General features: G+C 40.9%; 4 protein-coding genes across 8 annotated transcripts in view; 3 read left to right on the top strand and 1 right to left on the bottom strand.

The window, feature by feature from the left end:
* Positions 1 to 9,620, top strand: part of wbp1lb (WW domain binding protein 1-like b) — a 21,607-nt gene extending 11,987 nt beyond the window's left edge. For both annotated transcript variants that reach the window (XM_012852887.3, XM_012852888.3), the window contains exons 3-4: positions 2,618 to 2,779; positions 5,730 to 9,620. In XM_012852887.3, the coding sequence (XP_012708341.2) occupies positions 2,618 to 2,779; positions 5,730 to 6,601 (1,034 nt within the window). In that variant the 3' untranslated portion in view covers positions 6,602 to 9,620. The remainder of the gene's footprint in view (positions 1 to 2,617; positions 2,780 to 5,729) is intronic.
* A 2,777-nt stretch (positions 9,621 to 12,397) lies between these two features.
* Positions 12,398 to 22,300, top strand: as3mt (arsenite methyltransferase). Its single transcript, XM_021310790.2, has 11 exons — positions 12,398 to 12,517; positions 12,792 to 12,834; positions 15,831 to 15,958; positions 16,029 to 16,179; positions 17,338 to 17,474; positions 17,556 to 17,625; positions 17,729 to 17,810; positions 20,083 to 20,214; positions 21,496 to 21,635; positions 21,708 to 21,830; positions 21,916 to 22,300. The coding sequence occupies exons 1-11, from the start codon at positions 12,501 to 12,503 to the stop codon at positions 22,021 to 22,023; spliced, it is 1,131 nt and encodes a 376-aa protein (XP_021166465.2). The 5' UTR covers positions 12,398 to 12,500; the 3' UTR covers positions 22,024 to 22,300.
* Positions 22,301 to 30,681: 8,381 nt separating this feature from the next.
* Positions 30,682 to 104,814, top strand: cnnm2b (cyclin and CBS domain divalent metal cation transport mediator 2b). Of its 2 annotated transcripts, XM_012852883.3 has the most exons (8): positions 30,683 to 32,531; positions 84,096 to 84,239; positions 86,789 to 86,926; positions 89,607 to 89,776; positions 96,215 to 96,308; positions 96,925 to 96,987; positions 100,630 to 100,808; positions 102,989 to 104,814. In XM_012852883.3, the coding sequence occupies exons 1-8, from the start codon at positions 31,034 to 31,036 to the stop codon at positions 103,259 to 103,261; spliced, it is 2,559 nt and encodes an 852-aa protein (XP_012708337.3). In that variant the 5' UTR covers positions 30,683 to 31,033; the 3' UTR covers positions 103,262 to 104,814. The 2 variants fall into 2 exon arrangements, with proteins under 2 accessions (XP_035993146.1, XP_012708337.3); XM_036137253.1 differs by lacking the exon at positions 96,925 to 96,987 and having other exon boundaries at positions 30,682 to 32,531.
* A 6,313-nt stretch (positions 104,815 to 111,127) lies between these two features.
* On the bottom strand, positions 111,128 to 143,077 carry nt5c2b (5'-nucleotidase, cytosolic IIb). Of its 3 annotated transcripts, XM_036137250.1 has the most exons (18): positions 142,850 to 143,077; positions 140,846 to 140,965; positions 133,030 to 133,103; positions 126,326 to 126,443; positions 125,613 to 125,708; positions 125,402 to 125,493; positions 125,248 to 125,305; positions 124,525 to 124,618; positions 122,396 to 122,449; positions 122,178 to 122,261; positions 121,965 to 122,006; positions 121,452 to 121,559; positions 121,209 to 121,275; positions 120,947 to 121,117; positions 119,661 to 119,712; positions 119,263 to 119,323; positions 118,339 to 118,515; positions 111,128 to 116,064 (listed from the first exon to the last, which is right to left on the bottom strand). In XM_036137250.1, exons 2-18 carry the CDS (start codon positions 140,944 to 140,946, stop codon positions 115,840 to 115,842), a joined length of 1,674 nt encoding a protein of 557 aa, XP_035993143.1. In that variant the 5' UTR covers positions 140,947 to 140,965; positions 142,850 to 143,077; the 3' UTR covers positions 111,128 to 115,839. The 3 variants fall into 3 exon arrangements, with proteins under 3 accessions (XP_035993143.1, XP_035993144.1, XP_035993145.1); XM_036137251.1 differs by lacking the exons at positions 140,846 to 140,965; positions 142,850 to 143,077 and adding an exon at positions 136,058 to 136,194; XM_036137252.1 differs by lacking the exons at positions 126,326 to 126,443; positions 133,030 to 133,103; positions 140,846 to 140,965; positions 142,850 to 143,077 and having other exon boundaries at positions 124,525 to 124,787.
* Positions 143,078 to 144,179: the final 1,102 nt, after the last annotated feature.

Here is a 144,179-nt window from a genome sequence, read left to right as displayed (position 1 = left end):
TGCAACTAATGATTAATTTGGCAATTGGCTAAGCAAAGTTTTTCCTGTCAGTCAATGATCGTTTGCATCCACGACTCTTTTTGTGGGCGGCTTTCTGCCGTCTGGATTGTTGCACGTTATGTCCAACCATTTTCAGGTCTCCAAAACTAACACAGTTGCCTCAAAATCATCATAGAAATTCCCAAAGTAATTAAAATAATTACTCACGAGACACGTGTTTGACAATGCCTTGAAATAAATAAAAGGATTTTGAAAAAATTATTAATTACCACGTCTGCGTATGGAAAAATATTAGATTTTCCAGGTTTTATGTGTTATTGTAGTGAAGAGATTTAAAAAAAAAAGAAAATAATTTCTACAAAATAAAAAGCCCTATTGTTCTTTATCTTAGATTTAAAACACAGCTTAAAGTTTTTAGTCATTGATTGTTTTGGTTTGTCAGGTACTGACAGACCCTACAAATAAATGCACATTCAAATGTCATAAAGGGTAAAAGCAAGGGAATCTGAGTAGTGCAGAAATTTTGAAATAAAATAAAATTCATTGACGAAATAATTAAATAAAGGGAGATTTCACAATGTTTTCAAGCAATATTTGATCCTTTCTAATTGCAAATCAATATGAAATACTGGTCAAATAGGAAGTGGCCTCCAAGAGGTGAAACTGCAAATTAAACCTGTGCCCTGTTTGTATGCCACGTTTAGTAGAATAAAACAGGGTTTCCCCTAGAAAATCTGGTGTCGTGGTGGTTTGCGGGAGCTGTTGAGGGGAGGTACAAAGACCAAGGAGTGTGCTTCAAGCTAATATCAGCTAGCGCTAGTTTATTTTGATCGGCGGAGTTTTCTCCCAGATGGGAACCTTCACTGTTTTATGTTGCTCTGAAACATCGAGGCATTCAAAATTAAGAAACGACGCTCACCCTGGTGGGGGAGTAAAGCATGGCGTTTTCTGTCGGGCTTATAGTACAGAGGGGGAAACCCTGTTAATACATTTTCTTTGTGTTTCGGATTGTAAGTAGACCAGCTTCACAGTGCTAATTGGCACCGGGCATTAAAATCTGTCCTCACAGATTAGGCTGCAGGACGAGCAGTCAGCAGCTCTGCCCTCAACTTTAAGTCACTTGAATTACATTATTAGGTATTCAGACATTAACTCAGCTGACAGTCAGCCCAGTTGAGCTCTAGAAAACAGGGATGTCCTGGTTCAGAGCTCCCATTAGGGCTGGGCGATTTGGACCAAAAATGGTATCTTTACTTTTAGGCTGAATGTCAATATGCACCATTTATCTCGATACGTTTTTCTTTTCATAAAGGCGTTCTAAAAAGGCATCTTTGAATCAAAGCTTTATCCCAAATGTCTCACAGGCACATTTTTCAGCAAACGCCTGTGGAAAAATATGAGAAACGGCTGAGAAATAACCTGCTGGAATGCATAAAAGTAGAAAATACAACGCAGCATAGACCATCTCCATATAAACGACATAGTCTCGGCTTATATCTCTGAATATATTGCTCGGCCGTAGCTCCTATCCTGCAACTTTTCAACTCGCGCATCAGACGGACGGTTCATTGCCGGGCCTCAGCAGGGCGGACTGGATGCGGAGGAGCGAACGCAGCCATTTGGTTCGGGTGTGCTGGAGATGGGATGCATCTGAAAGCTGCAGGACGGAAGCTCTCCAGGGCCAGAGATGGACAGCCCTGCCTCATATCAGCATCTGTGTGGTTGTAATTTGAATTCCTAAAACATCTCTGGAGTAAGACGACTAGAAAGACCTTCGAACTGACGGCTACATGGGAAACGCCTGTACTTGGTGCAGTGAGGACATGATGGGGACCTCAGGACGTATGATGACAATAATATTGTCAGAGGGAATGTTTAAAAGGGTCACATGCTAATATGGTAATTATCTGCCACTCCTGCTGAAGTTTCTGTCAGCTATTTGGTAAAAGTTGAAGATCAGTACATAACTATTAGAATGTTGTCTAGGAATTTATCACCCATGGAGGCTTTTCATATTTATTCAAGGGATTCAGTAAAAAGAACAACATTCAAAGTTACTTCAAATGAATTCATGTTTCTGAAGATGTAGTGAATAAAAGACCATCTTGAAGCGTAGCGCCAGCAGAAATACATTTTCCCAGAGCCCGATTTCACTGTTTACTGGTATTTTCCGTTTGGGTTTTCTGCAGTCTTGTGCTTTTGTCCTTGAGGTGAAATTCCTCACATTTTTACTCTTTGACGTGAGAAATCAGCCTCATTTCCCCACACGTAGTAAACAAAGTGCCCCTCTGCTTCCTGCTACTGTTTTAACTGTTGTGTAGCCCGGTTCTAGAAATTAGTTCAGACGGGCAGACGCCTTTTAGTGCAGAGAAGACATTAGGAATAAAATAGTGAAAATCAATCATTTGGAAAACAAGCCAATATGAAATAGCTTGAAAGAGCTTGTTGCTTTCAGATAATTCTCTCTCTCTCTCTCTCTCTATCTATCTATCTATCTATCTATCTATATGATAATGAATCACTTCCTGTTTTACTTTTAAAATATGAAGAAAAACAATGACAAAGGTTTCTGTAGCTAAATGTCTTTTTTCTTTTTTTCCTTTTCTTCCTCTCTTAGGGTTTTGGCTGGTGTGGGCGATCATCTTCATTTTGTGCTTCTGCTGCATTTGCCACCATCGGCGCACGAAACACCGAATGCAGCAGCAGCAACGGCAGCACGAGATCAACCTCATTGCTTACCGGGAAGCGCACAACTTCCCCTCGGTGCCCTTCTACTTCAGTAAGATTCACCGACACATTTAATCTCTATGTGCTTAAAGCAAACCGGCGTGCTAAAACGAAGGCTGGCGATGGGCTCTCTGTAGCCTCTCTCGGCTCTCTTCATTTCCTTTTCGCCCCCTTTTCCCTTTTTATTTAGCATCTTAGCCAACTTGATTGAATTTTTATCAGCCTTACTTCCACCTGCACAAAGATAGTCTGACCTCGACTCTTCGTCTAATATGGACTAATCAGGGAGGGTTCATATAAGCCCATTTTGACGTTCTCACCCGGTGAGAGCTAACCCCAAAAGCTGAAGAGCTCAAGCCTATTTTTCTTCTTTCAGTTCTCTGAGTGCCTCGATATACGTTCGCTGGCTGCTTCACTAGGTTCGCCTCGGGTTGGAGCCATTTTACCTCCATAGATGCCTTAATTCCTGATTTAATCAATTCAACAAAGTGTCTGAAACAATCACTTTGGTCCATATTGGCATGGCGGCATCATGCAGTTTGAGTTTAGAGTAACGTGGGGCGTTATCCTGCTGGATTGGGAACACTGGGGTCATTAAGTGGTCAACGGCAAAACCCAGGCAGGCTGCTGGTTCTGAAGGACCATCAGCCTGGTCCCCAAAGTTTTACACCAGCAGCAGCACCAGTGTGAACTGAATGGATCCGCAGTTTGATGCCACCAACTTTGACTCATCGATCTGAACGTTGCAGCTGAACTGATTCATCGGACCGGCACTTTGACTCGTCAGCTTGGGTTGAGCGTGCGCGCGTAGCAGCCTCGGTTTCTTGTTCTTTGCCAATACAAGCGGTCTTCTGCTGCTGCGGCCCGTCTGCTTCGTATTGTCCGTTAACGCATGCTGTTATTTGAGCTGTCCTCTCGGTCCAGTCTGCCTGTTCTCTGACTTCAAAAAGCCATTTTCATCCACACACTGCAAAAACGGAACTAAAAATAAGTAAAATGTTTGTCCTTTGTCCTTGATATGAGCACATAAAAAAGATGATTTGCCAATGGAATAAGATTTTTGCACTTAAAATAGGAATCATCATCTTATTTCAAGTGCAGGGTATCAAATTATCTTATTTTAGGGGTCAAAATACTCATTACATTGGCAGATCATAATATTTACCTGCTCAAATCAAGGACAAATACACTAACTTTAAGAACATTTTCCTTATTTTTAGATCCGTTTTTGCAGTGCAAAACTGCTGCCGACTGGATATTTTCTTTCTTTTTCATACCTAGAGGTGCTGCGCGTGGCAGTCCCAGTAAATTCTCCGATGCTCAGTTTGACTTTCAAGTCAATTTCACAAGACCTAGATGCCTAAAGGCCTACATCGTCGATTTGATATTTGTGTTAACATTGTGAATACAGGTGTACCTAATAAAGAGGCCCATGATGTGTGGTGCTGTGGTGAAAAATGGTGAAATGGCATCCTCCGTGTAAACATTGTTGGACTTTTAGCTGCACTCACTATGGTTTATGTAGCTTGGGTAAAGCCATTTGATCCATAATGGACTCCGATCTTGTTTTGGTGACACATTGTTGACTGGAAAGAAAAATAAGCTTGTTCTTCTAATTGTGTCCTTCTGTCGGTACGTTTCCTCATTTGTTTGTCTTCTAACTCAAACGGCAGCTTGGCTCAGATTTAATGTTTGCACTGAGATTCATCCAGGGCTTTTCATACAGCATCAGGACCCGAGTTATTTGCATGCCCCAGTTTTCAGGAAACACCGAGCGTTGCTTTCTTGGTCTCTGGCCAGCATTGCAAAACCTGCTCCCTCTGTGCTGCAGCGCAGGAAAGAAGAAGAAAAAAAAAAGCCAGAAAAAGCAGTCGGTCATTTTACACCTCCTGGTGCTTTGGGAAAGCTTGAATAACAATCTGGAAAGTTCTGTGAGGTCAAAAGACAAGACAATTACATGTGTGAAAAGATGCACAAACATTTATTTCTCTCCGTTTTACGTTATGTCAGACTTGGTTTGGATTACCAAAATAATTTATATCTACTAAACACCAGAATTTATTTGATTTTAGCTTTTCTTTAAATTCAGAAGTGTCCAAACACCCAATAATTGCCATGTATGTAAATTAGTTGTTCAGTATAGCGGTGCTAATTTAGTACTGGGGTACTGCGGCATTTAGAACGGTACTATACGGCATTTGGAGGGGACCGGTACTTACTGAGAGGAAGAGGAGCAAGTCAGGGAGAGGAAGAGTTTACAGATCCTTCTAGTTTTTCTCAGAAAAGCCACTAGCTACAAATCGAGCGAATTGGACAAAAAAAAAAAAAGTTTTGTTTCCACTTCAAAGGTTCTATTTAGGAAAAAAGGACTGAAAGGACAAAAAACAAGTTGCTACTTAGGTGTTCTGTAACAATAATATTAGATAATAAATAATTTTGCTTAAAATACAGAAGTTTATGTTGAATAGAGATTGTTAGTCAATCATTTAATTGTAAATGTCTACATGAAAAGCGATTTAACACAACAAAAGTGAAGATGTCAAACAATGCAGTTTGGTTGAACCTCATCCTTTAATTAATGCATCTGGGGAAATAATTGGTCACAACAATGAAACCAGAGCAAAAACACAACTTCTGACCATCAAATAAACCTCCAGCCCATTTCATAGACTGTTTCAGCGCAAGCTGCATTTTAAGTAAATACTACATGCTACATTTGTCCTTCTACATATTTTTCTTCCAAGGATGTTTGTTCTATGCTTTTCAAATTTCTTTGAAGAGTCAAAAAGGGAGTTAATCATTTAATAGTTTTCTTCTTAGGGTTTTATATTTTTGACTGCGTTCTTTAGGGATGCTTATGTTGGTGATTAAAATAAACGTTTTACCCCATTCTATCCAGTCTGCGTGGATATCTGCGTTCATATGTGTTTTATCTAATGTCGAAAATTTGTTTTTTTTATCTCTAAGGTGAGTTTCATCTTTTTTTTTTTTTTCCTCTCCAGGGTTTCTACCAAACTACCTCCTTCCTGACTACGAGGAGGTGGTCAATCGACCTCCGACTCCTCCGCCTCCTTACACCGCCTTAAACACAAGCCCATCCTCGGTGACGTCTGTCCCCATGGCTCCCGAGCAGCAGGCGGGACACTGTCCCCCCATCCAGTCTTCTCCCGCCCCCCCAGTCTCTGACGGCCCGTGCAGCAGAACCTCCTCAGAGGAGGCGCAGCCTCCCGCCTTTGACTTCAGGCCCAAGCCGGACAGCAAAGCCGTGCAAGCGGCACAAGACTCCAGCATAATTCTCCTGTCGGACGGGCTGAATGTGGAGACGCTCACGGGCCAGGAGAAGAAAACGGGGCGCGGGGACGACTGCTGCAAGGACCCCCTGCTGAAGGAGTTCGCCCTGTCAGAGGGTTGCACCGACGACAAGGAGCGGCTCCCCAATGGAAGGAGGCGGCGTTTCACCGGGGACTCTGGGATTGAGGTGTGTGTGTGCGGCACGTGCGGGAGCAGCGGCTGCAGCGGCGCCGGAGGGGCCGGCCAGGACAGTAAGGAGCGGGAGAGCCTGCTGGGGCGCGGCGTGGCCGACACCAACGAGGAAGAGGAGGAGGAGGAGGAGGAGGAGGATGCCGGTGACTTCTGTGACAGTTGCGGCCATCGAGCCTCCCTGGGTGTGGAGGAGGACCAGGCGCCGTGCGGGCTGGAGAGGAGGGCCGGGCGCGTGCCGGCAGGAGCCCCCCAGACGGCACAGAACGTAGGCGGCGGCTCGCTCAGCCCCCCCATCTGCCTTCTCCTCCACACCATCAGCGAACAGGACGGCCCGGCCCACGGCTCCGACCCGCAGGGCCGAGACGCGCTCCCTGTTCACACGGGGAAGTAGAACAGGGCGCTGAAGCTCTTTCAGATTGATTTATTTATGAGGCCACCTTAAAACGAGCAGATGCAGGAGCAGCAAAGCGACTCCCATCCAGAGGAGGAGACGCCTTGCTCTTCTCCATGCTGGGCCCAGAGGCCTTAGCCAGTGTATTATGGGTAATGTAGGCGGGGCCAGTGTAACGCTCCCCTCTCTGCAGTCCTCCTTCAGTCCAACGCACTGACTCGGGGAAAGTCCTCACGGCTGACGTGGGGGCGTGATGAGCGGCTGGTACCCGACCGCCCGCAGGAAATCCCCCGAACCACGCGGTGAGACGGCGTGCTGCGCAGGAGCGTTTTGGATGCAGCGTTACCGGAGCGCTCCGTCATGTTGGTGCTGTGCAGGACGTCTGGAGCAGGCTGCAGGGCGGTCCCGGTAGCCGTGCTTTCTAAAGTGCTTTTTCAGCGATTTATAAACCACTCTGCCTTCTGTGTGTGTCGCTCTATCAGCCTCGCAAGTGACGGGGTGGTTAATGTGCGTTAAAGATGAATCGAAGCGTGAACACTTCCAGTTTTATACAGTGTTTCTAAAAGCGAAACGTTTTGCAAAACCTAACATAGGTTTAGTCTCGAGTTGCGGTTTGTGGTTTGTTGTCATGCAACATGTTTAAATGAATAGGTCTGTGTGTGAGTGTGTGTGTGTTAGTAGGAAATGTAGGATTTACTTGGTATACAATCGTTTTCAATCTGATTTAGCTGAATGTAGCTAGTGCCTAAGGAAACGCAGCGTGTGATTTTTGACGAACGATAAAGCTTTACTGAAACTGACCATTCCTGATAAAGCAGGTACTGAAAGCTCGAATGTTTCGCTTCACGGAGATTAAAACTGAAATAGGCAACATCAGACCTCAAGATTTCCTTTTTTTTTGTCACTTAAACCTTCACCGCCTCCTGCATTTAAAAAATATTAAACCTCTTAGCAAAATGATTTCTTTAATTTCTGAGTTAGTTTTTTTTCTTCTTTTGAACATTTTCCATTTGCACTGATCATTGTAAGAGAAAATCAAAGGTCATATTAGATTGAATAAGGAAAGTCTGCAAACGTGTTGTTTCAAGTCTTTCCACCATAATCAGAGATGCGGGTCTGGATTTGGACTCCGCTACTTCAACCCATGAGTATAAATTGATCTAAAGATCTCGGCTGTAGCTCTGGCTCCATGTTTAGGGTCATTGTTTGGCAGAATGATAAACATCCTCCATGTGAAAAACAACCTGTATCAGGTTTTCCTCCAGGGATGTTTAATTTCATCCCTCTGCTGATGAACTCCAACCAGCTTCCCTGGGTCCTGCCAGAGAAAAGCAGCACGATGCTGCCACCGCCATCTTTGTCATCTTTATTTATATAGCACATTAGGGAAAATAACAAATGCACAACATGAAATAAGAATAATCAAAAATAATAAAAGTTTAAATACAGAAAAATACTAAAGATAAAAGAAGTTGTAGGGACAGTGTGTTCCACAACACCACAGCGATTTACATGTTTGCTAGAAGGTTTCATCAGCGTACCCTCTGCTGTCCCCCACATACAGTCATATTCAATATATTAGAGTATACATTTCTGTTTTTCCGATTAAAAGTACCTTTTGAAACAAAGAACACCCTCTATGCTGAAATTAAACACACTTTTCATCAAGCCCCGTTTTTTTTCTATTGGTCTGATGCGATTTTCAAATCTTAAAAGATATGTTTTTATTAGCTGGAGGTGGAAAACAACAGAAATAAATGCGCTAAAACATCAACAGTCTGTGTTAATCCATATAATGTGTTTCCCTTAGTTGAATAGAGTCACTTAAATCAATGAACTTTTCAATTATCTAATTTATTGAGTATTTCTGGCTTTGTTATGCCACTTTCCCATAAATGAACGATTTGGGGGAGTACGGGGCTCTTAGCCGCCCTGTCGACAGGTTCTCCCACCTGAGCTGTGGATCTCAGCAGCTCCTCCAGAGTTGCTGCTTCTCAGCTTAATGACCCAACCTGCCGCTGCTCTCCCAAGAAACCTGTGAGGCCTTCATGGAGCAGCTGAAAGGTAATCGGCTGCTCTAGATTTTATTTTAGGGGTATCGGACTCAAAGAAAAAAAAAACTATAATTTTCTCAACGTCACAATTAAAAGCTAGTTGTTGGTCTGTGACGTGCGATCCAGTACACAGTACATCCGCTTTGTGGTTGTATTGAAACCAAAAGACGTGGAGAAAGTTTCCAGCGTTCACACAAATGCCTAATTGCTGAAGATGTCGCTGGTGTTTTTTGCTTTAAGCCGAGTTGTTTCGCCAAGCGCCTTAGTTTAGATTTTACCAGACTTTCCTTTCCTGCTGCTGCGGGAATACGCGGCCGTGCGACCTCTGCAGAGCACAAAGAGGTTTCACTCGTTGGTCAGACATGTTTGAGTATATCTACTGAAGCACCTTGCGGCGCGGCGTTGCCCCACATCCTTCAGACCGATGGTTGAACTTTATGCATCCCCACCTGGACACACTTCAGTGCTTTTACATTTTCGTGCATTTTGTGAGCTGAAGGTGCAGTATTGTGCACTTTTGTCTCATTAAAGAAGAGCTATTTTCATATCTGCCTGTTGGTTTAAATGTAATAGAGATATTTAAAATCCTAAAACCACTTGGTGTACAATCGTCTGTAACGCGTTGGAGAACCAAATAGTTGCTTTCATCTTTTTTTTTTTTTATAAAGATCCTTAGCCTTATTCCCATGGACAGATTTTATTGTTATTATCATTAAAGCTAATATTGCGTTGTTCTGTTAGAGCTCCCTGCGTTGCGAGGTTGTGTGAAAGGTACGTTTGGCTAATGATGAGCGTTTTTTTTGTTATGTTTTTTCAGTGATCAGGGCATGTTTTGCCAAAGATGCCTTTTAAACATAAATGTTTGTGTTTTGCACATATTCTGTGAATGTTCTGATCATAAGCCATTTATTTCAGCAACTAAGATGAATGTATATTCAATAAATATACTAAAGGTAAAAAAAAAACTGTTTCGCCTGAGTGACTTCTTCTAAAGCCTGGTTTGGATCAGGGACGGCCGATTGTGTTGAAGAATGGTAAATACAGTGAGACCGAGCCAAGTAATCGCCCCCATCGCTCACCGGTGTCTTATTACAGCTTTTTGTAAGACGTGGGCAAAAGCCTTGAATGACTGCATGTTGTGGAGGCCTGATGACCTCTGCATGCTCCTACATGCCGTTCTCCCACCTTTACCTCCTTATATGGGTCATTTCCCCAGCCCTGTTTGTCACAGTTGTTTATGACATACTAGTTATCACTCTATAAATGTGTGTAGCTGGGTAGCTTTTTTCTGCCAATCATTTCATCACACTGTCTTGTCTTTCCTATTTTGAAGAATGGAGTAGAAAAATTGAGCTTGTGGCTCGCACCATATGGAAACTCGAGGTGAAGGATTGCCAGTCGGGGTTCCTGCATTCTGAGCAACCTTGAAAGAAGAGTAAATGACTTTTTTTTTATTCAGGAATTTTAGGGGGGCTAATACATGGGTGATTTGGTTACAAATGGGAGAGTCTGAACTAAATAGAAGCCCTTTTGAAAAGTTAAAGGACAATTGGAAAAGAACAAATGTTCATCTCTACATGGGCTGCCCTTGGGATGGGCACCAGCAAACCCCCCACCACCCTATAAAGAACAAGCAGGCTACAGACAGCGAATATTTAAGTGTGAATAGGGGGGAAAAAAATCTCCCAACTAGTTTGAGAAACGCAGAATAACTTTACACAAAGAAACTGAAAACTGCAAAGGAATCAAGAAATGGTGTTGGATTTTATCAGCCGTGTAAATCAGACCATCATTTGCACCAATTGCAGCAGTAACATAATTTTTTCTAAATCAGGACAGAGCTGGAGGTGCAGTATATCTAATTATCTTATTTAAGTGGGCAAAATACTCATTCCATTGGGAGAAAATCTTATTTGCCTGCTCAAATCAAGGACAAATAAAGTAATTACAAGAAATGTAACTTACTTTTAGTCCCCTTGTTGCAGTCTATATAAACAAGATAAGATAGTCTTTATTGATCTCACATGGGAGAGATTCACTTGTCACATCAGCTCAATAGTCAATCAATAGTCAGGAGAGGGTGCCAAAAGTAGGAAAAGGTGCATCAGTTATATACAGTCTATATTCCCAGGATCAAAAAGAAAATGAGAAAAAAAATAAGAATAAAAATACAAAAGAAATGCAGATGATGTCATGTGTACTTTCACGGTTAAATATATATGTATGTATGTATGTATGTATGTATGTATGTATGTATGTGTGTGTGTGTGTATATATATATATATATATATATATATATATATATATATATATATATATATATATATATATATATATATATACACACACATACATATTTATTGACATATATTCACTTGGTGATAGCAGCAGAAGTTACCTCTTTCAGGATCGTTGCACAGGTTATAGCACAGTGTATTAAATAGATTATTGCACATTAGTTATTGCCCAAAGTTATAACAATTGTGGTTAAAACGGAATCGACAAACCTTTAAAAAGATAGAACTTTGTGTATAATAATCATTAAATACCAAATTAAAAATGTCTGAACACAACTGAATGCATCAGACTTTGATGATGTTCTAAAATACTAAGCGCAGCAGGTAACATGAGAGGTAGAGTCGCGTATGTAGTCAAGAAAAAAGAACATTAACTAACACAGGCTGCTCTCCTCTGCTGCTCGGAGTCCAAGGCCCTCCTTTACTAGCATCTGATCTTTCCCGGTGGGTTGTGGATCCACAGACATCATATACGTAGACGCGTCATAGGGCGCAGGTTCGCACGTCAACGTCACCGCCATATTGTATGTGGCAGAAAAAATTTGAGTTCTGTTATTGTGAACGTGAATCAGAGAAGATGCCTCATTCCTGTGCTGCATGGAAATGTATTCTGGCTGATTTCACTACTTGTATCTGGCCTCTATAAACTAAGGCTGCACCATGTTGCAAAACTGGACACACTAAAGCTGCAGAGTGGCAACACAGGCCATATATATATATATATATATATATATATATATATATATATATATATATATGTGTGTGTGTGTGTGTGTGTGTGTTTTTGTTTGTTATGAATATAAGGATCAATTTGTTAAATCTAAACATTGTGGTCTTCATTATTTCATAAAACCGTGTCACATGTGAACCTTTAGGAACAAACTTTTTGGGGGAGCATTAAAGAGGTAAAATTAATAATATGAGGGAAAAAAAGTCCTAGGTCAATAAAGTAAAAAAAACACACAAAAAAAAAAAAAACACAAAAGTGATAATGTTATGAGAAAAATGTCATATTATGAGAATTAAGAGGGAACATTTCCAGAATAGTCACAGTTTGCAGAATTATTTCACTCCTGGAGTAGTAGGGCCAGGTTAGATTATTTTAATTATTTTAATTATTTACGAGAATAAATTCAGGAGAATGAAGCTAAATGGATACGAATATAACTTATATTACAAAACCTAAAAATACTACGAATACAAAGTATATTCAGAGATTAAAGTCCCTCTGATACTGTTTAAGTGACTGAGTACCTGCAGATATGCCACATTTAACATGGCGGACGCTCTGACGCATCGCACCATAGGCAGAACCCGCCCAATGACGCGTCTACGTATATAATGTCTATGGGTTGGATCAATGGTAAATCTTTATGGCATCAAAGGAAGCGACCTCATCAAAGTTAAGCTGGGTTAACCTTTCGGACTGTGGTTTGGGTAAACGTCCAGCAGGGGGCGCAGCAGAGCAGGAAGTGGAATCCAGCTTGTGTTTTCAGACGACACACAAGTTCACTGGTTAGGCTTTAAACTGTGTATGCACTCGTAATAATGGCTCACAACAGCAGGTAAGGCTTAATGTTCCTGTGTTCTGTTTTGAAGCTCATAGTTAAGCTGGCGAGAGTCTGTTCAGGTTTTAATATCCATGTGTCCCAAAACAGGGACGCGAAATCACGTCAGGATAACATTTATTTAGTCTCTCTGTCCACTGTTCATTATTCTGGAGGTTTTCCGTAACAACAGCTGTCCGTTCAGTCCATTCAAATGCAGCTGCAGTTACCGTCCGGACTACAACGTTGGCATGAAAGTTAATTATTAACCTGTTTTTTTTTCAATGGACAGTGGCAGTGGTTTCTCTGACAGCAGCGTTCACGTGGATGTTAAGGTAATGTGACGTCACCCCCTTTCCTTTTTTCTTTCTTTTTTTTTTTTTACCATGTCCTACGCACTGATCTCTATTTATTCATTGGATTGCTGTTTGGTCCGAAAAACTGAAGTCACTGGCCGCCATCTTTCTACTCCCTACTCAGAACCACTGAGCTATATAATACACTGGAGTCAGTGGCGGCTGGTGCTAAAAAAACTGAGGGGGGCGCACACAAACAAACAAATGAAAAACAAACAAAGCAAATCTTAAAAAATAGCACTATTTGAACATGAATTTTGCCCTCCTTTCCTTCTGCCCAGCAAATTTCTCAATTATATTCTTAATTGTTAAAGTCAGTCATCTCTGTGACTAGTCTTTTCTCCATTGACAACATGGCCAATGCATTCAGCCTGTCCTGAGTCATTGAGTTTCTAAGAAAAGTCTTGATTCTTTTCAGAGTTGAAAAGCACCTTTCAGCTTTCAGCTGTGGTCATGGGTCTGGTGATGAGGATCTTCAAGAGCGTGACAGTTTCTGAAAAGACTTCTTCTAGATTGTTTTCCTGATTTTAATAACATTTGCTGCCATTTTTTAAGGCTGTGTTATGAAATGTGTTACAGCATTTTTGTGGGACAAGATTATACAAAATTCAGTAACCAAATGTTTTATTCCCTATTACCCATAAACTTCAGTACAACTTAAATAATAAAATATCTTGCTGACAAACATTACATCAACATACCTACACAGCATAGACACAACTAAAAGGTATTTCTAACTACAAAGCACATCTTCCTAATATATTAAATAACATTACTATAAACCAGTGTAACAGTGATTTTCCACAACAACTCACCTCTGCAGCAATCCTTTCATGGTCTTCTACACTGAGTGTCCGACGCTTCTTCACTGGCTGACTACTACCTACACTGCTTTATCCAACCATGGAGTGGAGAGATCACTTGCCTGCTGCTGAATTTGTAAATTCCAAGCTCCTTTATCCGGTCCAAGCTCCTTTATCCTGTTTTTTTTCTTCAAGTGAACGCTTTGTAAAAGCATTTTTTTGTAAAGACAAAACAGAATTTTCTCTCATTTTGAAACTACTCAACTTTGCAAGCATAACCGTGAATCAACCTAAGGAACTGCAGCTGAGCTGAGTCGAATCGGGGATTGTCCAATCACACGATGTTTTTAAAAAAATTAGCCAGTACTGACACTCTACCAGTAATGACGCAACAGAATAGGTGTGTCCGGGACGCAGAGCAGTGCGCCCCTGTGAAAAAACCTAGATAACCAATTAAAAGTCAGCCTCAGATCACGTGCTTGCCAAAGTTGACGCGGCTACATTCACTCCCATTAGACCGGCGCCCTGCACATAGGAAGTGTGCACAATGTGAGCAATTAAATAGAATTATGTATTTACTATTTTAATAAATTCTAACATGTCTATTGGACACACAGTATGAATAAATACATTTCTAAGTACTTTGCAGTTCAGAAATCATTTATTATCTAATCTAAACGATTTAAAGGGGGCGGCGCCCGAGCGCCCCCTACTGGCCAGCCGCCACTGACTGGAGTGCTGATTTAGCCGAAAAACTGAAGTCACTGGCCGCCATCTTGCTACTCCCTACTCTCACAGAACCTCATAGGATTTGGTTGCAACAACAATCAGTTTTCTGGCTTTGTGAAAACGTTTCACAGGTAGTTTTACAGTCAGTGGATGTACTAACACTATTAAGTACTAGGAAATTTTATATATATATATATATATATATATATATATATATATATATATATATATATATATATATATATATATATATATATATAACATGCAAAATATTTCAGCACATGGCTTTCTCAGTACTTGATAGTTGTAGTTCATAACATTAAAGTATATGGCATTTGACGTTTTAAAAGTCTTGGTTCCCCCCCTGAACATTGAGAAAATCATCGTTGTTCGATGCTGTAGCGCATGTATTCCCTAGTTACTGTATGAAAATAGGGAGTACCAATATGGCGGCTGGTGGCTTCACAGCGATGTGTATTATATACGACCAATGCGCAATCCAGTGAATAAATAGAGATCAGTGGTCCTACGTTTACAAAAAAAGAGGTAAAAGGTTCTGCCATGAGCTGCTAGTCCTTTCAGGGGTTGCCAGTTTCCAGCGCAAACATAACGTAAAAACCAGAAAATGCACTAAGCACGGTTGATAGTGAGGATGTTTCACTTATTTTATATTTGTTTATTTATATTTTATGTCTTAAGTTTAACAATGTGTGAGGAAAAACTAAAATTTTGTTTATTCATTCAGTATTTAATCCGGGTGGCGCAATAAATTATTATAGTGAGCGGCCTCTTTTAAAATTCAGCATATTGTAAAAAAAATAATAAAAATAGCCCTTAGTGTTTTGAAAGACCCTCTTGATAAAAGAAAAACTCAGGTGTTTAAGAAAATGGCCACTTATCAATTAGTCACGAGTTGATCGAATATTTACAATCATAAAAGGACAAACCCACTTTACTTGCTGTTTTTGAAACCTAAAATCATACCAGGTCCACCGGTGATGTAAAGATTTTCCTCTTCCCTGGGCTTTAGTTTTAAAAGTAAAGACGGCACACCTGTAGGGCTTTAATTTTAGATCCTTCAGCCACATTTGTCCTACTTTGTCGGGAACCAGTGACACATAACCCACTGATGGCAGGAATAATCCGTCTTTAACGCACTCCAACTGAGACCGCAGGTGAAGCTTCATCTGGTTAAAGGTCCAGGGCACAAAACGGTGCAACACGTAGTCAAGTCTAGATGCAACTGAGCTTCGAAAGGCTAGGTCTGCAGTTATCATAACATGCAAAAAAAGCTTGACACCTGGCCAGTTACATCAGAAATAAAGCGCACTACATATGATGTGGTACCAGAGCAAACTGCTTTGCTGCAGCAGCAGCGCCGCACGAAATAAGTTGGATAAAGGAGACGATTTGCAGCCTTTGAGCTTTTCTTTGTCAAAGCAGGATTATTATGGGAAGAGGCTCCAGAAGACCTCGGACCTGAAGACAGGTGCCTGTGTAGCTCCGGCCCAGCCTCTCCCAGCCTTTGTTCGTGAAGCCCTGAAGAAAGTTCACCCCGAAGTGACTGCCAGGTAATAAAGGAAGGGCGATGCCATTTTTCCCATTTTCCTTTTTCCGATTGACATGTTTCTGATTTCCCAGGTACTATGGTTGTGGTTTGGTGGTGCCGGAGGGCTTGGAAGGCTGCAGGATACTGGACCTGGGCTGCGGAAGTGGAAGGGACTGCTTTATGTTGAGTTTGCTGGTTGGGGAGAAAGGTCATGTCACTGGAATTGACATGACTGAGGCCCAGGTACCGAGCATCAGCATTACATACCGCCACAATGACAGATCTCAGTCCAAACAAAGACAAACCCTTCTCCTTTAAGGTGTTAAAGCAAGAAATGATTTACTTTCTAATAAAATAAACTGTTTTAAAAATGGGGATATCGTTCTAGAGGGGAGCTGACTTTAAAAATGTCGTTCATCAGGACAGTTTGAAATGTATGAGGGTGCCTACACACTCTGGAAAAGTCTGGAATATATACATAAGTTTGAAATGCAATTTGAGTTATTTTCCAAGTAAGTATAAGTACAGAATAATGAAAAAAAAGGTTACTGAAAAACATTACAATCCCAGAATTTATTTCTTATTCCATTATCTAACAAATTAAAATCAAATATTTAAAATCAATGGTTTTTATATTGATTTTACTCACATGTTAACCTTGATTTTTGGTTTGAGTTATTGTCCAATTTTATTATCATTTTGGTTTTTGACTTACCAACAGAATATATAAATACAAACTTATTATAATATTCAAAAAGGTAAATTTTATTGGTGCCTTTTGGCCCCTGGATCCTTTCACTTCTGGGTTTTAAGCACGACTCAACGTCCTTGAACAGTGTCTGTAGATTTCAACTGAGGAAGTTTATCCAGATGCCATAAAAAGTGTGTTGTTTCATGATTTGTAAAGAGAAAAAAAACAATAGATTAAAAACAAGGAGAAAGTACTCAAACATTTATAATGTCAATAAAACTATTGAGAAAAATGTAATCTGGAAAAATACAGAATTCTGAAATGAAAACGTTTTTAGGACCTAGGATTGCATTTCTTTTATTTTCTGGAGTGAAGCCATGAAATAGTTAGAATGTGAGCAAATCTAAAACCTAAATCAGTTTTGAAGAATACAAAAAATACACATTTTAAATAAATATTAAGAGGAAGACCAGCTTGCCAGTAAAAGAGTCAAAATACAGACACATTGTTTTTCTTTCTGTTTCTGATTGTACTGTGAGAAGCGTAAACGATTAAAGTATGTGAACACGTTAGAAAGAACTGTTAATAGGCTAAATGGGAAAATGTTAATAATATGAATGCATAAATAAAAATAGAACATAAATACAAATGTTCAGGTTAGATGTGCAGCCTCCATCCTGAAAAACTCAGATATCGTTCTTCTGCTAAAGCTCGAAGTGGCCAGAAAATATACGGATTATCACATGAAGGAGTTCGGCTACAAGGAGCCAAACGTCAGGTTCGTCCAGGGCTACATGGAGGCTTTAACCGAGGCGGGGCTGCAAAAGAACTCCTTTGATATCATCATGTAAGATCTCTTCCTCACTTCATCAGTCCTCCTCGTACTACTAGCTGTTTTTGACTCTGTTGAATTTTGATTTTTGCATAGTTCAAACTGCGTGGTGAACCTCTGCCCAGACAAGAAGCGGGTTCTGGCTGAAGCGCACAGTGTACTCAAGGTGCGCAGCTTTATCCTTGGGACAAATTTATTTCTTTTTATTTATTTAGTTTTTGGGTGCAGGTTGCTGTAATATTTTCTACAAATATTGTTTTCCTGCTCAGGATGGGGGTGAGCTGTACTTCAGTGACATCTACTCCAGTGGAAGACTGACGGAGGAAATTAAAAACCACAAAGTGCTGTGGGGTGGGTCACGTTTATTCTGCCGCCTGAACTAAATTAGAATGTAGTCTTAATAAAGGTTATTGGTTAAAAATCTCCCCAGTTTACGACCAAAGTAAACATTTTCATTAGTTTGATGATATGTTAGAAATACAATTCTGTTAGAAATCAGCCTTTTTTGTGATCTTAAAAGCTAATCTTTCCGTCTGGGTTTGGCTAAATTACCCAGTTTCTGTGCGAACAGTGTCCCGATTCTGACGGCTAAAAGATTAAGCTGCATAAGTAGTTAGTGAGAGGTTTGTTCACGTGTTTTATTTATTTATTTTCAACTTTGACAGCTAAGGCCAACATTATTCATACCCCTGGCAGGTTTAGATTCCAAATTATTCTCATACAACCAAAAATGTTTGTATCTGACAGGAAATGCAAAAATATAGTAGGAGGATTTTTTTTTTTTTTACATTTTATTTTAAATGGCAGGTAAGAAAATAATAATACCCTTGTTATGATCTGGAGCAGTTTATTTTTTGCTTATAGTGATATTTTGACATTCATGTTTGGTGATGAGCTCCAAATCGTTGAGGTTGGAAGGCCTCTTTGCAATCACCCTAATGTTTAGCTCAGAATCAGCTTTAATTGATACATTTCTGCACACACACAAGAAATCTGACTTTAGTTCCACTTGGCTCAAAATGAAGACATTTTAAGCATAAATATCTAGAAAAGGAAATGATTTTTATTTATTTTTTTGTTGTAAATATGCAGATATATACTGTGTTTTTAGAAAAGAGGAAGACATGGTGCACATAAGCATGGTATCAGTCTGGATACTCTGACTGTTTGGGTCATCAGAGAGACAGCCTGGGGGAAACTGTGTCTGCGGAGGCTGGTTTTAGCAAAGAGCGCTCAGTAGTGCCAACCTGAAGGTGAACATCTAAACCGTTTGTATCCAGGATGTGTGAGGTCTGCAGAGATGTCAGCCGCCTGCCTCTTGATCCTTAACCTGTGCAAGTCCTGGACGGAGGAAAGGCCAGCCCTGAGGACCCTCTCTGCAGACCTGCATTTGTATTTCGGACCTGTCTTGTTTAGCGAACCACATTAGTGTTTGTCCACCACAGACGTAGGACAGACTGCATAAGGCATGGGTTAAAGTTCTCCGTCGCCGCGACGGATTTCTGTCAATTGGAAAATGAGGGCAGACAACAGATCCACTTGAGTGCGTTAAGCTCCAGGCGGTTCTCACTGCAGTGGGGGTGATTGTTCTTGAGCGAGAGAAGATGCTCCCCAGCCTCGCCTGCTGCTGCCGGTCATTCAGGAACCTGGTGGTCCAAAAACGGGTGGAGACGGGCACTGTGAGCTGGGTGAGCCTCTGGTGGAGGATATCTGGGTTGGTGGTGTTGAAGGTGGAGCTGAAGTCCACAAACAGGACCCTGGGTGGTCGATGTGGAGCAGCATGAAGTGTAGCCCCAAGCTGGCTGCATCATGGGGCGACTGTGGCTCAGTGGGTGGTTGTCTTGCAATTGGAAGATTGTGGGTTTGATTCCAGATTCCTCCTGGGCACATCGACATGTGAGTGCCAACCCAGAAAGCAAATTCCTGCAGGGGGATCCGCACCTGACTACAGACATCATGGCTAACACCTCCATAGGTTCTCTATCAGATTCTGGCTGGGCCACTGCTGAATGTTAAAAGACTGATTTAGTCTTAACTGTATGTACAGAATATTTGACAACCTTCAAGAGTGCTGAACCTTCTCTTGCTTTAACATCATAGCAACAAGTTTACAGGATTTTCAATAAAAAATTTCAATAAAGTAAAAGAATCAATGAAAAAAAAAAAAGCATTAGTCATCTATCGGCGCTGACACATAAATGATTGGTGCGAATTCTCCAAACATTTACTTGAGCATTTTAACCTGGAGTTTATCTGATAGTATGCAGACTTTATGCTGTTTATCTTTTGGAAATATTTTCTGAGCTCAACCATTTTACTTGAAACAAACACCAATAACCTTTTTTTGTTAGCAACAAGGTTTACATATAATTCTCTGGGTTAGTTTCTGGGTGGTAGTTTTATTACCAGTTAAGATGATTTTTTTTTTTTTTTCTCAGACCCTCACAGTAAACATACTTTGGGGTTTGAACGTGCATGTTTTCTAATGCTGTCAGCTAAGCTCAGCAACAGTTCACCACACTCCTGCAGAATGGTTGCGTGTAAAGTCATAAAGTCTTTGTGCCATTGTTGCCGCAGTCTGTGAGGAACCCTCACCTTCATGGAAGTTGGGTTTTCGTTGCAGGTGAATGTCTGGGCGGAGCCCTGTGGTGGAAGGATCTGCTGCAGCTGGCTGAGGAGGTGGGCTTCAGTCAGCCGCGGCTGGTGACGGCCAGCATCCCTACGGTTGACGACGAACAGCTGCGAGACATACTGGGTTTGACATGGTTTTCTGTTACTTATGGGTCGTTTGTGTGGGGTTTTGCTGCATTTGGTCGACTGTTCCAATGTTATAAAACTAAGCTGAACAGAAAAAGTTGCAATGCCACAGTTTGGGAACTGTTAATAAGGCTGTGACATCATCAGTTGTATGAACCGACAATCGGCTGCATTTCTGCTCGACAAGTGAAACAGTAATGACAACAAAACAGGATGTTATTTCCACTAATTTACCTGACAATGGGGGAGGCGGCCCACAGTATCACAGATCCTCCTCCATAGGTCATGCTGGGCATGAGGTACCCTTCCAAATGTTCACACTGCAAAAACTGAACTAAAAGTAAGTAAAATTGTCTTAAAATGAATGTATCTGTCCTTGATTTAAGCAGGTAAATAAGATGATCTGCCAATGGAATAAGAGTTTTGCACTTAAAATGGAAACAATTCATCTCCATCATCTTATTTCAAGTGCAGGGTGTCTAATTATCTTATCTTAGGGGTCAAAATACTTATTCCATTGGCATATAATATTATTTACCTGCTCAAATCTAGGAAAGAAACACACATTTTAGGAACATTTGACTTATTTTTAGATCCGTTTTTGCAGTGCATCCTGTGTCTTACAGCAGACCCTCAGTCTGTTTGACCAAAGCTCCAATAAACTCCCGATTATATCACTGAGCAAACATTACATTTGGATCCTGATCTATATCAATAATCCAGGTAGAGAAATACAAAAAAAAAAAAGAAACTTAATTAGACAGGTCCACTGAGGTGCAGTCATTTGTGTACAAAGAGAAGAGGACTGGGGGTTCTTCTTCTTTGTTGAAGTGTTTCGCCTCTTCTCTGAGAGACGTCTTCACGCATCTTTCCAATGCTGGTATTACGAATATGACTCTCAGCCCCCAGGGAACAATAAGTGACCATCAGAGCACAGACGACCATTCGGTAGCCTGATGGTCCTCTTTTGCACGTAAACAACCAGCTTTGATTGTCACACTTAAATTTGTTGATCAACTACGCAAAGGTACAAGACTGAGAAGAGACAAAACGTTCCAACAAAAAAAGCATCCGTGAAGAGGACATATCCAATCCCCTTTTTGATTACACTTTTATATTTGAAAGGATAGTTTGTTTTTTTTAGCATGCCTCCCAAATAGCTGGAATGCATGTGTGCCAGGATTTGACCAAAAAGAAACATTGCACCACAGTGGACCTACACACACGAGTGGATTTCATTTATTTGATTAGTTTATGATACTTACATGTGTTAATACAGGGGACTTCAAGTTTGTTTCGGCCACATACCGTCTGTTCAAAGTCCCTAAAGGCAACGCCGAGACCTGCCAGGTCATATATAACGGAGGCATTACCGGGGCAGAGGACCGCTTCCAGTTTGACAGTCGCTACACCTTTAAGGTCTGTATGTGTCCTGCTTGACAACTAAAGCTTTTGTGTGTAAACGATGCTAAACGAGGCTGTGTTGAACAGACCGGTGAAGTGGTGGAGGTGGATGGAGAAGCAGCCTGCATCCTAAAACATTCCAGGTTTGCAGAAGACTTCACTTTCCAGCCACCAGGGGGCTCCTGTGAGCCTTGTTGCGTCAAACCTAAGGTCAGTGTCATATTCCATGCTCTGGCTTATTGCGTTTGTATTCTGCTCTCCTGATGTCTTTATTGCTGTTGCATTATTGATGCAGGCTGACACGGTGGATCCTTTTGAACTGGCCCTTCAGTCGGGCAGCCAAGGCCTCGGTCCAGCCACGGGGGGATGCTGCAGCACAAAAACTGCTGACTGCTGCAAATGATCGCAGCCCTGAGGAATACAGCAGCATCCTGGATTCCCAAGTATAGTAGCAGTTTAGCTGCTATGTAGCTGCAATGTTTAGAATCATATTCCAGATCATGAGTTTTATTTGTGCTTATTTCATGCACATTTCCGTTTTCTTTTCTTTTGTCGTTGCAAAGATTAAGCTGAAACGGTTCAGACGAATAAGGTACAAATTTTATCCCAATGGTAGATCATGGTGGACATTTACTGACTGATTAAAAACCCTAAAATAAAGATTTAAAAAAAAAAAAAAAGTCTAAACGGGCAAAAACAAAATCCTCTAAAATGCATAACTTGTGTACGTTACATTGTATCTATTCCAAATGTGCCTTAATGATGTTTTGTAACGGTGACAGAAGAAAGATGACAATAAACAGAAAAAGCAAATCAAACCCGGATTTCTATGTCTGTTGTGGCTTTTCTAAAATGAGAATTAAGGATAATTAAAAATTGGCCTAAAATCTGGAATAACAAAGTAAGTGAAGATGACTGAAAACCTCAAAATAAGTTTCCATCTTTTAAAGAGTTGCCAGTGTAAACTTCTATGTGCCCTTTACCCCTTCTTTCTAATCAACAGATTCTCATACCATCACATACCTACTTCTCCTTGGTAATGTTTTAGTTTCTCTAACCATTCAGGTTACAGAAATTGTACTTATGAACATTTTCCTGTAACGTGTAATCTTTGTGTAAGACAACAAATATCGTCTGTGTTCGGAATATCTTGTCTTTATCCACACACTTCTAGTATTTTTGGGTTCTTACAACACTTGTAGAATCTGGTGCCTTTACACCTAATGTATAAATATAAATATATAAAATATAAATAAAATACTATTTTTGCTGAGCTGTAATGAAATGCCGAAGTCCGCAAACCTTTACGCAGTAACTCAAAAATAGCTTTAAGAGATTAATAACCTTATCACATCACAGTTAGAAACGTCAGCTGAGATTTTATGTGAATACCAGTGCAAAGTACTGATATTTGTAAAGTGGAAGTAAACTATATGATAATTTTTTATTTTTTTTTTACAAAGCATGTGTGTTGTCTGTATTGACACCCCTTTACTCTGTTGCCCCTTAATAAAGTCCAGTACCGGTACCGACTACCTTCAGAAGTCCCCTAGTTAGTTTAAATTCAGCCGTTCTGTAAAGACCTCAGAGGTTATTGAGAACAAATTAGTGAACAAACAGCATCATGAACACCAAGTAACACAGCTGACAGTTTGTGGGGAACTTTAGAGTAGAGCTAGCTTATAAAATAATATTCCAGACTTTGAACATCTAATAGAGATTCAATCGATCGTCTGAACGTATAGAGCACGGCTCAACCACAGACCACAGGCCTGATTATTTAAATAATGAAACAAAAAACTAAAATGAAACTTAGTGGAGTTTGTTTCTACTAGGATTGTACATCTATAGAATTACCTTCCAGCGTTGCTATTTATTGTAGTGACATTGGTTTTTTTTAACAAAGGGTTCCTTTCAGGCGGTAAAACATAACATCCAAACTTGTCATTGTATTTTAAAAAAAGAACATTTTACAGCAGCTGGAGAGGGATCTGAAAGAAGGAAAACTATCTGCTTCACAGCTGCATCTGGTCAGTAAGTAACATGCACTACTAAAGTGTGCCTGGCAAAGAAATTTGATTTTGACCCAAACACTCAAGTTCCAAGTTTTTAGTATGGGGGGGAAAGGTGAAACTATCATATATAGCTAAAAAAAAAAGATGTTCTATTTTGTTTGATACATAATGAGTCCTGTAACTGACCTACAAATTTGATGCATTTCTGGTAAGGTCGGTATCAGACCAACCAAGGTCCACTGTCATTAACGACAGCACAACAGGCTCTTCCCCTGCGCTGTGTCAGTTTTTACCATCATCATTTGTCCTGAAATCTTTCTCACTAGCTGGACTTTTTTTTTTTTTTTTTTTTTTTGTCCAGAGTAAGGAAACTTGGTCAAATTTGTGTCCACAGAGGTCACAAAACGTCTGCCACGAATAACCAGGTCTGCAGAGAGGATCATCAGTGTTGGCCTTCCCTCCATCCTGGATCTGTGCAGCTCTAGGGCAGAAGACAAAAAGGGCAGCTAATATCCCCGCAGGCCCACACAATCTGCACACTAGCTCTTTAGACTTTTACCCATCGGTTGGCACAATAAGCTAGAACCAGGATATTTATTTGTACAAATATACTGCATGATAGATAAAAGAGCTTTTTGCATGCACTGTACCCTCCTGAATTTAAGCGTGGCTAGACTCTATAGACCGGTGAAGTGTTGGAGGTGGATGGGGAAGTGGCTTTCATCTGGTTGACCCATTCCAGCTCTGCAGAGGACTTCAGCTTCCTGCCACCGGGTGGCTCCTCTGAGCCCTGTTGCATCAAACCTAAGGTCAGTGTCATATTTAAATTCCTGCGGGAGGAATTCTCCGACTTATTTGTTTGTTTTTTAACCACTGGAGGTCGGTGTGTGTCTGGGATCAATCTGAAGTGGGTGACACGCCCAGAGGGCCCTGCCGTGCGCACAGTGACGGCCACACGTGTGTGCGCCAGGACGCATGCTGCACGCTCTCTCCCACTCACATACCCACGGAAACATGCGTACGCACACATCCACACACGCAAGGTCAAGCAGCTGTCTCAGAGTCATAATCGGAGTGTGGAGTCCTGCCGGGGAACCTTGAACAGGAAGGAATGTTCTCTTCTCAGCCAATGGAATGCCATCTTATCAGCCCCTATAGCCATTTGGCGCACACACACTTATTTATTACCAGCGTGCGTTTTTAAAGCGAGTCCTCCATCAATAACAAATAAATCTCCCACTGGTTCCTGATGTTTCATGATGTTGGAAATAAAGCAAATGTTGAGGCTTATAGATTTATCCAAACGTGTCCCATTGTTTGCCCTCTGGACGCCCCCAGGCCCCTGAAGTGAACACGACTTATGGGTGATGGGGATCAGTTGCTGTGTCTAAGTGGTGTTAAAGTGGGGATTTCTTAAACAGCCAGAGTGCTACTTAGTCATGCAGCAGGACTGCAAATGTGTATCAAACATAAGGTTGTATATTGATTACTGGAAGCTCTCCCTCTTCAAACATATCTAAAGTCCCTCCAGTTGTCTTGATTGAAACATGATGGTATGTCTCACATTTGAATGGATCCATCCATCCATCTCTCTCTCTCTCTCTGTCTCTCTCTATTTGTGTGTGTGTTCTGCTCTCTGATGTCTTTATTGCAGCTGAATTATTGATACAGGCTTGACATGGTGGGTCCCTTAAAACTGGCCTTTCAATCGGGCAGCCAAGGCTTCGGACCCGCCACAGGGGGATGCTACAGCATAAAATCTGCTGACTGCTTGCAACCGATTGTGCAAAGAGCACTTGTGAGTACAGGCCCAGCAGCACACTGTGCATCCCTGATAGTTCAACTGATGCAATATAACAGTAATAAATATTACTTTTTGATGATCATCGTGGGCTTTAATTGTGCTTCTTTCATGCACATTTCCAATGTATTCATTTTTTTGTACGGATTAGAACAAGAATTGTAGCGGTGACCAGAGGAATTAATACTGAGATATTACGATGTGCATTAGGTTACAAATAATAGCATTTTTATTATTATTTTAGTCTCAAATGATAATTTGCAAGAATTATAATTTTCATGCATTTTAAACTGGGCAGAAAAGTAAAGACTTGTTCTATATGTGCAGTTATCCTCTAACCCTAACCGTTTTCTATCAGTGACTGGATTATGCAGGAAAAATATCAAGCTCTTACAACTGATAAGAGCAAAATACCCGGAGGGTTATTATAATTATAGTTATTATGGTGTGGCTCACCTGAAATTGCTCACTCTAGGATCATTATGATCTTAAAAACCTAAATCAGAGGGGGGAAATGTGATTGACGCAAATGGGAGCTACAACATAATGTATCTCTGGGCAACCTGTACACAATTTGTTCGTTTATCATAATCAGTAGGCTTCATACCGCTACATACTTACTTTGCTTTGGATACTGATGTGATACGCGTGAAAATTCAGGTTAGATTTACAAAACGTTTAAAACATGTTATATTGGTAGAATGGAATAGAATATTTGTACCTAAATGGGTAAATTTCCACTAGGTATGTACATGTAAGCTGCAAACAGTTTTGCAGAAATATAATCAAACAAATTAAATAAACACAAATCTTAAAAACAGCAATGGAAGTAAAAGATTAGAGAAATAAAAGGAAATTGTCTAAGAAATTGTTTAAACTCATCCTAAAATATCCAATTCAAAACAGTGGTACCAAAAACCTCCAAATGACTAAAGTTGGCTATTATGTTTATTTCTGTTATTTTTAAAATAATATCAGTTTAATAGGAGCATGCCATTTTTATATTTTACTTATTTTATCAGATAATGGCAGTTTTTTAAATAAACTCATGTTTTCCGAACGTTGTGTTTTATAGGTTTTTATATAAATAAAAAAACACACAAAAGAAACTATAAACCTATTTCATCCTACAAGGTTCTAATTTGTTGAATTTTTTTCATCGCAAATGATATAAAACTACTCAAAAAAAACAATGAGATCTGCTGTTTAAATAGCCGTCAGCCTGTTATCTTGTTTCTTGTTATATCCATGCGCTTCATTGTTTTGACTTGCGTGGCTGCTACCTTGGCCGGGTCTCGCTTGTAAAAGAGATTTCTGATCTCAGTGGGACTTCCTGGTGAAATAAAGGCGCAGAAAAATGACATCGTACACACAAACCTAACCTTCAGGCCCAAATAAATCAGATGAAACAACGTGTATTATTTATTGTCAGCTGTTAAAACAGCAACTTCACATATTCTGGCTTTTTGGTGTTTCAGTGACACCACCACACACATACAATAGGTCATGCAGAGTCATTAGAGCAAATGAATTGTTTTTTTTTATTAGAGTAAACAAAGACATTTCTAGGAAAGGTTTTATGTTTATAAATGAGCTTTTCAGAAAAGACAAAGAAGAAGGTCATTTCACAACAAAATCTATTTTCATGTGGATACAGGCTAGAAACCTTGCAGCCAAGGTGTACCTATAGGTTTGGATGTGTAAACGTAAATTACATGGGTATTGTCCCAAATCTGGCTTTAGCCCAGTAAAAAATCAAAGCAAAAAACAAAAACAAAAAACAATGACCTGTATATTTCCTTATGTAATCAGCTGATCTCTCGTAAAGGTAGAGTCGCCGATTTTTTCCGGAAATATAAGTAAGTCCCTTTTTGAATAACTGCGCATGCGCAAGACCGTCTTACCTGCTCTTCTGCTCCTCAGGGGGATCGCGTGAATAAAAATCTCCCAAATCTACTCTGGTCTTATTTCTTTCTACTGAGGCCTTCCTCTTCTTCTCATAAACTTGTACGCGGTTTGCTTTTTGCGACTCAGCTATTTTCAAAGTACACAGTGAGAGCAGCGGAGCTACAATGAACGGCTAACACTGAAGCTAACCTTATACATAAACACTAGAAGTGCGCATGAGCTGCCAGCAAGCAGAAACTAACAAGGAAGTGGCATTACTTGAGTGTGTCAGAATGATTAGCATGTGGGACAACTAATAGATAAGGCGATACCCTGGAACTTGAGAGACAGAAGGGGCGAGCCCAATCCTCTGACCAATCATTGCCATTCAGTCCGTATTTTGGTCAGAATCTTTTTCACAATCCTGCAGCTCTCACATAGATAAAAAAAATGTTAACCTCTTTTTTCTACTACTGTCAGGATGGAAGGACCATTTTACCCAGTATAACAAAAAGCCCTGACTAGAAGTCAAAACGTTTAACTTTGTTGGAATTAAGTTTAGTTCATCTTATTTTACTTATTTCAAATGAGCGTTAAGAATTTAAACTGACCAAAAGCTAAAACCAAAATAATGCAAGTAACACAGTAAAGGGTTCAATAGTTTAGTAGTTAAGGGTTTTTCTACAGTTTATGACTCAAATAACGGTTAAATGGATAACCTTTTAAATAACTATCTGAATTACTCTAGAATACTAAGTTTTACTGAACGCAAAGTTTTGATTTTACAAAATTAGAACACCTTCACATACTTTGTTTGCTTGATAGTTTGAAAATCAATAGATGCTTTACTGAAGGCTTTATTCCAAAGATCAAAAGCAGACAGACTCCCTTTTTTTTACACATCAAAAGAAACAAATATTTCCTGAGAAGAATTTCCAGATTGATTTACAAATATGTACAAATTGCATTTACAGATGCATTTAACAATAGCATATATTTTATACAAGTTCACTACAGTGACATAATTCCAGCATTTAATTCTGTTCATTTTGATGAGAATGACTTATTGCTAATGAAACTAAAAATACCCCTTTCTGAAAAAGTTAGAACATTACATACATTATCAGCCGACTATGTGGATGGTGCTATAAATAAACTTTTACATAAAAACAGATATTTCTTACAAAAATAGTAATGGCCCACATGCACTGCTTGTTTTACAGTTGTCCCGCAGAGAGTCACAAAAGCTAATCACTGAATATCATGGCTGTTCACAGAGTATTGCAAAACTCCATTCAAGAAAATGAGAGCTTTAAGATTGACAGTGTTGGCTGAGACTGGAGTGAACGCTTCAAGAGCCATCACACAAGACCGTATCTAAAGACGTCTGCTATGACTGTCGCTTGTGTTAAACCACTCCTGGATCAGGGGCACAACGATAGCACCATCTACACTGGGCTAAGGACAAAAAACGTCCAAAGTCCTCTTTTCAGATTGATAGATAGATAGATAGATAGATAGATAGATAGATAGATAGATAGATAGATAGATAGATAGATAGATAGATAGATAGATAGATAGATAGATAGATAGATAGATAGATAGATAGATAGATAGATAGATAGATAGATAGATAGATAGATAGATAGACAGATAGACAGATAGTTTTATTACAGACTCAAGGTCCAAATTACAAAAAAGAAAAACAAATAAAAGAATAAAAGTACATTAAAAAAGAAAAAGAAAACTCCTAGCCTTTCAAAAGGCAATCATACCAATGTCTCCAGAGTACAGATGAGTATTTTACTGCACTATATTTAACATTAGTCAACAGTTGGATAATACTATTATTGGACTCATTTAAACGACAGATAAATTTATACATAAGCTTTCTTAAAACAGCCATTAAAGTGCTGACTCAAGCAGATACAAACAGTTCACTAGCACTGGTCCATCTGGGTTTGTTTAACAATAAAACATAAAAGCAAAACTTGCGTTTTTTTCGGAAATCAAGGTCCTAGGGCATCAGAATCAGAAATACTTTAATAATCCCAGAGGGAAATTACTGTTTCAGACATGGAGAAAGGGTTAGAGAAGCACAAAATCCATGCTGATGTCCAGTGTGAAGTTTCCACAGTCACTGATGATTTGGGGAGCCATGTCATCTGCTGATGTTGTTCCACTGTGTTTTCTCAGGTTTAAGGTTGGAGCCGCCATGAAACAGAAAGTCTTAAGAGTGCTTAATGCTTCCCTCAGTTGACAAGCTGGACGCTGCTGATTTAACGCTCCAGCAGGAGTTGCGTTCTTGCCCTCATCACCAAAAAGGGCCAACGCCTGCTTTAATTAACGACTATGATAAAGACAGTGACTTTCTGGCCGGCAAAGGTGTCTGAAATAAACCATCAGTGGAGTGTGGTCAAGAAGAACAAACTGTTAGCTAAATGCTGCTAATAAAGCAACCTGTGCTTCCTCAGCAGAGCCACAGGCTTCCATGCCAAGCTGAATTTATGTCCCGTCCAACTGAGACCAGATCCTGCACTGGACTCTAACATACAGTACATTTCACTTTGCCAGATATTTCTGTATTTGATAACCCCGTTATTGTTCTCATTTTCCAGGAAACTTTAATCTGTAACCCATAAGCACTAAAACAATCACCAGTAAACACCTGAAATATCTCACTGTGTGTAATTTGTAATGTACATACAAATGGTTTTTTAATAATATTCACCTGTACACTGTGACTTTCTCCTGCATTGTTTACATTTCAATTGTTTTACTTTTAAATCACTGCTGCACCTTATACTGTATTTTAAATCTACTGTAAATTACAAGCTGTATTCTTGCACAAATGCCCTTGCACAATCAATTCTGGACATTCAAATTGTTTTAAAAAATACTCACCTGTACACTGTGACTTCTCCTGCATTCTCTAAATTTAAATTGTTTACTTTTAAATCACTGCTGCACCTTATACTGTAATTTAATTTTTACTGCAATTTACATGCTGTATGCAACGCAATTTCGTTCTGTACGCACTCAGTGTACAAAATGACAAATAAAGTTGTCTAAGTCTAAGTGTAATTGTCATAATAAATAAATAAAAATAATTGTGAAATTATTGGTATACACTAACTTTTTGATCGTATTGTAATTCATTGATATTGTCCTGTATTTATTACACTCTGTCTTGAGGCTGCTCGTGAAAATATTTGTTTAATCCTTAATTCCACAACAGAAAAAAATGCAGAAACTCTACTAATAAAGTTTTTGCTGTTGTTATTATGGCTTTGAATAGTCTCACAGTGACCAAATCTCCAAAATTGGAGTGTCTTATAATGTCATTAAATCTTTAAGCGCCCTGTCAAAGGAGCCCACTTTGAAAAGTCACGGGCAGCGTCCTCTCTGCCTCTCCAGATGAGCTGCACTTGCTCGTGAACTCTGATTCGCCGAGGAGGCTGCGGACGCCCCGCCCACCGGGGCTCGGCCGCCGCCTCTGATTGGTCCCTCCCGTCGCCCGTCTTGGGGACATCGAGAGAGGCACGAGTTGGCCTGAAAGCCTGCGCTGGCCGCTCCTCAGTGTCGGACACGCAGTGGGAAAGAGCAGGTCCCGATGCACAAGTCACGGCAGCCCTGGGCGGAGATGAAGGCGGACTCCGACCGGCTCTGATTTTTCAAAGCCCTTTTCATTCAGGAGCTTGCTTGCCCATATGGCCATCGATATGGCAGATCCGTTATCCCCGGGACCCACCGTTGCAAAAATGGCGTCACTTAGCCGGGTCCGAGCTTTGGCGATGATTTTCCTAACTGTCACTGGCTGCTGTGTCACCCCGACAAGTGGCAAGGAGGGCTCCGAGGAGACCGTCATCATCGGGCTCCGGCTGGAGGACACGGACGACATTTCCTTCATGGATAAAGGCTACCTGCGGGTGAGCGAGCGCTCTCGGGTGAAACTGCGGGTCTACGGGCAGAACATCAACAACGAGACCTGGTCCAAGATCGCCTTCACGGAGCACGAGCGGAGCCGGGCGGCGGGGGGCTTTGACAGCTCCTCCGGGGATAACCAGAGCCAGGAGGACTCGTCCGGCTCGCATCCCTGCGGAATCAGGACTTCGGACATCATCATATTGCCCAACATCGTGCTGAATCGAAAGACGTCGGGCATCGTGGAGATCGAGGTCAAGCCCCTGCGGAAGACCGAGCGGAGCAAAGCGTACTACCTTTGCGTCGCCACCTCCACGCCGCCGGTGGCCGGCATGCACGACCCGTGGACGGAGAACACCTGGATCTACCACGACGGCGACGACACCAAGGTGATCGTGGTGGAGGAGAAGAAGTTCCTGCTGCCCTTCTGGCTCCAGGTCATCTTCATCTCCATGCTGCTCTGTCTGTCCGGCATGTTCAGCGGCTTGAACCTGGGGCTCATGGCCCTGGACCCCATGGAGCTCCAGATCGTGCAGAACTGCGGCACGGAGAAGGAGAAGAACTACGCCAAGAAGATCGAGCCGGTGCGCAGCCAGGGGAACTACCTGCTCTGCTCGCTGCTGCTCGGCAACGTGCTGGTCAACACCACGCTCACCATCCTCCTGGACGACATCGCCGGCTCCGGGCTCATCGCCGTGGTCATGTCCACCATCGGCATCGTGATCTTCGGGGAAATCGTGCCCCAGGCCATCTGCTCCAGACACGGCCTGGCGGTGGGTGCGAACACCATCTTCCTCACCAAGTTCTTCATGCTGCTCACCTTCCCCGCGTCCTACCCGGTGAGCAAGCTGCTGGATTACCTGCTCGGACAGGAGATCGGCACCGTGTACAACCGCGAGAAGCTGCTGGAGATGCTGCGCGTCACGGACCCCTACAACGACCTGGTGAAGGAGGAGCTGAACATCATCCAGGGCGCGCTGGAGCTCCGGACCAAGACGGTGGAGGACGTCATGACGCCGCTGCGGGATTGCTTCATGATCCCCGGGGACGCCACCCTGGACTTCAACACCATGTCGGAGATCATGAAGAGCGGCTACACGCGCATCCCGGTGTTCGAGGGCGACCGGTCCAACATCGTGGACCTGCTGTTTGTCAAGGACCTGGCCTTCGTGGACCCGGACGACTGCACGCCGCTCAAAACCATCACCAAGTTTTACAGCCACCCGCTGCATTTTGTGTTTAACGACACCAAGCTGGACGCCATGCTGGAGGAGTTTAAAAAAGGTGAGCAAAAGCGCGCGTGTCCCCCCATCTATGGGAGGCCACAAGGGCCACAAATCCGACCAATTATGACTAGCTGAACAGTCATTTACACGGTGAATGGTGGCACGGGGTTAAATGTTTTAAGCACGTATATGGTCATTTTAGCACTTATAAACATTAAATAAACATATAAACTACGTGTTGCAGACTCTCATGGGTAGATATCTAATGATCCACTGCTTTTCATCTGTGATGTGTGTTAGATTTAACAGTTTAAACCAGAACATCTGATTGCTTTTCACCGTTTTCTATTATTTACTTTTATGTATTTATATATATATTAATTTGCCCATTCATTTTAGCTGATGCTCAGTTATTTACTCCTATGTTTTTATCCTTTATTATTATTATTATTATTATTATTATTATTATTATTATTATTATTAGTAGTAGTAGTAGTAGTATTAGTAGTAATAGTAGTAGTAGTAGTAGTAGTAGTATTATACTTGCTATGCTTTTTTTTCTGTTTGCTTTTGCCACCGGATCTCTCATTCAGTGGAACAAGACTTGTCAGAAATAGTTTTAATAGTTTAACACACAATAATAATAAGATCCTCAGGGTATGATGAACGATTCACTGGATTCTGCTACCCTCGCATGGTATCAGCAATGCAGAGCATTGTCTATTTGTAGAAGGCACCGTTTATTCAAACCTGTGCTAAGCTAAAACAAGATATTAACTACGTTTACATGAACAAAAGTAATCGGAATAATATCAGAATAAAAAAAAAGCGTTGTGTAAACACACCAATTACAGCAATATTGCAATCGTAATAAGCTCAACCAGAATGAAATTGTATTGAGTGGTTTATGCCGGTTTATCATCCGATCAGCGTGCATTTAAACACTTGTCAGGATCAAGTTATTCCGAATGTGGCAAACGGACCCGAGTAAAAGCATATAAGCGCGCATTATATTACTTTGCTTGTGTGCCCATATAAACGGCGCAATCCGATTCCTTTTTGGTTTTTAATCCAAATACATTTCAATCCGATCGGGAAATTTTGTGCACGTGACTATAGGCATTTACTATTACAGTTATAATAACCTGGACTCCCGCTTTGTTTATTGTTATTTTGACTTTGATTTCCAGACTATATCAAAACTGCAGAATAAACATGCGAAAGATGTTCTGTAGTCATAGTAGCTAGATTGTTACACCTTTTAGGGTTTCTTTATAGACTCCCTCAAGACTAACAAGCTGACATCAGATGGTTAGTTAGTCAGGCTGTCTGCTCAGTTACACCTGTAGTCAGCATTTTTACAAAACTCTTTGCCTAACCTTGAGAACAGATGGCACTGTGTTTGTTTTCAAGTCATCACTGTCCCTGTTTGTTGCGACCATAAATCATAATTGAGGGGAACAAAATGCAGGGGCCTTTTTTCGATCAGCTGACCGGCAGTGCACAGCAACAAGTGGGTGAGGAGCAGCGCTGCGTTTTCTGTCCTCCGTGCCCTTTAGCGCTTTTTCTGGCATCTCAATAAAAGATTTTAAATTACAGAAAGCAGTACGATTAAAAGGTTCTAGTGGCTTTGATTATTTAACCTTTTTTTCTTTAAATCTCGGCCCGTGTCCGGTTTCGACGGCGCGTTACAACCATCTGCGCACTGGTAATTGATCAACTTTAGCAAGCATTTGATAGGTTGTGTTTTTATGAGTGTGGCCTTGTTTTTTTTGCACAAACAAGCCATTTGTGCAGCAGTTATTAATAGGGCCTTAGACTGAATTCAGTGGATCAAACATGCAACACAGCGTTAGGAAAATAAAGCTTCAAAGCAATAAAAAGAAGAGCAAAAAAAAAAAAGAAGCTGCACAAACGTTTAGTCTGAACTGTCTGGAAACATGCTGACATATACAAAAAAAATAAAGAAATCCAGGAGCTGCTTCAATTCGGTTCTGCGAAATAGTTTAAACGTTGACGTGAATAAATGTTTCAAATGTTTATGTAAATCATTTGATGGAGTTTTTCAGTTTTGACGACTATTTAAGGGATTATTCGTCGACCGCATCGTGGCACTTTTGGCTCAGGATAGAGCCCGTGTTATCTGTAAGTGGGCAATGTGTCAGCGTGCTCACACCCTGGCCTGCCATCAGACCGCTGTTTCACCTGTTCTAGTCTGCCTCTTGGATAAGGTAAGGCGCAGAGAAGAGTTATGTAATAATTTATGACACAGTGAACCGAAGCCGACCTTTCATCCTGCTTCGGATGCCTTTGTTGCAGCTGCTGGGGCCGAGCTGCTTCAAACGCCTCCGAATAGTCTGGACGGAACCTGATTTTCAGGAACAAGATGAGGAGAACGTTTTTTTTTTTTTTTTTACCAACAAATTCCTCGCAGGGAAAGCAAAAAAAAAAAAAAGGAGCACCACGTGTGGCTGATGTTTCAGCCTCACCGGCCACATCCTCGGCCCGTTATCGCTCCCCATCACTTCCACACGGCGTTAATGTTCACCCTCTTCCGCTCTCCTCCAGCTTTCCACAGCCTCCTACCTCGCCTCACTCCCCCCACCACCACCGAATCCTCCCTTTCGTACCCTTTCATGTGGGAATGGTGCAACGGCGGTGCAGGGGTCATCAGGTGAGGGCATCTGGTTGGACAGCCTGATTAAATCCGTGTCTGCCTCTCTCCTGCTTGCATCTGAGCGATGGTGGCGATAACTGCGTTCGCCCGGCACCCGGAATGCGGTTGAGTGGATAATGAGTAACAGCCTCTAACACCCTTGAGTGTTTGTCGGCGCATGTTGTTTCACAAAACCTCACCTGTGTGTTATTTTTTTTTATTTAACTTTTTTTTTTTTCCCCCGTGTGCCTTCCACCCTCCCTTGGTGTGCTGACTAAAACCGCTCCTGGTGGATCTAACGCGAGTTTGCTCGTTCTTCACTCCTAAATGCAGGGACGCAGGACGGACAGCCAGGCGGCCGCCCGTCCGCCGCTCACGTACCAACGGTCTGAATGTTGTGGGGGAAAGCGTGCCTTGATGCCTTGCATGCTTATTAGAACAATCACTTTGCTTTAAGAGGATTAATCGGGAGGTAAAACAGAACGAATCATTCAGCTCCATTACCAGAAATTAGGTGAAGTTCTCCGTGCCAAATTAGCATTACATAATGTACTATTTGTTTTCATCACAGTTTTGCTGGTCACAGACATGCACTGTTATCCAGCGTAAACAGACCGACGTCCCCACGGGGGAATTATCTCTATTGTTACGGCCGCATACGACGCAGAAGTTTCTGCGGCCTTTAGGCCTTTATTCCACGTTTTCATGACATCGCAGCCACAAGCGTCCAGGTATGTTACTCGGATTTAATTAATGAGGCCGATAGTGGAAGGAAACTGATACAAGGGATTACCATTTCTTTTCAAATTTTATTCATTTAAAACAATCTTAAGTCTCCTTTTTACTGCAGTTGTACCAGCTTTGCACATTCGAAGGCTGGGGTTTTGGTGATTTTTCTTCTAGAAGGTGAACACCTGCTCCCGTCTGAAGGCCTGTCTGGCCCGTGGCAGGTTTCCTTCCAGGATTCCCCCGCTTATCTTCCTCTCCGCTCTGACCCACTTTACTGTGCCTCCTGAAGAATCCCCGCAGCTACGGGTGGTGGTGGCAGCATCATGGTGTGTTCACGGTGACGTGCAGTGTTCGTTTTGCACCGTCGATTTTCATGTAGGCCCGAAACTTTCATTTTGGGTCACATCCATTGATTTAAACAGGACTTCCTATGATTTCCTTTGAGCAGCGGTGTTCGTTTTGGTCTCTGACTCAGGAACAGAGCATAAAGACCTTCCTGAAATGGGCCATTGGAGCCTCATGAAGTGCAATGTAAAAGCACAGGTGTGAATCGTGCTGCCACTTGACGTCGTGGCCGTCATGTGTTCTCTCTTCCTCTTTCTTGCAATCCCTTGGACGACTCTATTTGGATGGCGCTTGTCTGACTGCGTCGTGTCAAGTGTAACGTTTGGTGCAGAGTGGATTTTTATTGTGGTGCTGCTTCTCTGGAGGTCCTATGAGTTCCTTTGAAGGGACGTCGTCCACATATCAAGATATTTTAGCCAGTTTCATGTAATGTTGCGCCGATGCCATATTTTGGGCCCGATACCCGATACCATCTGTTTGAAATTGATGTGTGTGTGTATATATGAAGAACTGCATACAACTTAGGGTAGTAGAACTTTTTATTGCCTACCGGGAATGGGTGACAATATTAGTTGAATAAACTTTTGGCTCTCAAAGGCCAAAATAGTGCAACATTCGTGAAATTATAACATGTATAATAGTAGCGCAACAGTAAGACAGTAAAATTACATTAATAATTGAATAATCTCTTTTAAACCCTGAGTTTTAGCTCTCAAATGCCAAAATAGTGCAACTTTCATGAACTTATATAACATGTAACTTATAATACTAGTCAGGAGAGAGAAGGCTGCGTTCAAGTGACATACAAACATCAAAATAGTATCGGTGCCCTATTTGTTGGTACTCACCGATACTGATACCAACATTTTAGTGCTGGATCGGAGCCCCGTCCCATACTGGTATCGGTATCAGTGCAACACCAGTTTCATGCTCCCTTACCTGTTGTCATATGCAAGGTCCATAAGGACATAGAGGGATCGCTGGTGGTGTGTAAGAACTTGACTGGTCCACACAGAGTCCAGATCATCAGCAGCTTTGGTATGAATTAGGGTTGAGACTGCAAGCCAGGCCTTCATATCCAACATCAGTGTCTGACCTCACACATGCGCTTCTGAAAACACGAGGTCAGACATTCCCAAAAAACACAGTCTCTAACCTTGTTGAAAGCCTTCCTGGAGGAGTTAAAGCTATTATGGGGACAAAGAGCGGGTCAAAACTATAGTAAACTATTTGTAATAAACAAAAAAGGGAGTGTCATTAAAGTTCATGAGTTTCAGTACAAATTGTTGAACACTTTTGTTTCCAGGTGTGATAAACATGGACAGCTATGGCGTGTTTACTCAGGGAACACCATCCGTCAGTCTTGTAAAGGTGACGCTGTTTTAAAAGCGCAGTTGTGTGTTGAGCAGCCGCCTGCAGACTCTACCTGACTAGTTAACCAGCTAATATCAGCTTTTTACGTGTTATTCTATGAACAGCAGGCGACCTGAAAGGTATAAAATTCTGTGTAATGGGATTTAAAAAAAACTATACTATATTTATTAACTGTTTATTCTCTGTTATTTTAAAAGTAAAAATCAATACACCAAATTATTTTAGCAGCTGTTGGAATAATTTCCTGCTATCAATGAAAGCAATTCTATAATACGGTCTATTTTTTGTTTTAAGCTTCCATGTAAAAATTAGATAACTTTTATTTTAGATTTTTATTTCATTTGGGGTTCGCTGAACCTAATAATCTCATTCTGGCTCAGGTTTGGTGTTAAATGTAGCAAACTGTTTAGAAAAGGGTAGGATCTGCTTCTGACCAGCAGCCCTTCACAAACAGGCAAATTCTAAGGAGGAACACAATCAGTCAGCATCAAGGCGTCTGTTTGCTGAAAACCTGGTTTACAGTAGACGATAAACGAAAGGGTGATGCATGGTTCCTCTCGTGTGTCAGTTCTGTCTTATCCAGCTTCTTAAAGACAACGCTGTACTTACAGATACTGTTCATCTGCAGCAGATAGTCCTTTGCCCCAGACGCTTTGCCTCCTGGGCTCCTTTCTTCTTCACTTATCTTTTCAGCGTACAAGGTCTGGACAGAAAATGACTTTTTTATCTGATGTAATGTCATTCGTTTATGAAATATTGCCTTTTTATCGACACGGTGAAGCTGCTAACTACCATAAAAATAATCCTAGACTGCATCGCTGGTCCTAAAAAGAACAAAGCTGCACTTCCAAGCCAGTAATTGACTTGTCCATCTTGTCTAAATGTTAAATGTATGGTTTAAAATAAGACCACTGGCTTTTGCTATGGTTATTGATTTTATGCTTTTAGTCTGCCTTTGGATACAGAAGCATCCAAGAGTACAGAGTCTGAAAATGAGCAGTAATATAAAAGAATACCATCTTGAGTGTGTCTTTAATTAGAAAGTTATGTGATGCCACTTAGGAGTTTGTGCTTTGGCTGAGAGGCAACCTTTAATACATATTATTAGGATTGTATGTGATAGCCCAGAACAAAGTATTGCATATTTGGAAAGAGGAAACAAAAAGATACAAGGTTTTTAAAGTTTTCCTTCTGACAAGTGTTTGTAGTAAACGCTTTGTAAGTAGTAGGGATGGACCGATATGAAGATTTGGGCCGGTATCGATATCCAACATTATATTGAAGTTATGTCCGATAACAAATATTTACTGATATATGTATGTGTGTGTGTGTGTGTGTGTGTGTGTGTATATATATATATATATATATATATATATATATATATATATATATATACATATATATGTATATGTATATATATATACGGTCCAATTTTGTACCGGCTGAAAACCATGCTGACTGACTTCTAGACTTATACACTGCTTTCCGTATGTCTTCTTTCGATCACCATGAAAAATTACCACACTGCTGTCGTTACATCTCTGCTTCATTAAAAACAGAAAACACAATCCTGGCATGAACAACCCCCTCCCCTCCTCTTGAAACACAGGCACAAAGGGCAACTAGATGGAAATAAACATGGGTTGTTTATATCGGCCCTATTTTACTTATGGAACCGATACCGGTATGTCAAAAAATGAGTAACGTCGGCCGATACCGATGTTAATGCCGATATAGCGTACATTCCTATTTGTCAGGTTCTCTTGCTGCCATTACAGCTGCAGGTCTTCTTGGTTATGTTTTCCATGTTCAGAGGCTGACATTTCTTCCCCTCCCTCTTTGCACAATAGCCCAGGTCAGGTTGGATGGAGAGCGTCTGAGAAACACAAACTTCAAGTTTAGTCGACAGTTCTCAGTTAGATTTAGATCTGGACTTTGACTAGGCCATTCTAAGACCAATGTGCTTTGACCTAAACTGTTTGTGCATGAAGGGGAATCCACACCCGAGTCACAAGCAGCTTACAGGTTTGCATCCAGGATTTTCCCATATTTAGCTCCATCCATCTTCCCATCAACCAGCTTCCTGTCCCTGTTAAAGGTATACTATGCAACCGGGGTTGATTTTCCTGCGAGGCTCCCCCCAGAGGGCGAAAGTAAAAGTGCACTGTCGTAAAAATGCTCAGCTGTTCTCCTGGTTTCTCCGTCAAGCCAGGCGCGGTTGTTTTGAGCTTAGCAGGCAGGCGAACGCAACGAAAAGTCGAAAAAAACGGCAGTACAAACAATGACTATCACAGTGAAAGTATGAACATGCACACAGAGAGAGAGAAACCATTGCAATGTTACTTACAATCGCATCAGCAGAAACACAAGGTCCGCGTCAGCCTTGCAGCCTTCTTTTTCTTTTAGCTCTCGCCATTCTGAAAAAGCTTGCCCGATGTTCACCCGTGTACGACTCCTCTCTCTGTCCAGAGCTCTTTTCCTCTTTCTTGCCTGCTCCAACATGGGCTTTCGCTGTTTTCTCGCTGGTTCCGCCATGATAACTGCACAAATATGGCCACTGCGCTAGCAACGAGCATGCCTTTCACTGCGGGCGTGTAGCAGTTCTCGCTGTAAAGCAAGACCGACTCTCATGATGCACACGAGACTATTCAGCCTGTGACTGCGGGCCGACTGCTCCTGCAATTGCAAGTGCGGTATTTCCCCCACAGACCACCAGGGCGGCCGAGAAAACCTTAGTTCGACCTGAAATGACTCATTTAATCATCCAAAACGGTATGGAACACATTATTTAACTGAAAAATGTTGCATTGTATGCCTTTAAAGAAAATCATATCCACGGCATGATGGTGCCACCACCATGCTCCACCATGGGGGTGTCGTGTTCAGGGTGACATGCAGGGTTAGTTTTCCACCGCACACAGCATTCTGGCCGACCAAAAGGTTGAAGGTCGATCACATTTGACCACATTAGCTGTGTCCGCTACATGAAACCAGGCATCTGTGGGTTTACAGTTCTTTCCCTTAACAGGTGGTGGACTAAACCGAGCTCTGTAAGATGTTTAACGGTTGGGGGGGATGTTTTACAACATAACTGATTGAAGCCTCTGAGGCCTTCACAGAGCCCCTGGATTTCTACACAGGTGGATTCTGTTTGCACATTAGGTCATAATGAAGGTAAAGGAAGTTGCATTTTTTTTTTTTATCTTTCATATAGCAGTGTCATAGAAAAAGAGGCTAGACGCAAATGCAGACCTTATAGATGTTCTTGTTTATGTCACACTTTGTGTCGGGCTATCAAACTCCTGACAGAACACACTGCAGTTTGCGGTTGTAATGTGTGGGGGTAAATCAAAAGAGTCTGAATACTTTTTCTTTACACCGTATGTTTATTTTTATTTATTTTTTTTACTTCGTCACTCAAAGAAAGCAGCACCCCGGTCTACGTCCACCCGTGATATTTCCAACAGAGTCACGGCAAACCACTCGGTTCAGCTTTAGTGGCTGAATCAGAGTGTTCCGGCACACTGGAGGGAATTTGTCTCCCCCCCACCCACCCGGGAAGTCATAAGCAACTGTTGAAGGGAGGGCGGCGAGGTCAGAGTTTCCAGTCAATCTGGCTATGTTCACAGCGCACTCTCACTCCAGAGCGCTTTGTGCTGTAAGTCACTGTTAATTAATTTGATGCCTCTCGCAGAGTCTCAGGACCGTTGCAGAAAGAAAAAGGGCCCCGTATATTAAACGCTGCGCTGACGCAGATGGGCTTTCGTCTCTCGTGGACGTTCTAAAAATTTGCCGGAGACGCTTCTGCTCGGCTGGACTCTCTCACATAATTCGCTGCGAGGCTTTTCAGTAAGGCCTGTCGAGCTCCCGAAACGACGCAAAGTTCATTCTCTCTCCGTAAAGACCGCGAGGTGCGTTACATCCCGCTTGGTTGCGTGAGATTTTTACCGCTGCTGCAGGTCACCCTCAACACAGGTCCAAAAGGTCAGGGGTCGCGGTCAGCGTCACGCAGGAGCCTTTTAATGCAGTCAGACACCCTTGTGGAAACTTCTGGCCCCCCGTCATTAATTGCTCTGTGTCTCCGCCTGCATCAATTACCGTCATGCAGGGGTTGTTTGGTCGAGCTGCAGGTTCGCTGGTTAATGAGTGGGTCAGTGCGTGCCATGTGGGACCGGACCGAGTAGCTGAGTCAAAAACAAGGAATTTGGCGTATTGAGTTAGGCGTGACGCTCCTGAAAGTCAAAGTTCCTCAGTGTGAGTCAGAGGATGAACACGTCCAGACTCAGTCGGCTCTAGCTCCTGTAAACTGGGGCTTGTGATTAAAAGGGTAATTATTCATATCACCTTGTATTCTGCTTTGGCTTTGCAGCACTGAGAATAAGATTCCAAGTTTCAGAGTAAGGCCTCCTGGGTACAAAAAAAAACAAAAACGTGAACTACTTCCCCTGATTGCTGTAATATAGGCCAATCTATGCTTAATTCAGATTCAGCAACCTAAACGACCTCCACGTGCAGTGGGTTGCCTTAAAGAGAGAAAAAATAAATAAAAGTCCTTGTTTCACCTGTTGCAGTGCTGACGAGACTGTTGTGTTTGGTTCCCTGGGTGTTTTTGTGGAGCATATGACTGCAAGTAGCCTGGAAAACCTCGGTGCTGGGATTAAATGGCATCATGTTGGTAAGAGCACTTAATGTTTCCTGATGAGGGACCCTCCTTTGAACTCAGTAAGTCTTAATCAGCCAGCTGCTCACTTTATTAGAAGTGAATAGCTCGAGTGAAAGGTTTGCCGCATTTCAGTATACTTGGTATTACAGGGCACAGCACTGCTCTGAGATTTTCTACTGAGTGTGAAATGGGATTTCTTTTAAAACGATACAGTCGTTTGTATAAGGCAGTAGAACAACTAATTGCTCGTATTCCACCTGATGTCTTGAAGGAACCCTTTTAAAATTGCCGATTAAATTCAATTTCATCAGAGTTTCAGAAATGTTGCGGAATACCAAAAAGGTTTCATTATAAGACAAAGATAACCCGAATAAATACAAAAAAAAGCGTTTTTAAATCAGGATTTCATTTATTAAAGGTAAAACTTAGCTGGGCCTACGTGACAAAGCTATTGTCCTGGTTGTTGAATCGTGAATTGCCTGTGATGAACCATGTTGCTTTTGGTTCAAGTTAACCCACCAAACCCACGTCTCATTACCGCCTGCCCTCAAGACTCAAGAAATCACTTAAATGGAATCACCCTGAGAGCATGAAGCAGGCACAAGCAGATCTAGAGACACTGAAGAGGAGACGAGCAACAAGATCTCATGGAGTGCAATGCCACTTATAAGGCTTCGGGACTCCCAACGAACCACAGTGGAAGCCTTTATCCTCAGATGGAGAAAACATGGCGCATGAGTGGCAGGCCCTACCAAAATGACTCACAGAGCGTACCAGGATTCATCCAGAAGAGCAAGAAATATCTGTTACCATGACAATGATAAAATCACTGAATTAAGTTATGTTCCAAGGGATAGGGGCAGATATTATTGCAGACATGATTTTGACGGTCGCAAATGTGTTTTTAATACTCATCTCAATTAAAATCTGATTTACGAGAAAAGCCAAAAGAATAAATGGAAGCTATTTAAATAATTTTTTTTTTTCATATCTATTCAGACTCTGCAGCTTTGAATGCCAGTGAAGAAATAAATGACCTCTGGCATGTTAGGTGTTGACTGTCTTGAACTCTGGTATGTGTTGTGTTGCAGGACTCGCTTTAAAATTGGCCTACATTCTTCAGATTCTGGTACAACATGGAGTAGGCCTTTAAGACCCGATTAGTTCAGCGGTTGAGTGTGAATCTAGACATGGTGCAGTCCCAAAGCCCGTCTGATCTGGCATTATGACTTTTTCTTTACATTTGTATAGTTTCTCTTTCATGGACAACTAGCTTACCTCAGAACCTCTCTGTCAAACCGTGGACACACAACTTTTGCAGTAATATTTTGAATAACGACAATTTGCTTGCACTGAATTCGGTTTTCCATTATTCAGTGCTGCCATACAAGCCCAGAGTGGGGTATCCACCAAAGAAACAGCTAAGTATCCCCTTGCTAAATTGGGAATTAAAAGGAAAGTACTTTAGCCTTCAAGATTGCTCCACTTGGCAAACTTGTCCAAAGCTGCTGTAAAGTGAGTAATCACTCATTTCAGCAAGGTTAGCACTTTGTAAATGACGTTTTGTGAATGAAAGATGCTCTCTGAAATGAACCTGCTCCCCGTTGATGTCGGCTCCATCTGCTCACCGACTCATGAACCAACGGGCTGCTTATAGTAGAGTTTCGTTGGACTCCGTTTAAGGGATAATTCAGCGTGGCAGATATAGTGGTATTAGTGTGTTTCTCTCAGTCAGAGCAGAGATTGAATTGTCAGAAACGGTAAAAGAGGCACAATGAGCGCAAATCAAATGCTGCAGGGTGTTTATTTGGTTCATTAACATGACACTGCTGCATCTTTCTGTAACAACCCGCCTGCAGGCTCATTAGTGACTCACGACACGTCCGGCAGCCTCTTATGAAGGCTGCTCCCGAAGAACAGCTTTTGTAATTCCGTGTTGTGCGTGTAGTTAAGGAGCCGAGGCTGCCTTCAGCGCATGTTGCCTAGGTCCTGTCGCCATGCACCACAGTGGAAAAATGGTTATTATGCAATGCAGAATACGGCCACCCCCACGTTGCTTTGATTAAGCCGTTTCCCACAACAGAGATCTCGCCAGACTTCTACTGTACGTGCCCTTATTGTTTGTTTGTTTTTTTTCTTCTTTTTTTAACAGATTATTTAGACTTTATCACTGATGTCGTCACACAACTCTGGGACTCAGGACCTCTTACTGGAATCAAACTCAGAGAGGCTTGGGCTACATTTACAGAAATAAACCGCAGTGCCTTGTAAAGGTATTCACTCCCCTTGAAGCTAATGGGTCACATTACAATCAAAAACTTGAATATACTTTATTTAGATTTTTATGTGATAGACCAATAATATCTTTTTGTGAGGAGGAAGGACACAGTTGCATGGATTTCCACGTATTTTTTAAAGATAAAAATCTAAAAAGTGTGGCATGGATTTGTGTTTTTCTCCCTTTGCCCTGGTTAGCCTCAATAAAAGCCAGTGCAAACATTTGCCACCTTATGGGTAAATAGAGAGCACCTATAAAGGCTTCAAAAGTTTGTTAGAGAACATTATTGAACAATCAGCATCATGGAGACCAGGAAGTGCAGCAGACGGGTCGGGGAGAAAGTTTTGGAGAAGTTTAAAGCTTAACGTTTAGGTTGTAAAACTATCTCAAGCTTCAAACATCTCATTGAACGCTGTAACTCACGATCAGTAAATGGAAAGGATAGTGCAACAACTGCAAACCTACAGGTCAAGGAGATCTTTAATCACAGAAGCAGCCAAGAGGCCCATGTTACCTCTGGAGGATTTGGTTGGAGAGTCTGTTGACAGGACAACAAAGTTCAAAGCTATGAAGCCTTCTACTTTCACTTTGCAATTCAGCACTAATTTGTGCTGGTCTATTGCAGGGAATTCCGATAAAATGCATTGAACTGGGTGGTTGTAAGGGTTAAAGGTTAGGGATACCTTTCCAAGGCACTGTATAGCCATGCATTTTCAAAGCAAATCCTTTTCTCATTCATTTAGATTGCTCCTATAGTTAATTCAAATATCTTAGAACACTTGCAAGCCTTTTGCTTGACTTTGTGAAGTTCACACAGTGACTGAATATTCCAGAGCAATCATGAAAGTAGTTAGCAAATAAACAGGAACTGTGGTATCTTAATTAAATATGAAGGTTTTTTTTTTTTTAAATAAAACATCCACAGTTCCTTTTTTCACATAAAAAGCAATTTATAATGTCCTTGGCTGGGGGAAATGTTTGCTTTAACTGTGGTTATGTCTTTAAGATTTTATCAGGGTCATTTGCGTTTTGAACATTACATCACTCATCTGAAATGAACGGAAATTACTGCCATTACTGTCGCCGCGCTGTATGATGATTTGGAGGAGAGTTATGCTCAGATCAGTGAGTCTTAATAGCAGCATGGAGAATCAGAAATAGAAGTCTGTGCAGTTTTCTTGCTAATATCAAGTATGCTTTGAAACGGATTCAAAGTGTCTTATTTGTCATCTGAGCAACATAAATGCAAAGTTTGGTGACAGTTTTAAACATTTTTATTGGCAAAATAGCACAGCGGAAATATATAAATATTTGCTCAAGTCATTGTGACACCAAGTGTAAATGTTTTCAGATCCACACATAACACCACTGTTAGCTTATTAAATTGAAAGACATTATAGTATTGAAAGCTGTTGAAAGGCGTATTGCAAAGGGGACTTTTTCTTGAACATCGCTATCCCCCCCACACATTTATGCCATGTTTACGTCCGATATCAGCTTGTTTCTCGTGTGATCTTAGCATCTGTGGATTGCTTTTAATGTGTATTGTTACGGATGCCGTTAAAATGTACCTCCACACAGGCATCCCTAGGAAGTTGTCGTAAAGTGGTCTTAGTAATAAGTTACGCGTATTCTGCATCCCAGTCCACTACGAACAGAAAACGGCAGTAGAAAAGGTCTCACATCTGCCCTGAAGCACATTGATTGTGACATTTGACATTATAATTACCCCAATTTTTGTGAATTTTCATTTAAAAAAAGTGCAAACGGAGAAGCCCAATCGAAGCGTTTAAATTCTGAACATAATCATAATTTAATTAGATCTTTTTTTCTCAGTTTCCTATAAAATCAGAACTTTTCAGTTGAATATAGGATTTCCATTGTGGTTCACGCTCCAGTTCAGAAGGTGGCAGTAATGCACACTTAAAGCTGTTTGCCAACTTCCAGATTCTTCTTCTTGAAGAAGAAGCACAATGCAATTTTATGACTACTTTATGAGCTCAGATTTATTTTTAAAGGTTTCACCTGCCAAAAAGTGTTTTTACCTGATTCAGGTGTCTCTTCAGAGCTATAAGAAGATATTGACAAATGATTAGGGTTGTGACATTTTAAATAAATAAAATAGCCTCTTATATTAACGATTAGCCCAGTATGAACGGCCGACATAAACTTAAACAGCACGCTCTGTGGCGGTGATGTTGAAACTTGAGATCTTTACCATAGCTCTCAGCTCCCAGCATTTTCAATCCCATCACGTTCCATGACAGACAGATTGAAACTTGGATAAAAACCACCACCTTTTATGTGCGCCGGTGAGCCTTCCTGTTATCTGCTGAAGCCGTCCTCTCTCCTGCAGCCTGAAGGAACTGCAGTGACCCTTAAGGTACAGTTTCTTCTTAAACAGCTTCTTACATTTCGGTGCTTCCTTCGACTACAATTGTGAACACCTCGCTGACGCTGAAAATGTCACACTGTCCCCACTGAAGAGTGCTGATGTCAGGGTGACCTGGTTGCGCTTAGTAAGGTGTGTTCAATGATAAGAAAAGGTTGGGTTTCTGAGTTGCTGACAGGGCGGTCAGCTGGACTTCCGCCGATTTCTCTGTGGATCTCAAGTCCAGTGTTATTGTCAGTGAGTTGGCGTCTTCACGAAGCTTTGTTAAAAGCCTAAAGCTCGTCAGATCGCTCGTGAGCCGGAAGCATGTTTGACATTAATTGTTAAAGACAGATCTGCTGAGCCTCAGCTGCGTCTCAACGCTTTGTTCGAGGCAAATAAGATGAAGTTGATGGATGGCAAACGGAAGCACTGCTGGTGAGACAGCAGTGGTTTGAAGGGGTGTTCCATAATCCCGATAATCTGTACGGACGCATTTGCCATGTTTAAACCCTCCACAATTCAGCCATTTTGGAAATGGATTCTGCCGATTGTTGTGTCGGTGTGTGAAAAGACTGAGCAGGCAGTAGCTGCAGCGCTGAATGAAAGGTTGGCAGCGTGAAGAAAACACATAGCTGCTGTAATGCAACAGTTCAACAAAGCAACGGCAAGCTGTGAAGAAGAAGGCAGGACAGTGAAAAACAAGTGGAGCGAAGCTGTTGTTGATTCAGCAACTTTAACATGGTGCTGTATTATAAAGCACATATTGATGCTATAGCAAAACACCTCCTTTTGTTCAGGGTGAAAAAGAAAAGATAAACATTGCTGACACGCTGAGGGAAGCTTGTGTAAGAAATGCAGATCGTTTGCAAAGGTATTCATAACTTTTTTATATTGTGTTACAATAAAACCACAGACTTTAATGTTTTTGTTTATAGTGAGAGGTTCATGTATTTGGGACATTTAGCTCACGTCAAAAGCTAAGAATCCAAATTTTCTTTCTTTCCGGATTAAAAGTTACAATTTACATGTCGACTTTAGCTTAAATTCTTTAGTTAAAAATGAAAATAAATGTGTAAGACTGGGTATGTTTTAAAGGTGCGATGACATCACTGTATAAACCACTTAATGTAGTTTATATCGCTGCATATGCAAATCCTTCAAAGAATTTCATTAAAAAAATAACGTCAGCTTGTTGTTTTGTCAGGCTAAATGTCCCTCCTGATTAAAAGGGTTGGTTGTGGTAATGATATGCAGCTCTACCAAGTTGACTTCACTCTGATTGGCTACAACCATATTTGGAAAACCGGTCAAACTCGCTCCCACACCCCTTACCCCCTCCATCCACACCTCTCCTCACAAATCCATTATCATGGCTGGTGGAAGTATTTGTGCTGCAGGAGGTTGGACAGGCAAGGCCAAGCGGACCAAAGTCTGTAACCTGGCGGCGCGATTCAACACAGTGGAACTGAAAGAAATAGCCACATAGGTCACGGCGCAGGGCTGGTTGGGACGTGTCACAGATAACAGAAGAAAGTCGCTTGATTTTTCGCTAGTTGCATTTTTGAAAAGATGTCACTTAATGGGTCTGAAAAGTCCCTAAATATAGCGAGACATTCGCTAAACTGGCATCAGTGACCAGGTGCTTCCTCAGATTAGAAGTATTCCCGCCGCTCGCCTTGTACTTAGTCTCACAAATACTGCAGCGAGCGTAATCTGCAGCGCTTTTTGGAAAGTGGAGCCATATTTTTGACCATTTTCTATCGGGCCATGCCGGCTACTGACATCATCACACTCTTGTGCGTGCAATGCTGTGTTCATGTTCGGCATGGAAAATTGCCCACCCTTCAGATCCCTCAGTGTCCCAGTGATGTGTTTAGGTACTGAAACATGGTACCGTTTCATTTTACGGGAATTGGTACCCAGTAGTGCAGACGAGATTCGGTCGGTACCTATAGAAGCACAGAATTGGTATACATCCCTAGTCACCACCTTCCGTTTTGGTATAGAAGTTTTTTTTTTTTTTTTTATTCATTAATTCAACTTTAATTCCCCCACAAAAAATATCTTCACTAAAGTTCCCATAAATAAACTACAGCCACTTCTCTGTGTTTCTCTCGTCCTTCGGAAGTAAGTGGAAACTTTGATCCGTTTTTTTCACCCTCGGACATATCAGCTCCCCTTTTTAGTAACCGCTGTGAAGTTAGTTTGAGGTTGAATATTGGATATTCGCTCTCCGTGGCATATGGCTCCTGTGGGAACCGATCCAGGGAGGCTGATCTGGGGCTGGCCTCTGCTTGCTTCTCCGCCTTCTTACTCTCAAGTGGAGCCGTCAGACATGCTAGCATGACTATTTTTTAGTTAATCCCTGCTGCTGTTTACTATTATACCTCTGACGCATAAGGTTAAGGGTATATGTCCACTTTATTACACACTGGTTGTGTATTTTAGCTGAAGTGTTCTGCTAAAATAAATACACAGCATAACTTCTCATCTGCGCCACCATCTAATAGTGCACATATCTGTGTGTTTTTTTTTGGATATGGTGAAAAAACAAACAAAAGGAATTGGATGTCCTTATTTATACGTCTATGTGGATAAGTATTTTCTTACAGAAGAAGTCATTAGTGTGCCACTGTGTAGGTTTAATGATGGATGTTGGACCTTTAATAATACTAAGTTATACCGTAGACCTATCTCTGTGCTTCCTTCTTAATGTGATTTTAATCACTTCTGTTTGCTAGGCTCCTTTGTTGCTGTCTTATTTTAACCAGAAATATCCTAATCATACTCTATAGCTGTCAATAGCCAGTTATAATGTAGACGCGTTCATTTGTGCTGTATTTCAGAATCAGGTATGCCATGTAAATGGATCAAAGGTGAGTGGTGTAAGAGGTTTTAAAACGCATTTATCTAAAACCGGGCCCCATTCAGGTTTTCTGTCTCCCAGAAAAGTCTGCAGCTTGGTCCGCCTGGTATCCAGGCTTGATGCAGCACACTCAGGGAAGCAACACTTGCTTGTGCTGCAAGTCCCTTCCCCCTTCTCCCAAATTCCCTCTCTCCCTCCTCTCTCCATATTGTCCTCTTACCCATTTCCCTTCAGTGTTATAAATTACAAACGACACAAACCTCCAGGCCTAATGCCCTGCTATGGACGCCTTCCAAGCTGCACTTTCTGGAGAACCAAGAGGCCGGCTTCATTGATAACACTGGGCACACTGTCCGTCCCTTTATTTACTGGCAGGGGGAAAAGGCCCAAGACGGGCCCTCCAACAGACCCAAAGGACACCAGCGCTTTTTGCAATCAGCTGATGAAACCTACTTTTCAAAGACTTCGGCAGTGGCAGGCTTTAATTTCAGCTGGACATGCGAAAACCCCTCCAAGATGAGTAAAGGCTCCTTTTTCCACCCTCAAGGTTTAATACCAAAACTGATTAGTGCAATGCAAAACCCCTGAGGAAAGAAGTTAGCTGTTTTGGAGAACATTTGGAAAATTCTCACACTACTGTCTCCTTTTCTCAGAAATTGGCACCAGCTTCCCCCGCTTGCCCTCCATTACCATTTATTTGCAGGACCAATGAGGCATTAAGTGTCATTCTCCGAAGGGCATGTGACTATTTAAAAGCCGTCATGAAGTGATATTAGGAAGAAAATTAACCTGTAAAGAAGGATAAAGTCGTAGCACTAGGTGCAAATGCCAGACTTAACTGAGACTTTGTTTTCTTTTGTAGATATTCATGCTCTTTCTTGCTTCATTTTTGCTGTCAGAGAGTCACACAAATCAAACTGTCACAGTTTGATGTGTTGGTTCCCTCCAAACATGCATCAATCAGCTCAGAAGAGCCATTTAACAAGTGGCGTCCCAGGGTGAACGCTTCTTTTCCTCCTGCAACATCCATATGAAGCAGCAAAGCATTGCAAAACTCCCTCTGAGCAGCTTTGTTATGAAGGTGCAGATGCATTTTTAGGTCATTCAGTTCTCTTGGTATGCCTCTGCACTCTCTGGAGTCTCCTGACGAAACAGCGAGGGAGGGAACTGCTAGTAGAGCCCCACTATGGGTTGCAGGCCCCAGCCACTGCTCCAGCTGACCCTCCAGATCCAGATTCAGTATCGAAGCTTTAACCCCGTCTGCAAACTGGACCACCAGCCCCGAACATTGTTTCTGCTGGTTCTGCTGCCGCGTTGCCCGGGTTTTGTTTGTGCACAGAGATTTGGTTCTGACAGACTGTGGTTCTGTCGGCTGATGTCGGCTTTGTTTAAGACCTTTGTCTGTCTCAGCTTGTTCTGTTGGAGATAAGGTCAATGTGTGGCTCAATGCGCTATAGTTAATCATCGATCGGCACTGTCTTTAAGTTCTGAGAAAGGGTTTTACGACTATTTGAGTGTTACAGGGTCAAGACCTTGATTGTCTGAGGAAAGAATGATTTTACATAATGTCCTGGAAATGGATGGATGGATATTTGCAGCACTCTCCACATCTATCGGCTGCCCTAGTATGTGTGTCTAAAAAGGATTAAAGGCTTGTTACGTACTATGACTTTGTGAATTTCTACACCAGTTACTCACTCTGGTAGCATATGAATGTTTTTCTCTTAAAATATTACGCCCTGTTGGCTTATTATGTTTTATTTCTGTTTTACACTTTGTTTTGGCTGTATTTGTTAGGGAACAAAAGGTTTATATTTACCATATTACAGAAATGTGGGTCTCTGACCATTCCTTTTGGCACAATCTCTCTCGGCTGTGCGGAGTTGTGGGTCCTGTCTTGGGCATTCCTCTCTTTAGCTCATCACACACGTTTTCTGCAGCATTTAGGTCTGGGACCTGAACATGGCTGATTTTGCTGCTGGTGAACCGTTTCTCTGTTGATTTGATTATCATGTCAAAGTACCCAACGATGACTGACTCCATTTTCTACAAGAGTCCAAAAGATCTGTATCTAAGATGTCCTGGGGCCTCATTTATGAAGTTTCCGTACACACAAATGCCCGAAACTTGCGTACGTCACTTTCCACACAAAAGTTGGGATCTATTTAAAGATTAATAAAGACTTGACGGAAAAATTTACAGTTCTTACGGCAACTCTGACCCTTTATCATTGAGGAGAAAACCTTTTATTCCTCCTGGTCTCCCTGCCTGGTCGGAATGTCGATCTGAACGCACGGCCTCAGAGGAATTTCAACATAAAGCCCATCTCGTTGAGGTTGTCATCATTTTTCCCAATGGTTTTCATTTTACCATAAAAAAAAAATATCAGCTGACTCATTTTAATCGACATTAACATTCATGAGGTGGTTTGCATTGACCATTAATGGTTGAATGTGGGCGTGTAGAGGGCAGAACCAGGCTAACGTTCAGGTGCAGCTGTGATCTATAAAAGAAAATTGCGTGATGGTGTGCATGTGCATGGTTTTATAAATCAGAGGGTTTTTTTTGCCTTTCGCCATTTTTTTTGTTATTTTTTGTGGTGTATGTACACTTTTAGTATGGATTCCATGCAATGTTTTATAAATGAGACCCTTGGTGCTTTACAGAGTTCCTGGTGGCATCCACTCTAACAATGCTCCCTGAACCCACAGTATTACAGAACCTCCACCATACTAAACTATGACTACATTTTGCACATATTTGTCTATGGTTTCACTCTGATGCCTCTCTCCAGTGGTCATTGGGCGAGAAGCGGGGTACACCCTGGACAGGTCGCTAGTACATCACAGGACAACACACCTAAGGGCAATTAAGAGAGACCAATTAACCTACATGTTTTTGGACTGTGGGAGGAAGCCAGAGTTCCCGGGGAGAACCCACACATGCACAGGGAGAACACGCAAACTTCATGCAGAAAGGCCCCAGGCTGGAGTTTGAACCCAGGATCTTCTTGCTGCAAGGCAACAGTGCTGCCTTATTTTATTAATCCAAAAGGGAAATTAAACGGTGTTGTAAGACGTAGGGTTTACTTCAAAGAGCTAAAGAGAAGGAAGGATCTTCTTTATGGGTCTATCGTACAGTGGTTCTGAAGAAGCCTCTGACTGATGATGCTCAGTTCGTCTGATGAAGAGGATGCTCAGAGTTACCCATAATATTCTTCATTTTATGAAGAATCCTTTGTTGAACGTTCATCTCCCGTCGATGTAGAGGAGACATCTGAGCTAAGCTTATTTATTGGCTGAAAAACAAAAACAAACAAAACTGAAAAAAGAAAGTGTTCAAACTTGCTTTAGTTGTGTATTAAATATCAGTTGTTAAGAGCGACAAATATGACACTTATATTATTATTTTTATATTACAACAGCAGCTAAATATTTTTTTTTTCCTCTTGGGTTGCTAATAATAATAATATGAAGGTGGCTGTACTGACATTTTCTGCCCGTAACCTTTTTTCATCTTTCAACTGTGACATAGCTTTGCTTTGACGTCCAAAATACTATCAAGCTTCCAAATCTGCTGTAAAGTTCTTGTAAGCTTGAAAGATGTAATAAACTATGATAAAGTCCACAGGGGAAAACAAGATAGGACGACAGAACGCCTCTTTAAGTTGCACACTTTCTGCTGTATTCTCAAGGCGTGTTGCATAAAACACAAAAGCTTTATTTTATTGAGTACTTAGCTCATTCTAGCTTTAAGGATTTTGTTCCGCTAATTGTTTTTACGGACGTTTGTCAAAGGTCCAAGCAGACCGTGCCAGAAATGAGTGTTTCCCTGTGTTTAATTCATTGAAGAGTGTGTAAAAGACTCCACATCATACTGCGGAGTTGAGTGTCTTTGATGGTTGTTAGAGCTCTCCTTAAAGGAGGTATTTGCTAGATGGAATTTGATTTGACAATTACAAATTATACTCGCAAAAGAAAATCTCTGGAAATCTAGCTCAGAAATACTTGGCCAGTGGAGGGAATGATCTTACCTCTTTGATCACCAACAGAAGAGAGGGTACCTGCTTCCACTGAAACATAAGCAGCCACATCTGTGATCATCTTTTAGATTCACTACATGAAGATTATAAAATGATCAGAGTTGTTGGCCTTGGGACTATGAGCTGTGTATGACTTCTGGTTATCATGATTTCATATGGAAACTTAAATAACTTTTAAATTTAATGTCCCTTTTGGGGTGTCGTGAGCTAGGTGTGAATCCCAGCTGCGTCAGGAAGGGCACCCGGCTTAAAATCTCTCCCAAGCCTCTTTTCACATTGTAATGCCTTGCTGTGCTGACCGTTGAATAAGGGAGCAGCCGACAGGACTCACAACTTTTGAATTTTAATATGAGTTCATTTGTAACCTTGCCTTATAGATGAATTCTCATGGTATTTGTGCATTCACAAACACACGGGAATCCATCTTGTACCGATCTGGCTTTAACCGTTTGTGTCTGAACCCAAAAAACAGTTTGGGCCAATCACGTTGCAGTGTTTGGGCGCAACTTTTGTTTTGTAATAATCCACAAATTCTTCTTAGAAAGTTGAACAGGTAGAAATGCCTTCACTAGCTTACCTTGTTGTGGTTTCTCATGACGCTTGCTGCACACGTTTTAATTTGATACTGTGATTGGCTAAAACCAACCTTTGGTAGGCGGGCACTAAGTGTCGTTTCGCCCAATCAGCTCAGAGAGTTCTGCTAAAATTCCCTCCTTTCCCCAAACAGATTCAAATGGAGCAGTCCCAGACTGATAATATATAGAATTACAATGCTACCTCTTATCAGTCTGGCTGGCCAGGTTAATAATATGCATGTGTTGTGTGTTTGTGAACGCACAAATACTGCGAGAATTCATCTTGCAGGCAAGGTTAGCGTATCATATCACATCTCAGAAAGCTGCATAACATCACTGTGTATGGACAGCTTCAGCATAAATGGGCTGGCAGGAAATTCATACTTCTCCTAACAGTTCATTAATGGCTCCCAATAATTTTTCTTTACCTGTGATTCTGTTAGGAATCATTATTACGTAGTAGTGATGCACAATACATCGGTATTAACTTGTGGTATCGGCAGCTGTTACTAATTTTTCAACATATCGTATCGGTCCAATAAGTAAAATTGGGCCAATGTTAATGGCCGGTGTTTATTTCCATCTGGTTGCGGTTTGTGCCTGTGTGTCAGGACGAGGGTGGGTGGGATGTTCATGCTGTGTGGCAACACCTTTTCCATGTTTTGGACACTTTCAGTGCAAGCTTTAAGTTGAGAAATGAACAAAGACTACCATTTTGTGTTATAGTTATGTCCCGGTTATAATATTTTGGTAGAAAAATTTTATAGACCTTTATTGCAGCTTTTTATGTATTCAACATTGTTTTAATGCAAGGCATAGCAAATTTATTTGTATAGTACATTTCAGTACAGAGAAAATGCTAAATGGTTGTTTTAGTGTCGGGATGTTTACTGTCTTGAATTACAGTGCAAGTTGGAAAATGTGCATTAATGGTCAAGATATACTCTGAAGTTTTTGATTAAGTGTTTATGTTTTACAGATTTGAGTTTAAATGGAGTAGACTTGTGCCTAAAACATGTTTTGCAACTTAACAAATGCCTGGTGGCCACCTTTGATCAGTTGACCTAGAGTCTCCCAAGAGGTCTGTCAGTGGTAGTGCGATCTTATTTGAAAATTAGCTTTTTAAAGATGAAGCAAAAAAAGTTTGCAGATTGTTAAGTCTGTATAAAATTGGATCATTTCAGAAACATAAATGCATCTATGTATGCACATGTACATATATATATATATATATATATATATATATACACATATATATATATATATATATATATATATATATATATATATATATATATATATATATATAAATTTTTTTGGACATGCCAGCAATATTAATGTCGGATGTCAACATTGTTTCTATGTCAGTGCATCCCTATTTCTTCCCAGATTATTCCTCCTCTTACTGAAGCGTGTACTATTTCTTTCACAATAGAAGAATAAAATAGTGGCCATATTGCAGTCGGAAAAGTTGTGGGTTTGATTCCAGCTTCTTACCCTGCCTAATCAACACCTACTTGACCTCAATTTCCCTACCGAGTTGTATATTAGTGTACAGACTGGGTGAATGTGGCTCTAATGTGAAGAGCCACGTTTTAGTGGTTGGCATGACTAGAAAAAAACAAGCAAATTTTTAATCTGCAATGCAGGAATAATTTATGTTGAGACAAACATCTTTTCTGTGGAGGAGGCAGTACATAATGGGCATGGGAATTATGCGTAGTGAGGATCCTACTAAATAATCAAATACCAGCCTGGGAAACAGTAATTGCCTCACATACAGATTTCTTCTGTTTTATCTTTTTTTTTGTCACAATGCCATGCTTCTTATCATCACATCTAACTACACAAACCTGAGTAAATGAAGAAAGCAGTTTTCAAATTATTTCATTTAAACCTACATGGGCTTGTGTAAAACAGTGGCAAGTTTTTCTGGCAGTGAGTCTTTATCTCCTCTGTGAAGGAAATTTGGTCCATTGTTCTTTACAGAATTGTTTTCATTTTAATTCAGCTTTATTAGCCCGTTTTTAAGCATGAACAGCCAAACCAAAGCATCACATGTGGATTTAAGCCCACACGGTTTAACTAAGCCACTCAAAAACCTTTGTTGTTTTTTTTAGCAACGTTTTGGTGAACTTACTTTGCATCGTTGTTCTGCTGCATAGCCCCAGTCAGCTCACCGGTGACTGGACATTCTCCTTTAAGATTTTCTGGAAGAAAGCAGAACTTGTGGTTCAGTCATTAACTGGTCCTGCAATGCAGCTCCAGACCATTATTCTACCAACACCATGTTTGGATGTAAGTATGATGGACACCATCGGTGCCCAGTCTGTTTCTTGTTGAATTAATGACATTGACCTGCAGGGTGTTAGATATTGTTCTGGGTACTCTGGGATGAGTGCACTCTTGGAGTAATTTTGGTTGGCAGGCCCCTCCTGGAAAGGTTCACCATTGCTCCAAAGTTTCTCCATTTGTGGATAAAGGCTCTCACTGAGGTTTAGCATAGTCAAAAGGCCTTAGAAATATATTTCTAACCCTTTCCATACTGATAGCTGTCTGTATGTTGATTGTTTGGAAATCATCCATTGCAGATGTTTTACATTGGTATTGATAATGTTCCTGTTGGCAATGTTGAGCTTCTATTTTCTTTAAACCACTGCAGAGCCCAGCTCGGAAAGTTGGTGGAGATGTTTACTTTTAGCCTCTAGAAACATACCATACAAAAGAACAATTCAGTCTGATACCAATCTCAAGAAAGGGGCTTAAATCATCTGGTTCGATAAATAAAAAGGCAGATTCTGTTGTATGACTTGAGTCCATTGCTTTTACTGATTTCAGAGCAGCATTACCCCTCCAGGAATAAAGCTTTCTGCAGAAAATCCTCTTCCATGTCCAGGTGACTTTTATATGTACAAATTGCTCGCTGTAATCGAGGGTTCTCGCTTGGTTTAGATCACCTGCCTGCTCTGTTCTTTAGTTTGTCCATGTTAGATCCAGAGCTATTTTAATAATGTCTCGATTGATTTTCTGGCACAGAGGCACGGTTTGTACGTGGAGCTCTGGGATTGCTGTGAACTTTACCTTGAGTTGACCATTTGTATCGTCTGCCATCTGTCACCAACCACAGGTAGTGGCAAACATGCACAAAACAATTTGAAATGTTGGCTGATAGTGTTTGTTTTGTATTGTTCGGCCTCCTCATTCGTGGGTCTTATCTGTGACAACGGCGCAGTCCTTTCCTTTTCCAGATTCAGCATAACGTGTGGTAAAAATCCAGAATGTCCACAATTTCTATCATTACACACAAAAAGGTGTGCAGTATTTGTTCTCTTTTCAGCACATTGAAATTCTTATTTTGACAATGAGGCAGCTTGCCATTTACCTGACTTCGCCAGATAGATTTGCTCCGCATATCCATCTGGAAACCTTCCGTTGAAGTAACTTTGGGAAGGGGCGAAAATACTGGTTAGCTGATTGGCCTATGTTGGTGATAGACGGGCCAAATGAACCAATCAGATTCGTCGTTGCTCTGTTACGAGCGACGACGAAAACACAACCACAAGCCAAGCTACTCTTGCTGCTGCAGGTAAAGGCTCGTTAGCTCAGCAAAGAAATACTCTGTAATTCCGATAAAACTTGCTCGATAGCCGCGCTAACGCTAGTTTCATCGGCTGAAACCGCCATGTTCTTTAGACTGAACTGACACGCTTCCCGTTGCGTCACACCTCAACCCGCCTCAAAGCCAACGCTGATTGGACGTTCGTTTGGTGAACGGCTCCAAATTTTCTTTAACGGAGAGTAGCCAGACTGATCTGCGAGTGAAACCTTGAAAGCTCGCGAGATCAGGATGGTCTCACGAGGCTAGCTTGCCATCACCACCAGTGACTCTTAATTTTGAATGTTGATTGGTGACCACTGGATTGGCTGTGCCGTTCGCTCACAAACAGCGGTGGAGGTTTGGAGTTCCCTTCAGAAAATATAATCCAAATAATATGCAAAAAAATAAAACTGCTCGGATAAAACTGTTTGACTAATCTGAAGATGATTTTATTTACCAGTATTTATTTTTTTAATTCAAACAAACCACTAAAAAAAGGCAGGCTATCAAAGGTCATTTGTGGAATGTTTATGGCAATATTTAAAGATAGCCGAAATTAAGTTTTGGGGAGTTAAAGCCTTTTTCAGGTTTGAATGTAAATTGAGGGACATGGGTTAGCCCCTTAATTATTTTAGCTTTTAAAACCCAATGTCTGCGTCATTTTGCTAATGTACCTCATATTGTCATTACTGAAAACTTGTTCTTTATAATCTTAAATAGAAATTGAGATAAACAATACATTCTTGCTTTTAGAAGACTGGTGGCAAAGTAATTCAGATTTATATAAAACAACTCTGAAATTGTGTTAACTCTTTAAGTGTCATTAACAGGCTACATTTGATATCCTATTCCCTTGAGCAAAAGGTTGAACTCAAGGCCATAAGGAACATATAGGCCATGACTCGCACTGCACAGATTTTGGAGAGACGATGTACGCCATTTAATTGACAAAGTTCCTGCCAGAAGGGACCCCTGTGTCAACCTGCTCTGGCAAATATTCCCTCCATTCCATGGTATTGATCGTGTCTTTATACTCTAGTCTGGATGAATACTCGATTCTTACTGGCTGCAGGGTGTACGTTAAAAAGTTTGATAGGACACCTATTAAAACGGTCTCGTCAATCTCGCCTCATTGTTCTAAATTATTGCGCTGGCTCAGACGTTAGCTGGCAACGAGTCAAACGAGAGACGTTAAATCAGCGGTTCCCAGTCCTGGTCCTCGAGGAGTGGTGTCCCTGCAGGTTTTACATGTGTCCCTGATCCAACACACCTGACTTACTTCCCCAGTGTGCTGTCAAGTTCTCCAGAGTCCTCCTAATGACCTCATTATTTGACTCAGGTGTGTTGAAGCAGAGTAACAAATAAAAGTTGCAGGACACCGGCCCTCGAGACCCAGGATTGGGGACCACTGCGTTAAATAGTCCTCTCAGCAGCAGCTTCTTGTGAAAAACGTACGAAAAACAGTAAAGTATTAATAATTGATTTTATATCCATAATTGATTTAATATTTATTTATTTACCAAAGCGTGGGATGGTTCACGCCTCCGCGTCGTCCATTAATTTCTGTTAATAGCTCGTTGGGCATTATCCCTTACATATACAGACACAAACTCACAATTATGGGAAAACTGTTAGGTAAGGCTGTTGCAAAACTGTCTTATTAAAAAAAACAGCTGTTTGCTACACACTGCTAGTGTAAAATATTTACACTCTCCTTGAAATTAGTGGCAACTGCAATTTGGGAATAATATACCATGATTTATTTTATTCCATGAACACTCCAAAAACAACAACATACTTTATTTTTATTTTGAGGAAAGTACAACTAAGCCCCAAATTAATGATACTTCTAAAAGATTTAGCTTTATAGTGATCTAGGTAATTTTAACAACATGTTTAACAAGTAATGCTAACACTCTGAGAGACCCAGCCAGACTACTAACTTTGTGAGAAGAGGTGATATTTGAGAGGAGGAAATTGAAGTGATACACATTCAAGCAGTTATGCAACAGAGCTTCCGTTATAGGTCGCCATTAACGGAATATGGCAAACCTTCTTTCTTTGAACTCAACAAAATAACAAAGCGAAATTAATATGACTTGATTGATTCATATTAATCCATCCATTGTCAATATACACTTATCCCTGCAGGATCGCGAGTGGGGGTGGGGGGGTGCCTATCTCTAGCGGTGATTGGATGAAAGGTGGGGTATACCCAACACCAGACAGGTCGCCAGTCCATCACAGGGCTACACAGAGACGCACAGGACACACTGTGCACTCACACACTCATACCTAGGGGCAATTTAGAGAGACCACTTCACTTACATGTTGGACTGTGGGAGAAAGCTGTACCCAGAGAGAACCCACGCATGGCTTTGACCTGAGGAATCTTTTTGCTGCAAGGCAGTGGTTCTAACCAACCATTATATGGCAGTAGTTACTCTCAGTCAGATATGTCTGTGCTGTTAATTATCAGATTTTTTTTAAAAGGCTAGACAATGTGAGGAAGGCGTAAATGATCAGAGGTCATTTGAGGAGAATTTAACTTGAGAGGTAGAAGTGCTGAAGATTTTTCTTGGTCGTTCAGTAGGTACTGAGTTCTTGAGGCGCTCCAGCGTCAAGGATAAGTCCTCTTGTTTAACATGTTAGCGTAAGAAGGGTAAGATTTAGAAGACGAAGGTGTCCCTGGAGATCTACCTGTACATATTATTATAGACCACTTGTAATTATCAAAGAGCTTCTTACATTTGAATTCAAGCTTCAAAATCTCAACTGTAGTTGTAAAATCAACCTTTAGAATATCACAGTCGTAAAGGACTGCTTAGATACAGTATTTACTTAGCTATAATATTTTAGCATCCATGCACTGAAACTCTGTTTTCCAACAACATATTTGGCCACTTGGATTGAAAATGGACATGCGTCTGTTTATCTACACATCTGCTATGGATTTTATAGCTTTTTGCTTATGCTCGCTAATCTTGATGGGCGCTTTTGTACCGTAATCCTTATAGTCCTATTTGCTTTGTGAATCATATGTGGAAAGTGGGTAGGCAGCAGTGGCAAGTGTTACGGAATATTGTGTGCTAAAAACCAGCACTCTTCATTACTTCATACCCCAGGTCGCAGTTTCACTTTTACTCGGTTATGCTTATATTTAGTAAAGCCTCGTTCTTCTCATTGTTCTGTGATGTGATCACCATTCAGCAGTTGCAACACTCACACAACAGAGCTGCACCTGACCGCAGGGCCATTCATTTATCCCCACTGGTCTCCCATTGATGCCTCGCCTTATGACTGAGGCCCAAAGGAATCTCCACCCAGGGGACCTTTCAACAACAAACGCAGCCAGCTACAACAGCAAGCTCCTTCTCTGAATGAACAACAATGTCTTTCCAGCAGTGTGTGTGAGAGAATGTACTGTATGTGTGTGTGAGTTTAGTCAAGCACCACTGGCTGGTAGCAGCAGAGTGACCAAAGCCCTTTAATGACGGATAGGGGTTGGAAGAAGACATTTTTAGATTTGTCTCCGAGACCTGAGACGTCCATGTATGCAATGGCGTGCAAAAGCTGTCTTACCACTTCATCTTTTCCACATTCATTCAAGTTACAACTGCAAACTTCCATGTATTGTACTGGAAGTTTATGGGATGGACAGAGAAAAAGAAGTTTGTAATCGTGAAGTGGAAGGGAGAAACAGCTTTTAGACGTTTTTACAAATAAAGATGTATGATGGTATTCTCTACCAGCTTTGCACTTCTAGAAGCTTCAATTATGGCCTTTCATGATTTGGTCAGAGTGGCTGGACAGCAACTGTGAATGTCAATTTCACGTCCAGCCGCAGATTCACAATGCGATTTCGGTCCGGACTTTAACTGGGCCGTTACATGAATATGCTTTGACATATATATATATATATATATATATATATATATATATATATATATATATATATATATATATATATATATATATATATATATATATATATATATATATATATATATATATATATATATATATATATATATATCACTATGAATGTAAATAAGACACCATATGCCCATTCCTATTTCTTTTGTATATTTTTGATCCATTGTATATATGAAGATTCACTGTATATAACTGAAAGCACCTTTCCTACTCTGCGCCTTCTTGTATGAGCCAATGTGGCAAGTGAATTTCTCCATTGTGAGATCAATAAAGCCTATCTTATCTTATCTTATCTTATATTATCTTATCTTAACTTATCTTATCTTAACCGTTCCAGTGTTTAAGGCTGCTGTCCTGCTGGAAGGTGAACTGTGGCTCTAGTCCCAAGTCTTGCAGCCTCCAACAGCAGGTTTTTCCTCCAGAACTGCACTGCGTTTAGCTCCATTTTTATTTCCATCAACTTTGACTGGATCCCCTGTGCCTGCAATAGACCAGAATGAATAGTATCCTCATGGCATGATGCTGCCACCACTGCTTTTCACTGTAGAGGGTTGTGTTTAGGGTGATTTGCAGTGTTAGTTTTCTGCCATGTAGGCCAGAAAGCTAAAATTTGGTCTCATTTGACCGGACCACCTTTTTTCCTAAGTTTGCCTTCCCCTCAAAAGGGCTTTGTTTCAATGTTTGCGTTCTTCTCGCCACTCTTTATTATCTCTTATAATCATCCTGTCGACAGATTCTCTCCTCTCGGTTGCTTCTCTGAATTATGCTCTCCTTGCCTGGCTTGTCAGTTTAGGCGGATGTCGATGTTGTGGCAGGTTTTCAGGTGTCTCAAACTCTTCTGTGAGATGTTCAAAGCTTGGGACATTGTTTTATGATCTAATTCTGCTTTAAACGTCTCCCTCATCTGTCTGCTAATGGGCTCCTTGGTCTCCATGTTGCTGTTTCTGCGCTGATGTTCGTCCAAAATGACTCCGAGGTCTTCACAGAGCAGCTGGATTTAAACTTGAATTATCCACTGTTTACTAGTCGGTTTTCTCTGAAGGCCATTGCTTAAACTGGATGTCATTCTTTTAGGATCTAGGGATTATATTTGATTTCGGCAGCAAAACTGACATTTGTGAAGCCCTGCGTTTCACAATGGCGTTTTGTTGCGTACTCAGTAGAGAGGAGAGATCGAAATAACCAATAAGGTGATGAAAACAACAACAGCACTCCCCCTGCTAGGGAGAGAGAGATGAAGAAAAACAACAAGGGAGAGAGAATTGGCCGCATAAGTATGCACTCTGCTTCTGTCAGAATTCAACAAATTGCGTGAAGCTTTGCAAAATGTAGTTTTTTTTTTGCAAAACAACTTAGTGGGTTTCAGAGCACTTGAAAGCCCAGGTTGATGGGCTCACAGTTAGCAGCAGAACATTAGAAATACAGCAGAACGTCACGGTCCTGGAGGTCTTCAACCTTCGAAGCAAGCCCAGATCATCCGCCCCTCACCACCACACTTTTACATTAGCCCTGAACTATCTCCAAAGAACTTAGAAATCCTTTGCATCTTGTCACACAAACAGCTCAAAAGGACTTGAGGCTTCTTTAGTGCGTTGCCAGTCAGCCTGACGAGGAGTCTTTCTTCTGTCAACACAACCAGGCAACTCAAGAGCTGCTTCCTTTCTCACTTCGAAATAAGAGCCTCACACTTATTCTGTGGTGAGGAAATGAGCTTGAAGCTCACGCCTGTTATGTTCTGGACTCATAATGATAGTTTCCACTTAATCACCAGAGAAGGTCAGAGACCAACTGGATTTTGATGCAAGATATCAATGTGAGAAATCTTGTGACATCACTAATATGTTGCTCATATTTCAGTTTAAGGGTCTAGAAATTATCTGCTGCCTCAGTTCAATAGCTGAACGAGCGGTATTTTAGGTATTAAAGTGATATGATTGGGTGAAATGGATCAAAATGGATAGTAAATTACATACCACGCCCCTCAGATGGTGATGTAGGAGGTGTTCAAACATAAAAGCTTGTTCAGAGACACATACGATTCTCAAAAAGCGTACCTTTTTGTGGCTGGTCTTTCCACCTTGGATTTTGTCACATTTTTGCTTCCAGAGCAGAGCGAGCCTTAGTGCCATTAATAGAAGGCCCAGTGGCGTGCCTCTTTAAATGGGACACCATTGTGGCACTTGCGCAATCTAGTTCCAAGGGACAGACAAGCGAGTGGCTTTCACTTGGCACTGGGATTATCAATAGAAAATGGGCTTCTTTTGAATGTGTGGACAGTGTGAAGGACGTTGCACAACAACCACTAAACAAGTCTTCTTAAAGGTGCTAAAATCTACAGGGTCCTTTACTGCAGACCATTTAGGATGCTCGAAATACTTTAACATTTTCTTTAGCCAGAGGAGACCAGAATAAGTTAGTTCGGCTCAGATGGGGTCCTGGATGACTCCGCTGCTACCCGTGAGCCATGTGTGATTGCAAAAGTATTGACACCCTTTGAACTTATTCACATTTTGCTCCATTACTATCCTGTACGTCAAGGTAACTTGTAAAAATGCATGATTCTGCAGTGAAAGAAAAATGCATTTAGCCTTTCAACATTTTTTAAAAACCTGAAAAGTGTGGCATGCATTTTCTTTTGATATACTAATATACTAAATTTAAGCTATTACAACCAACGGCTTTACGGAGCCACTAAATTAATAAAGAGGTTCCAACTACAGTTAATCTCATCATCAGACATCAGGCATCAGACAATTCTTAAAATATTAGTAACTTTTAAGAGCACTATAAATATTTAAGAGCACTAAGGGTTAGGTAGTTAAGCCACATTTCAAGCTTTGAACATCCCACAGAGTGCTTTTCAGTTTACTGTCTGAAACAAATGGGTCGGACAGAGAGAGTGTTATTAATTAGTCCTGGACATAGGAATCTTTGGGAGGACATAGAAAATCTGGCCTTCATGAAAGAGTGGTAAGAAGACAGCAATTGTAAAAAGAATACCAAAAGAAGACGTATTTGCTATAGTTTCCTATAAGCCATGACGGAGACACAGCAAAACATGTGGAAGAAGGCGTTCCGGTCATGTGACACCAAAAATGAACATTTTGGCTAAACGCTGCGTGGCATAGATCAAACACTGCTCCTCACCCTAAAAAAACAACACCCACAAAGTGACACGTGGCGGTGGTGGTGCTGTGGGAGTGCTTTCTTTAGCAGGGAAAATGGATCAGCTAAATGCAAATGGGTGGAGTCTAGGGCGGGGGTTCATCTTCCAGCAGCACAAACACCCTAAACATGCAGCCAGAGCTAGCGTGGAACGTTTTAGATCAAAGCTTGTTGTTAGCATAGCCTAGCATAGCCCAGACCCAAATCTAGTTGAGACTCTGTGGCGAGAGACTTGAAAACTGTTGTTCACAGACGCTCTCCCTCCAAATGGGCCGAGCTTGAGCTGTTTTGTAAAAAGGACTGAGACAAAAACGTCCGTCCCTGTATCTGCAAAGCTTTAGGATTCGCACCCGTAATCGCGAAAGGCAATTCTAAATCAAAGGAATGCTTCGTTACCAGGCTTCTGCAGAGCTGAACGACTAAATGCTCTGGTGTGTCGGAGAAGGCACACATTTAAAAGTTGCAGGGTGATAGCTCTCTTGGGCCATGGCCACACTCACAACGCTCAGGACAACTATACCCTTCCCCGTGAAGCTCAGCCATCCCTTGTAAAAGACCCTTTTCAAAAAGTATTGTTTGCCTTCCACCTCACAATGATGCACCGCCTTTTTTCGGTCTGTGAATAAATTCAAGGTTTGCAAGGAATGCTTTAGCATTGTGCAAGCAGAGTTGTGGACGTGGCTTTTACACACAGCTCTGTGCAGACCTGCAGATTTACCAAAAACACTAATGGAAAAGATTACATGTAAAGTTAAGTTTATTGGCGTCGCACATTTCTGCAGCAAGGCGGTTGGAAGCATAACAAACATCATAAACCCATTGAAACGGTCACTGGTTGTGAGACCAGTAACAAACATCAATACGCATCAAACGAGGAAAGAGCCAAAATCACCGGATCTTACGTGCCAGGAAACATCTCTGTAGAGGTTGAATCTTTTGAGATAAAATATTAAAATATTGTATATTATTAACTTTTTTTTTTCTTTCCCCAGTGTCCTGTCTAGCAATGTGGCAATAAGAATTGATGTCTTAATGCCAAATAGAGCTCGACAGATTTTACTTTCACAAGTGGAGCAAACAGCTTTCGCCATAATGCTCCGCTTGATTTGTGCGTGTAAATAGCTTTATTGTGATTCCTGCAGGGAGAATTTCAAATTATATGGACACTACAATGGGAGAGTAGGAGAGTAAAGGAAGAAGAAGAGAAGAGAAAAAAAAGAAAGAGAAGAGGTGAAAGAAAGAAGAGATAAAAGGGAGAGAATGATAAAACGTCCTCTGTCTGCTCCATCACCTGGAAAGAGAGATGCAAAAAGAACAGCACAACCAACAGACATAAAGCAACATATACATATTATTAATATATATTATTAACTTTAGTTAAATTAAAATTAATGAAGCTGGTAATGTTGGAGCATCTTAGCGATTTGCATCGTTTCATTAAGCCCGGTCAGCCTCCTGCTCAATTTAAAAGGAGTACATTGAGTCATCTACATAGTAAATGGTTCCAGGCTGTTTCCTCCAGTTTCTCTTCATCAGCCCGGCCGTCCTTTGTGAGGCTGTTGGAATAAAGGATCTTGTTGCCCTTGTGTGCCGGGGTCTGTGGGGAGACCGGTTTTACACAATAAAAGCAGCAGTCGCAGCTCTGCTAAGATTAATGTTCTGCATCACTGCGGATTTATTCAGAAATCCTGCGTCTCACTTTGCTCGCAGATGTCCAACATGTTCTCAGGTCTAGTCTTCAGAGACCAGAGAGCGCCAGCAGGGACTTCAGTGTCTTTTTAACCACTCTGAAGTCAGATCATCAACATTTATACAGTTTAGTTTAATCATTTTGGAGAATGGGTTACAAAGGCACGTTTTTAGAGCGATATGTTACTTGAAGGGACAGCTTGGGTAAATGTGTGAATAAATTCAGTCCACGTACCGTTTAGTAGAATAATGATGACCTGTGCTGTGGAGAAAAATTATTTCCCAATATTTCATAAAACTACTCGGTGAAACACAGACGTGTCATAAAATAAAATAATCTTTTATTGTAATGCCTTATTCTCAGATAGTAAATCAAAAAAAAAGAAGAGAAAACTATAGAGAACATGTCATTCACTGCAGATGTCGGTGATATTAATCAGTCTGAAAACTGGTACAAGGCTTTGAGCCTAGGAGCGATATTTACAAAGAGAAAGAAGGCTGGATGAATACAGATATTTATCCTGCTACGGTGAGCAGGATGATGGGAGGCATAAAAAATGCCAAAATAGTCTGTGGGAGAAACAAGGCAACATTTTAGGTGTGGGATTGTTTTATGTCCCTGCTTTTTAGCAGAGGGAACTCTCTTGCTGGATGGAAAAATCTTTACATAGATTTTATATTTTCAAATTTCTTTTGATTTTACAATGTCGTGGGGACAATCAAGTTTTTTTTTTTTTTTGCAAGGATGAGATGTACTTTTATGTTCTTTTGTCCAGTTTTGGAAAAACAAAATGACATGAGCTACAATCTGTCTTGTAAAGTAGCAAATTATATATTCTGCGATTGTTTTTATTGGCACAGATAGTTTGCGGGATTCTACTGTGTTGGTAAATTTTTACAGAGACAGAGAGAGACCTCTCGGACAAAGCTGTTTTTAAGAGATCCATGGTTTCATTTTACTCCCGATTGTAATGTAGGTAAAGTTACATTTTCCATTAATGTAGGAAGTAGGAAAAAAAGTTAGCTGTTTATAAAAAAAAAAACAACTGAATTCTATCTAATTGTTATCAGCAGGTCAGAACTTTAGAACATCAGGAACTAGAAAAATGGGCACAAACTTTGTAAGCAATGGATCACGGAAAATACTGTACTTAATGTGAAATGATTAAGGATTTAACCTATAATTAACATCGTCTTTAGAGCAGGTTAACAAGTAAAGTTAGGACTTTCCAGACGTCTGCAATATTGTTTTAGATTTTTTATTTTTTATATGCGCCTTCTGCTTCTAGTTTCCATAGGGAGATTTTGGGCACAGCTTTTACACACCAGCATGAGCCCAACGGTGAAATTTATTAAGTGAGGTTAGCGAAGCGTCTGCATAGGAGCAGCTGTATTAGCCCCACAGCATGACTTATAATGGAGGCTTTATTTCCTTATTTATCTAACTGCTGTATAAAAAGCCACCAGGGAATTACTTTATCTGTATGATCTATAATACTTGAGGAGACGGACGTGGATTCCTTTCCATGTCTCCAGACAATACAGTTCAAACCACAGAATTATGTCACTGTGGGGTGAACTCAGACTCTGTTTATGAAAGGAGGCTGTAAATCCTCAGCATGTTGCCAGCATCAGGGTAAAGTTTTTTATCCATGACAGTGGAAAAATGGGTCAGAAACTCTGATCTTTTTTTTTTCCACTGGAGGTAGATTTACGAGAGACAGATCATCCTGTTGGTTCCCATCACCCTAATGTTGCACTATATTTGTCATTGCTCAAATAGTTGGAAAAATAGGGGGAGAGTAAGGGGGAGGGAGGCAATGACTAGTGTCCACAACAGATTTTGACCTCTCATACCCCCACCCCAACTTTCTGGGCCTTATGTGACTATTTATAGAGGGCAAAAATGTGCTATGGAAAAATATGACAAAGCTTCGTTCCATAAATAAATCTGGGAATGGTGGAAAGGAGCGCATGGGTTTGTCTCTGAAGGCCTGAATGGAGGTTCTCATGCTTTGCTTTAGCATTGGATGGATGGATGGATGGATGGATGGATGGATGGATGGATGGATGGATGGAGTGAGGGATGGATGGATGGATGGATGGATGGATGGATGGATGGATGGATGATAGACAGAGGATGGATGGATGGATGGATGGATGGATGGATGGAGTGATGGATGGATGGATGGATGGAGTGATGGATGGATGGATGGATGGATGGATGATAGACAGAGGATGGATGGATGGATGGATGGAGTGATGGATGGATGGATGGATGGAGTGATGGATGGATGGATGGATGCAGTGATGGATGGAGTGATGGATGGATGCAGTGATGGATGGATGGATGGATGGATGGATGGATGGATGGATGGATGGATGATGGACAGATGATGGATGGATGGATGCAGTGATGGATGGATGGATGGATGGATGCAGTGATAGATGGATGATGGACAGAGGATGGATGGATGGATGGATGGATGCAGTGATGGATGGATGATGGACAGAGGATGGATGGATGGATGGATGGATGGATGGATGATGGACAGAGGATGGATGGATGGATGGATGCAGTGATGGATGGATGATGGACAGAGGATGGATGCAGTGATGGATGGATGGATGGATGGATGGATTGGGACAGTGATGGATGGATGATGGACAGAGGATGGATGGATGGATGGATGGATGGATGGATGGATGCAGTGATGGATGGATGATGGACAGAGGATGGATGGATGAATGCAGTGATGGATGGTGGACAGAAGATGGATGGATGATGGACAGAGGATGGATGGATGGATGGATGGATGATGGATGGATGGATGGATGGATGGATGGATGGATGGATGGATGGATGCAGTGATGGATGGATGATGGATGGATAGATGGATGGATGGGTGGATGGATGCAGTGATGGATAGATGATGGACAGAGAATGGATGCAGTGATGGATGGATGGATGGATGTTTACAGAAGTGTTAAGCATATCTTCCATATCTTGTGCTGACAGCTAAGGTTTCCCTGAGGAGGAAGTTGACGGACTAACATCCTGTCTGCCACCAGTGGGATTTTTTTTTTTTCTCTTTTTGCTGGCATGTTTGGGTAAACCCATTGGTTAGACATCCATGTGTTTCCACTGCTGCAAGCTCTGACTCATGCCCTGATAAACCGCTTCTTTCTCAGCACCACTGCTGAACTGGGCCAGAAGAAAGAACTGGAGGCGGGCTCACAGAAACCAACAACCAATCAAAATCTTGTTGGTTTAGTTTTTGAGCTGCTTGATATACAAGAAAACAAGTTAAACCACCCCGTTTTAACACAAGATCACAGTTTCTTTTCTCCCTGCCGTCAGAGTTTCAGCAGGTCAGTGTGCCACGAGGACGCCTGTCAGGTACGATGTCACCAGGTGCTGCTGCAAACGTTGAGTTTCACACCCGTTTTCCAGCTTGGAAGGTGATATTAGGGCGTCTTGCTGGCAGGTATACTAGATACCAAATATTTGCTGCATGAGGGGTTAATGGCAGCACAGCGATGTGGTTCTGGGTCGGCTCTGTCGTAGTGGAAAACCCAACCTGGTTCTTTTCTAGAACCGGTAAAGAGCTGGCTCTAGTACCAGCTCTGGTGAAGAACTGGAATAGATTGTTACTAAAAATGTCTGATCCAGTAAATGTTTGGTCGTCGCTCTGTTGTGTTCGTTTTTTTTCTGCAAGGTTGATGTGCAAGGAGACAGTTCAGCTACACAACACATAAGCAGGTTAACAGCACCTGATAAGATCATTATTTCATTTGATGTATCAAACATTCTCAATAATAAAATATATATATTTTTTTCTTATCTATTACAATCTGAACCTGTCCAGGGTGTTCCCTGCCTCTCGCCCATTGAACTCCTGGAGAGGAGGCACCAGCACCCCTCGCGACCCCATGAGGGACAAAGCGAGTAAGAAAACGGATGGATGGATGGATGGATGGATGGATGGATGGATGGATGGATGGATGGATGGATGGATGGATATTACAATCTGTCTACAGGGAAATTATTTTTGCCAAATCGCTGCGTCCTAGAGATTTACATTTTGCAAAAATATATTTATGGTCATTATAAAAATATTTGACTCCTGGGTTAAAAATGAAAGACTGTATCAGAGATGGTCACTAGCAGAATCAATAAGGATCTAATTTCACTACGCAGAACAATGAAAACGTGCATTAGCTGATTGAAATCTAACTTTAGGAAGAATATTACCCGTGGTGCTTGTTTTAATGTTAACACAAGGATAAATACTCGTCGTGAATCGGAGGGAACGTTTGGGAGATGGAGGAAAAAAAGGGAGTCCAAGAACAGGAAGTTTTTTTTTTTTTTTTTTTTTTTTAGGTTTAGCAGGTTCCGATGCCAGAAAACATCATTAATTATGAAACGGGTCTAGTGAGTGCCTACTGTTGGATCAGACAGCTGTTTATTTTCTTGGAACCAACTTGAGTTTCTCCCCTGGGTTCTGTCTGGTTCTTTGTGTTTCTCTGTCAGCTTATCTCGCTCTAAATATTCAAGATGGCGTCGTAGATGGCAGCCTTAATTCTTTGTGCCAAGCTATTCTGCTGGAACTCAACCCTATAGATATTTGCACTAAATCAACCCGGTCCTCTTATTTTATGATGATATTACACACACAAACGCACAAACATATATTATGAGAAGAGTAAAATCGTTGTTTGTGTGCTCAATCCTGGCCAGTAAAGTTTCTACTCATTCAAATTTAAGAAAAAACCTGTCCTGTATTTACTACATCTAATGCACATGTCTGAGACTCTTAGGCTACGTTCACACTGCAGGTCTTGATGCTCAATTCCAATTTTTTTTTGCTGAAATCTGATTTTTTTTTTAGGTGGCCGTTCATACTACTATGAAATGCGGAATAAATGGTGAATGTAATTATTTCTAGAAGTGTTTAATAAAGTGTCGTTCAAAGGGAACCCTGAAAACATTCAATTCAATTAAATTTTATTTATATAGCGCCAATTCATGAAACATGTCATCTCGAGGCACTTTACAAAGTCAAAATCAGTCATATTATACAGATTGGTCAAAAATGTCCTATATAAGGAAACCAGTTGATTGCTTCAAAGTCCCGACAAGCAGCATTCACTCCTGAAGAAGCGTAGAGCTACAGGAAGAGTCGTCTGCATTGTCCATGGCTTTGCAGCAATCCCTCATACTGAGCAAGCATGAAGCGACAGTGGAAAGAAAAACCACCCATTAGCGTGAAGGAAAAACCTCCGGCAGAACCGGTCTCAGTGTGAACGGTCAGCTGCCTCGACCTAAAGACAACCCTGAAAACATAAAATGGAGATACCGGCCGGCATCTCTCCTTGTTATTATTAGAAAGCTGTTGAGCATAGCATAGCATAGCAAGACGAAATAAGGTAAGAATAAAGCAGCGCAGCTATTAATGGTCGTTTATGGATCGCTAGCTACTACTACTGTGTGTGGAGGTGTAGCGAGAGACAGGAGAGTGACGTAAAAGGTTAAAATGCGACTTGACCGTTCAGACTGCGGACACTTTGAAAAATATCCGAATTAGCACCACATATGGAAGTGGCACAAATTAGATTTTTTTTTATTTCTTTATTGATGGGGAGGGAGGGTAAAAATATCGGAATTGGGCCATTCACACTGCTATGAAAAAGACGGATATGGGTCGCATTTCCCTCCAGTGTGAACATAGCCTTAGATAACCAGAACACTGACAGGAAGCAGTGTACTCCTTAATGGTGTACTGAGAGTTGCATTGACAACACAAGGGTGCTTTCAGTTTCTTTAAAAACTGGAACTGATAATTAATTATTTATGGTCTATTTCCAAATCCTTTTACCAAGGACAGTGCATGTTGATGTCTGTACACCTGTAACATGCCAAAGAGTAGTTTTCATCAGTAGTCCTGTTTGCCAATTGTACAGTGACACCCTAAAAATATTATAAAAAATCAATTAAACATAAGTCAAAACAACATATTAGGATTGTGTTAGTCCATTTGACATGTGTTGACATGCATCTAAATAAAAGTTTTTTGCTGTGTAAGTAGATGTTCTAAGAGTCTCAGGACCAAAACCTGCAAAGTGAATCAATCTAATGTCATGAAGTCTTCTTCACCATTTTTGTCCATAACAGGGAAGAGTGCATGCACTGCATATATGTGTCTGTGCAAGCAAATCTGACTTCTGAACATCACTATGGCTGCAAAACATGCAGTGTTTTTAAATATTTTAGAGTCTCAGCCAGCTGTTTTCTGATTGGTAGCCTACCAGCAGGGATTGGAGGGGGGCTATGTCATGCAGTCAGTGGGCGAGAATAATTTTGAGAGGCCAGTTACTCTTACATGCATGTTTTATTTGGATTGTGGGCGAAAGCACCCTGAGAAAACCCACACATGCACGAGTAGAAACAGCAATCTCCGTACAGAAACACCCCCCCACCCCCCCAGCAGTGATTCAAACCCAGGACCTCCTTGTTAAGAGGCAGTGCTAACAAACATGCGGCCATGCTCTACGCATCTGCAAAACATGGTGGCTGTTGTAGTCTGTTGCACTTTAACTGGCATGGTTTGCTGTCATTTATGCAGAAATTATGCTGTTTAAATCAGAATTTTTAAAATATAAGAGAACAAACCTTTCACAGATGAATTTTTTTTGTTTGGCAGCGTACAGCAACAGGTGGGGGAGGGGCAGGTCTGTGTTAGTCACTGCACTATAGCGGCAAAATAATTTTGCATCTCATTAAAAGGGCTTTATGAAAGTCGTAACGATTTTTGAAAATGTAACTATTTTAAGCCTCGTTCTGTCTTAATACCAGTACCAGCACTACTACCAGTACTAATAATACCAGTACTGCATCATGTGGCTGTTGTTTTTTTACTGGGTGACATACTCAAAGGACTGAAAGTAGAACTTCACGTCGCTTTGCAGCTGGAAATGTAGATTCTTTTTTCATTTTCATCTGGAAATAAATGATGTAGTATGGTTTGGTTGAAGGTTTGCTCCTTTGTGAGTCACATACATGCACTGCAACTGTGACTCACCTGGTGGATTGAGTTTTTTTTTAATTATTTACTCATAAAACATAGTGAATGACTGATTCTGATATTTTCTGAAATTTGGACTGCAGACCTGTGGATCGTTTGATGAGATTTCATTGTATAGACATACTGGTATTTTAAACAATAATTCATTCAGCTCATTCCTTAGAGGATCCATACCCTTTCTGTTATTGCGCCTGTACATCATTGAGGGGAAAAAAAGCAAAAAAACACAATCTAGATGTGAATAAAACTATTACTTTCAGAGCTGCTCTACAAATCAGCAATTTATTGACCTAAATGTTGGTTTTTAACTATCCTTAATGTATGACACTGAAAGCGTGCTGACCCCTGGCCCTGTTGTGCTCGAGACAACCCAGCATGCATTCGGCCTCAGCCCAGCTAGACAGCCCAGATGTCAGTGGTGGGTTATAGGACCCTAGACGACTGGTCTTCACATGGACACACTTTGCCTGAGGCCACTGGCAAGTTCAAAGCTCCAGACGCTCAGCCTCCACTGTGTACCGGATCCTTCGCAAAAACCTGCTGCCTCAACAGCAGCTTGGAAGCTATGAAAAAATAGTTTGGGTATTGTATATTGATATTTTTATCATGGTAGGAAGCTGTATTTTAAGTTTTTGTTGTTAGTGACTTATGGTTTGGCTGTTTGCGGGAAAGTATTCGCTCCTCATATGGGGCATGGTGAAAACTTTCTAAGCAGCGCAATTGGGCATAAGTGTATGTGTGTTAACTTGACTAAGGCAGAGTTGGAGGGTAATTTGGGTTATTAATGGTAAATTATCAGCTTTTAAAGGAGCCTATAGTCACATAGTATGACTTTACGAATTCCTATACCAGTAGCTCACTCTGGTTGCCTACAAAGGTTTTACTATAAAATGATCATGCCCAGTTGGTTTATTATCTTTTATTTCTCTGTTTTACACTTTGTTGTTGCTCTATTTGTTAGCAAAGAAAGCGCCAAAAAAACTGTATAATGACTGAACAAGGAGAAGCAATGGAGCCGAGCGAGTCAGCAATACCAGGCGATGTGAAAAGAAAGAGGAAAAGTACAAGATCAAGAGTCAAAAAGTGTAAAAAAAATATTTGATGCTAAGAGGGATAAAACATGAATAGCGCAGAGTTGTTACTTTACTGCGAGGCATAACTAAGACGGTGTACTGGCTCTCACAGTAGCTGCCTCAATTGTCGCCATCTTGCTTTCTGATAGTTCTGCTGTACTGCTGGTAGATGGCACAACAATGTTTACGTCTGCTGATCGAAGTTCTTTTCAGGTTCAAAAACAACTAAGTATACACTATCAGGAGTAATGCTTGGCGTATATTGTTTTATCTGAAAATTAATATATGTTTTATTCTGGTGTGTTTTTATTTTTTTATAGTAGGTGACTTGGTCCCTTTAAGCTACTTTTTAAGATTCAGTTTAGGTTTGAGATATTTTTAAAAAGCAGGTGCCGTTGAATCTCAGGAAAGTAGAATATCATTGAAAGTTTATTTGACTAATTCAGTTCTGGTATAAGTTGTGCAAAAGTCAAACCTAACGGATTTTTAATGCATAAAATGTCAGCCCTAATGAGAAGTATGTAACATTATGAAAAGATAATTGTTCTGGGCATGAATTATTGTATAAATGCAACGTGACAAGGAGGCGATCAGCCTGTGCTTTTGCTGAGGTGTAAAGGAAGCCCAGGTTGCTTTCATAGTGGCCTTCAGGTTGTTTGCATTGTTGGTTCTGGTGTCTCTCATCTTCCTCTTGACAACAGTCTGTATGGCATCCCTGTATTGTGTTCAGGGCGGGTCAGATGGCTGACCAATCAGTCACAGTGAAATCATGGTGAATAAAGCAGATATTGATACTTTAGGGAGTGAGTTGATGCGCCGGTCCCAAACTGGTAGGGCACCAAGGGCTTTTCAAATCTGAAGGGGAAAAATGTTGGACTTTTCAAGCCAATGTGAGATAAAGGGATTGAAATTAACCCAGGACAGCAAACTGACATTTTTGCACGGTATCGTCCATTGGGAGATGCTGTCAGAGTGCTAAAATTGCCATATTGTTTATTTTGTAGCTTAAATTGTTAATTTGAGAGCACTGAATCCCAAAGCTTGTTTCACTCTTGGAGGAGCATGAAAGTGAAGATTGACATAAGCTTCCAGACTGCTGTGAGATGCCTAAGCCTAGGCAAGGTGCTTAAGAGTATGTCTGTAGAGCAGAGATTTTAAGAGTTTTAATGAAAAGAGAGATGAGGACATCCCAGATACTCAGATGCACATTGGATGACAGATCCGGTGTTTGCATTAATGAATCAACTAAATAATAATGGTGCATTCAGACCTAACGCCATTGGAGCATCAAAAAGGTGTCCAACGCCTAAACTTGGACGCTTGTGCAGAGCGTCATCAAAGTGTGACAGGCTGGTTTGACTCGCGGTGGGAGGAGCTACCCTGCTCTTTTTAAGGCTAGGCCCTTCATCGTCTCTGTAGTGATAGCACGAGTGTTCATAGATAATAGGATTGGCACAAACAGCGACGATGAGTTTGTCCTCCATTGACGACTTCCTGGCTTTTCAAGGCCTTCTGTCTCGTTGGAATATCCGCTATTAGGTCACATAGCCGGGTTTCTCTGATTGGTTGACGCACCATAGACTTTGCATGTGAACCAGATGCACTGACAATGTACAGTTCGGTGAAAGCTTTCATGAGAAAGTTGAAGATCTTTAAGTCTGTTAGAGGGCAACATTCTCCCCCACATGCTAACACTGCAGGAAGTCAAACTATCAGCTAATGACCCACACAAGTATTTATCCATGTTAGGAGCACTGCACGGCGAGTTTTCTCCCTTATCCTATAGTGTGGAAAATGCACCCACTGATGTCTAGCTTGAACTCATTGGTCAGAAGTCTGATAATCTACAATCAGAGCCTTTTAAGTCAGGATCATGGTTTTATGTCTCACTAAATGAGGAAATATTTCCACGCTAGAGGACACATGCTCAGAGGATGTTGGCTCTCTTTTGGTCTACCCACATCAGCGAACAAACGTTGTCATTGATGAAGTTTAACAAACCGAGTTGCACATCCTCTTTCAGTGATGATCACGTGTGTGTTGTCCTTTGTATATCCACCTCAGACATCAACATGACTTCAGTGCACTTGTTAAAGCCCAAAATAGGCTCCATTGCCTTCTTTTGCTGAGCATCACGTGGTTAGTCACCTGAAATGGTTTCCAACTGACTTGAAGGAGTTCCCAGAGGAGGTAATAAGAATGAAGACAAACTGTTGAATGAGGCGGCGAGTCCAAATAATAATAAAAAAAATATATATAGATAGATAGATAGATAGATAGATAGATAGATAGATAGATAGATAGATAGATAGATAGATAGATAGATAGATAGATAGATAGATAGATAGATAGATAGATAGATAGATAGATAGATAGATAGATAGATAGATAGATAGATAGATAGATAGATAGATAGATAGATTGATTGATTGTAGTTTGCTGATGCACTCAAGGACAAAGACCTTAACTTTTGGAGACGCATCCTGTGGTCTTAAATGTAAATTGGTGAGTTTGACTGACATCATTACATGATCATCACAACAACTAGTCAATTTCACAAATACATTTAGTATCATGAGGAAAGAACATATGTGAAAATATTCAAGCAACATCTCCAGACATCAGCCAGGAAGTTAAAGCTTGGGCACAAATGGGTCGTCCAAATGGACAATGGCCTGAAGTAACCAAATTAGATATATATATATATATCAAAGTCCTGATTTCAGTCCCATATAAGATTTTTGGTCAATAAACCTGTCTCAGTTACAGCAGGAGGAGTCAGGAGGAATGGTGGATCAAAACTATTGTGAGAAGCTGGTGGAAGAATGCCAAACACGTTTGACCCACGTTATACAGTATAAAAAACGGCAATTCTACCAAATACTGAAGAGATGAATTGCTCTTTAAACAGTTAAAATAATTATTTTAAAAGCATTTTCTTTATAGTCAAAATTAGTTTAGTCTGGTTTAGTCTGTTTTAGTGTCAGATAGGGAGTAAAACAGTTATGTGCCATCTTGAACAGTAGAAGTAAATATCTGGTTCTAACTTGCTCTGTATTCAATGAATCTATATAACGTACGACTTTGACTTTTTTAAATTTTATTACTGAAAAAAATGACTGTTAATTGCATTCTAACTCATTGAGATGCAAGTAAGAGGCCCCCAAATCAACAAAGGCATGTATCGACTACATGCAACAATAACATAATCTATTTGTATGCTTCCCTTATGTCTCTTTATAGCATTTATGAAATACCACACTTTTATCAGTAACTGGTGCTGATTTACTGCACACCTCTCTTATAGTGTAAACAAGAGATTGACCAACTTCTTAAGTTAGAAAAATAAAAGTAAAAAACAAACCATTTCCTGTAATTTAATTTTTTACCATTTAGGTAAGATGCGCTCAGCTCCAGGCTATCCAGGCATTGTTGCCTTGCAGCAAGACAGTCCTGGCTTCAAATCCTGGTGGAGTTTGCATTTTCTGCATGCTTTTTTGGTTGGTTTTGCTGTTCTTTCTATATCCCTCTCTGCAGGTGTAGAAGCAGACTCCGAGGATGTTATTTTGTACTCTCTTTATCCTCGACTCTATTTTTGTCACCTTTTCTCCCTTTTAACATTTTTGCCCCATCTTTTCTCTTCCTTTCTTTCTCTTTTACCTTTTTGTTTTTGTGTCCATTGAACTTGAAGTAATCCCAAAAAAGTTTTTTTTGCATATACATCAAGATTTTACAGATTTTACATGTGAAAGTACATCTGATTTGGCATAAAGATAGCAATTCTTAATGCTACAAAGCCAGAAACCTTTTGGCTTTTGGTATACCTTTAAGTAACCTATGATCTTAACTTAAACGTAACGTAACTTAAAGGTATACCTTGGGCAACAGTTCTTTAGGCCCACGGCCAAACAGTGCTTTTTGTGTGATTTTTTGTTTTTTTTCAGATAAATTCATGATACCTGCCAATCAAAGTCGCACCCTGGTAACTACACTGAACGTGATTTAAACATACCAATGCAAACAAAAGAGAAAACGTACAACAAGGCGGAAGACAATGGCAACAACCCATTGTGCCCATTTGGTCATTTATTTACTTAACGAGGCGTTTTCTGAATGAAAAAAATAAATAAAAATGTATCACCAGCAGCCATTGTTCTAAAAATCCCAGAAGATCATCGATTACCGAAATACAATAAACAAACGACCCGTCTGGCACCAAATTCCACGGCGCGTTGCATCCCCTTTCTTCACGAATCTTTTTCCCTTTTAGCGAGTTGTCCTCGCCTGAATGCATTGACTTACTACCACCTGATAACCTGTTAAACCAGGTGTTCCTCCTAAAGTGACTGGTGAGCGCATGTGCCCATGATTGCCAAGTCTGAGAAGATTGGATCTACTCCACATGCCAATTATGTAAAAAAAAAAAAAAAAAAATGAAAATCTTTGGGCGAGAACCAACCCGCACTGCCTTTCATGGAGGCTTGGTATGCCGCAAACTATTCACTCCAACATATCCCCGGATAAATATGGAGTCTGGTGACTTCCAGCATGCAGACTAATATTGGGAAAACATTCTGCGCATGATTTTTGCTGTGCCCTCTGTTCCATGGAGTCTGTGAAATTTCTTTCCCTTTACATTGCAGCTCGTGGGACAGACTCTAAAATAAACAGCTAAACTTTGCATAAACATGCTTTTTTTGCGGTATTTTCACAGACTTTTCTTTCCATTCATTTTGACAATGTCTGTGTTATTCTTATTTTAAACTGGTGACCTACCCTGCTTCTACTTAAGCTCTTAAACTTTGTCAGTCAGAGTCGAGTCGCCTCTTTGAGTCGAGTCGCCTCTTTATGTCGACGGAGTGTGTGTGTGTGTGTGTGTGTGTGTGTGTGTGTGTGTGTGTGTGTGTGTGTGTGTGTGTGTGTGTGCGCGCGCGCGAAGTTTAAAGAGGAGAGGTTGTGTTGTGTATTCTCAGGTTTATCAGCTGGCTTGTATAAAGGTCAGAGGTTGGATGTTCCAGACAGGGGAGGTTAAGGTTGTTCCTCTTCCTCTGATAAAGTTTGACATATATAACAGGTGGGAACATGGCGTTCCTCTAAATGGTTCGGAGCAGATCGACGGGTTGTCAGAGTTGTAGTCTGCTGTCTTTTTCTGAAAGGTTTTGTCTTATTTGTTCATCCATTAAAAGTATATAATTCAAATATTTTTTTTCAATAAGGTAGTTATATATTCAACGCCTGCATATGACAGTTCATTGGTCATAGATAAACTGAAAGCCTTGTGGATTATTGAGTCGGAAAGTTAAGACTTTACCTTTGCAATGTTTAATTGCTGAGTATTAGGCTACGTTCACACTACGGAGAAATGCAACCCATAATATCTGGCTTTTTCACAGCAGTGTGAAAGGCCCGTTTCCGATCTTTTCACCCTCCAAAAAAAAAAAAAAACGATCTGTGCCACTTCCATATGTGGTACTAATTCAGATACGTATCGGATATTTTTCAAAGTGTCCGCTGTCTGAATGGTCATGTTGCATTCTATCCATCTTTCACGTCACTTTCCTGTCTCTCGCTACACCTCCACACACAGTAGTAGCAGCTAACGCTCCATAAAAATTCAGACAATTCAGAATCAGACATACTTTAATAATCCCAGAGGGAAATTGCTGCAAGAGGGAAATTGCTGGATTAATAGCTGTGCTGCTTTATTCTTACCTTATTTTGTCTTGCTATGATGTGGTCCTAATATTTTCGGCTCCCATTGCTCAATAGCTTTCTAATAATAACAAGGAAAGATGCCGGCCGTTATGCATGTTTTAAAAAATTTTTTTAGGGCTCTCTTTGACCGAAACTTGATTGAACACTTCTAGAAACAATTACATTCACCATTACTTCCATAAACAGCGCGCTGCTGTGCGACGTCTCCTGCTATCTGCGCATGACATATGACGGCGGCCGCATTTAATAGTAGTATGAACAGCCACCTCAAAAAAATCCGATTTCAGCAACAAAAATGGGAATTGAGCATCAGGACCTGCAGTGTGAACGTAGCCTTTATGTCCCACAGCAACTATTCAGAGTGATTCACAAAACTCTTGGCTTGTATAAAAATAGATGTTTGTATTTAGGACAAAAAGGGAACATGTTTCCAAATCAGATTGCTGGGTTTTTGTCCCAGAACAGAAAGCAAAAGGAATCAACCAGCAGGCAAAATGAATATTGAGAATTTCAACATTTTTCTCCGTAAATATTTTTCTAACTGGGTGAAATTTGCATCGGTTGTCTGTAAAAGCCCACGTAGTCCACACATTCAGAGAAATCAAACTACTAATTACATACAGGCTTCAGGAAATGTTTTAGCTGTTGTCTTCAGATCATGAAGGCACTGAAGGCCTCCTCTTATACACTCTGATCTTCAATTTTATCTGCAGATTTGTTTAAGGAGATCCAAACTACCAGGGCAGCTGCATTTTCTGGTTTCAGGGATAGCGGTCAGATTTCATCAGTTTTCTTTGCTTTTCATGCCTTTGTCACTGCTACTCTCCCATTGTTCCAGGTTCTTAAACAAAAATCTACTTTTTGGACAATCCTGTTTGATTAAAACATGGAGCTTCTCATATTCAAGGTTTAAAAATTAACGTTCTTTCACGGTAACATAAAAAAAAATCAGTGCATGATCTGACGAGGCTCATATGTCAGATTAGAAACACATGTTAAAAAATAAAAACCTCTAAGAAGGTATTATACGTACTTTTGTGATATTCTAATCTACGATGTGATGTTTTCAATTAGCTATAAGCAGGGAATAATCACAATTAACAGAAATAACGGCGTGAGAACATTAATTATTGAAACAGCAAACAGGCTTAAATCTCTTAAAGCTTGAAGCTCAGTATTTCTGAAAAACCGAGCAGAAGTCCGGTTGCCTCCCATATAAACATGTTTAGCGTTGCGGAGACCCGGATAACTGAGAATTTGCACAGGTGTTAGTCTTTGAAGGTAATCTACAGGACTGTCTCAGAAAATTAGAATATTGTGATAAAGTTCTTTATTTTCTGTAATGCAATTAAAAAACATGAAATGTCATACATTCTGGATTCATTACAAATCAACTGAAATATCGCAAGCCTTTTATTGTTTTAATATCGCTGATTATGGCGTACAGCTGAAGAAAACTCAAAAATCCTATCTCAAAATATTATATTTCCTCAGACCAAGTAAAAAAAAAAATTATAACAGCAAAACAAAATCAAACATTTGAAAATGTCCACTAATGCACTCCGTACTTGGTTGGGAATCCTTTTGCACAGATTACTGCATCAATGTGGCGTGGCATGGAGGCAATCAGCCTGTGGCATTGCTGAGGTGTTATGGATGCCCAGGATGCTTCAATAGCGGCCTTTAGCTCATTTGCATTGTTGGCTCTGGTGTCTTTCAGCTTCTTCTTCACAATACCCCACAAATTCTCTATGGGGTTCAGGTCAGGGGAATTGGCAGGCCAATCAAGGACAGTAATGCCATGGTCAGTACACCAGTTACTGTGAGAATCTTATGTCGTCTCTTAACCACTACCATACTTGTGATTTAGTTTACTGAACCAAGCTGAGTGTTTTTCAAGGCTCATGAAACCCTGCAGTGTTTCGAGTTAATTAGATGATTCAAGTGATTAGTTGAATAGCCTACTAGTACACATTTTCACGATATTCTAATATTTTGAGATAGGATATTTGGGTTTCTTAAGCTGTAAGCCATAATCAGCGATATTAAAACAATAAAAGGCTTGCGATATTTCAGTTGATTTGTAATGAATCCAGAATGTATGACATTTCATGTTTTTTTAATTGCATTACAGAAAATAAAGAACTTTATCACAATATTCTAATTTTCTGAGACAGTCCTGTATATAACGTGGTTCCCTTATTGAAATCAATGAACTTTTCAATGATTTTCTACTTAACTGGATATGCCTGAATTTGTGGAGCCTGTTTAGCGCATTTGTCCGTTCGGCTCTGCTGACCAGAGCTGAGCTCTCCTTCTGAGCATGTTCGGAGTAATTGCTCAGATAAGGACTCCTGAGGTCTGATTACTTTTACCCATAAAGCTCTATTTGTGTTTATCATGCACAAACTTAACACGCTTAATAGAAACATGTGGATTGTTAAGGACTCTCTGCTTCTTTCCGTTGGCGGACTCGTTGTCGTTATTCTGAGTTGACCTCTACGGGCGATCAGTCCGTGATAACCTGAAGACCTTTCTATAAAAGAAGACAGTTCGTCTATCTCTTCCAGCCTTCTCCCATTCAGGCCCAGCGGACTCCTCTGGGACGTCTTGTTGTGTCGTATAGGGAAGCAGAGGGCTGCAGTGCAATAAAACACTCTCAGCAATCAGCATTAAGTCTTCTCACTCCGTGCCTTCCTGCACCACGGCGGCCAGCACTCGAGCTGAAACAGCATCATCAGAGCAAAGTGATGCAGCTGCGTTCTCGACAGATACCCGCACACCGCTGTCCCTTTATTGTTATACATCCAGGTGCATTTAAAGTACCCGTTCTTTGATGGTCCGCTCACACGGAGGAGTTTTTTCTTCTTTTTTTTTTTGTCGTTTTTTTTTTTTTTTTCTGCTCCTGGAGCTCAGTGAGAATATCGCCAGGGCGGAATGGAAACTTCATTTTGCAGGGGCTAATATTAGCCCGGGCCTCTGGAAAATTCCTTTTAAATGATCACAAGCTGAGAAAAAGCAAAGAATTTGTTTAGTTGTTTTTGCCTGACAGTATTCTCCGCATACGCTGTAAGCTTGTGTTTCAGATGGTACAGCACGCAGGAAGGGTCCTGGGAACACAGATGTGGAGGCAAAGAGGTCCAAAGGGGATGATATGATGAAATATAGGACTGTCTGACCTGTCTCTTTCTTTGCCTGAAGGTCTTTTTTTTTTTTTTTTTTCCTGGCAGCATTAACACTTTGATACCTAAAAGAGCTAGCCATGCAACTTTACTGCCAATCGTTGTTTTTTATTTGGTGAACAGAAAAGTAGATATATTCTTCTTCTGCGGTTTGTATCCTAGTAACCTAATTCTTGAACTATATATATATATATATATATATATATATATATATATATAACTTGTCTTATTATTATATAACCCTAACTTTACAACCTGTGTGTGTATATTTTGCTAGGAAAATCCCACCTGGCCATAGTTCAAAGAGTGAACAATGAAGGCGAGGGAGACCCCTTCTATGAGGTTCTGGGAATTGTCACCCTGGAGGACGTTATTGAAGAAATAATCAAGTCAGAGATCCTGGATGAGACTGACTTGTACAGTAGGTCTCCCTCTCTAAGCTTGTATTTAGCTCAGTGATATGAATGCACAGATGTGTCCAATGAGATGTTGTCGTTTTAACAGGTCATGCATAATGAGGGGTTGTTCAGTCCGATTCAGGTCTCTCACAAATTTCACCAGTGTTTGTGTCGGGATTTTATGTGATACGCAGACACAAAGTAGCGCAGCATAGTGAACCGTAATGACAATGATACATAGCTTTGAAATGTTGTGTGCCACCATACAACCAGCTCCCTTTGAGAAGTCACCCAATTAGTTTAACAGTGTGTAATTTAATCTCAGTATAAATCCAGCTGTTTTGTGAAGGTTTCAGAGGTTTATTAGAGAGCATCGGTGACCAAACAGCCTCATGAAGACCAAGGAACACAGTGGACAGGTCAGGGAGAGGGCTGTGGAGATTTAAAACAATACCCCAAGCCTTGAACGTCTCACAGAGGTCTGCTCAGCCCATCGTCTGACAATTAACAGAGCTGTAAACCTCTCAAAACATCAAGACATGGCCGTTCACTTAAACTGACAGAGCGGGGAAGGAGAGAGTCGACCGGAGATGCCATGGTAGCTCTGGAGGAGCTGCAGAGATCTACAACCCACCAGGTGTAAAAACTCCATTATGGGTGCAATTGTCCGTTGTGCACCACACCAAATCAGATCTCTCTGGAAGAGCAGCAGGAAGAAATCCACAAAGCCATAAAAAGTCTGCTTTGCTGTATGTGGAAACACATGGAAGAAGGTGCTCTGATGGTTGATGGAGAAATCCTTGAAGAAACTCTCCTTGGGGTGGAGGTTCCCCTCCAGTAGGACAAAAAAAACCTACAGCCAGGGCTGCAAAGGGATGGAATAGATCAGCGCATACTAATTTCTTAGAATGGCCCAGTCAAAGTCCAGACCTAAAAACCAGAGAGGAATCTGGGGCTAGCCTTGAAAACCGATGTTCAGAAATTAACTTCAACCAATCTGAGCCAATCTGAATCTGGGTGAGTTTGGAAAGAAGAATAAGCAAAGATTCAAATGTCAGATGTGCAGAACTAGCAATGGTTTGCAGCTGTAACTGCAGCAAATGATTATTCTACAAAGTCAAGGGGCAGATCACAAATCTTAATTTTTAATAACCATGTATAATTTTCATTCTGCTCTATTTTACGTGGTTCATCACATAAAATCCTATTAAAATAAATTGGAGGTTACAAGCTAGAATGTCAAAAATGTAAAGTGGTGTATGAAAACCTTTGCATCTAAACCCACTGAGCATTTCCAGTGCTCCTCAGGTCCTCCTTTAGTGCTACAGTGGGTGTGATGCATCACTCTGTCATAGATTGTACATAAAGATGGACACTGTGAGCTCTTGTCCTCCCCTGGTTCCCATGTTCTCGGTTCTGGCTCCAAAATGTGTGACTCTTATGGATGACATCATCGGCTGCAGCACTGTAGGGTCTCTGTGGTGTTTTCCACTTTTGGCTGCAAACAGAACAAATCAGGGAATGCAAAGCGCCAGAAAAAAAAAAGGCTCTGGAATAACAATTTATAAAGAGCTGGATGATGTTTGCTCGGCCGTGTCCATCTTCTATTAACAGTCTATGAGTTCTGCTGATGAGTAATCAACTTTAATTTCTTATTTTTTCTGCTTTACTGGTGCTTTATTTTCTTTCTTTCTTTTTTTTTTGTTTTAGTTACATTTTTAGGATATTTTTAATTGGCCAAATGTTTCCAAGTCTCTGTATGCAATGATGACAAGAGTAAACAACAACACATACTGAAATATAAAAACCTTCAAATAAGAATGAAATAAAATAATAATATGCAAATATCTAGAGGTTAATTTGTGCTCTGGGTGCTTTTATGCTTCTGAACATCACAATCAGCTATTTATTTATGTAAAATAGATAGATAGATAGATAGATAGATAGATAGATAGATAGATAGATAGATAGATAGATAGATAGATAGATAGATAGATAGATAGATAGATAGATAGATAGATAGATAGATAGATAGATAGATAGATAGATAGATAGATAGATAGATAGACTTTATTCCGGACTCATGGTCCAATAAATACATACATAAAACAAAATATACAAAAAATAGTTTTTATAGTGAGGCATTTTTGTTGTATGAAATGATAGATGTAGAATTTGTGAAAGTAATTGCCATAGGGGTTGTTTTGGTATTAATTTTAAATTTTTCCTCCACAAAATAACCCTACCTTAGTCTACGTATTAACAAAAACGCATTCTTATCAAAACATCAACCCTTTTGTCACGCGTCACGCCAGACCCTAATACATATGGCCCTCTGTAATGTCAGGAATGTGGTAAGAATGTCGTAACAACGCAGCCCGCTAAAGTTGTCCCTTTCTGAGAATGTGGCCGCGGCTGCGGTTCCAGAAAAAGGCAAAAGATCTTCGGGTAACTCCAGTTTAGGCACCCTGTGACCCGGGACCACCGGCTCGGTGTCTGTCCACTGTCTCAGAGTGATGCTTTACTGACCGGAGAACCCGTCTCAGGCTGTGTTTTCGTCCTCTCTCCGCAGCCGACAACAAGACGAAGAAGAAAATCACCCATCGGGAGAGGAAGCAGGATTTCTCGGCCTTCAAGCCCACCGACAATGAAATGAAGGTTAAAATATCACCTCAGCTTCTGCTGGCTACCCTGCGTTTCCTAGCTACAGGCAAGTGGGCTGCGTTACTGCTTGACTTCCCCCCAGTGAGCCCTCAGCCCCTCACTGTGGGGAAGGTTTGTGTGTGTCTGTGTGTGTGCAGGCTTTGAGTTTTTGGCTATAAGGGAGGTAGGAGTGAGAATGTGTGTAGAATGAGTATCTGCTGTACATGAGCCGAGGTGCGTGAAGACTCACAACAAGCGTGTTGGTATGCATGTGTGTGTGAAGAGGTGCGAGCTCGGGCTCCTTGAGCGCGCGGCACGGGATGTCCGCGCGGACCGTGGAGAGAGCCCCGGAAAAAAAAGGAAAAAAAAAGAAAAACGCAGGCGTTTATTTGCTTGCAGGTCATGCACCGAAGGTTACACATTGCAAGTCTTCGCTCGCAGCTTTTAAAAACAGCACCCTGTTTAGCTTACGCTCCTTCCTCAATGACATCACGTCCAGCATTTTTTTGGCCTATGATCGCAGTTCTCACACACAAGTCGACATGCTTGGCTGCTTAGTGGTGTAAAATGTGAAGCATTTCAGCAGCTTCCCCCCCCCCCCCCCCGTGGGGAAGTGGAACAGGCAGCAGAATGGTGGAGTTGTACTACAACGCCAGCGGCCGACGGCGCCTCGTCGCATTTTGGATTTGCCTTAGAACTTTGACCTCGCAGCTAAGCGTTGATTAAGTTTCTCTAAAGGCTATTAGGGAGTTTAGTTGCTCTCAGCGGAGCCCGCAGCCAGCTGACACACATCAGCGCCGCTGCGTTGAAGGAGCTGATTGGCCCAACAGGTGGCTGAGGCTGACCAGTTGCTGTCAGGATACATTTCTTAACTTCTGGTCCAGCTTGCCCAAAGAGACGTGTCGTTTCTTTAAAGTGGTCTCCATCAATAGTTCTCTGGACTTTAACTGCTTGTTTTACTTCTTTTTTTCAATGTAGTGCCTGGTTATTGTCAGTCAATAAGGGGATCAGAGCTGGCCATTTAATGGACCACATTCTGCAATTTAGACTGACCCACAGCGGTCAAAAGAAAACCCAGAACTGAACATTCATGAAGTACTAATTATGCTTTTATTTTGGGGGGAAAAAACTGAATATATGTTGAAGGTGAAGACTGTGAGGAAGATTAGCCCCCGTTTGTCAGTATATGCTAAAAAGAGAGTTTTCTACAATACATGGAATGCACAATATATAATCATCCTAAAAATCTGTGTTAAATATATTGCAAAGGACTGTTGGGATATGATGTTTATTTCTAATGATAGTGTATGGATGTTTTGGATGCAAATAAGACATTCAGCCTCCTGGTACTGTCCGCACACCTTATGATTGTTCACATGATGCGGTCAGAGAGAGCGTTGGAAGCAATAATCTGTTTTTTTTTTTTATTATCGTGCATCCTTGAAAAGTAAAGCGTTCGTTTGTGGTGAACAGTCTGCTGTTCAGTTTGAAATAACATGATCAGGTTTTTAGGTTTCACATGTTTCTTCTAAGATAATTATGAAGGCTGAGTATACGTAAAAAGGTGTTTTTAAAATTGTGATTTGATTTGTTGGGAGAAAAAAAAGCTAACCTAACAATCGTGGGGAGGAATAGTTTCCCCTAAACGTCATAACTGGTTATGGAATCTATGGAAGACATTATATAGATTAATTACACACTGGCAGATGTTTTCCAGCCTTTATTTCTGTTAATTATGATGATTTGCCGCTTACAGCTCATTTAAAAAATGACATTTAAGATTATAATATTTAAACCAGACCAATAAAAAAAACTAAATTTGTATTGCAGAAATGTGGCAAAAAATGTTTAATACCTGCGTAAAGGCTGTTATTTTGAAAAGATACCTGACAAACACAGCCTCTTAGGAAGACATATTCTAATGTATTTAATATGGTTATATATTAAGTGTTTAAGGTCGGCCTCAATCAGAATCAATACCAGACTTGACGAGGCAACTACAAAGCCTACCTCTTTCTTTCTTTTCTTTTTTTTTAGCTATTCAGAGGTCGACTTGCTGGTGTGTTATCTGCTAAATAACCCAGTAGTGGTTGAGCTTAATGTTCAGATCTGATGGACATAAACTCTTCTTTCAGGATTTCCAGCAGAGTTCACGATTCAACCAAATACGGCAAGTCATATAGGTGCTGAAGCACAGCAGCAGCCCCAGACCATCACACTACCACGCCCATGTTTGACTGCTGGTCAAAGCAGACATGGTGTGACAGGACTGTTTCTCATGATCCAAGCTATTTTTTTTACAAAATTTAAATCTGTTTTAAAATATAACCACTGTTTTTCTATCAGCCACGCAGGAGGTGACAGGATTCCAGCAAGTTTTTTATCATGTAAACAGACATTAAAACTTAGCAATCAATTCACTTCAAAATAAAGTGAGTTCTATTAAACCAGGCAGACTTGGATTATTGTAAAAATGTATTTATGTCTGCTCAAAACGCTCATCCTTCAAGATGTCCATGTTATACGGCTTGTCTGTTTTAAAGAAGACACTGGCCTTGTAGCTTTACCCCACTTTGGGATTCAGAACATTCAAAATCTCCAGTTTTGAATCACTACCAGCAAAATGATTGTAATTTATTTTAGTTTTTAATTAGAATAGTTGCTTCATATCCATAAAATGTGAGGTAATTTTTAAAACCTCCTCACGGTCGTCTGATGGTCTCTTTTTTGTCTGCTTGGTTCTTCAGAGGTGGAGCCGTTCTCTCCGGTGCAGATGTCAGAAAAGATCCTGCTGCGATTACTGAAGCACCCGAACGTCATCCAGGAGCTGAAATATGACGAGAATAACAAGCGGGCGGCCGAACACTACCTCTTCCACAGGAACAAGCCTGTGGATTATTTCATCCTCGTCCTGCAGGTGTGCATGCACAATGGAGCACAAAGTGGGGAATTCTCATTAAAATGTAACATGTTCGCCACTGACTTCTGTTCTATTAGCAGAAAAATAATGACTGGCCATCAGAAACAATATTTAAATTATTGAAAAAGTAACATTAAATTTGGAAAAAAAAAACATTGTCAGAGCTCTGGCCCTTTAATCAGACAATAAAACTCTATACGATGCTGCTTCCCTTACGCTTTTCACCTCCTGCGTATGAATTTTCGTTTTCTTTCTTCGACGACCTAACTTCTGTGACATGACGACAGCTGCACAAACAGCGCTACACTGCATAAGCACGGTAAACATGTTGCCGTCAGCACCACGAGCCATTGTTTTCCTCAGCCATAATGTTTTTTTCCACAGTGCAGTCATCGATCAAATAGAGCTGCACTGCATGGGTTCATTCCCACAGAGGCCAGGCATCCTTTAAGGTTGTGCATGGTACGGTTTTGGATTAAAACAAGCAGAAAGAGCAAAAACAAAAAGTTCATAAATGGTTAAAAACGTTTGGCTTCATTATTTATTTATTTTTTACATACGGCAGTATTTGCAGCCTTAAAATTTACTCTTTCTTTCTCTATATGCTTGTAAAACGGCTCAAAAGAGAAATTATATTGCACACATAGAAACAGAAATCTTGCCAGGTATCAGAAAAACTGGTCAGGGCCAATCAGAAGGAAAATCAGTCGATTCCATTTACCTGCTGTTGTGCAATAACGCCTGTTTTAAGTCATTTAATGTCCAATAAATAACTCTTGGTCTGTTAGGTATTGTCCGGTGAATATTGGACCAAACAGCTGATATCAGGAGAATAGTTGAAAGGGATGATTCGAGCACTGGTGTTCTTTTAACAGCAAACTCAGCACACATACAGAATAAAGGAGTGACAACTTCTCTTCAAGTTCAAGATTTTCTTAACAGAAATAAAATGAACATCCAGGGAACATAACTATATAATGCTGTTTATCTGGAATTAAACATATATTTCAATCAACAAATCCTCTCTACTAGGCTAGTGAAACTTAACTAAACTACTAAGCAAAATTAAGATAAAAAAGAAGCCAAGGAACTATGTATACAGAAAAGGATAAATAAAAATGGTTGAAAACCATCATGATAAGAACGGTTCAGTGAATCTTGGTTCACTGCAGATCCAAGTTAGAGAACCAAAGTTCATCTCAAAGAGAATGAGATCAAATTAGCTTTAGTAATTTAGAACAACATTTGATACGTGTTCAATCCATTCACAATGCAACTCCAGGTTAGATAAAACATTATTTGAGGAAATAACATTTTAAAGAGTGATTTACTCAGTAAAAATCAATAACCTCTAGGACACATTTTATTAAGGACCTTTCTCCTGGGAATAATTCAGACTCAGATTGGTAACTTAGGAGGCTAGAGGGCACTGTAGCACAAGACCAAGGGGAAATGACGTGTCGGGGCGCATCCTGTGGCCATTGTTTACATTAGCTTGATGAGTTAACCTGAAGTTACATGAAGCACAATTAAATTGTCATTAATATTCCCTATTAATGCTGTACTAATGCTTGTAGCACTGTCGGACGACGGCGGAGCTTATCAGGAACAAACATGTTTAAAACATGTAGATACGTTTACTAGGGCAGTAGCAGTAAGTTATTAAGAGGCTAATAGAGCTAATGCTAGCAGACATTAAGCGCTAACATAAGAAAATACTTTAAAGCCATATTTTGTTGTAATGAGCTGACCGGTAAAACACAAACATTAATTTCCTATTGGTGTATGAAACTCTTACGGTTATAAAGTTTGTCCATAAAACACAGCCAAAACACCTCAGCACGTCATGGTTTCAAGAATGCTAGCGGGTATCGCAGCCTGTCAGCTTGGTGTTTTACCTCGGTCAAACCTTAAAACAAGATAGTAAAACACATTAAAAGTAAACCCTTTTTAAATTATTAATCCCATTATGACTTTCCCTTTAAATTATCTTCCAAACCTCTGGGTTTTTGTCTAGTTGAGGCGACAGGGCAGCGGGGCTCAAAGCAGTTCGGGCCGGCTGGTCTGTGGATCCCAGCCTGGGATCAAAAGGGTCCTTCGCGGATCTCCAGTGGGCAGCACTGTGAAGGGAGGTTGCATCGTGGGGGTCTCTGCACTCCTGCAGGACTGTGGCTTGGCTCCCCAGTCAGCTTTCTCCTGCACAGCTCAGAAAGATCTTAAAAGATGGTTTCTGTAGAGGCTGATTCCTTACTCTGGATCCTGATTCTCCAGAAGACAGATTTTTAGCTCGGCTGACCTTGCATGTCTGTGGGTCTCCGAACCTCATGTTGGCATATGGTGGCTTTGTCTCCCCAGTGTAGACGTCCCTTCACGAGGTCCATGGGAATAAAAGAGAAAGTATAAGCCCGGGGAAACTTAGTTGTAAAGGTCTCACATCTCATGTTGCTTCCATCTTACAGTCTGATCTTATATTCTCTGTTGGCTGAAAGCACAACACTGTGTCACACCGTCCACCATTCCTATCGTGGTCATAACGTCTCAGAAAATGGTTTACCAGACACAAAATCCAACTTGGGGAAAACCTGTGTTTCGGGCTGAAGAGAAGAAAGGCCCAAGGATTCTGGATGGATCTAGTTGGACTGTGCAACAAAGAGTTGGTCAAAGATCCGTCTCTATATGCTCCAGCCTTGTGAAACGTTAAAGGGCAAGACGAAGTGCTACCCTGTTGCCGAAATTGGTCGTATAAAGTATCAAAAGCAGGTGCACAAACAGGTTAAGAAGTATTTTTGTTTCATTCAACTCTTTTATTATCAATCTTTTTGTCGTTTGTAACGACAGACCCACTCCATTGTTGCATCCAAGATATCTGGGTTGCATATTTCTAGAGAGAGGCTTCTTCATTCTGAGAATTGAGCTGCAGCTCTTTGGTGGAGGCGTCGCAACGCCCTGCCCCTCTTTGAAACAGCCTACTGATGAATTCAGCTCATGCAAAACATATTTGGCCAGGTCTTTTGTCTCTCACACACCTCACGATGATGAAATCAGCATGGCGTGTTCTGTCTGGGTCCAAGCATGCTGGTTCACCTCTTGGCATTTTCTTCTTGTAAGTTGATGAGATTTTACCGAGTCATTCAACACCATCTCAACATCCATTTTCCAAACCATGTTTTTCACCAGTTTTTCAGCTCACGTTGTACCTTTACAGATTTCCCCTGCTTCAGCATTTCTGTCAGGTCATCAGACAGATTTTAATGTCAGACAAAAATAACCTGGGTAAATAAAAATGTTGGTTTCAAATAATGATTTCATTGACTAGGGGAAAAGAAGCTATTCATACCAGCCTGGCTTATGTGAAAAAGTTACTGCCTCCTTATCATAATAACTAGTTGTGCCACCATTGGGGCAAACAATTGCCACCAAGTGTTTGTGATAATGGGCAATTAGTCTTTTTATATCAGCAAGGAGGAGTTTTTGCCTAGTCTTCTTTGCAGGATTGCTTTAATTTGGCCTCTGGGGGAGATTTTGAGCAAGAAGCACCTTTTAAGATCATCCCTTGGCCTATCGATGGGATTTATGTCCAGGCTTTGACTAAGGCACGCCTAAACTTTCATTTTCTCATATGATTCTTGTTTTGTTAGACTTCACAGCCTTTGACACGGTGGATTACTTTGTTCTCTTGTTCCAATCAAGCCTCTATGTCAGTATCTCTGGTGCAGCACTGAAGTGGTTCACCTCTTATCTGACAGCTAGAACTGTCTCTGTCATAATTCATAGGTTTATCTCTTCTAGTGCTGCTCTTTCATGTGGGATCCCACAAGGCTCCGTTCTTGGCCTTCTTCTATTTTCAGTTTATAAGCTGCAGCTTGGAGCTATTATAACTCTGCACAAGTTCTCCTTTCACTGCTATGCAGATGATCTAGAGATCTACTTATCTCTGTAGCCAGGTTGGAATAATGATCTCAATTCTCTACTGCATAACTGCTGTCAAACGGTTGGTAAGCCAGAATGTTTTATTTTTAAATCAACAAAAGACTGAATGTATTTTATTTGGTGTCAAAGCCACTGCAGGTGTCAGTGCTTTGACTTTCAGTCTAAAGAACACTGTTCAAAGTTTAAGGGTGATATCTAATAGGAAATTATTCACTCTATGGTCAAGATTAGATTTTTCAGCTGCATCTTTTGTCCAAAGGTGAGCCTTTTTTTTTAAATCATCCTGGCCTGGAGATGGCCCTTCATGCCTTTATTAGTTTCAGACTCATCTATTGTAATGCTCTCGATGTCGGTGTCTCCCAGACGAGGCTAAATGTCCTTCAGCTTGTCCAGAAAGCAGCCTCCTGTCTTCCCAACGTACGCACATCACCCTTGCTTCATATTCTTTGCTGACTTCCTGCTCGTGTCAGCATTGATTTTTAACTTTTGTTAGTTTTCAAATCTCTTGACAGCCTTGCACCTTCTTATTTATCTGAACTTTTAAGAGTTGTGTGCGTGGCAGGTCCTTGAGGTCATCCAATCAGCTTTTATTAGATCAGGGCAAGGATTAAATGCTGGGGTGGTCAGAGCTTTTTCAGTGGTGGCCCCCAGCCTCTGGAACCAGTTCCCTTTGGATCTTCATACCATCACAGAACCGGACCATTTCAAAAGCAAATTAAAGACTTGTTTGTTTTTGTTTTTTTGGAAAGGCTTTTTGTGTCTCTTATTGCATTCTTTTTTACTTAATTATTTTGTTTTATGTGCTCTTTTTGAGTGTTTTATTGTTATGTGCTTTAGTTTCCTTGTTTGGATGTTTTAAAACACTTCATAAGTCAACCAAAAGTCAGAGCTGGAGCTTTTTGGATCGTTGTCCTGCTGCACAACCCAAGTGTGATTGGCATTAGGTCACAAACTGATGGCTGGATGTTCTCCTTCAGGATTTTCAAGTGCAGAGGAGAACTATTGGTTCCTTCAGGTGTAGCAACTTATAGAGAACCTCAAAGCAGCAATGCAGCCCCAGACCATCACACTACCACCACCATGTTTGTGTTGGAATAATTTTTAGCTTAAAATGCTGTGTTTACGCCAGACGTAGTGGAACGCATGCCGTCCATAAGGTTCCAGATTTGCCTCATCAGTGAAATAAATGTTTTCGGGATATGGATCATCAAGATTAAGTTTGGCAAATTTGAGAAGGGCCCTTGTATTCTTTTCAACCAGCAATGGTTTTTGCCTTGGACCTGTTTTAATCGTGAACACTGACCTTGACTGATGTAAGGCCCACAGGTTCATAGCTCTCACTGTAGTTCAGTGGAGTCTCAGAGCATTTTTTTAAGTCTTTTTATTATGAAAATTAATTTTAAAACATATGTGCGACTATATACTGAAAACATAAAATACAAAAAAAAAACAAGTCATCCTGCTTACATAAAGAAAATAAACATAAATCAAAAACGTGCTCATAGGGGTTCGTCAACACCCTGTTGAAAGAACTAAAAAAACACATTAACAAAACGGATATATTTATTTCTCCAGTAGAGTCCAACTTCTCAAATTCCCGGCAGTCTCGAAGTGATCCAAAGTAATTAATACAGTCCTGCAATGTTCTTTCATTAGTCGGTCCACAGTTTTTCCTACACAGAGTTGAAAATTCCTGCGGATGTAAATTGAATGTCTTGCCAGTGAGAGCATTATGTTGCACACAATATGTTGATGATGATTTATTGCTTGTTTCTGTTTTGTTGGTCCAAAAAGTCTTAGCCAGTCGCCTTGTTGTCCTTCCTCCAGCACGACTGAGCAAAGCATTAGTAATGGCTTCATAACTCTTTCTGGAAGATGACTATCCAAACTATGTGTATGTCTGTTCTTGAATTTATTTAGATCAGGACATCTACTGTTGCTTTATCGAATCAATTAGCCTACTTCACGTCGTTAAACAAGTCCTGTTTAAGGGATTTCTTAATTGTGCTAATCTTTAAGTAATTAAACCAGAAAAGTTCAACTCAATTTCTCAACTAAATGTGAAACTGAGACTGAAAATTATTTCAAAACCGTATTTTGTATTTATTCAGACTTTTTTCACCTCAAAAAAAAAGTAAAACTAGCAGAAATCTGTAAGGGTTAAATGTTTTCTTCCAATATTGGTTCGCCAAATTTCAGTCTGTGTGTAACAATCAGTTTCGTTCAGTCCTGAATGACAGTGGAGACTCCGGGCCGGTAGCGTGAGCATATAAAAACATGTTTACAGATCATTTTCTTTCACCGAGAGCACATCTGGTCTATTGGGTGACATATCAAAAGGGAAATCTGACTTTTTGTTTTGTTTTTCTCTGAAGGCTTTTGTACTGCATTCAGAGCCGCTCTATGTTTTTGATCAGCTTGTAAGCGTTTAAACATGATCATATACATACAGCACAGGGGAGTGTTTTAGCTGTAACCAATTAACCTCTTTTTTCATCCTCATAGGGGAAAGTGGAGGTGGAGGCAGGAAAAGAGGGGATGAAGTTTGAAGCAGGACCGTTCTCCTTCTACGGGATGATGGCTCTGACAGTGTCACCAGGTAAGATCTCCAGGTTTTAGTCCCAACGTTAATGGATTATCAGGAGAAAAACGTTATGATTAAAATCAGCCGTCACCTTCTCCATGGTGGACCCTGGTAGCTTTGGGAATTATTATCAATTTGAGATCATACTCTATTTGTCTTTTTTAGGTTTATTCTAAGTGACAAAAAAAAGCTTCCTGTTTCCAAGCAACGACCCAATTACTGAGCTGAAAGTGCTGGTTTTAAAGAGCCAGCATGACGTCATCAACAAACGTCATGAGAGAAGATCAGCTGGTGATGGACTCAGTCCTCCCAGTTCATTCATAAACTTCTCAGACTACTATTTTCAGATTTCCTCTGTGGTTCAATTTTTTCCGGTGTTAGGACTGGAGAGACACCTGGTGGTAAAAGGGTGGAACATCCCTTCTGGTCCTAACTTAAATCAAACCAAACACTCCACTATGGTGTCAGACCTCCTTATCTGAAAACTAATTGCTCCTGATGGACTCTTTCGTTACGGTTGAAATGGTTTGTTTGAGAGCTATTGTTTTTTTTTTCTGCACTATTAACAATCTTTTTTTTCTTTTCTTTGGCTTTTTCCTCTTCGTGTTGTCTGATCTTCCTCCTTCCCAAGTGCCGCTGTCCCTGTCTCGTACGTTTGCAGTCAGTAGAGCAGAGTCGTTAGCAGGATCTCCAGGTATGTTGGTTCTTTTCTCTCCTTTTCACAACCACTGCTTCTATCTCATGCTACTAGCTAACAGAGTTCCTACACTGTCCTGGAAAATCTGGTGTTTGATTTAAGTGCTTTCCACGTTTGATTACGTATGGACAAAAATTACATTCCAGAAATATCACCTGGTACAGATTTTCTGATTATTGTGCCAGTTCTTCCTTCATTGTGTATTTTCTTCCCTACTTTAATACTTCCCTGTGTCTTTTATTCTTTCCTTGTGTCCTATCATACTTTGTTCTATGCATGGTTGGTTTCTTCCTTCCCTCCCTACTTCCTTCCTTCATTCCTTCCTTGCTTACTTCCTCTCTCTTTCTTTTTATCATATGTCACCTTTGTTCCTTAAGTCCTATGTACCTTCCTTCCTTCCTTCCTTCCTTCCTTCCTTCCTTCCTTCCTTCCTTCCTTCCTTCCTTCCTTCCTTCCTTCCTTCCTTCCTTCCTTCCTTCCTTCCTTCCTTCCACCCTTCCTTCCTTCCTCTCTCTTTCTTTTTATCCTATGTCACCTTTGTTCCTTCCTTCCTTGCTTCCTTCCTTCCTTGCTTCCTTGCTTCCTTCCTTGCTTCTTTCCTTCCTTCCTCGCTTACTTCCTCTCTCTTTCTTTTTATCCTATGTCTTAGCAATCCTTGTCTCTTTCATTCTTATTTTATTTCCTTTGTTCCTTAAGTCCTATGTACCTCCCTTCCTCCCTTCCGTGTGTCCTTCCTTCCTTCCTTCCTTCCTTCCTTCCTTCCTTCCTGCCTTCCTGCCTTCCTTCCTTCCTTCCTTCCTTCCTTCCTTCCTTCCTTCCTCCTATTCTCTGTTTTTTCCAGGTTCCATATTTAAAGCCTGAAAATCTGTAGAAACATCTGCCATAAATGTATGGTGAAGTATTTTATATTTTAAAATGAACCTGAAGCAGCGATCTAAAATGCCAGGAGCTATTGAGTTTTTGCTTGAAAACCTTGTAGGAAGGGGAATTAATAGAAAAGCTTGAAAGTCAACCACTGCTGAAAGTGTGTGCTTTCATTATGTTGATCCGTGTTGTGGTGTTGAGTGCTTGCGTGTTTGTCCCACTACGAAACATGCTGTTAAAAAAGAAACAAGGAAGCAAAGAGGAAAACACATTCAGACTTAACGCCCTTGTCCCCTGAGCCATAAGTCAAGTGTCTGAATGGGGGTTTCAGACCGGAGGCCCCCAGAGTGGAGCCAGGCTCCGCCCCACTCGCCCCTGACCTTTAACCCTCCCACTGCATAAACAAGACCTGCAGCTACAGCCCCCTGCTGGACACCGCTGAGCGCACATACAGGGACACAGGCTTCCACATACGAACGTCCACATGTGCAGGCCCATGTTCACAGAGCCCCTCCACACATACCCACAGACGGGCTGCCTTCGTCTTTCTGTCTGGAACAAAAACAGCCACATTGTGCCTCTTTACGTTTTTTTTTTCCAACTATTTCTGTGCCGAGCTTCACTCAGCGGCAAGTGTGTTCCCTTGAAGCGGCACGCCACCTTTTCATGTGTTGACCTGGCTCCAGCATTACCTAGAAAGTGGAGTACTAATCCACAAGAGTTCACATGCCGGGGTCTTTGGTCCTCTGCTCTCAGCACACACACACACACACACCCTGATGTGGGATTAGGGACATTCCAGTCCATGTAGTAGTATTAGAGCTGGCCAAGCCGTTTTGACTTTGTTGTGTGTGATTTCCACTTCTTTAAGGAGTGGAAAACATAATCTGGCTTTAATTAAAAATTAGAGGGCAAAAAAACCCCAAAACAGAACAAATCTTCTGCATGGTGGCACATGAAAAGCAGCAGCAGCATCACTGGACAGCAAGGTCTATTGGACAAATGATATTTCCATACATCACAGCAAGCCTCTGTGCTGATATATATATAACATCTGACCAACGCTCTGCTTCAGAATTACTGCTGACTGGTACAGAATTCACATGACTTAGTGGCGTCTCTGTTTACTTTAGAAAGATGAGGGTGAAAGTGGTTTAAAAACGTTGATTGAGGTTTTAATTTACCTATAACGTCGTTTTTTTCTGTTTCCTCCTTTTCTGTCTCATATCCTCTACAATTTAAATGCAAAATAAAATAATTTGGAGAGAAAATAAAAAAAGAAAAATGGAAAAGCTTTGATAACCCAGGTGCAGAAGTGTGTACTATACACCCTTACAAATACTGAGCTGAAGCGCGATCTGACTCAATTTCAGCATTTAGCCTTCCTGTATAGGTTTTTTATCACATCTTGTTCTATTTTTTTATATACTATTTTTTTATATACTCGCAGCAGACAAAGGGTCTGCTGCGAGTATATAAAAAAATAGTTTAAAAGACAGAAATGTTGAAAATGTCAGAAAGATCTACTAAAAGAGCTGAACTTTATTTCACGTCCTGTCTATACACTTTTGAGATCCACTGTATGTATGATTAAGCCAGTAGTTCTCAAAGGTTTTCTATTGCACCCCCCTTTGGAGAAGAAAAAGACTTCAGGACACCCCCCATCCCTACAAAATGGGTCAAAATTTTTACTTTTATCGTTTTCTGTTTCAATGCATTACCCAGAATCCCTTTTAAAATGTATAACATATATATGGGTTCATTTCTCGCATAAAACAATGTTTTTTAACACCAACAATGTTTAAAAATTACCAACTTTTTTAACAATATAATATTAACAACAATATATTTAATTATAATTAATTTTAGCCCAACTCATACCTGCAGTCAACTTTTAACTACACTGCAAAAATGGATCTAAAAAAAAAAGTAAAATGTTCTTAAAATTTGTGTTTTTGTCCTAGATTTGAGCAGGTAAATAATATTATCTGCCAATGGAATGAGTATTTTGACCCCTAAAATAAGATAATTAGACATCCTGCACTTGAAATAAGATGATGCAAATGAGTTGTTTCTATTTTAAGTGCAAAAATATTATTCAAAAATATTATTCCAGATCATCTTATTTACCTGCTCAAATCAAGGACAGATACGCTCATGTTAAGAAAATATTACTTATTTTTAGTTCCGTTTTTGCAGTGTAGCTATAAAGTTAATATGGCAAAAAATAATATCAAGCCATTAATATTAAAGACAAACTTTGTACTTTTTATAGGAGTTTATTAATAGTATTCAACATCCCACTGACCACAGGTACAGACCAAACAGCAGCGCTCCTGTTGTCACATTTAGAATGACTTAGAAGGCTTTCTGGACAAGAAGAGGCCCACTTTTGAGAAGCAAAGGATTAAACCCACAGTTTCTGTCTTTCACCTTTTGAACCTCACATGTAGCCTTGTTTAGTCTCTGTAATAAAACTAACAACTTGTTTGAATCCAATCTGTGTTTCTTTGAGTAAAATAACAATAAGTGTCGAATTAGTCCATTGATAGAGAAAATGTACTAGAGAGTTTTTAAAAAAAAAATTGTGGCAATAATCAGTCATTCCTGCTCTGATACTGTTACTAATCTTTATTTTTAATTCCCTGCGTAACAAAAATGTTACTCTTTCAGTGTTCTCATTGAGAAGTACCGTAGTGAGTGGTGGTTTTTTGGACTTTTTCACTGGGTTTCAGTGTTTTGACCATCTCGTCCCCACCTCTTACCTACTCACAGAGAATAAGTCCCCTCCGCGGTCATTTGGCCTGAACCACTCAGATTCCCTGAACAGGAGCGATCGCATAGAGGCCATCACGCCGACGCTCGGCAGCAGCAACAACCAGCTCAACTCCTTCCTCCACATCTACGTCCCCGATTATTCTGTCCGGGCGCGATCGGACCTGCAGTATATCAAGGTGAGAATAACTGTGAGGATCTGGCCCCGGAGAACACAGAGAGCATGCATGGCTGTGTGTATGAACGAAATAATCCAAACCTGATTATTAATAATTAACTGCTTTAAAAAAATATGTGTTTGTCACAACAATCATTGTTTTGCTTGTAGGCCCAAGAGTCACATTTTCGTCTCATCTGACCAGAGTCCCCAACATGCAAGCACACTTTAATTCAAACCTTCTATGGATTTATTCTTACCACATTTCTATAAAAGCTAGGTTTGTGGAGTGCACATGCACATACATACTTTTCCATAACATTTGCAGATTTAGAGTTTATTAATATATCCTATTATTGTCATTAAGCCAATAAGCTTGTCTATATTTAGAAATCACACTGGTGTCTACTTAAAAAGATAAGAATGTAAAAGTAGTGTCTTGAGAATAAAAACATTTTTTATTTACATTTAAATTTACAGTTTCCTTCTCAATAATTAATGGAACAATGTCATAATATACTAAACTAGCCCTAAGCTTAAACCTAAGCTTTTGCCCAATTAGCATTGTGTGGACCTCGCAAAATGTCTTCACAATGCCAATTGTCCACACATTGGTCTACTGTGAAGTTTTGGTCCTTACAATGATAGACACACACACACATTTATATATATGAAGTGCAGAGAGAGATGGATGGATGGATGGATGGATGGATGGATGGATGGATGTGTGCACAAGAGTGGAATCAGAAGCTGCATGCCAATTCATCAAGACACCCCATTATTTAGCTAACACTAATTACCACTAAAGTCAACAATCCATCAGTGTTTGACTGAGAGTGTTTCCATCACTCTACTGAGCAAAAAGACACACATACAACCTTTATTAACTAATGTTATGGCTAATCATGTAATCCGCTAAAAATGTATTATTTTAAAGTGTTTTAAAGTTTGATAATTTCTATACAGAAGAAACTATACATATATATATATATATATATATATATATATATATATATATATATATATATATATATATATATATATATATATATTTAAGGGAATTCACACAAACCCTTTTGAGCGTAACACCTGATGATGTCATTATCTCCTCGAAGTTTTGGAGACTCCATGATGCCTCCTGCTGGGATTAAGAGTTACTTTGAGTGGACCTAAAGAACATTTTGAAGAGACCTGGAGAAGAACAGTTAAAGTAGGTGAAAGGTCATATCTGAGGTGTTTGGGTGCACTACGTCAATAAAAGTGTGGAAAATTAAACAAAAGAATAAAAGTGAAACCCAGACACAACCACTGCTGTGAACCGTTCTGATGAACAGGAGGACGTCTAATGGCCAGCGGGTGGCATGTCCACAGTGGGTGGCATGTCCACAGTGGGTGGCATGTCCACAGCGGGTGGCATGTCCACAGCGGGTGGCATGTCCACAGCGATCGTAGGGCCGATTTTCTGCTTGAGCTGGCGGAGCTGTGATTTGATTGGCGTCTCCTTCAGGCATTGGGAAGAACTGCCTTGTCAACGTAGTTATCTATGCTTTCAATTTCTTTTCTGCTGCCAGGTACAGGTGGCTAGGCTTATCTTTGGCTGGGGTACAGTCACAAGGTACTCAAACAGCCGACTGCACCTAATTTGGATCCAAGATGTCTTTGAAGTTGCAATCTTTCACTCAGCCAAATGAGATCATGGCGTTAACATGTGCGTAGGACACGTGTTTAATATGAACGCACCACTAGTCAGTTCATAAGAGAGTGAATCGGGCTGAATGTGACACATTCACCTGGCTGCTTTATTGAGTCTGCGGTGTAATCGATGCATTAGTGAGAGAACACGTGCTAACTTCAGTATTTATAACTTTCTTAACCTCAGAAAACATTATGCCTCTAAAAAAAAGATCTGTGCAGTTGCACCAGCAGATGCCTTTCCTCTTCTCCCATGCAGGTGCACAACACTGGTGTCATTTCAACGTGACGCCAGAGGGGGCAGACATCAGCAAAAATCCTGGAACTTACGCTATGCTCCTTTAATTTAATATACTTTTTTTATGTCCAATTTATACACAGTTCTACATTGAAATATCCTCCATGACTTGAGTTGGTGCTAACCTGATTATCAGAAATGCTTCACAAACATGTCCAGTAACTTTTCCTGTTCAGACAGGTAACTACGACCCTAACCTTTGTGCTCTCCAGGTAACGCGACAACAGTACCAGAACGCCGTGATGGCGTCAAGGATGGACAAGACCCCTCAGTCCACCGACAGCGAGTTCACCAAGATCGAGCTCACGCTAACGGAGCTTCACGACGGAGTGGAGACCCCGACCATTGTTACCACCGCAGCAAGTACCTCCCCCGCCGTGGCCCTCGCCATGGCCAACGAAACGTCCCACCTGCTGATCCAGCAGCAGAACTGTGTGGGCCTGAGCCGGAGCAACCACAGCGCCCACAACGAAGGACCCATCTAGCCCTCGCCCCCCTGCTGCGTCCGGCGGAGATAGAGACCCTCCACCTTGTCCCCCTGGGCACGCATGGAGCAGTGGCGTTAAGTGGAGAGGAGGTGAAGTGGGCGGAGTAAGGGTTCTCTGCTCCAACCTGAAGCCCCACCCACCCCGTTCAGTCAGCGAGACCTTTCCATTACGTGGGGGTGGGGTGGCAGATGGGATGATGGGTGCTGAAAAGTCCCAAGCCCCAGAGCTCCCCGCTGTACTGACAGAACCAGTGAAAATAGTTTCTTGTACGGTGATAATCCGTCCTTTTCATAGAGGCGACTCATACCGGAGGACCACGGAGTGCAGGGCGGTAACACAAAGCTTGCTGGACTTTCTCCTCAGGCCAAAGACTTTGGTCCCCCCCCCCCCCCAAAAAAAAAGAACAAAAACAAAATACCCCCACCCCCCCACCGACCCGTCCCACAGCAACTCAGAAACCAACCCTCCGCTCCGGTGCATCCTTCAGGGAGGCTCAGGCGTCTGTTGCTCCCATCAGACTCTCACACAGAGCCGACGGTTCGTCACAAACTGCACCAAAAGAAACCGTTAAACCCGAGAACCAAGAATGTTTTCTTCTTGTATTTATTTATTTTATAATATTGTTTGTATATATGTACTCATGGAGAGGTGATAATGAACAAAAAGCATGCGTTCCCAGATCATGCTGCGTATATATGAACATCCACTCATGTATATGAGGAGGTGAGGGTCTTTTACAGAAACACTATGTACATTACAGATCTTATTATTTTTACTATTATCCTAAATCAGGCTTATAGTATTTTTTTCACCTTAAAAAAAAAAAAATCACACTATTGCCTTGAAGAGAACGTATATAATTAGTTACTTTAACAACGTGCAATGAACCCTGATTTATTTAAGAGATGATTATAAGAGAAGATAATAAAGTGTATTATAAATTGACAGATATATTTTTATGTTTGTGCTGTCTGTATATTTGTTTCTGAGACGTGCTTAACTGCAGCCATGTGGTGTGTCTCTTTGTCTGGGTCTCCGTCACGTTTTTTTTTTTTTTAAAAACCTCAAGCACGTCCGGCTCATGCGATGCCTTAACCAGTTACTGCAGCATATTTTGGGCGAGGGGGTGGTGCGGGTGAAAGTGCCAACAGATAAAGGTGTCTATGCATGTGAGGTTGTGTGTTTTTGTATGCCTTTTGTTCAAACGTCACGCATAGTCAAACATGAGAACTGCACAGTATTAATGACCTCGTCCTAACACGTCAGAAAGAGCAACCTCCACATTAAATGATGCACAGCTAACGCTTCTCCGCTGTTTTTCTTATGAATGTTTTCTTTTTATCCTGGTATTTTAGTTTTTTTTTTTTTGTTTGTTTTGTTTTATTTTTTGGGACAATGTGACAGAGACCAGGCTTTGATTCACTGTTTTGACTTCCCTACAGAATGTAGTTCATAACCCGAGCTTATTAATTACTGAGTTGATACAGATCAGATTTTAAGATGTTCTTCAACAATGCTGGCTGCTATTAAAGAGAGATATTTATACATTGTTCTGCGTTTTATCTGAGATAAACTGCTTGTGTTCAATTTGCACAGTTCAAAAACACACATTTTAAAAAGGTATTCCAGGGATGGGGAAAGTCGAGGAAACACTGCTCATAAAAATCACCACCAGTTAGGGGATTATGATGTAAATGATATGCCTCCCCATCCCTGTACTCCTCATATAAATACTAATACCAGTCAAAAAGTGTCTGCGCAGCGACAAACCGGCTGAAACCAGGAAGATTGACAACATTCTGAGAAGATATTTGAACAAAAGTTAAAACTGATACCTCACTCGCTTATGCTAGCAACCATTTTCTTATGAAGGACTGGTCATGGGCCGAGAATAATAGGACGACCTTTTAAGAAGGAATAGCACATTTTTATTGTTTTGTAAAAAAAAATTAAAAAAAAGAACAAAAAAAAAAAACAAGAGAGTACAATAAGTTGTTATAAGAACAGTTATGTAGAACGTGTTTTTATATAAAGATATGTAGATGTGTGCAATAAAGACTCCACATCCCTTAAATCTAGTTGTAGAGTTACACTCAGCTGGTTAATTAGCTGTGCTATCTGCTCCGGCAACAAGCCTGCAGTGGCTTGCTTAACAGTCATGCTGCTCGTAGCTTGACTACAGTTTCAAAACAGACTTAACATCTTAGGGATAAAGGCGCTCAATTATTTTCCACAACGTCCCTGTTCGTGATTTTTTTGTGACCAGACGTATTTCTCAACAGCAGGATTTTTCTCTGTTAGTGCGGGAAACGTTGTAGTGTAGTGGCACTTCTGTTAGCTAGCCGACACTATGCGCAGCAACAGGTGGGGACGGGGCTGAGCCTTAAAACTCCAAACCGCCGGAACGGTATAATGGAAAATCTTTGAAGTTCTGAACCCTTTTTAAACCCTTGTTGTATTTCTGATACCTAGATGCCTTGGCCCATGCCTATTGAAGACCATTGTCTGTTTTGATAGTATTGCTGAACAAAATGAGATCCATATAACTGTGATGAAGACCTCTGTTAAATTTTACTCAAGTTAAACGGCTGAATCTCCTTCTGCATCAGAACAGAGCTTCTGGGTGTGCACTTACTAATTGTTCCTGTCAGACATATTTATGTCTGGCCTTGTTTATCTTGTCCAATGGATTGTTGAAGAACAGTGTGTTTAGGTTTTAAAAGTAAAGGCTGTCCTTTAACTACCAATTCTGCTTTTTAATCCTTTTCTCATTAATCTCTGACTGGTGTTCATGTGGGAAATGGTAAAATATAACAACTAAATAACAACTAAATGAATTATGTTGCTGTTTACACACAAGCTAACGTTAGCCGCACAGCACATCTAGCTGCTACAAGAAGTTAGAAAATTCATTGTGTTGATTTAATAGCATGTTTCTTTAATTTTCATTAATAACTATCATGATGATAGCACTTTTAGCCATTAGTAATAACCTTTCCGCGTTTATCCGATGGCAAGACTGTTGAATGCTAATTCATTAGCTTTGCTAATGAATTAGCATTCATATCAAGCTATCTTTTAGGCCCTTTCAAAGAACACTTTCAAGCTATGCTAGAGACGCTTTCTTCCTGTTTCTATGTGACCTGTGAGAAAACTAAGGCAGCATGGAGGTTCAAATAAAAGGGAATGTATGGATTTTTTAAAATTAAGTTCTGTGTTTGTTTTTATCAGTGTTTTTTTTACCTGTAAAAGAAAGAGGTCATGCCACAAAAGCGGAAGAAATCTTCAAAAGCTTTATTTTGTCCGATCTTGTCCGTGTAAAACAACGTGAAGCTGAAAATGTTAATTTATGTCGAATACAGCAGTATTTTTTAGCAGGTATTAAAGTTAAAAACTTGTTGAAAATTAACCTTTTATTAAATGTGCTTAATAATTAAATGTACTTTCACATTCTCAAGAGACCTAAGTTTACCGGCGTTTCTCTGCCCTACAACATTTCTTTTGCTACACTGGTGGAAGCCATGGCTTAATCAGTCTTAATCAGGCCAGCTGATCATGTCTCCATGTGGATAATTTCCTAACAACTATCAGCCCAGGAAACTCCAGTTATGTACCGCTAAAATCCAAAGGCTTGTTAGCGAAGTTACAGCGGACTGACTGTGCCGCAGCTGATTGAGACAGCTTCAACCCGCATAACTTTACGCAGTACTACAGACTCTGTTTAGCCTGGAAAACTGACCAACAGTCTCTTGTGAAACATTAGACATTAATGCAGCAATGCATATTATGAATATGAACAGTTCAGTTTGAGTTTTAAATTGCTATACCATCAGGGTCAGTGTGTCAAGCATTTTACCCTCGACCACTAAGATGATTTATTCTCTTTTCTATAGCCTCTCAGCAACACAACCTCTCTCTACTACTGATAAGGAAGCGATTACTGATAATAACATCACTTCAGAATACCCCCCCCCCCCCCCCCCCAACCTGCTGTTGGTACAGACTGCCAAGTAGGGAAGTAGTCACAGAGCTGAGTTGGAGAGTAGGTGTGAGGTGACTGGTGTTGGTGGATGTGGCCAACTTGGTTGGTTTCCTATGAAAGCCTTGGGCAACTCAGAGGAGCTCATTATTGTGACCGTATTGCAGAACATTAAATTGTGTTTAGAAACTGATTAAAATGTCATATTTTAAAGTAGTTGCCCTATTTAGCAGATTATGTGTTACCTTGTGTTTTGTTGTTTGGTCAGAAATGTACCATGTACACAAGGTGGCAGTAAAACAGTCAGGCTTTAAAACAACAGTCACTTACGCTACTTAAACTCCTACACTTTAGAAGTTTTTTTTTTTTTTTTACTACAAAAACCTTTTCCAGGAACCAGGTTAGTTTTCTGGGGCAATTATCCACTGCATTTACCAGGGTAAAAGTAATAATTACAAAAGTAAGATTTTTTTCACATTCCAGCAGTTTCTGGATGGACTTTCATGGAGGGAGAGGGCTAAGCCAAGGTTGATCTTTTCAGCTTTCGAAAGCAGTCATATTGTTTTAAAATAGCCAAGACAGAGCTCATTTTTTTTGTCAACTTTCAGTGTGTTACGTCTTTAGTAATTGTCCTCTACATCTGTGAAGAAAGCGCTGAGAAGAAAGAGAGTGAGCAAATGCTTAAATCAAAATGACATTTTAGGATTTTAAATGTTTTTTGCTCTAAGACTAGGATCAAATGAACCACAGTCCCGTGGATCATTAACAGGCTTTTAAGAAATGAAGCGCTGCTACTGTGTTTTATTATAAGGCTCCTTTGGGAATCGTCTCTGAAGCTATTTTACAAACTTTGAAGCAGTTATAAAAGTTTAACATTGTTAACGCTGTGAAAGGATCACAGGTGTATGGCTAAAACACCAGGTTCTAATCCCGACGCACTTATCTCCTCTTCAGTCTCGCCTGAAGAATCCCTTCATGGTTTGTTACATTTATCGCTTTCCGTATCGTTTGCTGCAACTCTGTATGAGTAATGAGGTGTAGATGCTCTCTGACAGTTTTCCAGTCACAGTGTTACTTCTGAAATTTGTTTCAGTCTATTATTCCATCATAGGAACCTCTCCATCACCAGTCACTAAGTCGATAACTTATATTGGCCCGGGTTTGAACTCTATAGTGGAAACATACACAGATAGATGTTTAGAGTTTTCTTTTCCATTCCCGGAGTAACCACTGGGTTTCATGTTGAGTTAGCTGGGGGATATATATATATATATATATATATATATATATATATATATATATATATATATATATATATTACTATAACCGTTTGTTTATCTAAGACAACAAAAACACATCTCACCTGCCCTAACAATAAGCCATGTTTTTAAAATTATTCTTTAAGGGTATTCTCTTTTGCAGTCTCTTGGCATATTTTCCTACTTCACCTCACAGAGAGGAGTTTTAATACACTATATTTGTGCTGTAAAGTAGAATACCAGTGCATATGATAATAAAAAATTATAATTATGTTAATTCCCTTCATGCATATGATGTTATGTGTGTTGGTCGTTCGTCTTTCTTATGTTATAGCAAAAGAAAAGTGGCACTGAAGCGGTTTTTATAATGTAGTTGCTGGTAGTAACCACTGGTGGTCGCTGTTTCCCTGTGTATTTTAGTGTGTGTGAAAAGGCCTGGGAAATCAGACACACAGCCCATCCATCTGCTCTGCCGGGAGAGGCGTCCGCTCCTATTCTATGTAATGACGATGTTTACAGCTGTGCTCGCTGTCTTGTACTTTTCTCTTTTGTTAGTTTTGCTGTTTACTTGAAAGTGCCCCTAGGCAGCAGTCACACCCTGCTCTGCTGGGACAATGACTCGCCTGAGATAAAGCAACGCCTGAATGCGACATTTGATCAAGCCTGTGTATCCCAGTGCCTGACAGAGCAAGAAGAATAAAGGCAATTCAGAAACAAAACTTGGATTTCTTTTCATGAATGCACATCAGGAACCAGTGTTGGGGCGTCAGCTTTCCTTCATGCTGTCCACTCCATCCTTTGCCTCTGTGGATCCTGGAAAGGTGTGGCCTTACCTGCTCTGTAGCTTCTTCTACCTGAACATCCCTGTTGCCTATTCTGGCTGATGGCTTAGTGAAAATAATAATTAAGAGATAAAACAGGAGTTGGATGTTTTTAAAAAATGTTCAGCTCTCTTTTTATGATGTCCTACAAGCTTCTTCAGGCTTAGATTAAACATGGCCGAGTATCTAATTCAGGTTAAGAATTAACCTTCTACATGTAATTAACTGGGGGAAATACATTTAGAAAGACATGAACAGTTCATTTTTATTGTAGTTTCCTTTAATCATACTTCAGAGATTTATGATTCAAAGAGAGACCCTTTGAACATTTTCCCTTTTTCAAATAGATTTGCTGCATTTTAACGGGATTTATAATGGGAAGATAAAACATAAATTAATGCATAATTGTGAAGTGTAAGGGAATTGTTTTTATTTTTTTTAATAAATAAAATCTAAAAAGTGTTGCATGCTTACAGCCGTCATCCCGCTGGAAGGTGAAGGTCCAGCCTCAGGTCTTTAGCTCTTAACCGTTGTCTTTAAGATTGCTTTGTATTTAGCTCCCTCCATCCTCCTATCTTCTACCAGCTTCTCTGTCCCTGCTAAAGAGAAGCACTCCCCACATGATGATGTGTTGGATGGAGCTAAATATCTTGTCCCAGAGATCCATCCATCCATTATGTACGCATGCTTATCCCTCATGGGGTTGTGAGGGGTGCTGGAGCCTATCTCAAGCATTCATCGGACGAGAGGCTGGGAATGTCCGAGAGATGTTCTGGTGGATTTAGATCAGAGGAGCGAGGCGGCCAGTCAGTGGTCCCTTTGTTTGGCACTGGCAGCACTCATCCTGTTCCTTCTTGCACAACGGAGCAGCACCGGTCCTGCTGAAGGGTCAACAACCTCTCACGGTCTTGTCCAGCTCTCCTAGTAAATGCCTGTTTCTAGGACTTTCCTCCGTGCTCTTGAGACTGTGCTGGGAGAAACAGCAAAAAAAAAAAAAACTTCTGGCAAAGGCACCTATTGATGCACCATCCTGGGGGAGCTGGACTGTCTGTGCAGCCTCTGTAGGGTCCAGGTTTCACATCATGGTATCAGAGGTGACACAGACCCTGCTTAAACGCTAAACTACTGAAAAGCAGTCATGAAATGAGAGGGGAAAAAAAAAAAAAAAAAAAAAAACTCTGAGGCTTCCACCTGCAAAACCATTCATGTTTTTGGAGACGTCTCATTGTTGTCCCTGATGGTAATTTCATTAACACCAGAACAGCCGACAATGATTAACGACCCCCTCTGTTTATCTGACTTGATGTTATACTCCTAATCTTTTGTGCAGGGTATTTATACAAGATGAGAAGGTAACAAATTCATGATTTTAAAGCTACATTTGATAAAAAAAATCGGTCAGAATTCAATCGTGATGCAACTCCGTGTCATTTTCATTATTTAATTGTCCTTGCGATTTAAGGGAATGCAGAGGTTCTGCAGACTCAGCTGAGAAAAAAAAAAAAAAATGCTGACTCAGCAAAGGCTTCTGCACTGCGCACACAGGACAAACCATCACAATAATGTCAGTGAGACTTTAGAAGTCGAAAAGCACCACTACATGAGTGTTGCTGCAGCACAGCGTGAAGGAGGTAGGACTGTATGAAGGTAGACACCTACCACCCCTCTCTCTAGGCAACTTATGCACATATAGAGAAACATGTAGAATATCAGCAACAACACGCCACCGCCATACATCCTTTGGGTGCACAGAGTACCATTTGATCATTTCCCCTTTAACAGGCAAGAAAACGAGAACCACACATTATGAAAAATTATCTTTATTCTAGATTTTCATGTAATTATCTCAATAGGTCTATAGGAACACATCAGAAAAAAAATGCTGTTCAGAGGAGCATCATCTGATATACTTGGAAAAACAAAGGTTGAAGAAAAAAAAAATAAACGGTTTAAACCTTGTCTGCACATAGCCGGGTATCTGGGAAAACATCTATTTTTATGCGTTTTGGCCTTTCATCCACATGAAAACTCTTCTTTTACTTCACTTTTATTTCTGGAAACTCTGACCAAAGTGGAGATTTGAGAAAACCCAGTTTTTGTGCTTGCCTGTGTACATGGCAAAAGGGAGTTTTAGGTCCGCTAGCAATAAATAATGCGGCGCTCACATCACATGTGCGACTGTGGTTATTGACTTGGTCATGTTGTAGAGGAGGAGATTTGAATACTTTCAGAGAGGAGCTGATTTTTACAAGACCAAAAGCTCCAATTCGTTAAAGCTAGGGTGGACGATTTTTCCAGAAGTTTCCCAAAGTCCCATTTTGACATGTCTGTCAAAAAAAAAAAAAATCTCCAAAATCCACTCTGGTCTTATTTCTTTCTACCGAGTCCTTCCTCTTCTTCTCATAAACGTCTATGCAGTTTGCTTCTTGCAACTCTCAACCATGTTTAAAGTATAAAGTGAGAGCAGCGGCACTACAATGAATGGCTAACCGCTAAGCTAACTGCTAACCTAGCCGCTAAGCTAACAGGATATATAAACACTAGAAGTGCGCATGCGCAGCCAGCAACCGGACGCTAACAAGGAATGTGCACGCACACTGGTGTTACGTGAGTGTGTCAGCATGATCGGCATGTGGGACAACCCAAAGACAAGGTGATACCCTGGAACTTAAAGGGACAGAGACGGGTGAGTATATAATGTCTATGGGTGAGAGCAGGAACAAAACTTTAACCAGTCACTGCTCTTCGGTGTGAACTGCAGGGATTGGTTGAAGTTTTTACAGGCCTGAAGCTCACACACAGATTTTTTATCCGCCTTTTTGTGAACACATAATGTATTAACTACTTTCAGGACGGAAGGACGATTTGACCCAGTATAATAAAAAGTGTTTCTGAACAGGATTACCAACTATAGGTTTAAGGTTCAAAGGAGAACGCTCCCAGTAGACCAGGACCACCTGGTTGATTTGAAGGATTCTGATTGGCTGACAGGGTCTAGCTTTGTGCTACATTGCGCTCGATGTGTTTGGCTTGTTTAAAAAAGGACCCTCAGTGGTGCATTGGTTTGGGTTCGTGGATGAAAACTTCTCTGAAATCGTTCCAGTGTGTACGATATTCTTAAAAAAACTATGCGGGGGTTGATATTCGTCTTTATAAAAAGACCTGGCTACGTGCGGACAAGGACGTAGAAAATTAAATGTGGCTGTTGATGTTATTGACCAACAACGATGAATAAAAACCTCCTCTCTCTCCTGGAAAACTCTTTACCAGGCTTTATTAATAAGCTCTGAATGTTAAAACATCTGCTATAGGGCCAAAAAGAAAAAAGAAAAAGTTAATCTCAATAAAAAAGCTCCATCTACAGTTCTGTAAAAGAAAACCATTTAAAAATGCTTATTAAAAATAAGAACCTCAAATTGTACATCAATTATTGTCCTTTTCATGCTAACTGCATTTCCTCAAATTTAAGATCATTTTTACAGGTGTGTAAACTATGCCAACATATTGGGGGGAAAAAAACAAAAAACTGACGTTTTCTATTTTTGTGAGGAAATGAGCTGTGAGGCAGAATGGATATCAACTGCATGCACATATGCAGTTTAGGCGACCGTCACAGTTAGTTTTACAGCTCCCCTCTGCAAAATATCCAGCTATTCTGCAAAAAAAGTTAAAAAGACAACATGAACATACAAAAGATTTCTTCGTAAAAAAAAAAAGAAAAAAAGAAAAAGGAGACAAACAGCTTTGATGTCTCCTAATGACATCAATAGCAAGTGTGACGTTAAAGTGAAGAAGATTCACTTCTCTCCAACCCACATCAAGCCAAACCCAATACCATAAGAAAAATAAAATTAAAATAGACGGCATTTTTTTTCTTTCCTTTTTCTGGTTAAAACGATCAGACAATTACAACAAAAAGCTGAGAACACGGGAAGTTTGCTTTAAAACAAACGGCAACACAAAAAACGCGTTTGAACCCCAGTTAGAACCGGGTTTAAAGCCCTGAAAGATCAGTTTTTCTCCCAGTGTGCACCAGGGTCCGTTTCCTTTTATCAAATCGGATCACTGTTGCTTAAATTGAAAACTTTTTTTTAAATTCTCCCAGGGTTAGCAGTGGGTGTGCAGATTAATGTGTCAGTAGCTATCAAGCATCAGATAAGTAATCTAATGAGCTGTAGAAAGGTTTCTTCTTCTGCAGGATCACAGCAGAGGAAGAAGAACCGGATCAATACAACTAACTCCACAATGCCACGATGCTGTCACTGTCACACGTTAAAACCTCGTCCGTGCACTTTTAGTCACATTAGTTTTGTTGTGAGAAATCGGCTCAGCTGATCGCAGGCAGGATGAGGTTCTCAATGAGCCTGAAATACCAGTTCTCACCGTTTCTGGATGAACGATTTAACGTGGCGTTGTTGCTTCTACAAAAGCAACATATTTCCTTACAGATGCTAAAACAATATATTACTTCTAGAATAATAATTAAAATTTTAAATTGAGCTGCAAATGCCATTTGTAATCTAGGAGAAAAGTCATCAGTGGTTTATCCACCCTTTTCCTGGCGCTGCTGGAGGACTTTGCAGTTTAGCCAACTTTAATTTTTTTTTTTTTTTTAAAGTTAATGACACATCTATGGCTCACCTTTCAGCCGCTGCGCTGAAACAATGGACAATTATTTGAATGTGGCTGAAGAATCCAAAACTTAAAGCGACCATCAAAAGCCCCAAAAGGGCGTTTTTAACTTTAAAACTAAAGCCCTGGGAGGTGGAAGATCCGTACCCCGCTTGTGTTCGGGCGACTACAGACAGAAGAAACGTTGGCTTCAGGTCTGCTTTGATTTTAAGGTTACAGCAATAACGAATCACCAAATCGGTCCTTTCATAACTGGTGATCACCCGCATTCTCCACCCACAACTCAAAATGACCATTTAAAAAGCAGTCAAATAAACAACGGACGTGCTTTCTGATATTTTAAAGCGTAGAAAGCATCAGAACAGTAACCAATTAAACTCCGCTGTTTGTCGGCAGCAGTGCGGTTGACCAGACAGATGACAAGCGTCCACCTTCAGGTCATCCCTTTCAACCTTTGACAGATTAAGCGTCTGATCTGACCGCATTATCGTGGTAAAGATTTAAAGGCTGATGTCCCCACATGTTTTATATCTGTGTGTTTGCATTTAGTCTGTCAGTTTTCTGAGCTGCATGTTCGGGAAAGTCCGGCCGCTGCAGCAGCTGCTTGAAGCTCACTGCAGAGACTGGCTTTGGGCTTTACGTTGCTGACACTGCAGTTTTATGCAGTCGAGTGGAAACCGGAGAAGCAGCACAATCTGTAGGTAAAAAAAGAATTACATTTTCTTTTCAGGAAACAAAAAAAAAACAAAAAAAAAACAAAAAAAAACACAGAGCCTAGTGAAAAATTGTATTTTACGCAACCGAAGATTACACACAGAATTATTAGTGTAAATACTAATATAAATTCTGCTATGAAAAAAAAAATAACACATTTGAAGAGTTTTGTATCTTTTTTTTTGTTTTTTTGATCAAAGTCAAGTACCTGAATCTAGACGCTAGTAAAACGATCACAGTGTTAAGATGCAGACAGAAGAAAACCGTGAATCAGAACGTCTGCATTTTTTTCCTTCAATAATTGTTGCGGAGAGAACACTACATGGGTGACAATAAAAAAACATCCTAAAACCAATAAACGAGCTAAAGCCAACAACCACCTTCTGCACACGCTTTGAAAACATCGAGCAGAGCCGGCATGCTTCTCCCAGACAGCCTCAGTGGAGTCAGGCAGTGTTCGGGTTCGCAGCTCCAGCTAGAACGAAACATCCTGCTTGTGGTGCAACCAGGGACAAAGTCCTTCTCCGTGTTCTCCCCCTGAACCTGATGCATGCTGGTCTGCTTTCGCACCGGCGTTCAGTGAAAAGCGATCCCTACTGCCCGTCCGGATGCTACAGTCCTCTAGGCAAGTTAAACGGATGAAAAGCTGACGGCGGATCCCAGACAGCGGAAAAGTCTCCGTCTCCATCACTCGGTCCCGTCGATTTTAAACGGCGCATTCCCGGTTAGCTTGTTTCGTGGCTAGAATGACAGTATGGTGAACCGTATCCGCAGGGTTACGGCGTAAACGTGATTTTGGTTAGAAAAATACTTTAGAAATTAGCGTTTAATGAGACGACTGCTCAGGGTGGGCGCTTCTGCTTCGAGAGCGGCGCGTGCGTGTTATTCTTCTGGCAGCCGTTGTGATCTCTTCTCCCCCCAATGGTCCTTCCGCGTTTCTTAGAAAAATCGCCCTCATGTGTGCGTTTGTGTGTTCAGGTGCATTGATTTATATTTACAGTAAATATAATTAAATACACACAAACACACACAGTCTGGAAAAGTTTCTCCCTCGCGCCATCGCTCAGAGAGAAAGAAAGAGAGAGAGAGAGAGAGATCACGATTGGACTCCACAAGGAAAGGTAAGGCGACGGGAACAGGAACGTGGCTCAACTCTGCAGGGCGGCTTTATTACTCTTCCTCCTCGTCGTCGTCTTCGTCGTGGCAGTGAGTGATCTCCTGGGGAGTCTGGGGGAACAGGTTGGGAGGCTTGATCTCGCTGCAGGAGCGGGTCAGGTGGTGGCGTTTGCAGTCCAGGTCCTTGCAGTCGCTGCAGTGGGTGCGGTTACGCGTGGCCAGAGGGGACTCCATGTCGATGTCCACATGCGTGTGCTCCACCGTCGACTCGTGGGGCATCTGAGGGACAACAAAACATGAAGGAAATGCACTCACTGTTGTCATGAGAGGTCTTAAGTCAGTTTTTTACCTGTTTAATTAATAATAATTATTAGAATGACAGCAGTATTAATCATAATAGTAATGTAAATAATAGTAATATTATTGATAGTATCAATAGTAGCAGCTGTATTAACAATAACACTAATAATATTAGTATTACTAATAGTAATATTAGTAGGGCTAGGCAATATATTGAGATTTTAAAAATGGAGATTTTTTCAAAAAGAGATAAGATGAGACTATATCGCTTATATCGAGATGTTGCGTTAAAATTATACTTTTATGTTTTCCACTAGGTTATTTTTCAGCTGTTTTTCATATTTATCTCCAGCTGTTTGTTAAGAAATGTGCCTGAGAGAAATTTGTGATGAAGCTGTGATTCAGAGATGCCTTTTAATAATTACTTTATGAAAAGAAAAACATATCAAAATAAATGTTGGATATCGGCCTTCAGCCTAAAAATAGATATTATTTTCAGTCCATATCGTCCAAGCCCTAAATATTAGTATTATTAACAGTAATAATGGTATTAGTAATAGTATACAAGTAGTAATAAAAACAGTAGTGTTGATCATAGGAGTATTAATAATAGATAGCAGTAGTATTAGTGGTAATATCTGTAGTTTGGTCTTCTTTACTCCAGCATTGGATTAACAGACTTTCAGAAAGCTGCGGTGCTGTTCTGACAGACGTCATCTAAAACATCAGAACCGGTACCATTTAGGTATTTGTATCCGACTCTACTCACACGGTTAGAAAGTCTGCAGTAAACTTGCATCTCTCTTCTACTGATGATCTTTACATAAACAGTCTGCTGCGGTGACAAAAAGGCTAAAGTCACTTTGCTTCCTCTCCGTTTTGAGCCGGCTGGAAAAGTTTCTATCGTCTTTGTAACGTTTCTCACGTTGTCGACGATAGAAACTTTGGAACATTTTCACGTTCGTTGGGGAAGACCCAGATTCTGTAGATCACGTCGACATACTAACGAATCCCTTCATATTATGCTTTTTTTTTTAAAAAAACAGAAACTCCCCCGCTGCAGAGGACATTTCAGGTTTTTCTGCCCGCTCTGGTGTTTTTGTGACTCCCTGAAGAAAGCAGCGCAGCAGAAACAATCTGAGCAACAGCCCGGCCCTACGCTGCAGTCTCTACACTTCTTTCCATGCAGATTTCTTTTGGACAAAGAACAAAATGAGAAATCAGAAACTATAAAAAAAAGGAGAGTCCTCAATGAGACGGGTACTGATGACACAACATGATTATTTAAAAAGGAAAAAAAAAACATGACGTCATGCTGGAGCTTTACTAGGGCTGGACGATATAGAAAAAAAAGCTTATCGATTAAAAAAAAAAAATGCATATTGATCGATAACGATAAATGATTTAATTTGAATAAAGAAAACAAACACAGAATTCCAATTAAATCTTTATTTAACCAACTTTTTTAACCATAACAGAATTTTTAAAAGAAAAATAACTTAAGAGACCAGAGTTATGTTATTAAATCTGACAAAGAATAAAACTAAAGTGACCAGTAAAATGACCAAAATAAATATACCAAATAAACAAATAAAATAGCATATTTAGGTGGGAATAGTACACAAGTTACTTCTCAGGTTTCATAATTGAGAGGCTGACGCAGGGCTGAGGTCCGAGGTTGTGGCGTGTAAGGAGGACGCAGACTGCAGCTCATTTTGCACTGATTCCCTGCACTAGTTGCACAATTTAGGGAGCGCTGTTAGAGAAAAACCTGCAGCCCGGAACGTTATATCGCGGATCAAGAGTGGCGAGTAATTGTTTGCAAATTTTACAAATCACTGGTTTATTTCTGTTTCAGGTTTATTTAGGCTGGTGAACTAGTAAAACCCCGTTTTGGGACCGTTTCCTCCGCCGCTACTTGCTGCGACATATTCACGTGCTCTGTGTTGTGGTTTGAGAGGGCGGTGCTTTGTGACGGCGTCCCTGGGTCCGCGATTACAATTGGTCGAGAGGAAGTAGTGACTGTAGCATCAACTAATATGATAGGCTGAAAGGAAGGAAGGAAAACTCTCTATCGAACTTTTATCGACCCTATATTTTTCTATCGCGCCACACGTCTATCGATCGATATATATTGTTATTGAATTATCGTCCAGCCCTAAGCTCTACAGCTGGAGCAGTAATAAGATGAAGCTTTTGATGCTGTGCCGGTGTTTTAAAGCGTCAAGCTTTACATTAGAGCCAGGAACCTACCTGCACGTGCGCCGCTCTGAACAGGTAGCTGAAGGGGTAATACAGCAGGTTGATGAAGGAGGCGGCGTACAGGTCGGCGTAACGCATCACCTGGGAGGCGAAGAGCGTCTGTCTGGAGCCGCTGCGGAAAAGGCTCCCCATCATGCCGTAGCACATGTCCATGTCGTGTGTGACTTTCTGAGGGGAGAGAGAGAGAGAGACGGAAAAGGTTTCAGCGATGCAGCAAGAGGCGCCTAACCTGACGCCGCCAGATAGATTTGCTTCGCATATCCATCTGGAAACCTTCCGTTGAAGTAATTTTGGGAAGGGGCGGAAATACTGGTTAGCTGATTGGCCTATGTTGGTGATAGACGGGCCAATCAGATCAACAAAGCATATGACGTACTCGTCAACATGCTTACGAGCGACGACGAAAACACAACCACAAGCCAAGCTACTCTTGCTGCTGCAGGTAAAGGCTCGTTAGCTCAGCAGAGAAATACTCTGTAATTCCGATAAAACTTGCTCGATAGCCGCGCTAACGCTAGTTTCATCGGCTGAAGCCGCCATGTTCTTTAGACTGAACTGTCGATCTTCTCATTGCATCACACCTCAACCCGCCTCAAAGCCAACGCTGATTGAACGTTCGTTTGGTGAACGGCTCCAAATTTTCTTTAACAGAGAGTAGCCAGACTGATCTGCGAGTGAAACCTTGAAAGCTCGCGAGATCAGGATGGTCTCACGAGGCTAAGAGGCGCCGGTCTTCCTCTAAAAAACAAAATCTGTGAAAAACGGTCAAACTAGGGAGATCTGAGGGGAGCCGTCGATGAGCCGGAGGCCCGTTGATCCTCTGAGCCGTGAAACGCTACAGAGCACCTGCAGAGTCCAGCTGGTGCTAAACGCAGAGGACCAGGTGTGCGATGGGCGGGGGGGTAGAGGCTGTACCTTGACTCTTCTCTGGATCGTGCTGATGTCAGGCCTCTCGTTGCTGCTGCTGTCCAGATGTCTGAGGAGAAAACACGACGAGGACAGGGGAAAGAGGGGGAGGAGGAGGACACGCATATCAGTTTGCTGAACTGTAGGAAGTCAAAGAGGTGGTGTAACAGAGAGCCACGGCGGGCTATAAATACTGTCAGCGGATCTGGTTATCAGGTGGCCGGCGTGAGCCCAACCCTCCAGGCTTCACCCTATTGACCCTGTTGTTCCCTCTGCTCGCATGCCTTCAAACAGGCTGCAGAGAGCAAAGAGCAGCAGAGCCGGTGATGGGGAGAGCCGGGCAGAGAGGACTGACAGGTTAGAGGGGAAGGGGAGGAAAAGGGGGCCGGACGGGGGACGGCTCTTACTTGTAAAGCTCTGCCAGGAAAACGTCCAGACCCTGAAGTTCCTCGAACAGCGCTGGAAAACACCAGAGGAGAAGCAAGACGTGAGTATTGGTGCTGCTGCCATCGCTTGTAGCCACACCATGCAGTGGCCATGTTATAAATGCCCATTTTAAGAGATGACAAAAAAAATAAATCATCAATTTCTTATAAAATAAGAGTTCATAATAACAGAGAGGCAGCCTGAAAAAAAAAAAAAACGAAGCATCTCCCTGTGGTTCTAGGGACAAAAAGTAACAGTGAGTTTGTATTATTTAAATGTTAACTTTCTTTCCTACTTTCCTTTTTTTTTTATAAATCAACAGCAGTCCCAATCCTACATATCAAATAATAAATTACTGTTTATTTTTTGAAACACCAATGTTTTTATATTTACAGTCTAAAACAACAGATATGACTTGTGCTCAATTATTTAGGTTTTCATTCTAGCATTCAGCCTGATTTATGTGAAGGCTTAGCAGCAGCATTTATTTATAAGCATTATTATTTTTTAGATTTCAGAAAAGGCTCACTTTACAGTAACGTAAAGTTAGACTGCTCATAAATAAAAAAAACAAAACATTTTTTACGTTTAGTTTTTTTTTTTTTTTTTTTTTTAAATCAGCATTAATCCCATCATACATATCAAACAGTCAAGAGTTTTTTTTTTAACCTTTTTAACCAAATGGATAAAAAGGTTTTGTCTACATACAACTCTGGTTTATTCTCTTAAAAACACATTTAATTATTTAATTTAAATGGACTACAGGAATATTTATGTTTTAATTGGCCTGGTGTTTGTTAACAATCAGCAGCAGCAGGTCCTCGAGTTTTCAGAGTCTTTTTATAGCCTGGGATTTATTAAAGAAAATCAGTTTCATTTGCTGTTTTTTAGTCTTGCTTGAAATAGTTCTGACTTATATTTGGCTCTAACAGACGAGGAAAAGGGACAATTTTGTGAATACGGTAAACATTGGGTTAGCATTAATACATAAATAACTGAATCACTGGACAGTGATTTTCATTTATTCAGACTTTTTGGGTATGAAGGATTATTAAACTTATAATTTATAACTCTGCTGAAAAAGAAGAAGCAGCAGCTGAGGACATCTGGCTGTCCAGGCTGGTATAGGAGCCTTAGTTCTAGTGTATTAAATAGGTTTTAGTACATCACACACTGATAGTATTTTATCGTTCGTAGTACAGAAGAACCCAACTGGAGGAAGAGGTGACTGTTGTCCTAAAGTGTTTTCTGAATGCTCCACACTCACAGCTTTTGTCCGTCCACACGTGCAGCTCCTGGGCCAGCTCAGGGATCACCAGGAACGTTCTCCAGCCCTGACGCTTCTTAGACTTGAGGATGTCCCCAAAGATGTGGTCCCCGATGTACAAAATGTCCTTCCCCTTGGCCCCCAGCAGGTCGCACACGATGTCTGAGGAACCTTTGGGCAAAGCACATTCTCCTTAACTACACATCAGGCCAAAAAAAGAGCTAACGTAATAAAACTGAAGATCTGAAGGAGTCAGTCTCACCTCCTGAATACACTATGCCATGCTGCAGAGGTCCTGTGTAGGTTCCTATCTTTAGACGCCCTGTGGTCTGGATTAGAACATAAAACAGGTCTGTACTGTTAAAGTTTGCAGCGACTTCTCTCACGTTTGGACACAAGCTGCATTTCAAAAGTGATAAACTGTCCAAACCCCAGAGGACCTAAAACGGCGACGCTATGACCATCAAAACGTCAAAGTTTCTGTCCCGCCCTGTAGCTTACTCACCGTGTCGACCTGTCTGAGAACGGTTCCCTCCCCGAAGAAGAGCGGCTTTCTGGCGTCCACCAGGATCAGGTCGAAGTAAGACTGCCAGGGCCGGTGAGAGCTACCGGGCTGTGGAGGGCGCGAACCCAAAGACAAGCACAAGTACAGAGTTACACGTGGCGCTCGCTATAAAGTGACACAGTCGTGGTTTACCTGCAACCTCATCACCGCAAGAACGGAACTAAAAGTAAATCAAATTTTCTTGAAATGAATGTATTTATCCTTGATTTAAGCAGGTAAATAAGCCTATTAGCCAATGGAGTGAGTATTTTTACTCCTAAAATAAGATAATTAGACATCCTGCACTTGAAATAAGATGATAGAGATGAAATGTTCCTATTTTAAGTGCAAAAATCTTATTCCATTGGCAAATAGTCTTATTTACCTGCTTAAATCAAGGTAAAATACACTGATTTCAAGAGAATTTGACATACTTTTAGTTCCCCTTTTTGCAGTGCAGCTAAACCATCTCACCTTGGGGCCGTGGGGGAAGTCAAACAGGTACGTCATAATTTTCTGTGTCAAAAAAAAACAAAACAAAAACCAGAAGAACACAAAGACTTGGTTGAGTTAAAGCAAATAATGTCTGATGAAAATCACCTGTTATAGATAAAGATAAACCTAATAAATGTATTCATTTTGTTATTGATTGGGCCTCCGTCTAAACAGTCAAGAGTCGGTACTCACGTCGGTGTATTTGTAGTCGCTGTTGGTAGCCAAGAAAACTTTGGCTACTTCATTCATGCGGCTGAGGAGAAGCGGGAGCTTCCCCTGATGGCAACAGAGAGGAGAGAAAAGCTTTGAGTGTCTCCCCAGAGCAGCCTCTTCACAAACAATGACACAATGTGTGTGTGTGTGTGTGCGTCCTCACACCAGACGACACCTGCTGAATGCAAAGTACTCACGTCTTTCACTACGTACTTCTCCAGGTTCTCTACGGTTTTCTCCTTCAGCGTTCCCTGCCGAGAAAACAAGGCCACAGATTTAAACAGGAAACAAAGTGAAACGTCCAGAAAAGGCCTTTTTTTTCTATTTATTGTTCATGACCCGTCAAAAGCTTGGACACACCTGTCTTACTCAGTGGCTTTTCCTTATTTTAACTACTGTCTACATTAAAGATACGTAGTGAAGACATCGAGACTATGAAGCACAAATACATTGAATTATGCAGCAAAGAAAACAAATGTGAGAAAACGTAGAACATCTTTTATATTTTAGATTCTTCAAAAAGCCCCCAGGCGATGCTTTTCGCCTGAAATGGTTTCCTCGCAGTCTTTAAAAGGAGTTCCCGGAGGTGGTAATTAAAAATAAAGACAAACCCCTGAATGAGAAGGAGCGTCCAAACCTCGGACTAGTTGTGTGTGTGTGTGTGTGTGTGTGTGTGTGTGTGTGTGTGTGTGTGTGTGTGTGTGTGTGTGTGTGTGTGTGTGTGTGTGTGCAATGGTGGAGTGAGAAATCCACAGAAATCTTCCACCTCTAAAGCATCGACCCATAACAGCTCAGACCATGAGAGGGAATATTTTCATCCGAAGATGTGATTCTGTTTTGATCTTCAGGGGATTAAACTTTAATTTGCACGTCTGGGGGAAAGCTGTTGGGGATTTAAAAAGGTGTTTTAGGACATCCCTACTTTCCCGTGGATTAGTCAGACCTTTAGGGGCAGATTTATCTGAACAAATGATGCTTTTCACAGTTGAAAAGTTCAAGTGTTGCCGTACGGCACGAGGCCAAATCATGACCCATCCATCTGACCTCGCGTTTAAGAAATGGCAAAGTGCAGCTTTTTTAATACAGCAACTATCAAATCTCTCTTTTCTCTTATGTTGCAAAAAAAAAACAAAAATAAAATAAAACAAATTTAATGAGTTATGTTGTGTTTTATAATAAGAAACCAGGAATGATTAGCAAGCATAGAGTTAGAGTCACATTTGAGTGAAAGTTACTCTGGAGTTTTAATCCGTTTTAAACCTTTAAATTAGTCTTCATCTTCTGATTATTCTTCATTATAGGAAAACCGGAGAGAGACACAGTCTGTTATTTATGCTATAAAGTACTCAAAGAATTTGTGAAATTTGATTTCTTTAAATTGTAATTTAGTGCTCAACAATACTCTGAAACATCAGGACATTGATCTGTAAGTTATTAAAAACTATAATCAAAAAAGATTTTACATATTTAAAAAGACAATTTCCTACATTTTTTTTTTAACCGTACCCTTTCTATTTCTTACCTAGAATATATTTTGTCAGTTTTAAGCAACAAGAAAAGGATATGGGTCACTTTCGCTCTTTGAGAGCATTTCTGTATTCTGCCTAGTTCAATGAATGAGTGTGTTGGAGCAAAAGTTTCTGATGAAATCAGCTAAAGACGAGCTTAATATAAGACCAAACACTTTGTGTTGTACTAAAAAACGTTCTCCATTTTAAAGCATTTTAGGGGGGAACTTTCAGAGCGCCCGTCGGCATTAACTGCGTGTGCAGGCGGGCCAAATGTGCAGCGTTCTCATTCTGCGGTCAGAAAGAAGAGTAAAACTCATTAAAGAGGATGCAAGCGGCCTACAAGCTGCAGACTGAACAAGGCCTGGTCCGTCTGTCACTACGGATACAATTATACTGACAAACAGAGTCTTTCATGAGCATTACAGAGGATTAGCATCATGTAGCATCATGTGACGGTGTTTAATAGCCATTTACATGAAGCGAATCCTCTTTCTATCTCCAGCTGACAGACACTCCAGCATTTTTGTTTCTTTTATTTAACAAAATATTCTTTTGATTAGCACTTCTGGTTTCTTTGTCTATTTCTTGTCAAATCTGATGAGAACTGTTGACATTTATCAGATCAGAGTTCAAATGTTAGTTTTCAACGAGTGAAAAGGACAAAAAATATTTTCATATTAGCATTAGCCACTTAAATTTGCTTAAATGCATTATTGTTTTTATTTTAGTCAAATAGGTTTTCTGCTTAACTGTATTAAGCAAAGTTTGATTTATGTGTAGGAAAGCAAAAGAGCAGAACAGAAATTTCGTCGTACCTTGAAGTGAACCCAGTCCACGGCGTCCCGGATGTCCTGGAACATGCTCTTGTAGGACATGAAGAGGTCGCCGTTTTTGAAGCCGGTTTCACAGCTGGGAAAGGGGAGGAGAGAGAAACACGCGCACAGCCGTCGGACAGGCCATATCTTTACGGAGGGTCTTTTTAAAAAAAACATGACATTTGTTTCTTTTTGTTTGCTTTTAAATGGGATAGCCTTCCCTTGTTGGAGGGTCCCCAGCCAAACAGGAAAGCATTCTCCCCCTAAAAGACCAACAACCAGGTTTCAGAGGACAAAGGACATGCAGCCATTCCAGATTACATCCTCAAAAGAAATTAAAGATAAATTACAGGCCATTAATCCTCTTTCACAGAAGTGCTAAAAAGATTATGGATGATTGTTTTTTATTTATTTATTTTATTTTATATGGACAGTTAGTAAGATTTTATTTTACTGCCATTAATCTTTTAAGGATCCATGCTCTTAACATCTGGTATTAATGCTGTAATTCCATTAAAAATAAAAACGGTCTGACTGTAGTCCCATGGGATCACCGTTTAATAAGAATTAGCTGATATTAGCCTTTAGGACAACCAGGACGCTCTCATGCTTTCGGGGGCTTTTGCTCTCGTCCCTGTGCGGCTTGCATATGTCTCTATGTCAACATGCAGAGCTCAGAAACTTGTTGTTGCACGACATACAACCTGACAGAAAGGGACTTACCTTGTGTATCTGTCACAGTTGGAGAAGAAATCCACAAGACAAGCAAAAAGGTAGGTTTCTTAAAAAAAATAAAAAAAAATAAAAGGAAACTAAGGTCAGTCAGAGCCTTCCAGATATAAACGATGAGGGACAGGCGGGGCTTCTCCAATCTTACCTGGCAGGTTGAAGAGGGTGTTGAGGATATAAAAACGCTCCGTGTCATCCCTCTGGATAAACTTGTTCGGGTATCGTTCACGAATATCAGGGCTGGGGGAGATGAGAGAGGAAACTCAGATATCCTATTCTTCCATCTTTTTTTTTTTTGGAGCCAAGACGTGTGCAACGATTCACGCCGCGCTATAGAAGAGCACCAAAAACCAGCTCACCCTCGAAAGAAATTAAATCCGTGGGCACAAACCAGGATGTTACCGTAGGCGTCGACTTTCAATAGGTTTCCATACATGGTATCAAACACAAGGCCCCTGAAAAGAAGAAGAGGAAAGAAATGCCTTTATTTTCCAAAATGATTCACACCCCTTCAACTTTCTCCACATAGTTGCGTTTTTGGAGCAGAACGTGTTTTAAAGCACTTTCTGGAGATTTTTTTTTAATCATTATCATCATTATAGACCAAAACAAAGTAGTGAATAGTGGCAGAGAAATTATCCATAGCTGAAAAATACGTCACCCATAAAAAAAGCAAACCGTTTGCATCTAGTCTCCATTATGATACCCAACCAGTTCCCTCCAGAAGACACTCAATAGTAAACAGTCCATCCAAATCTGATTTATTGCCTGCATAAATTCTGCAGTTCTGTGAAAGATAATAAAATATCCCACGCGCTGAACACCTCACAGTAAGTGAGATGTGTAAATTATTCTATCTGTGCTCCTGGTTAAGGCTTCCTTAACGAGCGACCTTTTAACAGTCAACAGCTTTTCTTTACGCTGGTTCTCACCCTGCCTCGACACCTCATTTAAAAATTCAAAAAGGAAGCACTAAGATTTAAGGGAAAAGAGATGAGGCGAAAAAAAAGAAAGAAGAAAATGCCTGGCCATAAATCTTCAAACCTAATTAGTTGGTTCAGTTTGGTCTGACCTGGTGGGGAATGATGGATCGTAGACGAAGCTGAGAAGCTCCTGGGGATAACCGATGGACACCAGCCTCTCCACCGTCAGTTCAAAGCCCAGCGACTCGTACTCAGGTGACTTGTACACTGAAAATCAAACACAAACACTTATACTTTAACATGTTTATATAACCAGAGTCACATCATCATTTATTATTAGCATTTATCATCATCATCATCATCATACAGAAACCAAACAGAAATGCATCTAATCAGCTATCAGGATCCTACATTTAATTTTGGTCATCTGGTGTCTAAATTATGAACTGAAACCTTGATACTGACAGTGTTTTACCATCTCACATCACTAGGAAAGGCAATATCAGCGCGTTTCATCTTGCGGAATAACTAATGTTAGAGTAGATGCATGTCACAAAAATAATGCACTCAATATTAATCAGATCTCTGGCCAGTGGGAACAATCTGCTCGCTGTGGCGACGAAAGGAGTTCCTTCAACGGCCTCCTTTCGTGCTCCTCAAGAGTCGGCGCGAAAACGATGAGGTCAACGATAAAAACCAGGACTTCCTTTAAGTTCATCTCCCCCACGCACCTCTCCATGAGTCGCTGGAACGCGCTCGGAGCTTTCGTCACTCCCTGCGGCATCCTGTTGAACTCGCACAACCCCAAAAGAATAGACAAAAAGCAGTTTTTCCCTCTTTATTGGACTCCTCCATCTCAATCTGATAATAACCAGATGTTAAAAATCAAGGACCGAGAACCAGGTGGATACAGACAGGGCGGAGAGTTTGGGCGAAGGGTAAGCGTCCTTAATAGTTTGCAATTTATAATTCTACCTTGGGAACATTCGATAAACGACTCTTAACCATAATTCCTTTTTGTTTGTTTTTTTTCCCCACACCCCTCTACTAGGTGGACGATACCTAGTAGAGGTATCCTTTTGCAGTCAGTTAGCTGTTTAGCGTTACACAGTGGTGAAAAACAGCAAAAAAAAAAAAAAAGTTTGTATGCTGAGCATGGCCAAAGCTGAGCCAGGCTAAAGATTCTCCTAACACAATTGGAGCTTGTGTAGCATCCAGCGGGACCCGTGTGTAATCGCTTCCCATAACCCCTGCATACCCAGTCCAAACGAATCCACCACAACTGGAGCTTCGAAAAGTCTCCACTTTAAAAATAACTTTTTTACGACTCCGAGAGAACAGGGTCTGATTCCAAGAAGCTCTCTCACATTTGTGAATGTAACATCTCTAAGTTTAACCTTTTTCACCCAGGACGGACTCTTGAATCAATGTTTGCTGACACGTTCTCGCTCTCTGCTGGACCCCCCCCCCCCCCTCCCCTCACAGACGGCCGAACACAAAGCAAACGGCTCCAAAAAGGCGGACGATCAGGCGTGAAAATAATGAAGCCCTAAAATTACATCTGCAGCTCTGAAGAGCTCTGCGGAGACCAGAGAGCCTCTTCCTTGTCGGCTGCACTCGGCATTTAACCCACACTTCTGGAAACATAAACATAGGCTGATGCTAAGAAAAGGCTGGCACAAGATTAAAATGCGTTCTGTGGCTGGGAAAAAAAAAAAAAAAAAAAAAAAAAAAGAGAGAGCAATATGTCAGACGTTATAAATACGCAAGAAAGAATGCGCTGTGCGTTGTCGCCTGGTTTTTGGGCTCCCAGCGGGGGTGCAGCGAAGACCCCGCTGGGAGGTGAACTGGTTGACGACTCTAAAGGGGACAGCGAGTAAAACGGCGCATTACAGGACATGCAGGAAAACCTCCGTGTCTCGCTTTGTAGCAACAGCAGCACCGTAAAAAAAAAAAAACTAAGTGAGCAAGAGTGAAACTAGTTCAGTTTCGGTTTTCGTAAAACTCCGGATATAAACAAGCCTGCATTATCATTATGCAGTGTGCTGCAGCTCAGCCCCCCCCCCCCCCATACCCCCTCCCTGTTGGTTTTCTCACAGTAAACTGAGGGATTGGGCTCACTGCCCGGAGCAGCAGCAAACATCCCAGTCCACTCCCACTTGCTCTCTTGTCATAATCTTCTTGAACATCTGAGGTACAAAAAAAAAAACTCTAAAATCTATTTTGAGAGTTGTTTCCCTTCAGTCACCTCTGCTCTCATCACTGTCCACATTTAGTCCTCTGGTAAGCTGTTGTCTCACCGTGCTACATTCCCTCACAGAGTAAAACCTCACTTCCACACCTCCATAAGTCATATACAACACAGCCACCAAAATGAGACTAAGGAAATACTCATATTACTTTAAAATGCTTTTACACCCACACAAACACAATGCTTTGCCCCTCAGCAAATCATTTTTAAATAGATTTCTTTGGCTATTTGTCTTTGGGGACTTATTGTGAGCAAACCTGGAAGGTTTTTGAGCAGAAGCGGTCTTTATAAGATCATGCTGCAGCATTTCGATCGAATCCAAGTCCGCCCCAAGACGCTCGCCAGAGAAGCCCCGGACCGGCGAAAGTGAGAAGGCCCCTTATGTTCACTGGGTTTAGGAATAGTTTTTCTTTTTGCTGAAGCACGATCACTGACCTCTACTGAGGCAAGTGAGGCTTTGGTTGTTTGCCCTGGGTTCTTTTCATAACACTCTTGGAGTAATAATTGGCAGGGAACGTTCATCATTGGTCCAGGTTTGATGCATGTGTGCACAATGGCACCCATTTTGGTTCAGAGGAGTGCCAAAGTCTTAAGAAATGGGTTTGCAACCCATTCCAGACTAAAAACATCAGAGGGTGTGTTTCTCATCTCAAATTCATGTACAACTGTTGTGTAAGATTTTTTTAGACTGCTCCTTTTTGTAAGACAGGTTTAATGAAAGTGACTCACTAAAGAAGAGTGGGACAACATTCCTCAAACGTGACGTAAAATAACTTTTTTCCAGTTGCTTCAAAAAGGTGATACAACCATTTAGGCTAAATTTCCACAGCAGGTCTTGATGTACAATTCCAATTTTTTGCTAAAATCATATTCATTTATTGTTTTGGTGGCCGTTCATAATACTATTAAATGCGACCGCCATCAGACTTCTGTCTGAACGGTTCAAGACCGCAAAGCGACCCGCAGGCGCAGATAACCAAACGTCACACAGCAGTGCACCGTTTATGAAAGTAATGGTGAATGTAATTGTTTCTAGAAGTGTTCAATAAAGTTTGTTTATAAAAGAAAAACTCAGGAAAAAAAAAACTGGCATCTCTCATTAATTGAAAGTGGTTGAGCAATGTGAGCCAATAATATTAAGTCCACATCATATGGGAGAATTATTCTGCCATAATCCAAGAGCACAAAATTTCTATTTGAGAAAAGAATTTCATCTTCTTGCACTAAAAACTTGTAACGCTCACACTCAAATATATTCTCTTCTCCCTCAAAACTTTGTTTCTGCTCTCAGATTTAATGCTTCTTGACAGATATTTTCTCCTCTCTCTTGCCTCTCTTGAGAATATATTTGAGTGTGAGCGTTACAAGTTTTGAGTGCAAGAAGATGAAATTCTTTTCTCAAATAGAAATTTTGTGCTCTTGGATTATGGCAGAATAATTCTCCCATAGACATGACCATTCAGACACTTTCCCTGCAGTGTGAGTGTAGCCATACTACGTTTATGGGAAAGTTAATTTTTCACATAGAGAGGGGTTGTTTTACATAGTTTTTTTTACCCCCTTTAATAAACATTTGATATCAGATTAAGAAAACTGCTTTTTATATTTTATGGGAGTGTTTTTTGGCAGATTTCTTTCATCAAAGAAAAATTTGTTTCATGAAAAATGACAAAACAAAGTTAAAGTAAACAACACAAAAACAACCACTGACACAAAAAAAGGACAGTTTTCGCCCACCTGCAGGTTTGCTCAACCATGACTACCCAACTTTCCAGCTGGGAGGCAGAACAGCAGGTGGGTTGACTTCAACCCCCCTCTCTGCTGTCTGGGCTCTTTCAGGAAACAGACAACTAAAAGGTGTGTTAGCCCCCAGCGTTTAGTGTTTTGTGGATGAGGCTATGGTGATACTGCAAATTATTCTTCTTTATTAGCAAAACACACAACTATCCTCAAAACACTTAACAAAAGAGCAAGTAACTCAAGTCAGCAAATGCCATTTCAGACCTTTAAAAAGGCTTGAGTAGTGGGGTGCTGAGTGATTTAGGGTGTTGCTTTTGTTACATCATCAGTCAAGTTTTAGACTTTTACAAAACAAAGCACCCAACACAAACACTACATCACCAGACAGGAAGCTCATTGTTGCGTAGTGCAGGTGCAGAGAGTTATTACATTACATTTCCTTGTTGCATTCTTAACATTCTAGCATTTCTGCTACACTGCTCTCCAGATGTAGTCTGCCATCAGAGACACAGAACCTACTTAAAGCTACAGTGACAGCAGAGTTCAGTATCAAAAATATGCCCCCCCCTCGCATCCTTGGTGGGATTATTGCCAGATAATTATACTCCCACTGCTCCCATTGCTGAGCGGTGCGATGTCTCCCCTGGGTTTTTAAGCCGGGTCAGCTCAGGCCTGGATGTAACGTACACCCTTCACACAGAAGGTAAACAACCCGCACCCCTCTTCTAACAGATCACCTAATCCAACGGGGACACGCTGACTGAACCTTGTCACATAGCAGTCTATATTAAGGGGTTAACAATATGCGTCTTAATTTATCCGTTTCCATCGCTCCGCAAGCGAAGGTCTTTGTTTTAGAATCAGGACGCTAGTGAGGCAGGCTGTGGAAAAATACGAGGACTCCGGGACTGCCTCGGGGGGCCGACATTAAGCCCAAAGTCTGCTGGAAAACTAGGACAAAACTGATAGCGTCTCAATGCAATCTAGGTCTAAATAGGTTGGTGCAACTTTTGCTGCATGCGGTGACGTGCTCCCCTTCAGGAGCAGCAGGACAGATAAAGCAATGTTGACCCGTCTAATATTGATCTAACTTAGGAAATGTTACAAAATGTGTGATGTTTGATAGGTTTTCGCTTAGGAGTTTGCAAATGTTTGAGTTTTTCCATCCTCAGGTTGAGCAGATTTGTCGCAGCAGGCGTTCTACGTAAAAAAGGACAAAATGCTCAAACAATGTTTGTGTATATGTGAAATTTGAATGCACTTGATTTTTTGGGATCTTTTGTTATTTACGCATTTGCGACCAATGTTAGCCATCGTTACAACAAACCTTGCGAGTCATGTTTTTTTTTTTTTTTTTTTTAACAGAACTGTAGTCTGTGGAAAAAGTAAGCTTTAAAAAAGGAAAATGTAAAAGAACCATGTTGCCATCGGTTATAAAGAAATGGATAGAAATAGGGTTATAATTAACTATTATGTCAGTAGTTTATTTTACATGTGGAAATAAGTTAGAAATCTAACTTCTCATAGAGATTTTCTTAACTCAATGCTTCAGTTTTATGAGAAATATCGTGTTTCTCAGCGAATTTCCGACCCGACGGAGATGACAGCTGACCACCATATGATCGTTTCCAAGGTAAAAGCTTCTTAGATATGCAGTACGCCATTAAAACCCACTGATATTTAAATAATACTGAATTTGTTTCTTGATTGGGCAGTTTGATAAAGGGCTGTTTTTTGGCGTCCAAACTAACATCAGACAAGTTTCACTTTGTAATCTGGAGAGCTTGAAAATGGATCACAACTGGATTCTTTAAAGCTTTTTATTCTGCTTTTAAAAACACAATACGCCGGTTTAAAGCTTGGCGTGGCACCGAGTAACCACATATCAACAGCTGCGATTGAAAGTGCCCAAAAAAACAAAAAAATATGACTTTATCACTGGGTTCTCTGATAGTAAAATGAGTTTTAAAATCTGAAACATTTGAGTGTGACCAAAAAAAAAGAAGACTCAATGACATTTTCTATACTGCAAACCATAACTGTCTTCTTTAAACGTGTTGTTCAGGGACGTCGCATGTGCTCAGCGTCTAAAAACAACGACAACGCGGGCAGTCGCCCGGGACGCTGATGTTAAGCAGCAGCTATGCAGATAAACTGATGAGGCACTCCGGTGATGAAAACCTGAAAACTGTCCAAAGACACACGATAGCCACACTTCTAGCAAACATTAACACTTGGTTAGAAGCTCCCATAAACTGAGTCACGTCAACAGCTGAGCATCTGGAAAATCTCCTGCTATCCGAACGCCGATGGGGCCTGCGGAGCCTCACAGGGACCGCGAGCGAATCCCTGCCCCGGGGGAGCCACCGCTGCTGAACCTGACAAACAAATGTGACCCGCTTTTCAAAGTCGGTGAAGGTTTATTTTTAGACGTGCGGAGTCCAAAAAACTGGAGCTTAGTCAGAGAACAAAGAGGTAGGGCAAAGAGAGAAACATTTGGCCCATAAAAATAGTCGCACAACTGCCTTTGGAAACCAGGTTAAAAAAAAATGTGTTACCTGCTTTATGACCAGTTATGAAATAATATGACCCTCATCTCATTCTAAATTTAATGCATCACAAGAATCTGCAGCTGATGGCTGGACAATGGTGAAAGATTGGACATAAAGCCCTAATTGGACGTCACAGGGAACATTTATTAAGTCAACCTTTATATACAACGAAACCAAAGGGTTTGGTATAAAAAATATGACAATCAAGTTTAAAAATAACATGAAAACATGAATCATAAGTGGAGGACAAAAGAGGTTCAAACTCGCAGGTATTAAGTCCAAACTGATCTCAGTTGATCGTTTAACTTACCTGCTAAAGTGTAATCCATGTCGAAGCCAAAACACTTGATTTTCTCCATTGCCAAGCTTCTGTTGACGAATATTCTGAAGAAAGAAAGAAAAGGGTGGAAACATGTAAGTTGCATCGTAATGGTCAAGACCAGTGCTGTCATCAGAGAGGAAAAAGTATTTGAGCCATATGGGGGAAAAAAAATAAAAATAAAATAAAATAGTAACAAAAAACAGTAAGCCACCATCTACCTGAACTGAGGCTTTTCCACATTAGTTCAGATGTCAAGTATGGCATCTGAACTAAACTGGCTTCAAAACAATACATCATAATAATAATTAAACTTTATTGATCTCACAGTGGAGAAATTCACTTCTGCATTTAACCCGTCCCCTTGGGGAGTAGTGGGCTGCCACTGTGCACTGTGCCACATCAGTTGTCAAAAGAGTTTTGTTTCCAAAAATGTTGGCTAAACTCCCCCAAAACACAAACAAAAATACACAAGTATGAAACGGTACCACAGTGAAATGACCAAAAACAGCTAATCTAATGCAGCGATACTCTAGCACAGTGGTTCCCAACAGTCCGGTACCGGTCCGTGGGTCATTTGGTACTAGGCTGCACAGAAAGTAGAAAGCACTTGGATTGCTTCAAGCTTTATTGTTTTAAATATCAGAGTCTGAACTATGCTTTGTTTTGAAAAATGACCGATTCTCTGTGTTACATCTGTCTAGGACGCACTCTTGTATCTCCGTCACAAAAACAAATGCACTGATAAGCGTCATTCTTGCTGGCTAACCGTATCGCTAAAGCTAAGAAACCATTCACTGTTGGTGAAGATTTGATCCCGCCACTAAAGACATTTGCTGTGAGCTTCTAGGAGAGGCTGGCCAGTGACGACGGCCTTAAAAGCACGCAAGGATTGTTGCGATGAGGCCCAGTTTCACCGGCTCGCATTAGCCGCTCATCGCATGGCTCCGCCTACCTTCAAGTGTTTTAGGAGCAGTTTCGGCAGAGGTTCCATCTGAATACCACTTACAATAGCTTATAGCTTCTATTCCTAGCACCTATTCCTTGACCTTTCATGGAGTCGACGGTAAGAACTCTATCGTGGGGAGGAAAGGAGCTTCGGACTGCTTTGATGATTTCGGACCGCCTTTGACTCCGAAGTCATTATGTGACGAAAACGCTCACGGGTGATGCAAGTTAAATCCAGGCCTACAGCCTTTCATTTTTATTTCCGGAAATTTTTGGTGATATCCGTGAGGTGAGCGGTGCTGATACGTCATGTCACACAAAGAATTATGAGATACCTTAAGGGTTCTTAGCGCTGGTAAGGGATGTTGCAGGGTTCCTAGGCAAAACTAGCCACGGGAGGGAGCATACAGGCTACTTCTCCTACCTCCTTCCTTACTGACTGCGCTATTTGGACAAAACTTATCATGGCGACCGCTGACGCACTTCCGCTTTGGCTAATGAGTCCTTACCCTATAAAGGGCATTTGGATTGAGCCAGGGTCAAACTGAGCGGACCCAAGAGGAGTTTTGAATGAACACATTGTTTTTTAGGGCGTGGAGAAATTAGAAGATTTTCTTCGAGGAAGTTCGGAAAAACTGAAGAGCGAAATATAAGTTTACCATTTACAAGCCGTGAACCACAGAAAAAAAAATGGAAATGATCGGCTTTACCTAGACGCGCTGTATCAGATTGGTAGATTTAATTTCAGCCATTTCTACGCCAGTCGAAACACAAACTGCGCAAAGATAAACCGAGTGCTTAAGAGCGGAGCGGTGCGAGCCAGACAGAGTAGGGTCGGTGGAACTACGACTTTCGTGTGTCAGCGTCTCCCATTAGTCCGTCTTGTAGAGAGACGAGCTCTGGGCTCCCACTAGCCATGTTTCCACCCAATTGTTCCACCAAACTTTTTAAATGTCACAAAAATGAAAATACAAACTAAACGGAAGTAGAACTTGTAAACTGGCATAGGAAAAAATAAAAATAAATAAATAAAATAAAAAAAGCAGAGAGGTTCTCTGGAAAGGGTTGCTATTGGGCAAGTTGCAATTGTTCTGTCATGTCAACCAGTATTAGCAATTTTACCAACTATCTAGAGAAAATACAAAAACTGCCTCAAGTGAGCGTAAAAACGTTTTTTTTGCTAAATTGAGGAAGTTATTTCATATCTTTGCTGTTTCCATCGACCTTTTCTAACATGATACTTCAAAATCCGCATAAAAATGTTGATGGAAACATGGCTAATGAGTCAGTGTCATAGTGAGTTGTATTTTTATATTTGTGTATATTACTATTTTAGTAGTAGTAGTAGTAGTAGTAGTAGTAGTAATAATAATAATAATAATAATAATAATAATAATAATAATAATAATAATAAATGTTAAGCTGTTTAATTTTATTTTGTTGTATATTTATCCGCCAAGACTTAAATGCAGCAGAGAGCATGTTCAGGCAGCAGCTGGTCTGTAAACCTCAACACGTTCTCTTTGAAACCACCATCATCTACGTTTCCATCAAAACACTGAATTTATGAGGGTGGAACTTATGGCATTTCACTCCAAATAGCCTACTAACTATAGGTTATAAACTAAATGCTTAAAATACATTTATAAAGTTTCAATTGTATTTCCTTATGAATAAATTGTCTTACAATAAAGGAGAAAATTAGAAATACTGCTGAAAGAAATTCTTTTAGATATGGAAACATAAAACGAGCCCATGTTTACGTAGCCATGGTGACACGGAGGACCCAGCTACACACTGCTAGCTTAACTGCGACAAAACCTGTCTCCAACAGCTGCGATTTAGCTGAATGTCCAACAGCTTTCCTCTACAGAAAAACACACAAGCCAAATTAAAAATCCTTCTAGAAATCACGGAAATCAGATGGAGACAAACTATAAATGAGCCAAATGGAAAAAAAAGGCTTTTCTGATACCCAGCCTCAAGGATTTTGTTAATGATACAACCTTCTTGTTGCTTTTAGCCAGAAAAAAAAAAATCCAAATTAAAAAAAGAAGCAGTTGTGAAATACCTGGCAGCAGATCCATAGTGAACAAGCTCCCATTTAGAGTTTAGTCCAAGACACGACTGGCGGTACATTCTGTGTGAAATCCAACCTTAGCTCGACTCTGTGTTGGTCTGATCAGCCCCGGCACTGCAATGACGCTCTGGCACCCTGAACAATAACCCCACCCTCCCTCTTTGCTTCCTTGTCATTCAGAAATTTTCTGACTTGTTGCAAAACTGATTGAGGCCGTTCCGCATCATTCTCTGTTGTTGTTGTTGTTGGTGTTGTTGTTGTCAGTCGAGGGGGTGTTGCTGTTGAGTGGTATGATGTTTGCAGGCCCCTCAAAGACATCTAGAACAATCATAAGTCAGGTAGGATCACGGCAGGCAGCGAGCCGAGCGACAGCTGCTTGCTTCTCCTCGAACCGCGCTCAGAATAAACACGTCGTCTTCTGGACTCCTTCATTATTCGGACTCCGAACCGTCAAGACGTCTTTTGACAAATATCCGGCTAACCCTTCCCCAAGGCGATTGCATCAGTACCTCAATCAGAGCTGTACTGTGGTTTACATTTCAGAGGGTTAATGCGACGCCGTTTGGCTGATTCCATTAAATCCTTTTATCGCTCGATTAGCTGCTTAAACTCTGACAGTAGTTCAGCATAAACTAGAAGGATAAACTTTGTTTCTACTGTAATTGATAAACCCAAAAGAGCAAAACAGTCACTTTTGGTATTTGGTATACAATTACTGTACCATTTCGCTAAAGAGTGGAATCAAAATGTTTCACTTTCTGCGGCTTAAGAGTCAGACAAAGGCTTAGTACAGGGATGAACCAATCACGTCTGTGCAACACTACAGCTGCTATAGCTGCTAAATAAATAAATAGAACGCTTTTACCACAATAATAATAATAAAAAAAAAAGCAAAAAAGACAGAGTGAGCAGAGCACCAATCGGGCTATTTCCTGGCAAATACAGACTTCAGTTTATTTTGTTTTCCTCGTTTACATGTCTGACCTGCTTGTTTGTATGTATTCCACTTGTGACCAATTCTAGTTTTGTTCTTCTTCTGAAAAAAAAAAAAAAGTTTAACAAAACGCTGCAGGTTCCTTGATAGAGGTATCGAACATAAAATGAAAGGATTACTGGATTACCCCCACTTCTGAGTCAAAGCACAAAAGCTCCTAGGTTGACAGCAAATGCGAGGAACGCAGCTAGTGTACGGTTTATAGCTGAAAACATCCGACACTGCTCGATATTCGTCGGGGCTCGCCTTTGATCAGGAAAGAGCTGAATCGGCGGCCGTTTTTGTCTGTCGCACTGAATTACCGAAAAAAAATCAGCGGTTCAAACGTGCAACTAGAGATTTACTAACGACAAAAGTAGTTTGGCGAGGATTGTTGATGAACAGAAAGTGGGAACCCAGCTTATGACTTTCAGTCAAAACAGAAAGAGGGGGCAAAATAATCCCAAAGGGTAATTATCCAATTTCCCTTTGGGATTAATAAAGTATTTTCGAATTGAACAAAAACAGGAAAAAAATACAGGGGGGGGGGGGGGAATTTGATTGGTTAGATCATATATTTAAGATGAAAAATAGTTCAAACCTGATCATCAATCCACCTCAGATAAAAGTCATAATGAATTTAATTGCCAACATCAAAAATCAAAAAGGAATTGTGCTACCACATCTCTGGGCGGCGGGCGGCTAAGCCATTTTGAGTCGAGGCCTTCGATCTAAATCTTTCCTATTTTTACGCAGATGACATCCAATACGTAACCTTTTTCCGTCCTGTAGTGGGCGGCCATAAATGATAATCCTCGCTCCTCCTAAACCCGTCTATATTGACAATGGGTGTGGGCGACTTGATTACTGTAGTCGGCCTCGACTTTGGTCCTGCTGACGACGGCGTTCAGATATCCCTGACGGGCCCCGCCGCGCACACAGGAGAAGCCCTTAATTACTTTACCTCCACATGGAAGCAGCTGTGGGACGCCCGCTCAGATTCTTTCCACTCCTCGCTAATCTCACGCAGACGGGGGATTGGACTCTGGGAGGCAGAAAGCGTTATCTGTCCTGGTCAAAGTTATCCGCCCTCTGGTGATGTGATCTCCGGCGGCCGCACTGTTTCTGCTCCGGCAAACAATCCCATTTACAGAGAGCGATCGACGACTTCTTACATGAATGCATTATCTCAGCGAGGAAATGATGGGCTTGCAACGACACGCGTGGCTCTTTGCATGCATGTTTGTTTGTTTGTTTGAAGCAGTGTTGGTAAGGGTGAGTGGGTGGGGGTCACAGACTGAGCAACCTTTGCCCCGACGGCACACACAAGCCCAACAGATTACTGCCGGTTTTATAAAACCCTCTGAACGCAACATCTGATATGATGGCGAGGAAGAACAGCAGCACCCATTGTCCCCGTACCTCCGAGTTAAACATTGAACAGCCACTAAATCCTGAAATCACGAATGAACTCTTCCTTACATCAGGCTCTCTCTCTTTTTTTTTTTTTTTTTAAACTGCTGGGTGTTTCCCCATCAGCACGCACAGAAATAAGAGCCGTCGGATAAAATAAGGGACGAGGCCCTGCTTTTAAATTAACTGCAAGTCAAGACAAGATTTCATTTTTTTGCCGACTGGCAGCAAGATTTTTTATTCATGCGCTTGTTTTCTGGAGCTCAACAGAGTGCTGATATTTGCCACCGGGCAAAAGGAGGAGAAAGAAAGGGGAAAGAAAAAAAAAAAACACACACACACACACACACACACACACGAGACGGAGCAAAAACACCACCCTTACACCTGACAGAATATCCAAATCCAAGCTGGCAAAAAACAGCTAAATTCACAGAGACCTGGCAAAGGGACATGGCTAAATTCTCGTACTACAAAAGTCGTTTACATCATATCTTATTGGCTTGACAAGCGGGTATTCGTGTTTTGCTTTGCCATCAAGAACAAAGCAATTAATTCTTATCTGAAATGATTTAGCTAAATGAACTTCAAACCTTACAAAAATAAGCCAATAATCCTCCATCCACCATCTCTCTCTCTCTCTCATGCTGATGAATTCCCTCCTCAGCATCCAGCCAATGGGCCCTGCAGAGAGGCCTGCTAATGAGCCGCTCCTTTGACTCAGGAGGAGTGTTGGAGAAAAGCAGCCGAATGGTCGCTCTGCAGGACTGGAGTCGGACATCCCCCGTCTTTCATGAATGATTTCATACATATGACTTAACGCTTAGAAAACACTCCCTAAATGAGCCATGATTCGTCCAAATTTTACAGAGATTAATGAGTTAAGATCTGAATGCACAGCGACTTCTTTGCATTCTCTCTGATTTCTTGTGAAAAAAAAAAGGAGTATGTTTTCCCTTTAGGCTAGCAAACCACCACGGCCTGATGACGTTTGCAGCCCGTTGGGAGCTACCGTCTGTGGTGAGCAGTGTTTGATCAGCGTGAGCAGTGCATTTTGGTCTACATGTTTCCAGCAAATGCTTCTGCTTTTCCCACTACAAACATGTAGATGTGTCAGTTTAACTTTCACCTAAAAAGTATTTTTTTTTTTTTTTTTTCCCCCCATTGCCTCCAACTTAGTTAAGGGTGATCCAGAGTGAGGAACCACCAAGACAACCGAAGGCTCCCTGTGAACCTGCAGTCTCCCGTTCTGGGGGGGGGGGGGGGGGGGGGGGGAATAAACAGCCGTTTGTGTGAGAGTTTAGTCCAGTGTTCAGTGTGAGCTGAACTGCACTGAGAGAAGGGACTGTGAGAGCGGGCTGGGCAGCGATCCAGATGAGCTTCTGTGAGTCAAACAACAGCAAGACCCTCCTTCGAATCTCTACTTGCATTATTCTTTTCCCAAATAATCTTTTTATCTATTTTTTTTTACTTAAAATTAGCCAACCAGCTCCTTCTGAATCCACAGAGAGACACCAGAAACCTAATAAAGTTAAACATTTAATGTGCTTGATAAATAGTGCCCTGAACATAGATAATTTGTGTCGGCATATTGTCAGGTTTTGTTTACTTATTTAATTAGGTGTTGTTGCGACCAAGTTCAATCTTGAATCTCTTAGCGACCAGCCCTGATAATCATTTATAGCCTAAGTATTGTTCATTCTAAGATAGAACGACTAAACAAAAGCCCTTCCAATCCTTTCTCGTGTAAACTACGCAATAACAGCACGTCAATAAGGAAGAGGTTTATTATTCACTACGTATTGGGCTAGTCAGTTTTATTTACGAGACTGATCTTTGATACAGTGCAACAGTTTAGTGCAGCTTATTAAATGCTGCACGTTTGATAACACTGACAAAATATGCTGTGAAATATGAAAGTGCAAACTGGGGCTTCTCTTCAATAACTGGAGAGTGACTTTGTACATTTTACAAACTAAACTAAAAAACACCCAAGTAGCACAAAAATGAGGCAACAAGCATTTTATTAAACATCAGGAGATGTTAATATATATCTACACATGTCTTTAATATCACCCTTCATATTCACTTCATAATTCATAAGACTCATAAAGTAGCATTTAGACAGATCCAGCATTTATGTACATGTAGGAAATAAGTGGAAGAGGTTTACGCTTTAATTCATTATAGACCAACTGCAGATTTACTTAGCATTTTCAATATGTAGTTTTTAAGGCTCCTCACAGCTCATTCACAGAAAGAAACGCAAATGTAACTCAGAGAGCATCAGTTTTGGACAAATTTCATGATAAGTCGACAGCGCCATAGATTTTGTCAAGCTTTCCGTTGTACCTGGATGATCTCCAGGTTGTAAAGACATCTGTGCTTCTTACCTGTGGTAAGGCTCCCTCCTGTACTTTTTCATGGCGAGGCCGTCCATATTGGCAGGCAGGTCTGCATAATTTTGCAATCTGTCACTCCAAGAAGTCGTCATCTTTTAAACTTTTCAGTGTCTAAAAAACAAGGGAGAGAAAGAGTTTAATAAGGACTAAATTTACTACATTCATGTCTACATTTCAGAAAAAAAAACCCTCCTTGAATTTTACTGGGGTAGTTCAGTTACAGGATTTTGGTGATTATTTTATTTTTTTATGGTGTGTGTGTGTTTTTTTTTTTTTATAAAAGAGTTTTAAAATATACTTTTGCGATGCCCCCTTCACTGTATTCACACAAAAAATGTAAATCAAATGGTTTAGCACGATCAAACCGCTTTTAAAACAAAATAGAAAAGCAAGAACTATCGCTGTTAGAATAGCATAATATATTGTTTATTGCTTATATAGTAAACGATAAAATTGATATTTTTAGATTTTTGATACAAGGGACATGAGGAAAAAAAATATAGAATAAAATAACATAAATGCAGTGACTGTGCTTTTCCTCACCAAAACCACGTTGTTGTTTTTTTTAAATCCAATCTGCTGAAACTAATCTGTATTTTTAAGGATTACAAAAAGGAGAAACACTTCCTACATGGTCTTTGTGAGACTGTATTTTTGAATTTCACAACAGAAATAAAAGGGGATTAGAAGATCATCCCAATTCATTCATCAAAGCACATCTCCCTAAACTTTAGCTGATTTTCACCAAACTTGGAAAAAAAAAGTGTCTAAACGCACATGCTGCTTTGCTATTGATCGGTTTCAGAACTCATCAATAGTCTTTTTTTGGGGGGGAGGGGGGGTGTCTGTGGATCAATGGATGGAGTAGTTGTCTTGCAATCGGAAGATTGTGGGTTTGACTCCAGCTTCCACTGTTCACATGCCGATGTGTCTCTGGGCAAGTTAAGTGCCTGACCCTCGGTCGACTACCGATCTGCGTATAGGTGTGTGAAAGTGGCTCTTCCTGCTTTACTCCACACTCTTCACAGGTGGAGGAAAAAACTTTGTGGTGCACCCAGATGCCAGTAGCCATGAGCCCTGGTAGTGGCATCATCACACCACACCTACACCTACAAAGTGATGATCTGACAAAAAGGGTGGAGGGTAAGGCACAGTCCATGAGGACAGGTGAGAGACGAGCCTGTTCAACTCAAACATCAGTCACCCTATTGAAAACGAAATCTTAATCTTTAAAAATCACAATAAGGCAGACAGAACGATATATAAAACAGTGCGGTGGATTAGCTGACTTTGACTTTCAGCTGTATTTGTGTTTGTGCTCCCCTTGCTGACGCTGGGTTTCTGCCCAGGCTGAGGAGGCTCCAGGGAGGAAGAGCACAGATAGCTTCAGTTGTACTTTTAACCGCAGCAAGAACACAAATGAGCTTGAAGACCTGTCAACAACCCCCTGACTGGTGAAACTCCCACTGCAGAAGCTTTACAGCAGTCCGATCTCTGCACCTGTGTGCTCAGGATAACAGACTTGGGACCTTATTCGGTCACTTTTTGTGGTGGTTTTCTTTAGCTAATGTCTATGTGGCAGTTTAATTTGATTGATTTCCGGCAACAAAAAAAAAAAAAGAAAGAAAAATGGCCCTCGAAAGGTATTTTCCCCTCTCTGGTCAACTCTGCGGTATTTTCGGGCTTGTCTCGTCGTTTCTGAGTGGCTGGATGTGCGCTTCGGTCCAAACTAAACTGCTCAAACTAGCCGCAGAAAGCACCTTGTTCGCAGCGCCGACAAACAACATCTTATTACGTTAGCTAACAACGGTCGGCTCGTTTTTTTTATTATTATTATTTTCGTTTTTTTTTCTTTTAGCCGACACGGACCGAACAGGACGGCAGGAAGTAAGAGTTCAAAACGGCAGTGACACGTTAGCTCCCCCGTGGTGAGACACAAGGAAGACAGCCTAAAAGCAGGTTTCTTCTTCGGTAACTGACGTTTCGGGCACTCACCTCCGAGTTCCTGAATGAGAACAAATGCGCCCCGTCCGTTACTGTGAGCATGCGCAGTGGGCCGAGTCAAAGTAAGAGAAAGAGAGAGGGTTTTCTTTTCCTGTTGCTGGTTTGTGGCAGGGGAAAAGCTGGCGGCGAAGCTTCAAATGAAAGCCAAAGTACTTGTAGATGCGTCTCTGAGCTCGGCTAGCTCACTAAGCCGTCTCTGAGATACGCCAGTTGTTATGAGACGGAATGGGGGAGGGGCTTGTTTCTAAGCGTCACGAAGAGGCGGGGCCATCTGTAGCCGTGGCGGGGACACGTGACTCCGTAGTTTGAACGTGAAATTGTTTTTTAGACAAAAGTTTTCTCCTTAAAAAGAGAAAGCTCTGAAACACCTTTTAATCTCGGTTGAAACCTGCACTGAATTTGAATCTTTTTTTTTTTTTTTTTTTTTTTTGGGTGGGAATTTGTTGACAGCAGTGCTTTTCATTTTTTAGCAAACAAATCATGTTTCACAAAAAGTCACAAACTGTAACCACACATACAGTAGCTTATTTACTCAGTAAATCTAATCGTTTTTTATTTTAACTCCATTTTATTGTTTTTCATTTTTAACTCCACACAGACAAATCTTCCTATTTATTTCTTATTTTATCAAATGCATACTATGTTTTTTTTTTTTGTTTGTTTTTTTTACTCTACGATTGCCCAGTCTGCTCAGTCCCTTAAAGGTACATATTTACCTTATTTGACTTTTTATTTGTATATATATCTATATATATATAGATAGATATGTATGTATGTATGTATGTATGTATGTATGTATGTATGTATATATATATATATATATATATATATATATAGATAGATATATAGATAGATAGATAGATATGCTAACTCACTCAGTAACTCACTCTAGTTGCATACAATGATTTTCTGAAAGATGAACATGTCCTGCTGGTGTGGTATTTCTTTTAATCTTTGTTTTTGCTCAAGTTTTTAGTAAATATAGCCTTTTCTGTGTATATTTATCATTAAAACATGATGCGACTGGGCTTACGTCACTGCTCATGCGTACAATTGGTCAACACGCTAAAGCAATGGTGGCAAGCGAGTGTGGAACTCCCAGCGTAGTTGCGGAAGAAAAGTCTGAGATGTAAAAATGAGCAAGATGTTTCAGGGAGGCATTACAGCACAGTCGGAACTTATTTAGTAGCTGTGTCAATGGCGACCATCTGGCTTTCTAATAGTTCTACAGTAAATGACTTATACTTGTATAGCGCTTTAACTAGTCCAGCAACCCCACAGGGCTTTACACATTCACACCCTGACCGTGGTGAGCTATATT

This window comes from Fundulus heteroclitus, chromosome 5 (genome assembly GCF_011125445.2).
Source record: "Fundulus heteroclitus isolate FHET01 chromosome 5, MU-UCD_Fhet_4.1, whole genome shotgun sequence".
NCBI lineage: Eukaryota > Metazoa > Chordata > Actinopteri > Cyprinodontiformes > Fundulidae > Fundulus > Fundulus heteroclitus.
Note: the sequence above shows the minus strand (reverse complement) of the source record. Positions and strands in the feature narration are given on the sequence as shown.

What these genes read in the sequence shown, in the direction of transcription:
- nt5c2b (XM_036137250.1), bottom strand. Translation starts at nt 140,946, where the DNA reads ATGACGACTTCTTGGAGTGACAGATTGCAAAATTATGCAGACCTGCCT. An exon ending in GCGACTACAAATACACCGAC is followed by an intron (nt 122,007 to 122,177) that starts GTGAGTACCGAC and finishes TTTTTGACACAG; the next exon opens with AAAATTATGACGTACCTGTT. An exon ending in ACTTCCCCCACGGCCCCAAG is followed by an intron (nt 121,560 to 121,964) that starts GTGAGATGGTTT and finishes CGCCCTCCACAG; the next exon opens with CCCGGTAGCTCTCACCGGCC.
- cnnm2b (XM_012852883.3), top strand. Translation starts at nt 31,034, where the DNA reads ATGGCCATCGATATGGCAGATCCGTTATCCCCGGGACCCACCGTTGCA. An exon ending in GCTGGAGGAGTTTAAAAAAG is followed by an intron (nt 32,532 to 84,095) that starts GTGAGCAAAAGC and finishes ATATTTTGCTAG; the next exon opens with GAAAATCCCACCTGGCCATA. An exon ending in GGCTCTGACAGTGTCACCAG is followed by an intron (nt 96,309 to 96,924) that starts GTAAGATCTCCA and finishes CTCCTTCCCAAG; the next exon opens with TGCCGCTGTCCCTGTCTCGT.
- as3mt (XM_021310790.2), top strand. An exon ending in AAACCACAAAGTGCTGTGGG is followed by an intron (nt 17,811 to 20,082) that starts GTGGGTCACGTT and finishes TTTTCGTTGCAG; the next exon opens with GTGAATGTCTGGGCGGAGCC. An exon ending in CTTGTTGCGTCAAACCTAAG is followed by an intron (nt 21,831 to 21,915) that starts GTCAGTGTCATA and finishes TTATTGATGCAG; the next exon opens with GCTGACACGGTGGATCCTTT.